The 121,896-nt window shown below is 48.2% G+C and overlaps 1 protein-coding gene and 1 long non-coding RNA gene across 4 annotated transcripts; one reads left to right on the plus strand and one right to left on the minus strand.

Annotated features, from left to right (window-relative positions):
* The first annotated feature begins 18,240 nt into the window (after positions 1 to 18,240).
* FIBCD1 (fibrinogen C domain containing 1) lies at positions 18,241 to 110,226 on the plus strand. 3 transcript variants are annotated; one of them, XM_073640710.1, is made up of 8 exons: positions 18,241 to 18,388; positions 22,692 to 22,769; positions 91,590 to 92,057; positions 92,858 to 93,002; positions 93,608 to 93,744; positions 97,360 to 97,456; positions 105,847 to 106,026; positions 106,104 to 110,226. In XM_073640710.1, exons 2-8 carry the CDS (start codon positions 22,698 to 22,700, stop codon positions 106,361 to 106,363), a joined length of 1,359 nt encoding a protein of 452 aa, XP_073496811.1. In that variant the 5' UTR covers positions 18,241 to 18,388; positions 22,692 to 22,697; the 3' UTR covers positions 106,364 to 110,226. The 3 variants fall into 3 exon arrangements, with proteins under 3 accessions (XP_073496811.1, XP_073496812.1, XP_073496810.1); XM_073640711.1 differs by lacking the exon at positions 18,241 to 18,388 and adding an exon at positions 21,350 to 21,927; XM_073640709.1 differs by lacking the exon at positions 18,241 to 18,388 and adding an exon at positions 22,348 to 22,606.
* LOC141153158 (uncharacterized) lies at positions 63,409 to 68,404 on the minus strand. The gene is made up of 2 exons (XR_012247247.1): positions 68,131 to 68,404; positions 63,409 to 66,719 (listed from the first exon to the last, which is right to left on the minus strand). It is a non-coding gene; the product is annotated as an uncharacterized lncRNA (long non-coding RNA).
* Positions 110,227 to 121,896: the final 11,670 nt, after the last annotated feature.

The following is a 121,896-nucleotide window of genomic DNA, read 5'->3' on the forward strand; positions in this document are numbered from 1 at the left end:
CACGATAGAGCCGGAGTGCCTTCATAACAGTGCCCAAGTATTTTGCTAACTTTAGTGCCCTCTAAACAACCCCAAAATGTCCACGATACCAGCTCGGGTCAGATGTTTGCCATGGTAACATGGCATCCTGAGGTAGCACCATCTCATACGGCATCGGTCAGCGATTGCCGGTACCGTGCATTGCTTGCAGATGGCAGATGTGGAGGCTACTGCCCGGAGCTGCATGAGGACATAGTCAGGATCCAGAGCGGGTCCTGTAGGCAGGGCACTGGAGTCGGTAAGCCAAACCTGCGACTCCGACTCCTCAATTTCCCTTACACCGACTCCGACTCCCACATATATTGCTTATATTTAAGTGAAAAATTTATTGTAGTACAATGTGAACATCAGACATTTAATCATTTTTATGATACAATAATCAAGATATTTAGATAGAATATAATGATGGATAGCTGGAGGGATAGATGAATGGATAGATAGATGGATAGATAGAGGGATAGATAGAGAGAGGGATGGATGGAGGGATAGATGGAGGGATAGAGTGTGATAGACAGATGACAGCTACAGACAGCAAATAGTACATTGCACATATCGCACATATAGTTCACACACATTGTACAGAGAGCACATAATAATCACCTACAATATTAGCATTAGTTACCTTCCTGTGACAGAGATGAGCAGTAGTACTTTCACTTTCTCCAGCTCGGGGCCCAGGAATCGGATCCTGTGCAGGGCAGGCACCTCTCCCCTTCCTCTCTCTGGTGAAGACGGCAGAAGACAGGACAGAGGAGGGGAGATTGCCCCCTGCAGTCTGGAGCCAGTGCAGGACGGGAGCACTGCAACATACAAGTGAGTTTTGATAGGTGCGTGCCTCTGCTTCTAGGGGGGAGGGGGGCAGCTGCCCCCCCCTGCCCCTCGCTGGCTACGGCCATGATTCACACACAGCTTTTTTGCAGATCCGTTTTTTGCAGTAAAATGCAGTGACTCTGGGCATCCCAGCAAAGTCCATGGCTTTCAAGATATGACATTCAGACACATCGTTTTGTGAGGATCCGTTTTTGGACTCAAAAACGGATCCTCACAAAGAATGAGCATGTCAGTTTGTTCGGCGTTTTTCTAATCTGCTTTTGCTATTGAAAACATTATCTATGAGCTCAAAAACCTTTCAGGTGATGCGGTTTTTTAAAAAGCTGATCTGCTTTTGCAGCTGAAAAAAAACGTATCCTCAAAAAACGCAGCAAAAACGCTGTGTGTGAATGTAGCCTTAGATCAGGAATAGAACAGCCACTTATAGGACATTTCATAACTTTCCCAAATTCTTATGAAAAAATATTCCCCACAAACTGCATTGATCTACTGCACCCAATTTATTATATATTTTAGGAGTCGGAGTCGGTCCATTTTGTACCGACTCCACCAAAATGAGCACTGACTCCGACTCCACAGCCCTGCCTGTAGGGCAGTTGTGTCCTGATCTGGGGTTTGCCACTGGCCACCATCTTGTGGTTTGGTCATTCTCCTCCCTACGTGGTGGTGTGATCTGGTGTAAGTAATGATTACAGCTCGGCAGCTTGTCGGACTGTCGGCGTCTGCTATTACACAACGCAGTTATTGCCGAGCACGTCCAGGACGGATTGCTCCCTTAGGTTATGTTCACACCTTCAGTATTCGGTCAGTATTTTACCTCAGTATATGTAAGCCAAAACCAGGAGTGGAACAATCATTAGAAACACCTCACCGCTTCTGTATTTATCACCCACTCCTGGTTTTGGCTTACAAATACTGAGGTAAAATCCTGACCAAATATTGAAAGTGTGAACATGGTCTAAGGCGTATGTCCGCACCCGGCCACTGATGGACACATCACCATATTCTCGCTGCGTTCTCTCTCATCACCAAATCGCTACTTGGAACAGCGCCACGATTATGTGTACGGTCGGCCATATCTTCCAGTAATTATCAGACAGCTCTACTTACAACAAGCATAAACCTCCCAGCACAAACAGTCAGATGAACGGCGGCGCTCACACCGACGTATGGATTAATCCATAATTGTAATCCCCAGACCGATAATTCATGACTTATTCAGCACAGCCGCGTTACTGTAACTCATCTTTCTGATCAAACTGCTGACTATAAAGTTTTACTGCAACCAGGGTCAAGATGGAGGGAGGAAGATGGGTGGATGTATATCATTAATAGAGGTGCCTGTAGCAACCAATCTGATTGCAGCTAACATTTCTATCCTGTGCTTTGGAAAATGAAAGCTGAAATCTGATTGGTTGCCATTGGCACTCTCCATGACTGCGAGCCTACGGTGTGGAGACACTCATAGCAACCAATCACATCTCTGCTAACATATTTAACATGCTCTAGTAGAAAATGAAAACTGGAATCCAATTGGATGCCATGGTTAATGGTTAGAACCAATGGATAGCAGGAGGGGTAGACTCCATTAGCAACCAATCAGATCACTGCTAATACTCTGGAAAAAAATGAGACCTACACTAATTGGTTGGAGAATGTGCTCAAATTAACCAATTAAATTGTGTCTAGCATTTCTATACTGCTATGGAGAAAATAAGAGCAGGAATGTGATTGCCTGATTTTCATTCATGAAATGACAACAAAAGGAGCAGAGAAGATGCCCCGCCCCCTCTGCAATAACAACCAATCAGATAATTTCTATTATTTGCATTCTGTTGAACATAAAATATGAGATGGACTCTGATTGGATGATATGAGCAGCCTTCATCAGTGTGAATACCATAAGAGGAGGAGATGCCCATAGCAACTGTCAGGGATCACCACACAGGGACAACACCAGGGAGAGCACGCGATATCTCACCGTGCCGTCATGCTGTCAGTATTTTGTCCGGAATCACGAGCATGCGATCCAGACTACTAGCTACATGACAATCGGCAAGCGACCAGTGAGAGTATGGCGTCACACCTCTGGGTTCCAAAGCCTGGAATCCATGTTTACGCCCCCATACTGTCACTGTCAGCTTCACGATAGCCCGATTATTAATATCATTCTCTGCCACCACCGTCCAGCTTTGAAATATAATACAGGCCTGGCCGGACGCCTGCGTTTTGGTAGCGTATATGGCTTCGGGGAAGGGAACGATTACAGGACAAAAGATACAGAACTATTACATTTTATATTTAATCCAAAAGGGAGGCAGTGTTTAGGAAAAATATATACAAGGATGTTACGAAGGAGACATTAAAACACATAAGCAGTTACATAAAATAAACAGGATAAAAGAAGAAAAACGTACACTATACGATCGCGGAGACGATTCAATATAGGTGGAGGGGCTCTCCAGTTTGATTATGCAGTTATCAAACAGGACCCGTTGCTTATAATTCTTATTCCCCCCTGGCAATGAGTGCTCCCCTAATGTCCATGGGTTCTCTTATACCCAAGGGAAGATCTGTCCACACGCCCGGCACATTTTTATCAATAAACACCAACTTCTGTGACAACTCATCGCTCGTTGATCGCAGAAGCCCGCAAACGACGCCACCCTTTACCTTACGATCCCATCTTCATCTAGAGACCACACATCACATAGCCGCAGTCTGCCATTCTGGTGTTTTTGCGCTACAGCTCTAGGTAGCGTTTTTTAGTGCCAGAAAAATATCCCTATCATTCCCTAGTTGATTCTATCTCTAAAGATATAGGTCTCGTTATTGTCGGACGCATGGACCTTACAATATTTCATATTTCGTTTCAGAGTCAGCGTGTCTGCAAATTTTCCTTTGAGGCTCGGGAAGCAGCCTCACGGTTACACGCAAATTAGTGCAAGCCTGTGTTTTAATTACCTCCTGCATCTTTCAGGGACAAGATGCTTGCATCCTAGCGAAGTTATAACACTCCTTGGCTGGCATTTGTTTGTGTAAGCTTTTTCTCAGGCGTGTGTTAATTGGGGCTTTTGAGCTGAGCAGAAGGGGAAGAATGGTCAATATCTGGGTCAGGGAAATATGGAAGAACATTTTCAATATTCCTCAATACTTCCCTGACAGCAACCAATTGGATCACTGCTATTACGTTTAACCTGCTCTGGATTAAAGAGCTGGAATCAGATTGGCTGCTAAAATGAAAAAAAGAAAGCAGAGGGGATGCCCCTAGCAACCAATCAATCTGGTAAACAATTTTTAATCTGTTTGGGTGCTAGGGGCAACAGCTCCATTTTGTTCTTGCTTATGAATGAGGCCTTTTTTTTCGGTGCCTCCATTACTTTCAGCAATAAATGAGATTTCTAGATCGTAGCAGCGCCCCTTTAGCACCACGTCCCTCCGTGCCCATTCCCTGCGCCTCAACTTGATTACTGCCTCCTGAGAATCATTAGATTCTGGGAGGTTTCAGGTGTTTTTGCCGGACTCAGGATTTTGGCAACTTTTCCTGGTTTTCTAGGTGAAGCGATCTTGCGTCGCTGAGTCACTGGCAGATTCGCTCATCTCTTCTGGGCGGACATTCTCTTATCTCGTGAGTCATTACGATTTCAGCTGAAAATTAAAAAAAAAGGAAAAAAAAAACAAGAAAAACAAATTTCCTGCAGCCAAATCCATTCTGAAGAAATGATTCTGGGACATGGTGGCGTCAGGAAGAAAATGCAATCCTTTAGGATAAAGGAGCCAGCGTGCGGCCTCCGCACAGGGGGATTGTGGAGGTCGTCTGATGAGACGCTGAACGCAGACACCCCCCGCCGTTACGTCCATGTCTGTAATCATGGGAAGTAAACACGGGGGACGCAAACACCTGGTACGGCGTGCGGAAGAAATAAATGATTGGTATGGAAGTAATGTAACGGCAAAGGGGCAATAACGTCATTTCGTTACCGCGTGCCAGTCTTAAAGGGGAAGAATTTTTCTCCGTTTTTCATTCGCAGAGTCATCTCGGTGCTTTGTATCAGATCTGTGGCGGCGCTGGGGGGTGGAAAGGCTGCGGGCATGTTCCTCACGTCGCTGGTACATTAATTTTGCCGTTAAATACCTAAATCAGTCCGGCGGCCATGTGTCGGCCTGAAAAGCGAGACGAGTTTCCATAGCGACGCAATGCTGTGATAGATAGCGAGCGGCAGGTATTAAGTGTGAACAGCCGCTCTGGAGGCTGAATGGCGCCGTTTATTATTCTATAATAACTTATTAAACTTCACATCTTGGTTCCATATGTCACACTGGGCCCCGGGGGGGAAAGTCATGGCAGATAACACTGGCTTAAAGGGGCACTCCAATTAAAAGTATAGTTGTTTCTAGGTGGTGGCGCAGCTCTGGGCGTTCACTGATTTCTGTCCATGATATACGGATATTACCAACCAATCACCGATGCCTGTGACACGTGCGTGCGGCTGCACACAGCACAGGCGCTGCATCTCCTGGGCCTCAGTAATATAATAATTTTTATTTTTATAGCGCCAACATATTCCGCAGCACTTTACAATTTTAGGGGGGACTTATACAGACAATATAGAATAAGCATTGTAATGCAGCGGCTTGCTGCATTGCCAAAATGTCAGAGGGGGTGTGTTATAGCTGACCACGTACCTCCCCTTCAGGTGACTGGTCACATGACTGTGACATCATCCTGTGCGCACAGAAGGATATATAAATCCTGGTGGTTTTTGAAACGGTGGAGAAGCCTGGTCCCTGTATCTGGGACACCATTAGCCTTGAAAGGCAAGAGGCCTGGTCCCTGTGTCTGGGACACCATTAGCCTGGAGAGGCAAGAGGCCTGGTCCCTGTGTCTGGGACACCATTAGTCTGGAGAGGCAATAGGCCTGGTCCCGGTGTCTGGGACACCATTAGCCTGGAGAGGCAAGAGGCCTGATCCCTGTGTCTGGGACACCATTGGCCCTGGAAGGCACGTGGCCTGGAGACGACGTCTGGTGAGGCTTAAACCACAGCTGTGGCAGAACAGAGCTGATAGAAGCAGCTAAGACCCGGCAAAGGTAAAAACGGTGCTTTATATGGACATTGATGTTGTTACCTTGCTGAAGTCTGTATCTGAAGCCAAGCAGGCATAGCTGCCACTGAAAAGGCTCTAGGATATTATATGTGTAACATTCCTGCTAGCCACTGAGATGGACTATGTTATAAGCAGTTTATGATGTGTAATAAACTGCTGGACTTCATATTACCGGAAAACGTTGCATGTGTGCCTTAATTGACCCGGTGAAGTGAGTGCCCCTCAACATGATCATTAGCGCTACCTTACACAGATCTCACATCGAAAGGATAAATAATACATGAACTGGTCGCCAGCCAGTATGTGTACAGTCCAGACCGAGGCTATTAAGTGCATGGATGGTAGATCCACTACAACCACTACTGCCAGGACTCCTCACCCAGCATCCACACCCGACACCCACAAATATCTCACTAAATGTACAACTTGTTTAATCCATGAAGGTTATCAGGAGAAGCGGTAAAATCCCCAACTAGTAGGGAGACCATAAACAGTGCGGAAAATAAGTATTTGATACACTGCTGATTTTGCAAGTTTTCCCACCTACAAAGAATGGAGAGGTCTGTAATTTTTATCGTAGGTACACTTCACCTGTGAGAGACAGAATCTAAAAATAACCAGGAAATCACATTGTATGATTCTTACATAATTAATTTGCATTTTATTGCATAAAATAAGTATTTGATACAATAGAAACACAGAACTTAATATTTGGTCCAGAAACCTTTGTTTGCAGTTACAGAGGTCAGACGTTTCCTGTAGTTCTTCACCAGGTTTGCACACACTGCAGCAGGGATTTTGACTCCTCCATACAGATCTTCTCCCGATCTTTCAGGTTACGGGTCTGTCGCTGGGCAGCATTGAGTTTCAGCTCCCTCCAAAGATTTTCTATTGGGTTCAGGTGTGGAGACTGGCTAGGCCACTCCAGGACCTTGAAATACTTCTTACGGAGCCACTCTTTAGTTGCCCTGGCTGTGGGTTTCGGGTCATTGTCATGCTGGAAGACCAAGCCATGACCCATCTTCAATGCTCTTGCTAAGGGAAGGAGGTTGTTGGCCATCTCGCAATACATGACCCCATCCATCCTCCCTTCAATACTGTGCAGTTGTCCTGTTCCCTTTGCAGAAAAGCACCTCCAAAGTATGTTTCCCCCACTATGCTTCACGGTTGGGATGGTGTTCTTGGGGTTGTACTCATCCTTCTTCTTCCTCCAAACACGATGAGTGGAGTTGATACCAAAAAGTTCTATTTTGGTCCCATCTGACCACATGACCTTCTCCCATGCCTCCTCTGGACCATCCAGATGGTTATTGGCGAACTACAAACGGGCCTGGACATGTGCTAGCGTGAGCAGGGGGACCTTGCGTGCCCTGCAGGATTTTAATCCATGATGGCTTAGTGTGTTACTAAAGGTAATGTTTGAGACTTTCGTCCCAGCTCTCTTCAGGTCATTGACCAGGTCCTCCTGTGTAGTTCTGGGCTGATTCCTGACCTTTCCTAGAATCATCCTTACCCCACGAAGTGAGATCTTGCATGGAGCCCCAGACCGAGGAAGATTGACAGTCATCTTGTGTTTCTTCCCTTTTCTAATAATTGAGCCAACGGTTTTGTCCCTGGTGTCCTTAGATAGCTCTTTGGTCTTGGCCATGGTGGAGAGGTTGGAGTGTGATTGAGTGTGTGGACAGGTGTCTTTTATACGGGTAACGAGTTCAAACAGGTGCAATTAATACAGGTAACGAGTGCAGAGTAGGAGGGCTTCTTAAAGAAAAACTAACAGGTCTGTGCCCATGTAGAACACAGAATGAGATAAGATACAGGGGCTCAGCAGACAGTATCACACAGTATAGATTAGATACAGCTCTGCAGACATTATCACACAGGATAGATTAGATACAGCTCAGCAGACAGCATCACACAGGATTAGATGTATGGCTCAGTAATAGGGTTAGATACAGTGGCCTGTGTAGGGCAGGATTAGATACAGCAAGCAATATCGCACAGGATTAGGTACAGAGGCAGACAGAGTGGCGCACGGTTGCAGTCTAGGCCTCATCTCTGCTACATCTGGTCGTTGTACTTGGTTTCTCTGTGGTTTCCTCTCTGGTCCGCTCCTCTGGCGGTGCGATGCTCTGCAGCAGATTACAAATGATGATGCTGGAGCTCAACGTTCCCGGGGGTCTTCCATAGACCTTTTCACTCGTCTACAACGATGTGCCCCCTCCCCGGTCTGACGCCCTCTCTCCACGATCCCACCGTCAGCAGCTGTCCACATGGCAGAACAGAAGGCGATGAGCTGTGCGCCCGCGTCCTGTGCCAACCGCTGCCCCGGAGCCCTGTGCCCCCCCCTCTGCCCTGTGTCCCCCCCAGTGCCCCGGCATCCTGTACCCCCCCCCCGCACTCTGTGCCCCTGCTGCCCTGTGTCCCCCCCCACTGCCCCGGCATCCTGTACCCCCCTCCCGCATTCTGTGCCCCCACTTCCTGTGTCACCCCCCCCCCCGGCATCCTGTACCACCCCCCCGCTGCCCAGGCTTCCTGTACCCCCCCCGGCGTTGTGTACCCCCACCCCCTGTGTTCCCCTGCTGCCCCGGCTTCCTGTGCCCCCCCCCCCATCCTGTAACCACGCGTTCTGTGCCCCCCTGGCATCCTGTACCCACGCGTTCTGTGCCCCCGCTTCCCCGGCATCCTGTACCCACGCGTCCTGTGCCCCCCCCCCCCATCCTGTGTTCCCCCGCTGCCCTGGCGTCCTGTACCCCCACGCCCTGTGTCCCCCCCCCTGTACCCCCGCGTCCTGTGTCGTCCCCCCCCCCCCTGTACCCTGTACCCCCGCGTCCTGTGTCGTCCCCCCCGGCGTCCTGTACCCTGTACCCCCGCGTCCTGTGTCCCCCCCCCCGGCGTCCTGTACCCTGTACCCCCGCGTCCTGTGTCCCCCCCCCCGCGTCCTGTACCCTGTACCCCCGCGTCCTGTGTCCCCCCCCCGGCGTCCTGTACCCTGTACCCCCGCGTCCTGTGTCCCCCCCCCCCCCGGCGTCCTGTACCCTGTACCCCCGCGTCCTGTGTCCCCCCCCCGCGTCCTGTACCCTGTACCCCCGCGTCCTGTGTCCCCCCCCCGGCGTCCTGTACCCTGTACCCCCGCGTCCTGTGTCCTCCCCCCCCCGGCGTCCTGTACCCTGTACCCCCGCATCCTGTGTCCCCCCCCCCCGCGTCCTGTACCCTGTACCCCCGCGTCCTGTGTCCCCCCCCCGGCGTCCTGTACCCTGTACCCCCGCGTCCTGTACCCTGTACCCCCGCGTCCTGTGTCCCCCCCGGCGTCCTGTACCCTGTACCCCCGCGTCCTGTGTCCCCCCCGGCGTCCTGTACCCTGTACCCCGCGTCCTGTGTCCCCCTCCCCCCCGCGTCCTGTACCCTCTACCCCCGCGTCCTGTGTCCCCCCCCCCCCGGCGTCCTGTACCCTGTACCCCCGCGTCCTGTGTCCCCCCCCCCCCGGCGTCCTGTACCCTGTACCCCCGCGTCCTGTGTCCCCCCCCCCGGCGTCCTGTACCCTGTACCCCCGCGTCCTGTGTCCCCCCCCCCCTGTACCCTGTACCCCCGCGTCCTGTGTCGTCCCCCCCGGCGTCCTGTACCCTGTACCCCCGCGTCCTGTGTCATCCCCCCCCCCCGGCGTCCTGTACCCCCGCGTCCTGTGTCCCCCCCCCCGGCGTCCTGTACCCTGTACCCCCGCGTCCTGTGTCCCCCCCCCTGTACCCCTGCGTCCTGTGTCCCCCCCCCGGCGTCCTGTACCCTGTACCCCCGCGTCCTGTGTCCCCCCCCCCCCTGTACCCCCGCGTCCTGTGTCGTCCCCCCCCGGCGTCCTGTACCCTGTACCCCCGCGTCCCCCCCCCCCTGTGTCCCCCCCCCGGCGTCCTGTACCCTGTACCCCCGCGTCCTGTGTCGTCCCCCCCCCCCGGCGTCCTGTACCCTGTACCCCCGCGTCCTGTGTCCCCTCCCCCGGCGTCCTGTACCCTGTACCCCCGCGTCCTGTGCCCCCCCCGGCGTCCTGTACCCTGTACCCCCGCGTCCTGTGTCCCCCCCCCCCCGGCGTCCTGTACCCTGTACCCCCGCGTCCTGTGTCCCCCCCCCCCGGCGTCCTGTACCCTGTACCCCCGCGTCCTGTGTCCCCCCCCCCCCGGCGTCCTGTACCCTGTACCCCCGCGTCCTGTGTCCCCCCCCCCCCCCGGCGTCCTGTACCCTGTACCCCCGCGTCCTGTGTTCCCCCCCCCCCCCTGTACCCCCGCGTCCTGTGTCCCCCCCCCCCCCCGGCGTCCTGTACCCTGTACCCCCGCGTCCTGTACCCTGTACCCCCGCGTCCTGTGTCCCCCCCCCCGGCGTCCTGTACCCTGTACCCCCGCGTTCTGTGCCCCCCGCTGCCCCGACGTCCTGTGCTCCGTCCCTCCTCCGCTCGCCAGGCTCAGTGGCCTCCATTAGCGCGGCGGTGTACGAGCACATGACGGGCTGCGCTGCCTCTTAGTCGCACATCAGCCGCGGCTCTCGGCGATGGACGGGATCCAGCTGTTCCGTCTGCGTTTAACCCTGACGCCGGTGACTGCGCGGAGATAAGCAGAGCGCTGAGATTAAAGACGTGTCGGTGCCGGCGCACAGCGGTGATAATACACCGGCGCTGATACCGCAGATGGGGGCGGGAATTGTCGGGGGTGGAGACTTCTGAAAAGACGATCGGAGCATCAGTGAATTCTCTTCATCCGCCGCCAGTCACCAGTCACCGTGCAGTGAGGCGGCTGGAGCCAAGATCCCTCCGGGATGAGGGGAGCAGGATGATCGGGGGCGGCGGTGCTGTCTCCCCAGCGGGATGATGGGGGGGGTGGCAGGAGGATGGTTTCCTGATGAGTAGGGACAGGGCGGAGGTGAGATGATGGGGATTCTACTCCTATCTATTGCTCCTACGCTCCTACATGAGGTGGCATCATCTTAGCGCCTCTCTTTCTAGGCCGACCTGTTCATCCCAAGCTTCCTGGTTCAGGAACAGAGTGTCAGAACGTCAGTAAAGGCTGACGGGGACTAAGATAAAACAATAGGAGCAAACCTTGTCATCTGCTATGAAAACGTAAACGCCATTCAGTGTGATAAATAATGAGTAACGGCAGACAAAGAAAATTCACGTTTGCACACACCGCTCCTTAAGGAGTCACCGAGGAAAAGATAAAAACTACAGACAGCCAGAGGCTGCAGGAGTGAGTGCGCCGTCACATCGGGGGCGAGCCGTCACATCGAGGATAGCCGTCACATCGAGGATAGCCGTCACATCAGTAGCGCGCCGTCACATCGAGGATAGCCGTCAGATCAGGAGAGCGCCGTCACACCAGGGGTAGCCGTCACATCGGGGGCGCGCCGTCACATCGGGGGCGAGCCATCACATCGAGGATAGCCGTCACATCGAGGATAGCCGTCACATCAGTAGCGCGCCGTCACATCGAGGATAGCCGTCACATCGGGAGCGCGCCGTCACATCAAGGATAGCCATCACATCAGGAGCGCGCCGTCACATCAGGGACAGCCGTCACATCGGGGGCGCACCGTCACATCGAGGATAGCCGTCACATCGGGGGCGCGCCATCACATTGGGGGCGTGCCATCACATCGGGAGCGCACCGTCACATCGAGGATAGCCGTCACATCGGGAGCGCACCGTCACATCGAGGATAGCCGTCACATCGGGAGCGCACCGTCACATCGAGGATAGCCGTCACATCGGGAGCGCACCGTCACATCGAGGATAGCCGTCACATCGGGAGCGCACCGTCACATCGAGGATAGCCGTCACATCGGGAGCGCGCCATCACATCAGGGGTAGCCGTCACATCGGGGGCGCGCCGTCACATCGGGGGTAGCCATCACATCAGGGGTGTCCGTCACATCGGGGGCAGCCATCACATCGGCAGCGCGCTGTCACATAGGGGGCAGCCGTCACATCGGGGGCAGTCGTCAACGGTCACTGCCCTCCTGTAAAACCTGGCGGAAACAACGAGAACCTGGAAAGGTGGCGCAATGGCGGGAGCAGTGTCAGGCTGGCAGCCAAGGGCCCATCAGTGACATCAGCCCGGCCCACTGCTCAGCTACATGTAATTGTGACATTATCCTCAGTCACAGCTTTCTATAGCAATAACCTGGGCAGATTGTTGAATAAACGAGATGTCGCCATTTTACATAGTGAATCAGGTGTACAGTGCTAAGTACTGCTCATATAAGATGTGGCGGCCACTCCTGCACAGGGGCCCACCGGGGGATTCTCCTGCTCTCCTGTGGGCCAGTCCGAGCCTGAGCAGGGTGTTATAGTATCATGAACGCACATTAAAAAATGTAACTGGTACAATACTTTAAAAAATAAGTAGTGCCACCATATTAAGAACCAGACCCCTGAATGGCATGTTAGTCCAGTTATCCCTACTCATCCTGAGCCTTCTGGTTCATGAACGAGTAAGACAGACACCCTGAGGGGATCAGTAGTAGGGATGAGGTGGGATGGCTGTAGATATGGTGGGCACATTTTAACGCTGCGTTCACACGAGTTTTTGGAGCGGATTTTTGCTGTGTCATAAACAGCAAAGTGGATGGGATTTCTATAGCTCTCCTGCCCACTGGGCTTCTTTTTAACTCGGCATAAACTGACCTGCGGTGCGGGTATCAAATCCACAGCATGGCAGTTTCTCTTGCGGGTCGCTGAGTTTTCTGTGTGGATTTCCCATAGACTTACATTAGGGGCGGTAATTCCACAGGTAAAGGATGCACATGAGTTTAGTGCGGTTCTGTGGCAGAAACTCATCAAAAACACATGTAATCTGCACCTAAGTATGTCAATAAAGTTTTGTCAAAGCCAAATACCAGGAAGTGTCAAAAACAAAGCAGCTTTATGTAAAGCATGACAAGCTAACAAGACCAAAAATGCAGCTATCAAAAATGCAATAAAAACGCACCAAAAGCTAATTGTGTGAACACAGCCTAATGGAGGACATTTTTATTAGTCATCTGTTTTTCTTCCACGCACCTGGAGTGCATGGATGCCGCGTCATCTGATGATAGCGCCTGGATGCTGCGCCATGGTGAGCACCACATAGGAAGCGGTGAAGACAACTAAACCTGGGGGAAAAAATCTCAAAACACACCAGATATTTTTTTCATCTCTGCCATCTTGAAATGTCAGCTCAGCGCGGCGTGGCATCAGCAGCTATTTACTGGCGGGGGCGCCATTCTTGATGTGATTGCAGCACAGTGCGAGCGGATTCTCCAGATGAAGATTGCAGCCGCCGGATGTCTCATGAGTCAGCTTTTTTTTCTGCTCAGTAATTTACATGGAGTTGCAGTATGGCGCAGTGAGGGGCAGCGAGGGTCGCACGGCCGTCGCTCAGTTAACTCACTTATCTTTTCATCTGATCAGCGGGAGCTTTGTGCGTTATCTAGATAATGCGGCCTGACCTCTAACTGTCGCAGCACCACTGCCTGCCCCGGTTGTCCTCATGCTGCACGTCACCCCAGAGAGTGGCTGTTAGCGGTTTCGTAGGGATGATCTCCAGGGATTAGCGGGTGGCCTTTACCGAAAATATTCATTGTCTGCGCACTGGACAGTATTAGGTACAGGCCCGGGGCAGTTACCGAGGAGTTCCTCTGATGGCAGGTCACAGACACATCACTGAGACTTGTAGCGGTTGCGTTTCGTCGCAACTTCGAGGACAGTGATTAGATGTAATGCATTGCCTGTGTGCGATGACGAATGGTGGGAAAAACAACTCATTGCACATTTTAGTTGCAGGTCTCGCATGGCTTTGCAAACACAGACGTCAATGGCAGTCGCAGGTGACAAGTCTGTGCCACCTCGTAACTGAAGCATTCAATATCCTGAAGGATCTGTCAACAGCAGCGTAACCAGGGAAAATGGAGAAGCAACGGCAAGAAACGTGCGCAGAAGTGATTTATCGCTGAATATTCCTGCTCTTCCCCAGGTCATTTTAGTGATTCCGCCTCCCTTATCAAATTAACAGAAAAAAAAGTGGGAAACCCACTGGAGGCGAATAACAGCTACAGCACAATGTGACGTTAGATAATGAGCCCCCTGTGTGAGGACAGAGCTGCCACGCTCTAAGTGCTTTATTTCCTCATATCGGAGCTCTGCTTGCTGACAGTGAATGGAACATACCTATCTACATCCTAATACTGAATACTTCTCCCAGCAGTGGATGGTGTAGACTGGAACAAACACTCAGCTGTGAGAAGTATGAGGTCCGGCAGGGGAGGATATGGACAGAAGAGACCCCTCAGCAAGATCAGTCTGATAGCTCATGCACAATTCCACTGGTTGTGGAGGTGGTAGTGGCCCCTCACCTCTTGGGCCCCAGTGCGGCTGTGCCAATAGTATGTCCGTGCCTGAGGTCTGACATCAACACTGGACACAGAATGGCGATGACCATCACCCCAAAGGTATAATGGGAGTCATACATTGTGTGACAGGGAGATTCGGCTACACACAATATATCACTCCCATCATCTCTGACCCCAGGAGCTCACAATCTAATCTATCACACAATGTATCACTACTTCCATCATCTCTGACCCCAGGAGCTCACAATCTAATCTATCACACAATGTAACACTACTCCCATCATCTCTGACCCCAGGAGCTCACAATCTAATCTATCACACAATGTATCACTACTTCCATCATCTCTGACCCCAGGAGCTCACAATCTAATCTATCACACAATGTATCACTACTCCCATCATCCCTGACTCCAGGAGCTCACAATCTAATCTATCACACAATGTATCACTACTCCCATCATCTCTGACCCCAGGAGCAACCAATCAGCGCTCAGCTATCATTTCACAAGAGCAGTTTATGAAATGAAAGCTGAGCTCTGATTGGTTGCTACAGGTAACCAACACATAGACGTGAGGCGGATAGTGTGTGAGACAAGCCTGTGATCTCCTGGGTCAGGACACGTCCGGCCGTCATGGCGGCACCAGGGGCGGATACAGACAGGAGAGGGCCCCTCTGCAATATATGGGCCCTGTGCAGTCTGATAGCTCATGGTAATGTCCAGTTCCACCAGCTCTGGAGGTGGTAGTAGCCCCCTTCTCTCTTGGGACTCTGTGCGGCTGCCCATGGCGGCACCTCCTCAGCCAGGTGCAGCTCCTTAGCTGGGTGTACCTCCTCAGCCGGGTGCAGCTCCTCAGCCGGGTGCACCTCCTCAGCCGAGTGCACCTCCTCAGCCGGGTGCACCTCCTCAGCGGGGTGCAGATCCTCAGCCGGGTGCACCTCCTCAGCCAGGTGCAGCTCACACTTCAAGAAACTGCAGCTTCTCCTCACAACTGATTACACAAATATTTGCCTGGTTTACACCGGAGAGCTCTGCGCCCTCTCCACTACACAGCGCGGGCATCTGTCTAATCCAGTCCCACGGGCACAACATGGCGTACCTGGGGCACTGCGGCCTAATGGGGGTGCCACGAGCAAGACATGAGAGGAGCAGAATGTACAGATCAATGCAACAAAGCCAAACCGCTACATGGGACTGCAGGAGAGCCCCGCTACATGATCTGTACACGTGTGTTACACAGGACTGCCGGTGACATAAACTACTTTATCTATACTCAGAGTTATCAGTGTGTTATCTGTGGTGTTACATAGGACTGCAGGTGACATTTACTACACTATCTGTACTCAAAGAGGAATCACTGTGTTATCTGTTGTGTTACATAGGACTGCACAAGACAACTACTATATTATCTGTACTCACATAGTTATCACTGTTATCTGTGGTGTTACATGGGACTGCAGGTGACATCTACCTCATTATCTGTACTCAGAGAGTTATCACTGCGTTATCTGTAGTTTTACTTAGGACTGCAGGTAACATCTACATTATCTGTACTGCGATATACAGTGGGTACGGAAAGTATTCAGACCCCTTTAAATGTTTCACTCTTTGTTTCATTGCAGCCATTTGGTAAATTCTAAAAAGTTCATTTTTTTCTCATTAAAGTACACTCTGCACCCCATCTTGACTGAAAAAAACAGAAATGTTGAAATTTTTGCAAATTTCTTAAAAAAGAAAAACTAAAATATCACATGGTCATAAGTATTCAGACCCTTTGCTCAGACACTCATTTTAAGTCACATGCTGTCCATTTCCTTGTGATCCTCATTGAGATGGTTCTACTCCTTCATTGGAGACCGGCTGTGTTTAATTAAACTGATAGGACTTGATTTGGAAAGGCACACACCTGTCTATATAAGACCTCACAGCTCACAGTGCATGTCAGACCTAATGAGAATCATGAGCTCAAAGGAACTGACCAAGGAGCTCAGAGACAGAACTGTGGCAAGGCACAGATCTGGCCAAGGTTCCAAAGGAATTTCTGCATTACTCAAGGTTCCTAAGAGCACAGTGGCCTCCATAATCCTTAAATGGAAGAAGTTTGGGACCACCAGAAGTCTTCCTAGACCTAGCCATCTAGTCAAACTGAGCAATTGTGGGAGAAGAGCCTTGGTGAGAGAGGTAAAGAAGAACCCAAAGATCACTGTGGCTCAACTCCAGAGATGCAGTAGGGAGATGGGAGAAAGTTCCACAAAGTCAACTATCACTGCAGCCCTCCACCAGTCGGGCTTTTATGGCAGAGTGGCCCGACGGAAGCCTCTCCTCAGTGCAAGATATATGAAAGCCCGCTTAGAGTTTGCTCAAAAACACATGAAGGACTCCCAGACTATGAGAAATAAGATTCTCTGGTCTGATGAGACGAAGATAGAACTTTTTGGTGATAATTCTAAGCGGTATGTGTGGAGAAAACCAGGCACTGCTCATCACCTGCCCAATACAATCTCAACAGTGAAACATGGTGGTTGCAGCATCATGCTGTGGGGGTGTTTCTCAGCTGCAGGGACAGGACGACTGGTTGCAATTGAAGGAAACATGAATGCGGTCAATTACAGAGATATCCTGGATGAAAACCTCTTCCAGAGTGCTCTGGACCTCAGACTTGGCCGAAGGTTCACCTTCCAACAAGACAATGACCCTAAGCCCACAGCTAAAATAACAAAGGAGTGGCTTCAGAACAACTCTGTGACCATTCTTGACTGGCCCAGCCAGAGACCTGACCTAAACCCAATTGAGCATCTCTGGAGAGACCTGAAAATGGCTGTCCACCAACGTTCACCATCCAACCTGATGGAACTGGAGAGGATCTACAAGGAAGAATGGCCGAGGATCCCCAAATCCAGGTGTGAAAAACTTGTTACATCATTCCCAAGAAGACTCATGGCTGTACTAGCGCAAAAGGGGCTTCTACTCAATACTGAGCAAAGGGTCTGAATACTTATGACCATGGGATATTTCAAGTTTTCTTTTTTAATAAATTTGCAGAAGTGTCTACATTTCTGTTTTTTTTCAGTCAAGATGTGATGCAGAGTGTACATTAATGAGAAAAAAAATGAACTTTTTAGAATTTACCAAATGGCTGCAATGAAACAAGGAGTGAAAAATTTAAAGGGGTCTGAATACTTTCCGTACCCACTATATGTGGTGTTACATAGCACTGCGAGTGACAGCTGCTACATTAACTATTCTCAGTTATCACTGTGTTTTCTGTGGTGTTACATAGGACTGCAGATGACAGCTACATTATCTGTACTCAGAGTTATCACTGGGTTATCTGTGGTGTTACATAGGACTGCTTGTAACATCTACTACTACATTACTTCAATTCTGAGAGTTATCAGTTTGTTATCTGTGGTGTTACATAGGACTGCAGATGACAGCTACTACATTATCTGTACATTATCAGACTTAGCACTGTGTTATGTGTATTGTACATTACAGTGCATTGCTTACACAGGACTGCAGCTAGCAGATCTTACATTACTTACATAGGACTATTTACATGGGCCTGTGCGTACCATACATTACTCTGCATTACTCGCATAGGACTGCTGATAACATATTCCATTATACTATATTGCTTGTAAAGGACTGCTGGTGGCATATATTACACTACTTACATAGGACTGAAGGTTCAACAAAATGACATTACCCGACATTGCTTGCATGGGCCTGCTGGTAACATTTACGACATTACTTACATAGGACTGAGAGTAATATAATATATGGTACCCAATGTTACTGACATAGGACTGCTGCTACCCTATAGCTCATTCCTTACATGGGACTGCACATTGTGCAGTCAGCGCTCAGCTGGTGAGGAGTTAATGGCACAGCCGGCTCTGCTGCCTCTGGTGTCGCTGTCATTGGCAGAGTGCTCGGTACTGCCCCCAGCCGGTGTGAGCCGCACGCACTGTGAGCGGAGCCGGGGCTGGGACAGAGGAGGCTGCGCTGATGGAGGACGCATCTCCCGTGTGCTGGACGCGCTGAGGTGAGTCCTGCGCCCGCTGCTCCCGCATTGTGCCCGCACCGGCCGGGACCGGGCTCCTTGCAGCCGCAGACTGGGGGTCGTGCCAGCTGCTTCCTTCGGGAACAGGATCAGCGGGGGCTGCGGAGCCGGCGGGAGCCCCCGCTCTGTGTATCCCCGGGATCCCCCCGGTGCCCTCCTGCACTTCCAGCTCCCCTGAACGCCGGTCTCTCTGGATTTCTCCTGTTCTTGTTCCTGCTCATAAAATTCCTCAGAGAAGCAGAGATTGCAGAATAAAGAGCTGAGGCTGCAGGGATTACTGTAAAGTTCAGCCATACAGGAGCGGGGACAGGGGATCAGGAGAGGGGTGAGGGGGGACCGAGAGAGGGGTGACAGGGGGACCAAGAGAAGGGTGACATTGGGACCGAGAGAGGGATGACAGGGGATCATGAGAGGGATGACAGGGGATCATGAGAGGGGTGACGGGGCCATGAGAGGGGTGACGGGATCAGGAGAGGGATGACAGGGGACCATGAGAGGGGTGACAGGGGATCAGGAGAGGGGTGACAGGGGACCATGAGAATGGTGACTGTGGGATCAGGAGAGGGGTGAGGGGAGACCGAGAGAAGGGTGACAGGGGGACCAAGAGAAGGGTGACAGTGGGACCGAGAGAGGGATGACAGGGGATCATGAGAGGGGTGACAGGGGGCCATGAGAGGGGTGACGGGATCAGAAGAGGGATGACAGGGGACCATGAGAGGGGTGACAGGGGATCAGGAGAGGGGTGACAGGGGATCAGGAGAGGGGTGACAGGGGACCATGAGAAGGGTGACAGTGGGATCAGGAGAGGGGTAACAGGGGGGCCAAGAGAAGGGTGACAGGGGACCATGAGAGGGGTGACAGGGGGACCATGAGAGGGTTGACAGGGGTTCAGGAGAGGGTTGACAGGGGACCATGAGAGGGTTGACAGGGGATCAGGAGAGGGGTGACGGGATCACGAGAGGGGTGACAGGGGATCAGGAGAGGGGTGACAGGGGGGGCCAAGAGAAGGGTGACAGGGGATCAGGAGAGGGGTGACAGCGGGGCCAAGAGAGGGGTGACAGGGGATCAGGAGAGGGGTGACAGGGGGACCATGAGAGGGGTGACAGGGGATCATGAGAGGGGTGACAGGGGGACCGAGAGAGGGGTGACAGGGTATCAGGAGAGGGGTGACAGGGGAACTGAGAGAGGGGTGACAGGGGATCGGGTGACGGGGGGCCAAGAGAGGGGTGACAGGGGATCAGGAGAGGGGTGACAGGGGGACCGAGAGAGGGGTGACAGGGGGACTGAGAGAGGTGTGACAGGGGATCAGGAGAGGGGTGACAGGTGACCATGAGAGGGGGACCGAGAGTGGGGTGACAGGGGGACCGAGAGAGTGGTGACAGGGGGACCATGAGAGGTGACGGGATCAGGAGAGGGGTGACAGGGGGACCGAGAGAGTGGTGACAGGGGGACCATGAGAGGGGTGACAGGGGATCAGGAGTGGGGTGACGGGGACAATGAGAGGGGTGGCAGGGGGACCAAGAGAGGGGTGACAGAGGGACTGAGAGAAGGGTGACAGGGGATCAGCAGAAGGGTGACCGGGAGACCAAGAGAGGATTTGAAGGGGGACCAAGAAAGGAGAGTGGCAGGGGGACCAAGAGAGGGGACAGAGGGACCAAGAGAAGGATTGCTAGGGGATCAAGAGAGGGGACAGGGGGACAAAGAGAAGGATGGCAGGGAGACCAAGAGAAGGGTGACGGGGACCTAGAGAGGGAACAAGGGAACCAAGAGAGAGGAGACAGGGGAACCAAGAGAGGGGTGACATGGGGATCAGGAGAGAGGGGTGACGGGGACCAAGAGATGGGTGACAGAGGGATCAGGAGAGGGGTGACAAAGAGTCCAAGAAAGGGGTGACAGGGAGACCAGCAAAGGGTTGGCAGGGGGACCAAGCGTGGGGTGGTAGGGAGATGAAGAGAAGGGATCAGGAGAGAAGGATGACAGGGGAACCACAGAGGGGACACGGGAATCAGGATAGAGGGGTAACGGGGACCAAGAGTCAGGTGGCAAGGGGATCAGGAGAGGGTTAATAGGATGAGGAGAGTGGTGACAGAGGGATCAGGAGAGGGGTGACAGGAGATCAGGAGGGAGGAGTGACAGAGACCAAGAGAGGGGTGACGAGGGGACCAACAGAGGGGCAGGGTGATCAGGTGAGAGGGGTAACGGGGACCAAGAGATGGGTGACAGGAGGATCAGGAGAGGGGTGACAAAGGGATAAAGAAAGGGGTGACAGGGAGACCAACAGAGGGGTGAGTGGGGAAACAGGAGAGAAGGCGACAAGGGGACCAAAATAGGGGTAATAGGAGACCAAGACAGGCAGGGGGATCAGGAAAAAGGGTTGACAGATGAACCAAGAGAGAGGTGACAAGTGAACCAAGAGTGAGATGACTAGAGGATCTGGAAAGGTGATGAGGAGAGGGGTGACTGGGGGACCAAGAGAGGGATGAGAAGGGGATTAGAAGAGGATGACGGGGAACAGGAGAGGGGTGACAGGGGGAAAATGGAAGAGGCAATTGGGTGATTAATAGAGGATTGTCAGGGGGATTAATAGAATGGTGATCAGGGGATCAAGAAAAGGGTGACAGGGGGATCAACATAAGAGTGACAGGAGGACCAGGACAGTGCACAGGGGATGAGGAGAAGGGTGATGGTGACCAAGTGAGGGATGAGGTGGACCAAAAGAGGGGTGACGGGGAACAGGAGAGGAATCAAAGGGTGAACAGGAGAGGAATGACAGGGCGATCAGGGGATTGGTGGCAAAAGGATTAATTGAGGGTTGAAAGGGGGATCAATAAATAGTAGACTGGTGTTCCACAAGAGTAGTGACAGGGAGCTCTAAAGAGGGATCAATAGAAGGGTGACATGTAGATTGGGAGGAGGGGTGACGGATAGAGGGGTGATGGGGGGATCAGGAAGGTGGGGACGGGATCAGAAGAAGGGTGACAGGTGAATCAATTAAGGATTCTCAGGATTAATAGAGGGGTGACAGGGAGATCAAAGGATGGTTTACGGAGATCAAGAAAGGGGTGACGGGGGGATTTTAGAGATTGGTGACAGGGCGATCAGGCAGAGGGAAGATTGAGATTAAGAGAGGGATGACGGAGATCAGGGAGAGTTGTGATGGGGATTGGGAGAAGGTTGACGGTCATGGGGGAGAGGGGTAATGGTGTTTAAGAGCGGGATGACAGGATCAGGGAAAGGGATGACAAGGGAATCGAGAGGAGAAACAGGGTTTAGTGAGAGGTATAACAGAGGGATCAGGGAAAAGGTGTCGAGGGATCATTAAGAGGGTTGACCAAAACAATGATGACAGGGGGATCAATGAGAGGGACACTGACAGAAGAATCATCTCAGGGAAGAAATCAGCGGTCTTACACCGCTTCCTCTCAGCTGAAGGCTCCCAGCAGCTGCAGGACCTGATCCAGCCCTAACAAGGGGCACAACAGGGTTATAGAGGCTTGTACGGAGGAACGTGAGAAATCCGGGTGAAATTATCTACGTCTAAATCTAATCTAACATATATGTATCCATCTCATATCTATCTATCTATCTATCTATCTATCTATCTATCTATCTATCTATCTATCTATCTATCTATCTATCTATCTCATGTGTCTCCTTCATTCTTTCCGTGTCTTGTCATTCTGTATTTTTCATGCTATCCTCATTCTTACACTCCATCACTGGCTGTGTATATCCGGCGCATTATTATATATCATGTACCACCAGAGAATATACATATATAACAGGTTGGATATCTACATGTAGAGATGGGGTGATACACACCGTATATACGTGTAGTCAGTGGGTGCGGGCGCAGTGTGTGATCACTGGTGGTGCCCGCTGTCTGGTGACGCTTCACTCATTTCTATTGATTGCGAGATGTCAAGTGCCAGAGAAGTGATAGCGTGCTACCCAGAGACTGAAGTGCGGGGAAGACCTGGCTGCAGATGTAGCAGAGCTGACGCTTTTTCCTCTCATGCGTGCAACAACCTCAGCTCCACTGTGCCTGCGGTGCCTGCTCTGTGAGATGAGGCTTCTAGGCTATATGAATTACGGGGCATCTGACATACAGAGCTCTACTACATCTGTGGGACTGTCACTCATTGATCTGTATGTAGCAGAGCTGTGGCTCTGCCGCTGTCCCAGGTTCTGAATCTTATGGTATTGTCTGTAATGCTTTGGTTTTAAGAGCAGATGATGGGTGTAGTTGTGCAATCGTTAACGCCAGCTATTTACATTCTAACAGCCGACCATGGGAAGTGACCGGTGGAAAAATATCGGGGGAACCTCGCAAATGGAGGACACGGTTCAGGAGAAGTCCCAGGTAAGAGCATTCTAATGTGCGTCCTCTGACTACAAGCTTAATGTCACTATTTACAGATGTAGCAAAGCTGAAGTTAATGCAGCGATTACTCATGATATGTTATCTTTGGCGTTACATAGGACTGCAGGTAACATCTATTACATTATCTGTACTCGAGAATTATCAGTGTGTTATCTGTGGTGTTACATAGGACTGCAGGTGACATCTACTACATTATCTGTACTCGAGAATTATCAGTGTGTTATCTGTGGTGTTACATAGGACTGCAGGTGACATCTACTATATTATCTGTACTCAGAGAGTCATCAGTGTGTTATCTGTGGTGTTACATAGGACTTCAGGTAACATCTACTACATTATCTGTACTCGAGAGTTATCAGTGTGTTATCTGTGGTGTTACATAGGACTTCAGGTAACATCTACTACATTATCTGTACTCAGAGAGTCATCAGTGTGTTATCTGTGGTGTTACATAGGACTGCGGGTAACATATACTATATTATCTGTACTCAGAGAGTTATCACTGTGTCATTTGTGTTATTACGTAAGACTGCACGTACCATGTACTACATTATTACACTACATCTATAACATTATCTGTATTCAGAGAATTATCACTGTTATCTGTGGTGTTACATAGGACTGCAGGTGACATCTACTACATTATCTGTACTCAGAGCGTTATCACTGTGTTATCTGTGGTGTTACACAGGACTGCTGGGTACATATACTACATTATCTGTACTCCAAGTTATCACTGTGTTATCTGTGGTGTTACATAGAACTGCAGGTAACGTCCACTACATTATCTGCACTCAGAGTTATCACTGTGTTATTTGTGGTGTTACATAGGACTGCCGGTGACAACTACTACATTATCTGTACTCAGAGATTTATCACTGTGTTATCTGTGGTGTTACATAGGACTGCAGGTGACATGTACTATATCATCTGAACTTAGAGCGTTATCACTGTTGTTATTGGTGGTGTTACATAGGACTGCAGGTGACATCTGCCATACTACCTTCTCTCAGAAATGACAGCGCCAGCTCTGCTCCATCAGTATATGACATGCTGAGGTGCAGATCAGTGCTGTGGTAAGTGAAGGGTTAACCGCGGTCTCGCTGGATGACTGACAGACGACGTGTTTGTACAGACCTGTTAATACTCAGAAAGTAAAGGACAGGGAGAATATAGGGCCATTTCCTCAGAGATCTCATTACTTGGCTTCTTTACTTCAAGGTATTTGAACCCCATTTTTTACGTCTGTCTCTTAAAGGGGACAAGACCTTCTGAGTGTTTCCGCTGTTACGTTTCTTCTTGTTTTCTACCATATGTAAATGTCTTGAGGCCACACCCCCTCTAGTGATGTCACCGAACACAAAATTTCACCATCTAGATCAAAGTCATACAAAGTTCAATAAGACCCCCACCGTCTGTGCCCCTGATTACAGCCGGAGCCAGACCGTAATTAAATCTGATAATGTTATTTCATTAAGATAGAAAACCACATAGAGCTCGGTGCGCAGCCACTGATATCCGACCTTAGGGTGATCTAGAAATATCCGCCACTTCCTCGTGATATAGTATTCATAAACTTCAATAATACAATGAATTCTTGGAAAAAACGTGAGCAGCGCCTGCAATCAAAGGACATGGCAGAAGCTCTATGTAAGGAGTCTAGGTACTAAGACCAGGGATCTCTGTGCAAGGAGTCCAAGTACTAAGACCAGGGACTCCAGGTACTAAGACCAGGGAGATCTGTGCAGGGATTCCGAGTACTAAGATCAGGGAGTCCAGGTACTAAGACCAGGGAGATCTGTGCAGAGAGTCCAGGTACTAAGACCAGGGAGATCTGTGCAGAGAGTCCAGGTACTAAGACCAGGGAGATCTGTGCAGGGACTCCAGGTACTAAGATCAGGGAGTCCATGTACTAAGACCAGAGAGATCTGTGCAGGGAGTTCAAGTACTAAGACCAGGGAGTCCAGGTACTAAGACCAGGGAGATCTGTGCAGAGAGTCCAGGTACTAAGACCAGGGAGATCTGTGCAGAGAGTCCAGGTACTAAGACCAGGGAGATCTGTGCAGAGAGTCCAGGTACTAAGACCAGGGAGATCTGTGCAGGGACTCCAGGTACTAAGATCAGGGAGTCCATGTACTAAGACCAGAGAGATCTGTGCAGGGAGTTCAAGTACTAAGACCAGGGAGTCCAGGTACCAAGACCAGGGAGATCTGTGCAGGGAGTCCAGGTACTAAGACCAGGGAGATCTGTGCAGGGATTCAAAGTACTAAGACCAGAGAGATCTGTGCAGGAAGTTCAAGTACTAAGACCAGGGAGTCCAGGTACTAAGACCAGGGAGCTCTGTGCAGGGAGTGTGGGTACTAGGACCAGGGAGATCTGTGCATGGAGTGCAGGTACTAGGACCACAGAGATCTTTGCAGGTAGTGCAGGTACTAGAACCAGGAAGCTCTGTGCAGGGAGTGAGGGTACTTGGACCAGGGAGGTCTGTACATGGAGTGCAGGTATTAGAACCACAGAGATCTTTGCAGGGAGTGCAGATACTAGAACTGGGGAACTCTGTGCAGGGAGTGAGGGTACTTGGACCAGGGAGGTCTGTACATGGAGTGCAGGTATTAGAACCACAGAGATCTTTGCAGGGAGTGCAGATACTAGAACTGGGGAACTCTGTGCAGGGAGTGAGGGTACTTGGACCAGGGAGGTCTGTGCATGGAGTGCAGGTATTAGAACCACAGAGATCTTTGCAGGGAGTGCAGATACTAGAACTGGGGAACTCTGTGCAGGGAGTGAGGGTACTTGGACCAGGGAGATTTGCGCAGGGAGTGCAGGTACTAGGATCAAGGAGCTCTGTGCAGATAGTCCGGGTAGTAGGATCAGGGGGCTCTGAGCATTTTTGTAATCACTTCTTTATGGCTTCGCTGTATAGGAGTTTTCCTTTTGAAGCATAATATGCAGAGGATTTTCGCAGTTTGAGCGGTGGGGATGAGCCGAGCATTGATCTACTGCTGAGGTCAATCCTTTTTCCGATAGCAGGTTGTGTGGACAAGTCAGAGGAGTGATGTGGACTGTCTGGGCCTCATGACTGATCATCGGCTGTTGGGATCTGCAGTGTAGGCGATTGCTGCAGGTACCATTGGAGGGTGCTGTATTATATGGGGCAGATTCTACAGGTAACATCTGCGGGCACAGTAGTATTGCAGATGCGCAAGTAACATCAGGGGGCGCTGTATTAAATGGGGCGGATGCTGCAGGTAACATTGGGGGCACAGTATTATATGGAGCAGATGCTGCAGGTAACATCGGGGGCACAGTATTATATGGAGCGGATGCTGCAGGTAACATCGGGGGCACAGTATTATATGGAGCGGATGCTGCAGGTAAAATCGGGGGCACTATTTTAAATAGACTGGATGCTGCAAATAACATAAGGAGGCACTCTATTATATATGGTGAATGCTGCAGGTAACATGGGGGGGCACTGTATTATATGGGGCGGATGCTGCAGGTAACATCGGGGGCACAGTATTATATGGAGCGGATGCTGCAGGTAACATTAGGGGCACTATATTACATAGGCCGGATGCTGCAAATAACATCAGGGAACACTCTACTATATATGATGGATGCTGCAGGTAACATCGGGGGGCACTGTATTATTGCAGATGCTGCAAGTAACATCAGTGGGCACTGTATTATTTGGGGTGGATGCTGCAAATAACATCAGGGGACACTATTATATGGGGTGGATGCTGCAGGTAACATTGGGGGCACAGTATTATGTGGGGCGGATGCTGCAGGTAACATCAGAGGGGCACTGTATTATTGCAGATGCTGCAGGTAACATTGGGGTGGGGCGTTGTATTATATGGGGTGGATGCTGGAGGTAACATTAACATTGTTATTCACTGTATTATGTTTGGCGGATGCTGCAAATAACATCGGGGGGGAGGGGGTCGCTGTATTATACGGGGCGGATGCTGCATTTAACATTAACATTGGGTACGCTGTCTTATATGAAGCGGAAGCTGCAGGTATCATCGGGGGCGTGGTATTACATGAGCCGGATGCTACAAGTAACATCGGGTGATGGTGTATTATATGGGGCAGATGGTGCAAGTAACATCGAGGGATGCTGTATTATATGAGGTAGATGCTGCAGGTAACATTGGGGGCGCTATATTATATGGGGCAGATGGTGCAAGTATCATTGGGGGACACTATTATGTGGGGTGGATGCTGCAGGTAACATCGGGGGGGCATTGTATTCTGTGGGGCGGATGCTGCACATAACATCAGGGGGCACTATTATACGGAGCGGATGCTGAAAATAACATTGAGGGACTCTACTATATGGGGCAGATGCTGCAGGTAACATCGGGAGCACTGTATTATGTGGGGTGGATGCTGCAAGTAACATCGGGTAGCTCTATATTATGCGGGGCGGATGCTGCAAATAGTATCAGGGGGCACTATTATATGGAGCGGATGCTGAAAATAACATTGGGGGACGCTCTACTATATGGGGCAAATGCTGCAGGTAACATCGGGCGGCACTGTATTATGTGGGGTCGATGCTGCAAGTAACATCAGGGGCACTGTATTCCATGGGGCAGATGCTGCAAATAACATTGGGGGTGCTGTATTATATAAGGCAGATTTTGCAGGTAATATCGGGGGCACTGTATTATATGGAGTGGATGCTGGAAGTAACATCGGGGGCACAGTATTATGTGGGACGGATGCTGCAAATAACATCAGGGACGCTGTATTATATGGGGTGGATGTTGCGGGTATAACATTGGGGGCGCTGTATTACATGGGCTGGATGCTGCAGGTAACATTGAGGGCGCTGTATTACATGGGCTGGATGCTGCAGGTAACATCGGGGGACTCTGCAGAAACATGTCCCCCGGCAGCCATGTTTGGGGCGTCACCTGGTGTCATCACTGCTCCATACCTTGGTTCCGGCAGTGTCATTGACTTATGTTACTGAGAACAGAACATGGGAGTGATAACGACGCCGCAACCTTAATCATGTTCAAATCTTCTTCTGCCATCTTCACTTGAATCCTCTCCTGAAATTAGGGACTGACAGTCATGGGCAGAAATTTATAGGGTTAGTTACTGTCAGTGGGTGTCATAACATGGGGGCAGTCATGAAAATTAATGCTTTCTCCTCCCAAGGTGCTCACACCCTTATTTTTTACTTATCAGAACCTCTGTCTTCTAAAGTCCGGTGACTGCGTCGTCTCCCCCTCCCCCGCCGCCGTCCCGTGTTCCTCCTATGGGAATAACTTTCTGAGGGGATTTGCTCTGGCTTATATTGCTGTATTCTGCGGCAACAAACGCGTCTCTGGGTCCGGGGATAAGAAAGGAAAATCCACAAGTTTGTATGTAAGTGTAAATGTTTCTGTGCTGATCCCTCATGCCCCCATAAAGAAGATTGTAGGGGGATTTACACGGGATGTTTCTTGACAGGTTATAGGAATCTGCAACAATGAGGAAGGAAACAAATGATGTCAGGATCTGGGGGAGACGGGGAAAGCATGAAAAGAGGAGAGACGTGGCAAATCCAAACCTGAGAGTAACATAAGTCACAAAAGAAGGGGGAAGCGGGGTAGGGCATAACGGTGCCGATATTTGAGGTGCGGGACAACAACGCCGACACTCAGGGTAAAAGATAATGACCCTGACACTCGGGGTAAGGTATAATGAACCTGACACTCGGGGTAAGGTATAATGACCCTGACACTCGGGGTACGGGATAATAACCCTGACAGCCAGGGTGGGGGATAATGACCCTGTGACACTCGGGGTGCGGGATAATGACCCTGTGACACTCGGGGTGCGGGATAATGACCCTGTGACACTCGGGGTGTGGGATAATGACCCTGACACTCGGGGTGCGGGATAATGACCCTGACACTCGGGGTACGGGATAATGACCCTGACAGTCGGGGTGCGGGATAATGACCCTGTGACACTCGGGGTGCGGGATAATGACCCTGTGACACTCGGGGTGCGGGATAATGACCCCGACACTCGGGGTACGGGATAATGACCCTGTGACACTCGGGGAACGGGATAATGACCCTGTGACACTCGGGGTGCGGGATAATGACCCTGTGACACTCGGGGTGCGGGATAATGACCCTGACACTCGGGGTACGGGATAATGACCCTGACACTCGGGGTACGGGATAATGACCCTGACACTCGGGGTGCGGGATAATGGCTCTGACACTCGGGGTGCGGGATAATGACCCTGACACTCGGGGTGCGGGATAATGACCCTGACACTCGGGGTGCGGGATAATGACCCTGTGACACTCGGGGTACTTGATAATCACCCTGACACTCGGGGTAAGGTATAATGACCCTGACACTCGGGGTACGGGATAATAACCCTGACAGCCGGGGTGGGGGATAATGACCCTGTGACACTCGGGGTGCGGGATAATGACCCTGTGACACTCGGGGTGCGGCATAATGACCCTGTGACACTCGGGGTGCGGGATAATGACCCTGACACTCGGGGTACGGGATAATGACCCTGACAGTCGGGTTGCGAGATAATGACCCTGACACTCGGGGTGCGGGATAATGACCCTGACACTCGGGGTACGGGATAATGACCCTGTGACACTCGGAGTACGGGATAATGACCCTGTGACACTCGGGGTGCTGGATAATGACCCTGTGACACTCGGGGTGAGGGATAATGACCCTGTGACACTCGGGGTGCGGGATAATGACCCTGACACTCGGGGTACGGGATAATGACCCTGACACTCGGGGTATGGGATAATGACCCTGACACTCGGGGTGCGGGATAATGACCCTGACACTTGGGGTGCGGGATAATGACCCTGACACTCGGGGTGCGGGATAATGACCCTGACACTCGGGGTGCGGGATAATGACCCAAACACTCGGGGTGCGGGATAATAACCCTGACACTCGGGGTACGGGATAATGACCCTGTGACACTCGAGGTGCGGGATAATGACCCTGTGACACTCGGAGTGCTTGATAATGACCCTGTGACACTCGGGGTACGGGATAATGACCTTGACACTCGGGGTGCGGGATAATGACCCTGACACTCGGGGTGCGGGATAATGACCCTGACACTAGGGGTGCGGGATAATGACCCTGACACTCGGGGTACGGGATAATGACCCTGACACTCGGGATGCGGGATAATGACCCTGACACTCGGGGTACGGGATAATGACCCTGTGACACTCGGGGTGCGGAATAATGACCCTGTGACACTCAAGGTGCGGGATAATGACCCTGTGACACTCGGGGTGCTTGATAATGACCCTGTGACACTCGGGGTACGGGATAATGACCCTGACACTCGGGGTGCGGGATAATGACTCTGACATTCGGGGTGCGGGATAATGACCCTGACACTCGGGGTGCGGGATAATGACCCTGACACTCGGGGTACGGGATAATGACCCTGTGACACTCGGGGTGCGGAATAATGACCCTGTGACACTCGGGGTGCGGGATAATGACCCTGTGACACTCGGGGTGCTTGATAATGACCCTGACACTCGGGGTACAGGATAATGACCTTGACACTCGGGGTGCGGAATAATGACCCTGTGACACTCGGGGTGCGGGATAATGACCCTGACACTCGGGGTGCTTGATAATGACCCTGACACTCGGGGTACGGGATAATGACCCTGACACTCGGGGTGCGGGATAATGACCCTGACACTCGGGGTACAGGATAATGACCTTGACACTCGGGGTGCGGAATAATGACCCTGTGACACTCGAGGTGCGGGATAATGACCCTGTGACACTCGAGGTGCTTGATAATGACCCTGACACTCGGGGTGCAGAATAATGACCCTGATACTCGGGGTGCGGTTTAGTGACACCAATACTCGGGGGTATGGGATAATGACGCTGACACTCGGGGTACGGGATAAATCCCACTCTCAGTGTACGGGATAATGACACTTACACTCTGGGTACAGGATAATGACACCGATACTCGGGGGTACGGGATAATGATGCCGACTCTCAGGTGTACGGAATAATGACACCGACACTCGGGGTGCGGGATAGTGACACCGACACTCGGGGTACGGGATAATGACACCGACACTAGGGGTGCGGGATAATGACACCGATACTCGGGGGTACGGGATAATGATGCTGACTCTCGGGTGTACGGGATAAATCCCACTCTCGGCGTACAGGATAATGACACTTACACTCGGGGTACAGGATAATGACATCGATACTCGGGGGTACGGGATAATGATGCCGACTCTCAGGTGTACGGGATAATGACACCGACACTCGGGGTACGGGATAATGACCCTGTGACACTCGGGGTGCGGAATAATGACCCTGTGACACTCGGGGTGCGGGATAATGACCCTGTGACACTCGGGGTGCTTGATAATGACGCTGACACTCGGGGTAAGGTATAATGATCCTGACACTCGGGGTACGGGATAATAACCCTGACAGCCGGGGTGGGGGATAATGACCCTGTGACACTCAAGGTGCGGGATAATGACCCTGTGACACTCGGGGTGCGGGATAATGAGCCTGTGACACTCGGGGTGCGGGATAATGACCCTGACACTCGGGGTACGGGATAATGACCCTGACAGTCGGGGTGCGAGATAATGACCCTGACACTCGGGGTGCGGGATAATGACCCTGTGACACTCGGGGTGCGGGATAATGACCCTGACAGTCGGGGTGCGGGATAATGACCCTGTGACACTCGGGGTGCGGGATAATGACCCTGTGACACTCGGGGTGCGGGATAATGACCCTGTGACACTCGGGGTATGGGATAATGACCCTGTGACACTCGGGGTACGGGATAATGACCCTGTGACACTCGGGGTGCGGGATAATGACCCTGACAGTCGGGGTGCGAGATAATGACCCTGACACTCGGGGTGCGGGATAATGACCCTGTGACACTCGGGGTGCGGGATAATGACCCTGTGACACTCGGGGTGCGGGATAATGACCCTGTGACACTCGGGGTACGGGATAATGACCCTGACAGTCGGGGTGCGAGATAATGACCCTGACACTCGGGGTGCGGGATAATGACCCTGTGACACTCGGGGTGCGGGATAATGACCCTGAAAGTCGGGGTGCGAGATAATGACCCTGACACTCGGGGTGCGGGATAATGACCCTCTGACACTCGGGGTGCGGGATAATGACCCTGTGACACTCGGGGTGCGGGATAATGACCCTGTGACACTCGGGGTACGGGATAATGACCCTGTGACACTCGGGGTGCTGGATAATGACCCTGTGACACTCGGGGTGCGGGATAATGACCCTGTGACACTCGGGGTGCGGGATAATGACCCTGACACTAGGGGTACGGGATAATGACCCTGACACTCGGGGTACGGGATAATGACCCTGACACTCGGGGTGCGGGATAATGACTCTGTCATTCGGGGTGCGGGATAATGACCCTGACACTCGGGGTGCGGGATAATGACCCTGACACTCGGGGTACGGGATAATGACCCTGACACACGGGGTACAGGATAACGACCCTGATACTCGGGGTGCGGGATAATGACCCTGACACTTGGGGTGCGGGATAATGACCCTGTGATACTCGGGGTGCGGGATAATGACCTTGACACTCCGGGTGCGGGATAATGACCCTGACACTTAGGGTACAGGATAATGACCCTGACCCTTGGGGTGCAGGATAATGACACTGACACTCGGGGTACAGGATAATGACACCCACTCTTGGTGTACGGGATAATGACACAGACAGTCGGGGTGCGGGATAATGACACCGACATTAGGGGTGCGGGATAATGACACTGATTCTCGGGGTGCGGTTTAGTGACACCGATACTCGGGGGTATGGGATAATGACGCTGACACTCGGGGTACGGGATAAATCCCACTCTCGGTGTACGGGATAATGACACTTACACTCGGGGTACAGGATAATGACACCGATACTCGGGGGTACGGGATAATGATGCCGACTCTCAGGTGTACGGAATAATGACACCGACACTCGGGGTGCGGGATAGTGACACCGACACTCGGGGTACGGGATAATGACACAGACAGTCGGGTTGCGGGATAATGACACCGACACTAGGGGTGCGGGATAATGACACCGATACTCGGGGGTACGGGATAATGATGCTGACTCTCGGGTGTACAGGATAAGGACACTGATACTCGGGGTGCGGTTTAGTGACACCGATACTCGGGGGTATGGGATAATGACGCTGACACTCGTGGTACGGGATAAATCCCACTCTCGGTGTACAGGATAATGACACTTACACTCGGGGTACAGGATAATGACATCGATACTCGGGGGTACGGGATAATGATGCCGACTCTCAGGTGTACGGGATAATGACACCGACACTCGGGGTGCGGGATAGTGACACCGATACTTGGGGTATGGGATAATGATGCTGACTCTCGGGGTGCGGGATAATGACACCGACACTAGGGGTGCGGGATAATGACACCGATACTCGGGGGTACGGGACAATGATGCTGACTCTCGGGTGTACAGGATAAGGACACTGATACTCGGGGTGCGGTTTAGTGACACCGATACTCGGGGGTATGGGATAATGACGCTGACACTCGTGGTACGGGATAAATCCCACTCTCGGTGTACAGGATAATGACACTTACACTCGGGGTACAGGATAATGACATCGATACTCGGGGGTACGGGATAATGATGCCGACTCTCAGGTGTACGGGATAATGACACCGACACTCGGGGTGCGGGATAGTGACACCGATACTTGGGGGTATGGGATAATGATGCTGACTCTCGGGGTACGGGATAATGACACTGATACTCTGGGTATGGGATAATGACATTCAAGGTATGGGATAATGACACTGACAGTAAAGGGTACGGGATAATGACGCTGACACCAGGGGTACAGTTGATTACACTGACACTCGGGGTATAGGATGGATGATGATGCTGACACTTTTTCGCCCCCTCGTGCCTCATTTATACTCAGAACGTGATTTGGGAGATATTTCCTCGGATTTTCTAAATCGGTTTTGCAGTTTTGTTTCTGATCTGATAAAACTAACATGGATTTATCTCCATGAATCTCATTATCTGAGATGTTTCCGGAATATTCCGTCTTCCTCTCTGTCTCCAGTGCTCTGAAGTGCTCCCCCTATTTAGATTGTTAGCCTTTTGCCCATTATTACTAGCCATTACCCAGAACCCTTTCCTTGGTGTTTGGTGATAATTGGCGCCTTGCATATTAAATCGCGTTTTCTTCTTTTTTCTGGAGCTTTTCCGAACAATCAAGTCTGGATTTGAGGTCTTCACTATTAATAAAAGTTGGATTTATAGAGATTCCGGGGAATGGGAGTCTTCCCGGAGATATCCAGTTAATACCACGGAGAAATCTATCCACACAGCAAGCAATCTGCTCAAACCTGAGAGATGTGTATGGCGTCTAAACCCGGCAGATAGATAGAGAGAGAGAGAATAGATAGATGGATAATAGATAGATATAATAGATAGATTATAGATAGATAGGAGACTGATCACTATTTCGGTTGTGTTGTGTATACCTGTACCTTTAGTGGTTTGTTCCTTCCTGTAGAGGTAAATGTGGGGTGCACTGAGCCCCGTCAACATCGCTCTTGTCTTCTCTCTTTGTCTACTTGTCGCAGGATAATTTGCTGTCTCTACATGCGCCCTCTGCGGCTTATTGTCTCCCGTTTTCCTATTTTCGGGGTCAGGTGCAGCCGCCGTCCCTCACTACAGGTAGACCGCCTATTCAGGTGTGAGTGATGTGCCTGGGTCTCGCTGGCTGCCACCTGGCAGTGACCTGTGCCATCTTTCCATCACTGCGCTCTGATTTCCACCATTTACATTGGCACATACTCATTATATCTATTGTGTTGGAACATTCTGGTGTCAGGGTCGTCCGCTGGTGTCTACATGGAGCATTTTAAAGGGAATGCCACCTCCTCTTGATGACAAAGGCGCTATATGCTGCCCATGCAGGAGTCGTGCAAGGAGAGAGCAGAGTAACACCCAATATAGGAGTTATCGCCCTGCCCACCATAGAGCGCAGATCACAGACTGGGCACATTTTCCCTTCAGGACTCTTGGAAAGCTGAGTGACGTATGTGCTGAGGGTCCGTTATTTTTTCATAGTTTATAATGCCTGAGACTTACCAGTGTAATGAGGGGGAAAGGCGACTGTAGGACAGCAGAATAGCCGATAACAGGGAGTAATAGATTGTAGGTCTTTTTTATTTATAGAAGAAAACATTACAGGACACAAAACATAAGAACAAAACTGCAGAACAAGACGACAAAAACCCGACACAAATCACAGAAAATAGAAGATCCGACCTACAGAGAAAGAGCAAAATCACCATCACCCCTGGAATATATACATAGAGAAGAAATAACTATTATACAACCTATAAAACCCCCGGCCCAGCTTCATTCATCCTACTATATACAATCCCACACAACGCTCACACCGTCCTATATACACATAAAACACCGTCCTATATACAAGATTATATACAATAAAACACTAAACCTAATATAACTTATATACAACCGGGAACTAACACTAACCTACTGGTCCCACTGCCTGACCTTAGTCACCCCCTTACCGCACCTCATTCACACCACAGAAAACCAAAAATAACAATATATACAATAGTGACATGAACAATTTTAAACCTTTTTTTTTTTTATATATATACATAAAACACAGACCTACACTAACTATCCCGCCACATCTGATCCAGCTCTGGCCACAAAGTTCAGGATTACTCCTAGCTAGGATCAGGCCCCAAAGTTTTTCCCCAGGCGGGGCCTGGACCAGGCCAGATCAGTCCTCTTATCGCCGCTGATTAAGAACTCCCCCAAATCCCCCACCCAACCTAACTAAAACCCCCTATTATACATTATATACAATATATACAGAACACAACCTACACACTCACCATCCAAGGCTCAAGTTCGATGCCAGCAAACCTTCTATTCAGGAGACAGAAATACAAAACAAAAATCTAGGGTGGAAAGACATCAGCCCACCACCAGGATATAGGAGTACTACCGGACTAAGGCACCCTGAAGGAAAAGCCCCTCCAGAGACGGGCCGCCCTCCGGGCACCCAGTCTTTCATACTCCAGAGAACGTACCTTCACCAGGTCACCTAGGATGTTCCTACAGACTTCATCTACATGGAGGATTTTACTCTGCGTCGAAACTAAAACTCGTGCATTCCACGTAAAATACCTGACCACTGCGCTTACTATGAATAAAGTGTCTCGGTCCCTTCTCCCAAGGTCTCCGAACGCTCCATAGGCCCACCCGGCGTAGGACAGAGTAGCCAGCCGCGGCCAACCAATGGAAGCCCCCACCCTGTTGTACACCTCTGTATTAAAGGGACAATGAAGCAGGAAGTGCTCCATGCTTTCCAGCACGTTAGCACAAGCCTCACTGGGGCAATTCCTGTCCTCGGAGCTCCTGTACTTCAAATTGTTCCTCACATACAGCTTACCATGGAAGCAGCGCCAAGTCAAGTCCCAGTACTTCTTGGGAATCCTGCTAGAATTTAACAAACTCAACCCAACCTCCAGATCCCGACTTGGGCAGTCTTTGAGGACCAATGGACTCTGAAAATGAGAAAGCAAGACCCTCATATCGAGGAGTTTTCTCGGGAGGGACCTCACCTCCCACATTCCCAGACCCCACCGGCGGATCATTTTCAGAACCGGGGTAACGTAAGCCGAGAGATGCCCGTGTGGTGTGCGGAGATCCTTCACTCTTCCCCCTGTCTCCCATTCCTGGAAGAAAGGCTGAAACCATCCCTTGCAGGAGAATACCCACGGAGGAGCCCTCTCTTTCCAGAGGTTTGCCACGTTCACTTTCAAGAAGGTGTTCACTAGGAACACCACGGGGTTCACCATATTCAAACCCCCTAGTCTCCTCGTGCGGTAAGTGACCTCCCGCTTGACTAGGTTCAGTCTGTTCCCCCATAACATCTGGAAGAACAGACTGTAGACCCGTGTCCAGAGAGGCTCTGGCAAGACACAGACGCTGCCCAGGTAGATTAGCAAGGGGAGCAGGAAAGCTTTGCACAGGCCAACCCTTTTCCTCAGGGTCAAAGACCAAACCCTCCATTGGTCCACTCTTTGGGCGACACCTTTGATTCTGCCTTCCCAGTTTTTCGTGGGGTAATCACCCTGGCCGAATTCGATGCCCAGGACTTTGGCATGTTCTTGGGGTTCGGGGAGGGTGTCCGGAAGATCAAAATCGGGATCTCCGCCTCCCAGCCAGAGACTCTCACACTTATCCTGGTTGACCTTGGACCCGGATACCTCCGAGTAGCGCTCCACTTCTGACATCACCGCCGCTGCCTCCTCTTGCGAAGAAACAAAGACGGTGACATCATCCGCGTAGGCCACCACCCTCAGGATAGCCTCCCGCGCCGCCCCGCCCATCCGCACCCCCGCCAACGGTCCACAATCGATCCTTCTGAGGAAGGGATCGATCGCAAACGCGTAAAGCAAAGGGCTAAGAGGACAGCCCTGACGGACACCGGACCCTACCCCGAAAGGTCGTCCAATCCACCCATTCACCAGAGGGAAAGTCTCAGCCCCTGCATACAAGGTCTTAAGCCAGTCCACAAACCCTCCAGGCAGACCATACCTCAAAAGAGTGGACCAGAGGTACTCGTGGTTACTCCGATCAAAGGCTTTTGCCTGATCCAGGGTCAGCAAGAACCCCTTCCAAAGGCCCGCCCTGCCTTGCTCCACGGCCTCTCGGACACCTAGAACAGCACTAAAAGTGCTACGGCCAGGAACGCAACAGTGCTGAACCTCCGAAAGGAGCCGGGGTGCAAACTTCACCAGCCTGTTGAAAAGTATCTTAGCCAAAATCTTCCTGTCCACATTGAGAAGTGCTATGGGACGCCAGTTCTCAATGCGTGACGGATCCTTACCCTTTGACAAAATGATCAAAGCTGACCTCCTTAATGATCTCGGCAGAGTGCCCGAGGAGAGACACTCGTTAAACACCTGAGTCAAGAGGGGGACCAGAGAGTCCCTAAAGGTCCTAAAGAACTCGGATGTTAAGCCATCCGGACCTGGCGACTTTTTGGGCCTAAGCCCATCGATCGCCAGTCTCACTTCCTCTTCTTTGATCGCTTCTGCCAAACCGCCCAGCGAGAGGTCAGCCCCTGGCTCAGGAACAGATTCAGCCAGGAAAACCGACATCCCGTCACGATCCAGCTCCCTCCTTCCCAAGAGGTGCGAGTAGTAGGAACTGACGACCTCCAAGATCCCCGATCTGGACCTTCTCCTCAGGGACCCCGTACTGCCCACCAGCCCCGTCACTATCTTACTATTCACTGACATCTTACAGTTTCTGTAAGGGTCGGGCGAGCAGTACTTCCCGTAGTCCCTCTCGAAAACCAAAGATGCGTGCCTATCGTACTCACACCTCTTCAGCAAGGACTTCACTCTGGAGATCTCCTCATGGCTACCTCCAGTCGAGACAAGATGCTCGAGTTTCCTCCTCAGGCTCTGATACAGGCGATCCCTGTTCAGGCTTCTGAGGTTCGAGAGCTGCCGGAAGAATCTCGCCACCCGATGTTTGAACATCTCCCACCGCTCCGACTTAGTGTTACTTAGGCCCAGCAATGGTACCTGGCTCTGAAGGAATTCCTCAAAAGACCGTCTTACAGCTTCTTCTTCAAGGAGTGACGAATTCAGCTTCCAATAACCTCTTCCCATCCGAGGAGTCTCTGTAACTTTCAGAGAAAACATAATTAAACAGTGATCGGAGAACTCCACCTCCACAACCGACAACGGTGAAGAGACGGCCTCCTTCTTCAAATAAAACCTGTCTAGCCTAGACTTGCACTGACTACCTCTAAAAAAGGTGAATCCCGTGTCGCCCGGGTTGTGCCGTATGTGGACATCCACCAGGCGAGCCTCATTCACTATCCTGTTTAACGCGACGCAGTCATAAGCCAGCTGGTCTCCGGAACCTCCTCTATCACAGGATCTCGTGATGTTGTTGAAATCCCCTCTGAAGACCACCTGCCGACTCGAAAGTAAAAAAGGTTTGATCTTCAGGAAGAGACATTTGCGGTCCCACTTGGACTGGGGACCGTAGATGTTAATGAGCCGGAGCTCTTGTCCCCCCATGGAGACATCTAGGATCAAGCATCTCCCCATTTCTAATTCGATCACTCGTCTCCATTCAACCGCTGCGGTCTTAAAAAGGACCGCCACCCCGCTATACGGCTCGGCCGCAAGAGACCAGTAGGAGGGTCCATGCCTCCACTCCCGCCTTGCTTTATGCAAGGTTGATATATCGGTCAGCCTGGTCTCCTGCAAAAACAAAATGTCGGCGTCAAGTTGGCCGAGAAAATGAAAGGCCGTGTACCTTGCCGCATCTGACTTTATGCTGCAAACGTTAATAGTTGCCAGCGTCAACGGGGTGGGTGCCGCCATCATGATTGATTGAATTAAATAGCCTTTTTCTTCCCACCACTGACAGTCCCAACCTCTTCCTCCGATAACGACGGGTTTTTAGTGCGCTTAAGACAAACAGACTCGTCCATTCTCTCCTTACATACATTCTTGCCCATGTCTGGTGGTCCTGGGTTAGTCCCCCCCCCAGAGGGCTTTGTATTTGCCCCCCCGAGAGGAAGACCCAGCCATCTCCTGAGCCCCAACCACCTTGTCCGCAACCTCCGGCCCCGGGTCCCCACTTCCCCCCTCCAGAGGGAGGTCCTGGAGAGCCCCGAACCGGTTGGAGAGATCCACCAGGGGGGGGGGCGGCTGAACCCTCCAATGGCGCCTGGATCACGGCCAGAGAGTCAGAGGGGTCGCACTCCAAAGAGGCAGCTCGAGACCTGGTCCCCCTCCTACCTCTGGCCGTTTTCCTGTTACCCTTTTTCTTTTTCTGTGACCACTCCCCCTCTCCCTCATCTAGACTGTCACCAGAAGAGGGTTCCTGGGAAGACGTGGCGTCCTCTCGCTCTTCCCTTTCAAGTCTCTTGACCTCCTCGCTCAATTCGCTGTCTTTAGGATCCTCAGCTGCAAGTGAAGTACCTGGGTCAGAGTTTAGGGACATTACTCCCTGCCCCCTGTCCCCACGGCGCTGCTCCTGCCGCCTGATGTTGGATGGCGGCAACTTGCTCCTCACCGGATCCCTGCCTCCCCCGCCTTTGCTGGTCCCTTCACCGGCAAGATTAGTCCCGGCTTTCGCCTGTCCCGCACTCGCCGCTTTCAGGACCGCATTGACGAAGGAACGCGGACAGCGACTGAACGGGTGACCGAGGTCACCACACAAGTTACACCTAATCCTGCGACAGGCAGCAGCAAGATGACTGAGGTCCCCACACAGTGCACATTTCTGGGTGGTACACTGCGCACTGAAGTGTGTGGGGCTACCGCACCTGTGACAGACCTTAGGTTCCCCCGGTAGAAAATCAAGATCCTATCCCTCCCCAAAAAGGTTGAGGAGGGGATATGGGTAACAGTGTTTCCCGAAACCTTCAATTTCACCATGAAGGTCCAGGCCCCTGACCAGATACCATGGTCATCCAGATTCTTTTCGGGAATATTGGTGACCTCTCCGTATCGACTCACCCAGGTGGTAATGTCCATACAGGAAAGTGACTCGTTACTAGTCAAAACGGTCACTTTCCTGACTGAATCTTGGCGGGTTATTGCCAGGGGAAAGAGACCATGCCATTCGGGGCGACTCCGAGCCAGCTCATGGCGAGACCAGAAAAGCTCAAGGCCCTCCGGTCTCACGAAGCTTACATCGAAGTAGGAGGTCCCGTAGGGATGGATCAAGGCAAAGATGTCATATGCCGCAAAGCCCATCCCCAGCAGGAGCTCAACCACCTTCGACCTATCAGGACAGGCATCCTTGCTTACCCACTGGAGACGGACCACGTTCCTACGGTTACTCCTCTGCCCCGTTGTCGGCAGAGACCAGACAGTCTCTGCCCCTCTATCTCGGAAGGCTGAAAGACCATGTCTCTCTATCCAGAAAGACAGATCAACCTCCCTCCCCTCTACAGTGATGGAGCTCTCCCCTCTCCTCAGGGCGTCCAGGAGCTGCTGTTGCAAGTCACCATCCCCAGGGCCACCAGACGAGGGCGCACTACTATCCCCAGCACTGACAGCTCCTGAATAGCTTTGAGCTGAAGCCCCAGCCAATGCTGGGGGGGCAGCGGGACCATCGCCTACTTCCCCCCCACCAACACCAATGCTGCTTCCACCATTCACTCCACTACTACTGCCACCATTCGCAGGACCACCACTCCCATCATTCACTCCACTACTTCTCCCACCATTTGCTACACCATTACTCCCACCATTCATTCCACCACTACCCCCACCATTTGCTACACCACTACTCCCACCATTCATTCCACCACTACCCCCACCATTTGCTGCTTCATCATTCACTGCACCACTACCCCCACAATTTGCTGCATCATCATTCACTGCACCACTACTTCCACCATTCCTACTACTCTCACCATCTGCTCCACCATTACTCCCACCATCTGCTCCACCATTACTCCCATCATTCACTGCACCACTACTTCCATTCCCTTTACTTGTCACCCCATTACCTCTGTTGTTCTCTGCACCTTCCACAGTCACCTCCATTCCTTCCTCCCTTGTGTCTGGTGTCTCTGCACTCACACCTGCTGGGCCGGGGGAGGGGAGCACTCCCAGAGACTCCTTTCCCTGCAGCACCACACCCGTTTTCTTTTGGTTGCTGCTGGCTTTCTGCAGGTCGTCTCCTGGAGCGCCCCGCCCCCCTACTGCAGCATTTTGTTCCTTGTGCTGGGCAGACTGTTTGTTGGGCACCGCTGCCCGCCCTGCACCCACAGATTTTGGGGCCTTACTGTCCTTTTTGGGCGCTGGGGCACACTGCCCCCCTGTCGCAGCAGTGCGCCCTGTATTCTTGGCGGATGTTTTTTTCACATCCCTCCCGGCCTCCCCGGCCCCGGTGATAACCGGCTTAGCCGCAGAGGGCAGGGAGGGAAACTCCACAGAACTTCCTATGTCCGGCGCTGTGAGTAACTCCACAGCCTCGCCCCCTGCACTGTTCCCCGCACAGATGGCAGCATCGCCGGACGTCCTTCTCCTCTCCCCACCTTGCCTCTGGCTCGAGCCCACTGCAGAGCCCGTGCCTTTAGGTTTGGTGGGGTTTACACAGAAGGTGGCAGGCGCAAAATCAGACATTGGTACATACTTGTAACTCACCACCTCCTGTGCGGCTCCTCCGGTCTTCTTCCTCCTCTTTTTTTTCTCCACTGGATCGTCCTCCCCGAAGGAAAACCGTGTCAGGTCCACTGGAGACTCCAGCAGTCATTTTCCCTCAGCAGTCCTCCTTCCTCTTCCTCCCCCGACACTCCAGCCTCTGCTCTGGGAGTCCTCTGCCCTGCAGGGAGACCACTGGAACTCCGGCTCTGCCCCTCACTGGCTCCAGCACCTGGAACTCCAGTCACCTCTTCATCCTCCTCCTCTTCACTAAGGACGCCGGCTGGCGGTTCTCCTGAGGTGTTTAACCCCTTCATTTCGGAGAACCGCCGCTGGTTCTTAAACCTCTCCAGGAAGGGACCTGCGCTTTTCTCAATCCCCTCCCGGAGGAGCACTAACCTGACCACCTCGTCTCTGAGGGCTTTAAACCTCTGGGAGGTCGCGGGTCTCTCCTTGTTGGACGCCCGGGTGTTCAGGATCCGGGCCTCCCGCAGCTCCTCTTTCAGCTGGCTTAGTGCTTTGCCGGCGTCCTCGTATTCTCGTAGGATGGCGACCACTCGGGAGGAGAAGGAACTTGGGGACTCACTGGAGCTCATCTCCCCCCAGGATCTTGCTGGGCTCTTGTTTCTGGAGCCTGGGGTGCCCCGGTCTCCCTCTCTGGGCGGGCGATGAACCGTCTCGGGGTTGGAGTAGGTGGGTATGTTTTTCTTCACCCTACCGGATCTCCTCACTCCCTCCTGGGCCGGTTGTTGTGGCTCCTTGTCCCCCGCCAGCATAGACCGGGGGATAGGAGGCTGGGAAGCCATGCCGGCCTCCCAGTAAGCCTGCCTCTCCCTGGGGAGAAGAGAGGCAGACTACGACCCTCCTCCTGGAAGTCCTGGAGCTCCACAGACAGCTGCCACTCTCAGCAGGGAGAAACTGATTGTAGTCACCTGTCCTACAGTCGCCTCCCCCAGTAATGGCTGATACCAGGGAGTAATAGATTGTACTCACCTGTCCTACAGTCACCTCTCCCCAGTAATGGCTGATAACAGGGAGTAATAGATTGTACTCACCTGTCCTACAGTCTCCTCTCCCCAGTAATGGCTGATAACAGGGAGTAATAGATTGTAGGTCTTTTTTATTTATAGAAGAATACACTACAGGACACAAAACAGAAGAACAAAACAAGACGACAAAAACCGACACAAATCACAGAAAATAGAAGCAAAATAAATCAAACAGAAATAGAAGATTCGACCTACAGAGACAGAACAAAATCACCACAGGAATATATACATAGAGAAGAAATAACTATTATAAAACCTATAAAACCACTGGCCCAGCTTCATTCATACTGCTATATACAATCCCACACAACGCTCACACCGTCCTATATACACATAAAACACCGTCCTATATACAAGATTATATACAATAAAACACTAAACCTAATATAACGTATATACAACCGGGAACTAACACTAACCTACCGGTCCCACGGCCTGACCTTACAGTCACACCCTTACCGCACCTCATTCACACCACAGCAAACCAAAAATAACAATATATACAATAGTGACATGAACAAAAACTTTTTTTTTTTAATATACATACATATATATATATAATATATATATATATATATATATATATATATATATATATATATATACATACTGTAATGCTGCGGCTTGCTTGGCATTACTGTAATGGTCCAGGATGTGTTTTGGGCTGACCATGTACCTCCCCCTCAGGTGGCTGGTCACATGACTGTGACATAGTGCAGGTCCTGAGCACACAGAATGTCTTATCACATGACTGTGACATCAGCACAGGTCCTGTGGGTGTGTACTACAGGATATATAAACCCTGGTAGTCTTGACACAGGGGATGTGTGTAAGGCGGGAAGCCTGTTCCTGTGTGGGACACCACTAGAGTGTGAGGCCCAGTGACGCCTATTACAGCCTGGTGAAGCCTGAAAGGCGGAGGCTGGATCCTTAGCGGTGTAAGCGATCCCAGTAGCCTTTGCGGACCAGAGACTTGGAAGGCAAGAGCCTGAAAGGCAGAGGCTGGATGTTGGCTGTGTAAGCATACCAGTAGCCTTGGAAGGTACGAGGGCTGGAGACCCCCATCTGGAAAGCCATAAAGCCACAGTAGTGGCAGAATAAACCTGAAGCAGCTAAAAACTGGCCAGAGGTAAAAACACTGCGTTATATGGACATTTATGTTGTTGCCTAGCTGAGGGCTGTAACTGGAGCCAAGTGGACGTGTCTGTCGCTGGAAAGGCTCCCGAATGTTATGTGTGTAATATGCTGGTGAGTGACTAAGATGGACTGTGTGATAAGCAGTTATGAAGTGCAATAAACTGCTGAAGTGTGAAAACTGGAAAACGTGGCTGGTGTGCTTTAATTGATCCGGTGCAGCGAGTATCCCCCAGTATGATGACTAGCGCTGCCTTACAATACATATACATACATACATACAGTACATAATTTTTTTTTTTTTTACATATTTTTTTGTATTTTTTCCTATATATAAAACACAGACCTACACTAACTATCCCGTCACCCCTGATCCAGCTCTGGCCACAAAGTTCAGGATTACTCTGAGCTAGGATCAGGCCCCAAAGTTTTTCCCCAGGCGGGGCCTGGACCAGGCCAGATCAGTCCTCTTATCACCGCTGATGAAAACCCCCCCAAATCCCCCACCCAACCTAACTAAAACCCCCTTTTATACATTATATACAATATATACAGAACACAACCTACACACTCACCATCCAAGGCTCAAGTTCGATGCCTGCAAACCTTCTATTCAGGAGACAGAAATACAAAACAAAAATCTAGGGTGGAAAGACATCAGCCCACCACCAGGATATAGGAGTACTACCGGACTAAGGCACCCTGAAGGAAAGCCCCTCCAGAGACGGGCCGCCCTCCGGGCACCCACTCTTTCATACTCCAGAGAACGTACCTTCACCAGGTCACCTAGGATGTTCCTACAGACTTCATCTACATGGAGGATTTTACTCTGCGTCGAGACTAAAACTTGTGCATTCCACGTACAATACCTGACCACTGCGCTTACTATGAATAAAGTGTCTCGGTCCCTTCTCCCAAGGTCTCCGAACGCTCCATAGGCCCACCCGGCATAGGACAGAGTAGCCAGCCGCGACCAACCAATGGAAGCCCCCACCCTGTTGTACACCTCTGTATTAAAGGGACAATGAAGCAGGAAGTGCTCCATGCTTTTCAGCATGTTAGCACAAGCCTCACGGGGGCGATTCCTGTCCTCGGAGCTCCTGTACTTCAAATTGTCCCTCACATACAGCTTACCATGGAAGCAGCGCCAAGTCAAGTCCCAGTACTTCTTGGGGATCCTGCTAGAATTTAACAAACTCAACCCAACCTCCAGATCCCGACTTGGGCAGTCTTTGAGGACCAATGGACTCTGAAAATGAGAAAGCAAGACCCTCATATCGAGGAGCTTCCTCGGGAGGGACCTCACCTCCCACATTCCCAGACCCCACCGGCGGATCATTTTCAGAACCGGGGTAACGTAAGCCGGGAGATGCCGAGATGCCCGTGTGGTGTGCGGAGATCCTTCAATCTTCCCCCTGTCTCCCATTCCTGGAAGAAAGGCTGAAACCATCCCTTGCAGGACAATACCCACGGAGGAGCCCTCTCTTTCCAGATGTTTGCCACGTTCACTTTCAAGAAGGTGTTCACTAGGAACACCACAGGGTTCACCATATTCAAACCCCCTAGTCTCCTCGTGCGGTAAGTGATCTCCCGCTTGACTAGGTTCAGTCTGTTCCCCCATAACATCTGGAAGAACAGACTGTAGACCCGTGTCCAGAGAGGCTCTGGCAAGACACAGACGCTGCCCAGGTAGATTAGCAAGGGGAGCAGGAAAGCTTTGCACAGGCCAACCCTTTCCCTCAGGGTCAAAGACCAACCCCTCCATTGGTCCACTCTTTGGGCGACACCTTTGATTACACCTTTGATTCTGCCTTCCCAGTTTTTCGTGGGGTAATCACCCTGGCCGAATTCGATGCCCAGGACTTTGGCATGTTCTTGGGGTTCGGGGAGGGTGTCCGGAAGATCAAACCCGGGATCTCCGCCTCCCAGCCAGAGACTCTCACACTTATCCTGGTTGATCTTGGACCCGGATGCCTCCGAGTAGCGCTCCACTTCTGACATCACCACTACTGCCTCCTCTTGCGAAGAAACAAAGATGGTGACATCGTCCGCGTAGGCCACCACCCTCAGGATAGCCTCCGGCGCCGCCCTGCCCATTCGCATCCCCGCCAACGGTCCACAATCGATCCTTCTGAGGAAGGGATCGATTGCAAACGCGTAAAGCAAAGGGCTAAGAGGACAGCCCTGATGGACACCGGATCCTACCCCGAAAGGTCGTCCGATCCACCCATTTACAAGGTCTTAAGCCAGTCCACAAACCCTCCAGGCAGACCATACCTCAAAAGAGTGGACCAGTGGTACTCGTTGTTAACCCGATCAAAGGCTTTTGCCTGATCCAGGGTCAGCAAGAACCCCTTCCAAAGGCCCGCCCTGCCTTGCTCAACGGCCTCTCGGACACCTAGAACAGCACTAAAAGTGCTACGGCCAGGAACGCAGCAGTGCTGAACCTCCGAAAGGTGCCGGGGTGCAAACTTCACCAGCCTGTTGAAAAGCATCTTAGCCAAAATCTTCCTGTCCACATTGAGAAGTGCTATGGGACGCCAATTCTCAATGCGTGACGGATCCTTACCCTTTGACAAAATAATCAAAGTTGACCTCCTTAATGATCTCGGCAGAGTGCCCGAGGAGAGACACTCATTAAACACCTGAGTCAAGAGGGGGGCCAAAGAGTCCCTAAAGGTCCTAAAGAACTCAGATGTTAAGCCATCCAGACCTGGCGACTTTTTTGGGCCTAAACCCATCAATCGCCAGTCTCACTTCCTCTTCTTTGATCGCTTCTGCCAAACCGCCCAGGGAGACGTCAGCTCCTGGCTCAGGAACAGATTCAGCCAGGAAAGCCGACATCCTGTCACGATCCAGCTCCCTCCATCCCAAGAGGTGCGAGTAGTAGGAACTGACGACCTCCAAGATCCCTGGTCTGGACCTTCTCAGGGCCCGCTTACTGTCCCCCAGCCCCGTCACTATCTTACTATTCACTGACATCTTACAGTTTCTGTAAGGGTCGGGCGAGCAGTACTTCCCGTAGTCCCTCTCGAAAACCAAAGATGCGTGCCTATCCTACTGACACCTCTTCAGCAAGGACTTCACATTGGAGATCTCCTCACGGCTACCTCCAGTCAAGACAAGATGCTCAAGTTTCCTCCTCAGGCTCTGGTACAGGTGATCCCTGTTCAGGTTTCTGAGGTTCGAGAGCTGCCAGAAGAATCTCGCCACCCGATGTTTGAACATCTCCCACCACTCCGACTTAGTGTTACTTAGGCCCAGCAATGGTACCTGGCTCTGAAGGAATTCCTCAAAAGACCGTCTTACAGCTTCGTCCTCAAGGAGTGATGAATTCAGTTTCCAATAACCTCTTTCCATCTGAGGAGTCTCTGTAACATTCAGAGAAAACATAATCAAACAGTGATCTGAGAACTCCACCTCAACAACCGACAACGGTGAGGAGACGGCCTCCTCCTTCAAATAAAACCTGTCTAGCCTAGACCTGCACTGACTACCTCTAAAAAAGGTGAATCCCGTGCCGCCTGGGTTGTGCCGGATGTGGGCATCCACCAGGCGAGCCTCACTTACTATCCTGTTTAACGTGACGCAGTCATAAGCCAGCTGGTCTCTGGAACCTCCTCTATCACAGGATCTCGTGACATTGTTGAAATCCCCTCTAAAAACCACCTGCCGACTCGAAAATAAAAAAGGTTTGATCTTCAGGAAGAGACATTTGTGGTCCCACGTGGACTGGGGACCATAGATGTTAATGAGCCAAAGCTCCTGTCCCCCCATGTAGACATCTAGGATCAAGCATCTCCTCATTTCTAATTCGATCACTCGTCTGCATTCAACCGCTGCGGTCTTAAAAATGACCGCTACCCCGCTATACGGCTCGACCGCAAGAGTCCAGTAGGAGGGCCCATGCCTCCACTCCCGCCTTGCTTTATGCAAGGTTGATATATCGGTCAACCTGGTCTCCTGCAAAAATAAAATGTCGGCGTCAAAGTTGATCGAGAAAATGAAAGGCCGTGTACCTTGCCTCATCTGACTTTATGCTGCAAACATTAATAGTTGCCAGCGTCAACGGGGTGGGTGCCGCCATCATGATTGATTGAATTAGATAGCCTTTTTGTTCACACCACTGACAGTCCCAACCTCTTCCTCCGATAATGACGGGTTTTTAGTGCGCTTAAGACAAACAGACTCATCCATTCTCTCCTTACATACATTCTTGCCCTTGTCTGGCAGTCCTGGTTTAGTCCCCCCCTCAGAGGGCTTTTTATTTGCCCGAGAGGAAAACCCAGCCACCCCCTGAGCCCCAATCACCTTGTCCGCAACCTCCGGCCCCAGGTCCCCGTCGCCCCCCTCAGGAGGGAGGTCCTGGAGGGCCCGGAACCGGTTGGAGAGATCCACCAGAGGGGGGGCGGCTGAACCCTCCAATGGCACCCGGATCAGGGCCAGAGACTCAGAGGGGTCGCACTCCAAAGAGGCAGCTCGAGACCCGGTCCCCCTCCTACCTCTGGTTGTTTTCCTCTTACCCTTTTTCTGTGACCACTCCCCCTCTCCCTCATCAAGACTGTCACCAGATGAGGTTCCTAGGAAGACGTGGCGTCCTCTAGCTCTTCCCTTTCAAGTCTCTCTTGACTTCCTCGTTCATTTCGCTGTCTTTAGGATCCTTAGCTGCAAGTGAAGAACCTGCGTCAGAGTTCAGGGACATTACTCCCTGCCCCCTGTCCCCTCGGCGGCGCTGCTCCTGCCGCCTGATAATGGATAGCGACAGCTTGCTCCTCATCGATTCCCTGCCTCCCCCACCCCTACTGGTCCCTTCACCGGCAAGATTGTCCCGCACTCGCCGCTTTCAGGACCGCACTGGCGAAGGAACGCGGACAGCGACTGAACTGGTGACCGATGTCACCACACAAGTTACACCTAATCCTGCCACAGGCAGCAGCAAGATGACCAAGGTCCCCACACAGTGCGCATTTCTGGGTGGTACACTTCGCACTGAAGTGTGTGGGGCTACCGCACCTGTGACAGACCTTAGGCTGCCCTCAGTAGAAAATCAAGATCTTATCCCTCCCCAAATAGGTTGAGGAGGGATTATGGGTAACTGTGTTTCCTGAAACATTCAATTTCACCATGAAGGTACAGGCCCCTGACCAGATACCATGGTCATCGAGATTCTTTTGAGGAATATTGGTGACCTCTCCGTATTGACCCACCCAGGTCCATACAGGAAAGCGACTCGTTACTAGTCAAAACCGTCACATTCCTGACTGAATTTTGGCGAGTTATTGCCAGGGGAAAGAAACTCTGCCATTCGGGGCGACTCCGAGCCGGCTCATGGCGAGACCAGAAAAGCTCAAGGCCCTCCAGTCTCACGAAGCTGATATCGAAGTACGAGGTCTCATAGGGATGGATCAAGGCAAAGATGTCATATGCCGCAAAGCCCATCCCCAGCAGGAGCTCAACCACCTTCGACCTATCAGGACAGGCATCCTTGCTTACCCACTGGAGACGGGCCACGTTCCTACGGTTACTCCTCTGCCCTGTTGTCGGCAGAGACCAGACAGTCTCTGCCCCTCTATCTCGGAAGGCTGAAAGACAATGTCTCTCTATCCAGAAAGACAGATCAACCTCCCTCCCCTCTACAGTGATGGAGCTCTCCCCTCTCCTCAGGGTGTCTAGGAGTTGCTGTTGCAAGTCACCATCCCCAGGGCCACCAGACAAGGGCGCACTACTACCCCCAGCATTGACAGCTCCTGAATAGCTTTGGGCTGAAGCCCCCGCCAACGCTCGGGGGGGCAGCGGGACCAGCGCCTACTTCCTCCCCACCAACACCAGTGCTGCTCCCATCATTCACTCCACTACTACTCCCATCATTCACTCCACTACTACTCCCATCATTCACTCCACTACTACTCCCACCATTTGCTGCACCACTACTCCCACCATTCACTCCACTATTACTCCCATCATTTGCTGCACTACTAATCCCATCATTCACTCCCCTATTACTCCCATCATTCGCTGCACCACTACTTTCATTCCCTTTAATTGTCACCCCATTAACACTCATACCACCACCTCCCGTCACCCCATTACCACCATTTATTCCGCTGTTCACTGCACCTTCCACAGTCACATCCATTCCTTCTTCCCTTGTATCTGGTGTCTCTGCACTCACACCTGCTGGGCCGGGGAAGGGGAAACACCACACCCATTTTCCCTTGGTTGGTGCTGGCTTTCTGCTGGTGTTCTCCTGGAGCACCCTGCCCTCCTACTGCAGCATTTTGTTCCTTGTTCTGGGCAGACTGTTTGTCAGGCACCGCTGCCCGCCCTGTACCCACAGACTTTGGGGCCTTAGTGTCCTTTTTGGGTGCAGCAGTGTGCCCAGTGTTCCTCGCAGATGTTTTTTTTACATTCCTCTCGGCCTCCCCGGCCCTGGTAATAACCGGCTTAGAGCAGGGAGGGAAACTCCACAGGATTTCCTATGTCCGGTGCCGTGAGTACCTCCACAGCCTCGCCCCCTGCACTGTTCCCCGCACGGATAGCAGCATCGCCAGATGTCCTCCTCTCCCCACCTTGCCTCTGCCTCGGATCCACTGCAGAGCCAGTGCCTTTAGGTTTGGTGGGGTTTACACAGGAGGTGGCAGGCGCAACATCAGACATTGGTACATACTTTTAACTCACCACCTCCTGTGCTGCTTCTCCGGTCTTCTTCTTTGTCTCCTCCACTGGTTCGTCCTCACCAAAAGAAAACTTAGTCAGGTCTACAGGAAACTCCAGCAGTCAGATCTCCCTCAGTAATCCACCTTCTTCCTCCTTTTCCTCCCCCGACACTCCAGCCTCTGCTGTCGGAGTCCTCTGCCCTGCAGGGAGGCCACTTGGTCTCTGGCTCTGCCCCTCACTCTCCTGGTTTCCTCCAGCATCTGAGACTCCAGTCACCTCTTCATCCTCCTCCTCCTTTTCACTAAGGACGCCAGCTGGCGGTTCTCCTGAGGTCTTTAACCCCTTCATTTCCGAGAACCGCCGTTGGTTCTTAGACCTCTCCAGGAAGGGACCTGCGCTCTTCTCAATCCCCTCCCGGAGGAGCACTAACCTGACCACCTTGTCTCTGAGGGCTTTAAACCTCTGGGAGGTCATGGGTCTTTCCTTGTTGGACGCCCGGGTGTTCAGGATCCGGGCCTCCCACAGCTCCTCTTTCAGCTGGGTTAGTGCTTTGCCGGAGTCCTCGTATTCTCGCAACATGGCGACCACTCGGGAGAAGGAACTTGGGGACTCACTGGAGCTCATCTTCCCCCCAGGATCTTGCTGGGCTCTTGTTCCTGGAGCCTGGGGTGCCCCGGTCTCCCTCTCTGGGCGGGCGATGAACCGTCTCGGGGTTGGAGTAGGTGGGTACGTTCTTCCTCACCGTTCCTGATCTCACTCCCTCCTGGGCCGTTTGTTGTAGCCCCTTGTCCCTCGCCGGCATAGACCGGGGAACAGAAGGCTGGGAAGCCATGTTGGCCTCCCAGTAAGCCTGCCTCTCCCTGGGGAGAAGAGAGGCAGACTACGGGCCTCCTCCTGGACGTCCTGGAGCTCACGAGGCAGGTGCTACTCTCAGCAGGGAGTAACTGATTGCAGGCACCTGTCCTACAGTCACCTCTCCCCAGTAATGGTTGATAACAGGGAGTAATAGATTGTACTCACCTGTCCTACAGTCGCCTCTTCCGGTAATGGTTGATAACAGGGAGTAATAGATTGTACTCACCTGTCCTACAGTCGCCTCCCCCAGTAATGGCTGATAACAGGGAGTAATACATTGTAGTCACCTGTCCTACCGTCGCCTCTCCCCAGTAATGGCTGATAACAGGGAGCAATAGATTGTAATCACCTGTCTTACAGTCACCTCTCCCAGTAATGGCTGATAACAATGAGTAATAGCTTGCAGTCACCTGTCCTTCAGTCGCCTCTCCCCAATAATGGCCAATAACAGGGAGTAATAGGCAGCGCAGACTATAGGCGTACTACCTCTTTAAATGACAGTTTAGATTTTATCCATATATTTCCCAGGATACGTGTGGTCCATGTTTGATCACTGCTGGCGCTGTGGGACGATTGTTTTTGATGATTTTGTGTTCCTGAATCCTTTGATCGGTGATAATCTGTGTAAACATTAATATTCTTCCAGAATCGTGCACAGTGATGTCAGAATGCCGACGGTGGTATTATTCGAAAGTATTATTTGGCCATTGTATGTTCCTTTTATGTGGAAACTGAATGGCATTATCATGTAGGCACTGCTCAGCGGTATTATGTAGTATGACACTATTATATGTTTATTGTATGACAGCATTATCTGGAGAATTATCCTAATATGATATCACTCTGAATCGCACCACTATACAGAATGTGTAGCAGTATTATGTGATAATATAGCAGCATTATTTTGAGAAGGTGCAGCAATGCTATATGACACCTAATTGCAGCATTCTGTAGCTAAAGTATAGCAGCATTATATGAGCACTGTCTGTGTTATAATACAGCCATACAGAGTTCACATGAATAATGCATCCTTTCTGATTTCTTATTCTTTTGTATGTTTGTCACACTTAAATGTTTCAGATCACAAAACTAATGTAAATATTAGACAACGATAACACAAGAAAGCACAAAATGCAGTTTTTAAATGAAAGTCTTTATTATTAAGGGAAAAAAAATCCAAACCTACAGGGCCCTGTGTGAAAAAGTGATTGCCCCTAAACCTAATAACTAGTTGTCCCACCCTTAGCAGCAACAACTGCAATCAAGTGTTTGCGATAACTGGCAATGAGTATTTTACAACGCTCTGGAGGAATATTTTACTGTTAGTATGATATTCCTTTTCTGAAGTGCTGTGTTACTTCTACGCCAGATGTAATGGGACATACACCTTCCAAAAAGTTCAACTTTTGTCTCATCAGTCCACAGAGTATACTCTCAAAAGTCGTGACGATCGTCAAGATGTGTTCTGGCAAAACTGAGACGAGCCTTTATGTTCTTTTTGCTCAGCAGTGGTTTTCGTCTTGGAATTCATGCCATGTTTGCCCAGTCTATTTCTTATGGAGGAGTCATGACCACTGACCTTAACTGAGACAAGTGAGGCCTACAGTTGTTTGGATGTTGTTGTGTGGTCTTTTGAGACCTTTTGGCTGAGTCGTCGCTGCGCTGTTGGGGTAATTTTGGTCGGCCGGCCACTCCTGGGAAGGTTCACCACTGTTCTATGTTTTCCTCATTTGTGAACAATGTCTCTCACTGTGGTTCGCTGGAGTCCCAAAGCTTTAGAAATTGCTTTATAACATTTTCCAGACTGAAAGATCTCAATTTCTTTGTTTCTCATTTGTTCCTGAATTTCTTTGGATCACAGCATGATGTCTAGCATTTGAGGATCTTTTGGTCTACTTCACTTTGTCAGGCAGGTCCTATATAAGTGATTTGTTGATTGAAAACAGGTGTGACAGTAATGAGGCCTGTGTGTTGCTAGAGAAATTGAACTAAGCTTCCCAAAGATGTGATAAACCACAGTTAAGTTATGTTTTTAGGGAGGGATCACTTTCTCACACAGGACCCTGTAGGTTTGGATTTCTTTTTCCCTCAATAATAAAGACCTTCATTTAAAAACTGCATTATGTGTTTACTTGTGTTATCTTTGTCTAATATTTAAATTTGTTTAAGTGTGACAAACATACAAAAGAATAAGAAATCAGAAAGGATGCACTGTTCATGTGAACTCTGTATGGCTGTATTATAACACAGACAGTGCTTTTCGGATGGAAAAATAAACATAAAGAAGTAAAATAATGTGGTTGCATAAATCTGCAGACCCTTACACTAAGGTATATGCACACGATCCAGACAAGCAGCGCTTTGGACGCAGTATACTTTATGCTTCGTCCAAAGCGCTGCGTTTATTGAACACAGATGAATCCGCATGTGTTCATTGAATCATGCGGATTCACCACATTCAATACTTTTTATTGATCTAATTTCTCTTGCGGAGACTAGCGACTCCACAAGAGAAATTGACATGCTGCGGTCTGGAAAGATGCCCCCCGTGTCCGTGTCCACGGATCCGCAGGTGCACGGAGACGCATAGTGGACATGGGCTTTTTATAAATCCCGTCCACTATGCTGTAACATTGTGCGCTGCGAGTTTGACGCTGCATAAACAGCGTCAAACCCTCAGTGGCTCCTGATCGTGTGCACATACCCTAATACTTTGTTACAGTCACCTGTAAATTTCTGACAGCATTCCGTCTTTTTGGGTCAGAGTCTATCAGCGTGGCACATCTAGAATTGGTGATCTTTGCCTGCTCTTTTTTGCAGTAACTCCACATCTGTCAGATTGCGGGGGAATCTCCTGTGTACAGCGCTCTCTTCAAGTCACCATAGATTGTCATTTGGGTTCAGGTCTGGGCTCATACTAGGCCATTCCAGAACTTCCATCTTATTCTGGTTAAGCCATACTTCTGGTCATTTGGAGGTCACTTAGGGCCATTATTGTACTGAAAGGTGAAATTTCTCTACAGGTTTTGTTACAAAATCGCCTGATATTTGGATCTGTTCATAATTATCTCCCCATTAACTAAAGCCCTAGTTACAGCTGCCGAAAACAGCCGAAAAGCACAATGCCGCCCCCACCATGCCTCACTGTGGGGATGGTGACCTTCTTGTGATGTGCAGTGATCGGCTTTGCACCTTTTGGAATTATGGTCAAATAACTCTACCCTGGTTCCATCAGACATAACACGTTTCCTGCTGGATGTTTCTCTTTGAAAGATAAGGCTTTCATCTTTCCCCCAACCACACTGGCTGGTCATGTGAAGACCACAAGAGATTGTTGTCACATACAGGACACAAGCAGTATCTGCCAGTAATTCCTGCAGCTCCTTTAATGTTGCTGTTGACGTCTTGGCAGCCTCCCGGACCAATTTCCTTCTTGCTTTTCATCCGTTTTTGAGGGACATCCTGTTCTAGGTAATGTCACTGTGGTACCAAATTTCAGCCACTTTTTAACGATGTTTTCACATTATTCACAGTAAATCTAATGCATTTGAAATTTTATTGTACCCTTCTGACTGATAACTTTGCACAGTCAGATCCTTTGCTGTGTTGTCAGCTCTTTACGGACCAGAAAATGTCAGGAAAATCCTCCTTGAACTGTAACACTTTCTATGGGGTTAATCAGATTCGCTGTAAATGACTACTGTATTTCATGAGGGTAAATGTGATTGGCTGATTCTGAAAACAATCACATCCCCAATTATAAAAGGGTGTTCGCATTTATGCAACCACATTTCCCCCCTCAAAATGATTTAAGTTTGTTTCTCAATGTATTTGAACAGTTTATGAGTGACATTAAAGGTGGAAAAAAACCATGACAGAAACCTGGTATTGTAACAGGTGTATAGCCTTTTTATATCCAATGTAGATGTATTATATGAATAATCTATGACTGTATTATATAGGTAGTGTATCGCTATATTATATGAGTAGTGTATGACTTTATTATATTGGTAGTATATGGCTGTATTATTTGAGTAGTATATCGCTGTAATATATGGGTAAAGTATGACTGTATTATATGAGTAGTATATGGCTCTATTATAGGAGTAGAGTATGGCTGTCTTATATGAGTAGTATATGGCTATATTATGTTTAATGTATGGCTGTGTTATATGGGTAGTGTATGGCTGTATTATGTGAGTAGTGTATGGTTGGCAACATTATATGAGTAGTGTATGGCTGTATTATATGGGTAGTATGTGGCGGTATTATATGATTAATGTATGGCTGTATTATAGGAGTAGAGTATAGCTGTATTATATGTATAGCGTATGTGTGTATTATATGAGTAGTGTATGGCTGTATTATATTGGTACTGTATGGCTGTAATATATGTTTAGTGTATGGCTGTATTATATGGATATTGTATGGCTATATTATAAAAGTAGTGTATGACTCATCAAGAGAATGCCAAGAGTGTGCAAAGCAGTCATCAAAGCTAAAGGTGGCTACTTTGAAGAACCTAGAATATAAGACATATTTTCAGTTCTTTCACACTTTTTTGTTAAGTATATAATTCCACATGTGTTAATTCATAGTTTTGATGCCTTCAGTGTGAATGTACAATTTTCATAGTCAAGAAAATACAGAAATTTCTTTAAATGAGAAGGTGTGTCCAAACTTTTGGTCTATACTGTATGTTTAGTATATGGCTGTATTATATGAGTAGTGTATGACTGTATTATACGGATAGCGTATGGCTGTATTATATAGTTAGTTTATGGCTATATTATATGGATAGTGTATGGCTGTATTATATAGTTAGTGTATGGCTGTATTATAAGGATAGTGTATGGCTGTATTATATAGTTAGTGTATGGCTGTATTATACAGATAGTGTATGGCTGTATCTTGGGAGACTGTAAGAGAAGGACACTCACACCCTACTATGGACAGAGTTATCTAGCTTTGGTTCTGAAAACACTCTGGAGAATCAGGTGAACAGTCCTTTCTACTATAGTTTGGATAGTCATACATGTGTGCTTTCAGTGACATCCAGACTGTGTCAGGTCTAATACTACAACCCCTGGCAAAAATTATGGAATCACCGGGCTCGGAGGATGTTCATTCAGTTGTGTAATGTTGTTGAAAAAAAGCAGATCACAGACATGGCACAAAACTAAAGTCATTTCAAATGGCAACTTTATGGCTTTAAGAAACACTAAAAGAAATCAAGATAAAAAAATGTGGTACACAGTAAGGGTAATTTTTTTCAGACCGCGCAGAGGGAAAAAATTATGGAATCATTCAATTCTGAGGAAAAAAATATGGAATCATGAAAAACAAACACACAAAAGAACACTCCAATACATCACTAGTATTTTGTTGCACCACCTCTGGCTTTAATAACAGCTTGCAGTCTCTGAGGCATGGACTTAATGAGTGACAAACAGTACTCTTCATCAATCTGGCTCCAACTTTCTCTGATTGCTGTTGCCAGATCAGCTTTGCAGGTTGGAGCCTTGTCATGGACCATTTTCTTCAACTTCCACCAAAGATTTTCAATTGGATTGAGATCCGGACTTTTTGCAGGCCATGACATTGACCTTATGTGTCTTCTTTCAAGGAATGTTTTCACAGTTTTTGCCCTACGGCAGGATGCATTATCATCTTGAAAAATGATGTCATCATCCCCAAACATCCTTTCAATTGATGGGATAAGAAAACTGTCCAAAATATCAATGTAAACTCGGGCATTTATTGAAGATGTAATGACAGCCATCTCCCCAGTGCCTTTACCTGACATGCAGCCCCATATCATCAATGACTGTGGAAATTTGCATGTTCTCTTCATGCAGTCATCTTTATAAATCTCATTAGAACGGCACCAAACAAAAGTTCCGGCATCATCACCTTGCCCAATGCAGATTCACGATTCATCACTAAATATGACTTTCATCCAGTCATCCACAGTCCACGATTGCTTTTCCTTAGCCCCCATTGTAACCTGTTTTTTTTCTGTTTAGGTGTTAATGATGCCTTATGTTTAGCTTTTCTGTATGTAAATCCCATTTCCTTTAGGCGGTTTCTTACAGTTCGGTCACAGACATTGACTCCAGTTTCCTCCCATCCGTTCCTCATTTGTTTTGTTGTGCATTTCCTGTTTCGGAGACATATTGCTTTAAGTTTCCGGTCTTGACGCTTTGATGTCTTCCTTGGTCTACCAGTATGTTTGCCTTTAACAACCTTCCCATGTTGTTTGTATTTGGTCCAGATTTTAGACACAGCTGACTGTGAACAACCAACATCTTTTGCAACATTGGGTGATGATTTACCTTCTTTTAAGAGTTTGATAATCCTCTCCTTTGTTTCAATTGACATCTCTCGTGTTGGAGCCATGATTCATGTCAGTCCACTTGGTGCAACAGCTCTCCAAGGTGTGATCACTCCTTTTTACATGCAGACTAACGAGCAGATCTAATTTGATGCAGGTGTTAGTTTTGGAAATGAAAATTTACAGGGTGATTCCATAATTTTTTCCTCAGAATTGAGTGATTCCATAATTTTTTCCCTCTGCTTGGTCTGAAAAAAATGACCCTTACTGAGTACCGCTTTTTTTATCTTGATTTCTTTTAGTGTTTCTTAAAGCCCTATAGTTGCCATTTGAAATGACTTTAGTTTTGTGCCATGTCTGTGATCTGCTTTTTTTCAACAACATTAAACAACTGAATGAACATCCTCCGAGCCCGGTGATTCCATAATTTTTGCCAGGGGTTGTATGTGACAGATATTAGTTTTATTTTGTGTATACACCAATGTCATAGCCATAGTATATTTTGCAGCAATATGAAGGGTGATACAGCCCCCTTTATGAGAACATTTTGCTGATGTCTTGCTGTTTTTTACACATCAGTGCCAATTCTATAAGTGGCCCCAGATAGAGCACATGGTGTTAGAAGGACCAAGCTTAGGGTTGTATTCTGCCAGTAATCGTTAAGTATTTACTATGAATTGTGAATGAGGATTACTGTAAAAATCCAAAGTGTATACAGTTATTATGTCTACTCATGTGCAGATATGATATCTATTTCTAGGCAGTCATAGTCACACACAGACAATATGAATGGTGTTTGGAAGTGATTCCTCTGTGACTTGGCGGTCTTAACTAGCTTTTGACATACAGTGCCTACAAGTAGTATTCAACCCCCTGCAGATTTAGCTGGTTGACACATGCGGAATTAACTTGGCATTGTGACATTTGTACTGTAGATCAGCCTGGAAGTGGGAAATGCACTGCAGCAAATTTTTTTTTTTTTTAAACGTTAAAAGTTAATTCAGAGTGTCATTTATTATTCAACCCCTCAAACCACAAGAATTCTGTTTGGTCCCCCAAAAGTATTAAGAAGTAGTTCAGGCACCAAGAATAATGAGCTTCACATGTGTGGATTAAAGATCTCTTTTGCCAGCCTTTTCTGACTATTTAAGACCCTCCCCAAACTTGTGAACAGCACTCAGACATGGTCAACATGGGAAAGACAAAGGAGCATTCCAAGGCCATCAGAGACAAGATCGTGGAGGGTCACAAGGCTGGCAAGGGGTACAAAACCCTTTCCAAGGAGTTGGGCCTACCTGTCTCCACTGTTGGGAGCATCATCCGTAAGTGGAAGGCTTATGGAACTACTGTTAGCCTTCCACTGCCAGAACAGCCTTTGAAAGTGTCCTCCCGTGCCGAGGCCAGGCTTGTCCGAAGAGTCAAGGCTAACCCAAGGACAACAAGGAAGGAGCTCCGGGAAGATCTCATGGCAGTGGGGACATTGGTTTCTGTCAATACCATAAGTAACGTACTCCACCGCAATGGTCTCCGTTCCAGACGAGCCCGTAAGGTACCTTTACTTTCAAAGCGTCATGTCAAGGCTCGTCTACAGTTTGCTCATGATCACTTGGAGGACTCTGAGACAGACTGGTTCAAGGTTCTATGGTCTGATGAGACCAAGATCGAGATCTTTGGTGCCAACCACACACGTGACGTTTGGAGACTGGATGGCACTGCATACGACCCCAAGAATACCATCCCTACAGTCAAGCATGGTGGTGGCAGCATCATGCTGTGGGGCTGTTTCTCTGCCAAGGGGCCTGGCCATCTGGTCCGTATCCATGGGAAGATGGATAGCACGGCCTACCTGGAGATTTTGGCCAAGAACCTCCGCTCCTCCATCAAGGATCTTAAGATGGGTCGTAATTTCATCTTCCAACAAGACAACGACCCAAAGCACACAGCCAAGAAAACCAAGGCCTGGTTCAAGAGGGAAAAAGTCAAGGTGTTGGAGTGGCCTAGTCAGTCTCCTGACCTTAACCCAATTGAAAACTTGTGGAAGGAGCTCAAGAATAAAGTCCACATGAGACACCCAAAGAACCTAGATAACTTAGAGAAGATCTGCATGGAGGAGTGGGCCAAGATAACTCCACAGACCTGTGCCGGCCTGATCAGGTCTTATAAAAGACGATTATTAGCTGTAATTGCAAACAAGGGTTATTCCACAAAATATTAAACATAGGGGTTGTATAATAATTGACCCACACTTTTATGTTTAAAATTTAATAAAATTCAACTGAGCAACATAACTTTTTGGTTTGTAAGATTTATGCTTCTGTTCATAAAACCTACTCTCGTTTGCAGTTTGAAGGCTCTAACTTATTTGCATCTTATCAAACCAGCTAAATCTGCAGGGGGTTGAATACTACTTGTAGGCACTGTATGTACTGTGTGGATTTTAGGATTACTGTGCACTTTGGGTACATCCATAGCACCCGAATCATAAAGGGGGTGAGACGATCTGACTCGGGTGTCGGTGAGATATTTGTACCTGTGCATAAAGGTCATTGAAACTTCACTTCTTCACATGTTTTTGTTTTCTTTGGTGCATTATTCTTTGGTATACTATTAAGGCATTTTAAGATATATAATTTTAGAGAACTCTAATAAAAGGTATTTTTTAATAGTCCAATTACCGCGGTACCTATTTGACTTAGTTATATTGGGCGATTCATTATTCCCTAGCTCACCCAATCAGAGGCCAGTAGCTGACGTGCATATGACCGGGGGCGCATGACAGTGACATCACGCGCTGCCGGCTTCAGGAGAGGATGCCGTGTGGTAGGGGAGCGGAGGGAAGATGAGTATAATCATTTATTTTTGCTTCTATACATTAAAGAACAGCGGAATTGGGGGATGGGCTCAGTATGGGGAATATATATACCAGGATGGGGCCCAAGATAAGAGACATATATACCAGGATGGGGGATATACAGTGCATTGTGAAAGTATTTGTCCCCCTTGAACTTGTAAAACACCAAAAAAAATGGGAATTGTGGAACAACAGTTTTCCATAATGTGTAGTGGTTAAAAAAAAGTACTTTATTTGATTTTGGGATACCATTATCTATTTTAAGAATGTTATTGTGTTTCTTGTTATTTCTGTTTATTCAATGTAATTTTCCAGTTTAATTGATTTTTGACCAATGTGATCTATGCATTTTCTCATGGTACCAATGTAAGAGCTACATTTGTAAGTTCAACCCTTTCCTCTCCTTCCCCTCCTCTCATTCTTTATCCCTCATTCTCTTCATTAAAGAACAACTTCCCCATTTCCCTTTCCTTTCTCCCTTTTCTGTATTTACTTGTAAATTTAATAAAATTATTGAAACACAAATACTTATGTAAAATACTGAACATGTGCACGTGGCCTTAGGTTGGAAAAAAATAAATCCACCGGAGAGTGTACAATGGTTTGGTCCATTCTGCAAAAAAAAGAGCGCACTGGTGAGTTTGGGAACTCAAAAAGGCCTGAACAATCACCGAAGACAACAGTGGTGAATGATCGCAGATTCCTTTCCTTGGTGAAGAAAAACCCTTCACAACATCCACCCAAGTGAAGAACACTCTCCAGGAAGTAGGTGTTTCAGGATCTAAGGCTGTATGCCCATGGTGCGTTTTTGCAGCGGAATTTCCGCAGCGAAAGCACTTAAAAAAAGACTTGGTAATACATCTCCCATTACCCCCAATGATAATCCGCTGTGCACATGCTGCGGAAACCACCGCTGCGGATTATGATTGTGGAAAAATCCGCAGCCCGTCCATTAATTTTGCGGAAACGCAGCATAATTGCCAGCATTGACTTGCATTGAATCGCATAATATCCGCATGAGTACATGTACACATGCGGATATTAAGCGATTCAATGCACGGATGGTACCCGGGTCTGGAGAATAGGTGAGTTTCCTCCAGACCCAGGTACCATAGTACCTGTAGTTAAAAAATAATTAAAATAAAAAAAAACATTATACTCACCTTCTGATGGCCCCCTGTCTCCTGTATGGTGCGTCCGGTGTCTTCGGCGGCTCGCGGTGGTGTAAAAGGACCTTCCATGACCTCATTTAGTCATGTGACAGGTCACGCGACCACTGACGTCGGCGGGCGTGTGACCTTTCACATGACTAAATTACGTAATGGAAGGTCCTTTTACACCACCCTGAGCCGTCGAAGACACTGGAGAAGGAGACCAGGGGCCATCGGAAGGTGAGTATAATGTTTTTTTATTTTTATTTTTCATCATTTTATTCTTTTTTTTACTATTGATGCTGCATTTGCAGCATCAATACTTGGTCACACTATATAAATCCATGCCGGTTGCATGGATTTATATAATGTGACCAAGTTGTCAAGCACTTTTCCAAGTGATTCTAAAATTGCTTGGAAAATCGCTTTACAACCCGCATGCGGAAATGCATGTGAAGAACGCTTCACAAATGCTTCTACCTGGCAGGAAAAATGCATGTAAAATCCGCATGCGTTTTTCCTGCCAGGGAGATGCAGAAAAAATCCGGAGCATTTCTGCATCGTGGGCACTTAGCCTAAGTCTACCATAAAGAGAAGACTTTGTAAGAGCAAATACAGAGGGTTCACCACAAGGTGCAAACCATTAATCAGCCTTAAAAATAGAAAGGCCAGATTAGACTTTACCAAAAAACATCTAAAGAAGCCATCCAGTTCTGGAAGAACATTCTTTGGACAGATGAAATTAAGATCAACCTGTACCAGAATGATGGGAAGAAGAAAGTATGGAGAAGGCTTGGAACGGCTCATGATCCAAAGCACAGCACATCCTGTGTAACATATGGTGGAGGCAGTGTGATGGCGCGGGCACGCATGGCTTTCAATGGGGTCACTAGTGTTATTGATGATGTGACTGAACAGGGCGATTCTTTCTCCGATTCAACCAAATGCGGCAAGGTTGATTGGACGCCGCTTCACAGGACAGATGGATAATGACCCAAAACATCCTGTGAAAGTAACCCAAGAGTTTAAGGCAAAGAAGTGGAATATTCTGCAATGGCCGAGTCATCACCAGATCTCACCCCCATCGAGCAGCATTACACAAGCTTAAGATAAAACTTAAGGCAGAAAGACCCCAAACAAGCAACAACTGTAGTCAGCTGCAGTAAAGGCGGCAAAGCATTACAGAGGAGGAAACCCAGCGTTTGGTGACGTCCATGGATCCCAGACTTCAGGCAGTCATTACCAGCAAAAGGATTCTCTACAAAGTATTAAAAATGAACATTTTATTTATGGTGAAGTTAATTTGTCAAATTATTTTTGAGCCCCTGAAATGAGGAGGTTTTGTAGAAAATGGTTGCAATTCCTAAACGTTTCACAGGATATTTTTGTTCATCCCCTTTAACCTGAAAGTCTCCACTTCAATTTCATCTCAGTTTTAAATTCAAAATAGTGGCCTGCAGAGCTGAAATCACGGAGATTCAGTCACTGTCCAAATATTTGTGGACCTAACTTTGTATGAGTAAGTGTATGACTGTATTATATAGGTAGTATATGGCTGTATTATATGAGTAGTGTTCAGCTGTATTATATAGATAGTGTATGGCTGTATTATATGAGTAGTGTTCAGCGGTATTATATAGGTAGTGTATGGCTGTATTATATAGGTAACGTATGGCTGTATTATATAGGTAATGTATGGCTGTATTATATGAGTAGTGCATGGCTGTATTATATAGGTAATGTATGGCTGTATTATATGAGTAGTGTATGGCTGTATTATATAGGTAATGTACAGCTGTATTATATAGGTAATGTATGGCTGTATTATATGAGTAGTGTATGGCTGTATTATATAGGTAATGTATGGCTGTATTATAAAAGTAGTGTATGGCTGTATTATATAGGTAATGCTCGGCTGTATTATATAGATAATGAACAGCTGTATTATATGAGTAGTGTATGGCTATATTATATAGGTAATGTACAGCTGTATTATATGAGTAGTGTATGGCTGTATTATTTGAGTAGTGTACAGCTGTATTATATGAGTAGTGTACAGTGTATAGGTAATGCTCGGCTGTATTATATAGGTAATGAACAGCTGTATTATATGAGTAGTGTATGGCTGTATTATATAGGTAATGTATAGCTGTATTATATGAGTAGTGTATGGCTGTATTATATGAGTAGTATATTGCTGTATTATATAGGTAATGTATGGCTGTATTATATGAGTAGTGCATGGCTGTATTATATAGGTAATGTACAGCTGTATTATATAGGTAATGTATGGCTGTATTATATGAGTAGTGCATGGCTGTATTATATAGGTAATGTATGGCTGTATTATATGAGTAGTGTATGGCTGTATTATATAGGTATTGTACAGCTGTATTATAAGAGTAGTGTACAGCTGTATTATATAGGTAATGCTCGGCTGTATTATATAGGTAATGAACAGCTGCATTATATGAGTAGTGTATGGCTATATTATATAGGTAATGTACGGCTGTATTATATGAGTAGTGTATGGCTGTATTATGAGTAGTGTATGGCTGTATTATATGAGTAGTGCATGGCTGTATTATATAGGTAATGTACAGCTGTATTATATAGGTAATGTATGGCTGTATTATATGAGTAGTGTATGGCTGTATTATATAGGTAATGTATGGCTGTATTATATAAGTAGTGTATGGCTGTATTATATAGGTAATGCTCGGCTGTATTATATAGATAATGAACAGCTGTATTATATGAGTAGTGTATGGCTATATTATATAGGTAATGTACAGCTGTATTATATGAGTAGTGTATGGCTGTATTATGTGAGTAGTGTACAGCTGTATTATATGAGTAGTGTACAGGTGTATTATATGAGTAGTGTACAGCTGTATTATATAGGTAATGCTCGGCTGTATTATATAGGTAATGAACAGCTGTATTATATGAGTAGTGTATGGCTGTATTATATAGGTAATGTATAGCTGTATTATATGAGTAGTGTATGGCTGTATTATATAGGTAATGTATAGCTGTATTATATGAGTAATGTACAGCTATATTATATAGGTAATGTACGGCAGTATTATATGAGTAGTGTATGGCTGTATTATTTGAGTAGTGTACAGCTGTATTATATGAGTAGTGTACAGTGTATAGGTAATGCTCGGCTGTATTATATAGGTAATGAACAGCTGTATTATATGAGTAGTGTATGGCTGTATTATATAGGTAATGTATAGCTGTATTTTATGAGTAGTGTATGGCTATATTATATAGGTACTGTACGGCTGTATTATTTGAGTAGTGTATGGCTGTATTATTTGAGTAGTGTATGGTTGTATTATATGAGTAATGTATGGCTGTATTATATGAGTAGTGTACGACGGTATTATATGAGTAGTGTATGGCTGTATTATATAGGTAATGTACAGCTGTATTATATGAGTACTGTACAGCTGTATTATATAGGTAACGTATGGCTGTATTATATGAGTAGTGTACAGCTGTATTATATAGGTAATGTATGGCTGTATTATATGAGTAGTGTACAACAGTATTATATGAGTAGTGTATGGCTTTATTATATAGGTAATGTATGACTGTATTATATGAGTAGTGTACGGCTGTATTATATGAGTAGTGTTCAGCTGTATTATATAGATAGTGTATGGCTGTATTATATAGGTAATGTACAGCTGTATTATATGAGTACTGTACAGCTGTATTATATAGGTAATGTATGGCTGTATTATATGAGTAGTGTACAGCTGTATTATATAGGTAATGTATGGCTGTATTATATGAGTAGTGTACAACGGTATTATATGAGTAGTGTATGGCTTTATTATATAGGTAATGTATGATTGTATTATATGAGTAGTGTATGGCTGTATTATATAGGTAATGTACAGCTGTATTATATAGGTAATGTATGGCTGTATTATATGAGTAGTGTACAACAGTATTATATGAGTAGTGTATGGCTTTATTATATAGGTAATGTATGACTGTATTATATGAGTAGTGTACGGCTGTATTATATAGGTAGTGTACGGCTGTATTATATAGGTAGTGTATGGTTTTGTTAGTTTAGCACCACATGGCACTATTATTTGGCAAGATGGATGTACATTTCTTAGATTCTTATTTCAGAAGGCTCCAAATCCTTGATGCGACATATGAGAATCTGCCATAGAAACAGGAGGTGCCAATGCGGCGGCCCGAAAGAAAAAACATCCTCCGTGCATATAATTATACTCTTCTATCTTTTCCCATCTATTTGATGTCAAGGGTAGGAACAAAGATGTCCTCTCATCTCCCAGATCTGCTCCGTCCTCGCTGCCACGTCCATATTTCTCCCCTTCATCATTTGATGACGCCATTCGCCTTTTATACTGAGACGAGATACCAGGAAAATGTAAAGACATGACCCAAAGTGCTGGGGCGACTGCTGAAGAGGCGTTACGGGGCGTGTTGTGACCCGAGACCTGGTCATTACTGATAATCCCGGTGATGGCAGTGCCGCTTATCCACGTTCATCCACACAAGTAGTGCACAATATTGCTACCGAGCCACCTGACAAAAGAGAGAAGACTGTATGTATATGTATATATATATATATATATATATATATATACACACACACACACACACACACACACAGTGAGTGTGTGTGTGTGTGTATATATATGTATATATATATATATATACACTGTATATAACAACCTGGAAGACTTTTCACTCTCTGCTTTGCATTACTGAGGTGTGCGGTACACGGTGCCTCTCTGTATTGGGGCGACATTGACTCATGGAGGACACTGTGGAGTCCAGTCCAGCTGCCGATTTCATACTTGGATAGAATCATCCAAGAAGCAATCTGCTACTGAGGCGCGAGGTACAAGGTGACTCAGAGCAGGAGCTGAAGTGTCATGGTGAGAATACACTAATCCCAACCAGACCATTAGAAATTGGCTTTCTGCTTCCTGAGATCTCTCTAGCGAGGCACAAGGTGTCTCTACCTCATGAAATGAAGTCAAAGGGCCAAATAGGGAAAATATATGTTCTCCAGTCTAAGAAAATTATTACAATTGCCTGAAGACACACAAGACGACATTGAGGCGCGAGGCACAAGGTGTCTCTTTTCAATAATCTGGAGACACACAGGGAGAATACTGTACGCTTCACCTGGGCAGGAATCTTCACATTTGGCTGAAAGTTTCCCTGAAAACACTACATTATTGAGGCGCGAGGCCCCAGGTGTCTCTTCGACATGATATGGGCCACACGTACGCATTAGCCCTGACAGGTGGAATTTTTTTTAGACTGTTGAAATAGTTCTTTAAATCTCAATCCAACCTATCCAGAATATTTACTACTGGATGGACCCATGTATGTGAGGTATCAAGGACCTCTGGGCAGCTCCACACGTTCTCCATCACTTCTCAGCCAACACTACACCGACCACTGAGTTGTAGTCTTGGATGGAGCCATCTATGTGAGGTACGAAGGACCTCTGGGCAGCTCCACACATTCTCCACCACTTCTCAGCCAACACTACACCGACCACTGAGTTGTAGTCTTGGATGGAGCCATGTATGAGGTATGAAGGACCTCTGGGCAGCCCCACACGTACTCCACCACTTCTCAGCCAACACTACACCGACCACAGAGTTGTAGTCTTGGATGGAGCCATGTATGAGGTATGAAGGACCTCTGGGCGGCCCCACATGTACTCCACCACTTCTCAGCCAACACTACACCGACCACAGAGTTGTAGTCTTGGATGGACCCATCTATGTGAGGTATCAAGGACCTCTGGGAAGCTCCACACGTTCTCCACCACTTCTCAGCCAACACTACACCGACCACAGAGTTGTAGTCTTGGATGGAGACATCTTTGTCAGGAGCGAGCTACTGGCTGTTGAATGGAGTAACCAGGCCATGAAGGGAGCATGCTAGATAGGCAATATACTCTGTATACTCTGACCTTACAGATTTTTGAGGTGTGAAGCATGTAGCGCCTCATTGTGATTTTGGAGGATTGCAATGTCATGAAGTTCGTTGTCACTGTGGAGATGAAGGTGAGTGTCTTCTTAACGGTGCAGCGCACACCGCCGCTGTCTGGCGTCCTCCTCCCAGCCCGGGCACTGACAGCCTCCTTGACGAGCTCCGCCGTGTATTCCTCCTTCACTTGGGCGCTTGATGCCTTTCCTGTTGCTTGGCTGATCGTCTGGCTCCTGTAATAACAGCTTTGCCCAGCATGTTCCGCCTAATAGTCTCGGGGAGTGGCGTGACGGCGGTGTCAGGGAGCAGCGGGGGTCCGCCTTAACCCCTCACAGCCTGCCCGCTCCTGCAGCGCTAAAAGCTTCTAACATTTATTGACGCCAACGATCGTGTCCAGCTGCACCCAGTATGACCACCGGGGGCAGAGCTAATGACAGGCGCATGGAGTGACCGATATATATATATATATACTGTAGTGTACAAAGCAAAATCACAACCAGCTGATGCACCCCGACCATGAGCTGTCAGCTAAAAGTGGTGCCAGTACATTATGTGTTCACCGTATGATACAATTATGGGCTCTCTGTGGCACTATTATGTGTGTAGTGTACGGTCTTCTATAGCAATTGTGAAGCTTAAGCACAGAGGCACTGTAGTGTGGTAATATGTATAGACCGTATGGCAGTGCTATATATAAATCAAATGGCAGTGTTACACGTGCACAATATGGCAGTATTATGTATGCATTGTTTAGTTGTGTTATGCAGGTATTATAAGTCTGGATTATTTACTGCTTATATGGCAGTATTATATGTGCATCATATGCCAGTATTATACAGAAACGTTATAGCAGCGTTACACAGTGATTGCATGGCAAAGATGTTTGCAGCGTTACAGGCTCAATGTAAGAGAATTATGTGTCAGTATGGCAGTATTATGTGGACAATGTATGATATTATTATACTGTACTGTACTGTGTCAGCACAGTATAGCATTAATATGTAATTAGTATATGGCAGTACTAGGTCAGCACAGTATGGCATTATTATGTATTTAGTAGTATTACCGTATGTATTTAGTATATGGCATTATTATGTAGGCATAGTATGGTATTATTATGTAATTAGTATATGGCAACATTATGTATTTATGTTACTTATATAGCGCCATTAATTCTGCAGCGCTTTACAGACATTATCATCGCTGTCCCCATCGGGGCTCACAATCTAGATTCCCTATCAGTCTGTCATTGGAGTGTGGGAGGAAACCGGAGAACCCGGAAAAAACCCACACAAACACGGGGAGAACATACAAACTCCTTGCAGATGTTGTCCTTGGTGAGATTTGAACCCAGGACCCCAGCGCTGCAAGGCTGCAGTGCTAACCACCGAGCCACTGTGCTGCTTGTATGGCATTATTATGTATTTAGTATATGGCAGTATTATGTGGGCACAGGTTGGCTTTATGTACAGTATTTAGTATATGGCAGTATTATGTGGGCACAGTTTGGCATTATATAATTAGAATATGGCAGAATTATGTGGGCAAAATTTGGCATTATTATGTAATTAGTATATGGCTGTATTGTGTGGGCACAGTTTGGCATTATTATGTAATTAGTATATGGCAGTATTGTGTGGGCACAGTTTAGCATTATTATGTAATTAGTATATGGCAGTATTGTGTGGGCACAGTTTGGCATTATTATGTATATAGTATATGGCAGTATTATGTGGGCACAGTTTGGCATTATTATGTATATAGTATATGGCAGTATTATGTGGGCACAATTTGGTATTATTATGTATATAGTATATGGCAGTATTATGTGGGCACAGTTTGGCATTATTATGTACAATATTTAGTATATTGCAGTATTATGTGGGCACAGTTTGGCATTATTATGTACAATATTTAGTATATGGCAGTATTATGTGGGCACAGTTTGGCATTATTATGTACAATATTTAGTATATGGCAGTATTATGTGGGCATAGTTTGGAATTATTATGTATATAGTATATGGCTGTATTATGTAGGCACAGTTTAGCATTATTATGTACAGTATTTAGTATATGGCAGTATTATGTAGGCACAGTATGGCATTATTATGTATTTAGTATATGGCATTGATACATATTGTGAAACTGTTCTGTGTGGATATTTTATGGCTGCTGTATAGCAGCATTATACATGTGAACACTATGACACTATTATTGGCACAGAGTACTTATTATGTGCCATTTCACATCTTCTCTGAATTAGCCCTTACTCTCGGTCACTCACCTTTTGCCCGGTTCCTCAGGGTCCGCATATTAGGGTGGTGGGTGCAGGTACAGAAGAACATGAGCAGGAGATGGCACACCCAGCATTACAGCATCCAGGGCCATATGGGCCAATATGGAGGCCCTGGCAGCAACACGCCTCAAGCTGGCAGGATGCATCACAGGGAGCTCAGTGCCACCAACAAAGAAGGTTTAACTCTTGGTGTCCTGTTTGAGCTTTCTATTCATTTACTAGGTTAACACTTGTGCCAGGTTATATACATACATAACGAATGACACTGGGGATGGGTCGCACACAGAGCGATCATGGATCCTTCCAGCAGACAGATGGATCGTACTCACTGACAATGCGCCACGCTCCATCATCTCCTCTCCCTGCTCCGCTGCGCCACATATCACCCGCACCACTCTCCATATGGTGCCAACTGCAGAACTATTAAGGAGTCAGGGTGTGAGATACAATGTAACCATATAAGAGGACGCAGGGATGTTAGGAAGCGCATTACACCTGCCTTACTGTACATACTGTCTTACATGGGACTGCGCTAAAACACCTTCACGTATTCTTCACTGTGTTATATATGGGGTTACACAGGACTGCAGCCTGCAGGTTACATCTACTGCATTATCTGTATATAGAGAGTTATCACTGTTATCTGTGGTGTTACATGGGACTGCAGGTGCCCTCTGTACTCTGGATACCGTGTGTCTGGGGTCTCCTTTAAGTCCTCAGGCCGGTGTTACTCCTGTGAAGTCCTTTCTCCTGTTTCTGTGCAGTTAAGTAGAAAATCGTCTCATCTTCCCCTCGGAGTCGGTGACCAGTCAGGCAAGTTCCCACACAACAAACACTTGACTGACTCTCACCTGATCGGTGTCTCAGGGGTGAAGAGCCGGAGTGCACACAGCGACCATCAGCCCTCCACATAGAGTAATAGTGACATAGCGTACACCGTGTGTGGGCGATGGTTACTGCAAAGGTAATAATACTACTGCACAGACCGTGGTTCTATACAGTGCGCACATAAGAACACCCACCATACAGTCCACACATAAGAGCACCCGCATAATACCACCATACAGTGCGCACATAAGAGCACCCGCATAATACCCCCATACAGTCCACACATAAGAGCACCCGCATAATACCACCATACAGTCCACACATAAGAGCACCCGCATAATACCACCATACAGTGCGCACATAAGAACACCCACCATACAGTCCACACATAAGAGCATCCGCATAATACCACCATACAGTGCGCACATAAGAGCACCCGCATAATACCCCCATACAGTCCACACATAAGAGCACCCGCATAATACCACCATACAGTGTGCACATAAGAGCACCCGCATAATACCACCATACAGTCCACACATAAGAGCACCCTCATAATACCACCATACAGTCCACACATAAGAGCACCCGCATAATACCACCATACAGTGCGCACATAAGAGCACCCGCATAATACCACCATACAGTGCTCACATAAGAGCACCCGCATAATACCACCATACAGTGCGCACATAAGAGCACCCGCATAATACCACCATACAGTCCACACATAAGAGCACCCGCATAATACCACCATACAGTGCGCACATAAGAGCACCCGCATAATACCACCATACACTGCGCACATAAGAGCATCGGCATAATACCACCATACAGTAATACCACCATACAGTGCGCACATAAGAGCACCCGCATAATACCACCATACAGTGCTCACATAAGAGCACCCGCATAATACCACCATACAGTGCTCACATAAGAGCACCCGCATAATACCACCATACAGTGCGCACATAAGAGCACCGGCATAATACCACCATACAGTGCGCACATAAGAGCACCCGCATAATACCCCCATACAGTGCGCACATAAGAGCACCCGCATAATACCCCCATACAGTGCGCACATAAGAGCACCCGCATAATACCACCATACAGTGCGCACATAAGAGCACCCGCATAATACCACCATACAGTGCACACATAAGAGCACCCGCATAATACCACCATACAGTGCGCACATAAGAGCACCGGCATAATACCACCATACAGTGCGCACATAAGAGCACCCGCATAATACCCCCATACAGTGCGCACATAAGAGCACCCGCATAATACCCCCATACAGTGCGCACATAAGAGCACCCGCATAATACCACCATACAGTGCGCACATAAGAGCACCCGCATAATACCACCATACAGTGCACACATAAGAGCACCCGCATAATACCACCATACACTGCGCACATAAGAGCATCGGCATAATACCACCATACAGTGCGCACATAAGAGCACCCGCATAATACCACCATACAGTGCTCACATAAGAGCACCCGCATAATACCACCATACAGTGCTCACATAAGAGCACCCGCATAATACCACCATACAGTGCGCACATAAGAGCACCGGCATAATACCACCATACAGTGCGCACATAAGAGCACCCGCATAATACCCCCATACAGTGCGCACATAAGAGCACCCGCATAATACCCCCATACAGTGCGCACATAAGAGCACCCGCATAATACCACCATACAGTGCGCACATAAGAGCACCCGCATAATACCACCATACAGTGCACACATAAGAGCACCCGCATAATACCACCATACACTGCGCACATAAGAGCATCGGCATAATACCACCATACAGTGCGCACATAAGAGCACCCGCATAATACCACCATACAGTGCTCACATAAGAGCACCCGCATAATACCACCATACAGTGCTCACATAAGAGCACCCGCATAATACCACCATACAGTGCGCACATAAGAGCACCGGCATAATACCACCATACAGTGCGCACATAAGAGCACCCGCATAATACCCCCATACAGTGCGCACATAAGAGCACCCGCATAATACCCCCATACAGTGCGCACATAAGAGCACCCGCATAATACCACCATACAGTGCGCACATAAGAGCACCCGCATAATACCACCATACAGTGCACACATAAGAGCACCCGCATAATACCACCATACAGTGCGCACATAAGAGCACCGGCATAATACCACCATACAGTGCGCACATAAGAGCACCCGCATAATACCCCCATACAGTGCGCACATAAGAGCACCCGCATAATACCCCCATACAGTGCGCACATAAGAGCACCCGCATAATACCACCATACAGTGCGCACATAAGAGCACCCGCATAATACCACCATACAGTGCACACATAAGAGCACCCGCATAATACCACCATACACTGCGCACATAAGAGCATCGGCATAATACCACCATACAGTGCGCACATAAGAGCACCCGCATAATACCACCATACAGTGCTCACATAAGAGCACCCGCATAATACCACCATACAGTGCTCACATAAGAGCACCCGCATAATACCACCATACAGTGCGCACATAAGAGCACCCGCATAATACCCCCATACAGTGCGCACATAAGAGCACCCGCATAATACCCCCATACAGTGCGCACATAAGAGCACCCGCATAATACCACCATACAGTGCGCACATAAGAGCACCCGCATAATACCACCATACAGTGTGCACATAAGAACACCCGCATAATGCCACCATACAGTGCACACATAAGAGCACCCGCATAATATCACCATACAGTGCACACATAAGAGCACCCGCATAATACCACCATACAGTGCGCACATAAGAGCACCCGCATACTACCACCATACAGTGCGCACATAAGAGCACCCACATAATACCACCATACAGTGTGCACATCAGAGCACCCGCATACTACCCCCATACAGTGCACACATAAGAGCACCCTCATAATACCACCATACAGTGCGCACATAAGAGCACCCACATAATACCACCATACAGTGCGCACATCAGAGCACCCGCATAATACCCCCATACAGTGCACACATAAGAGCACCCTCATAATACCACCATACAGTGCACACATAAGAGCACCCTCATAATACCACCATACAGTGCACACATAAGAGCACCCGCATAATGCCACCATATTTATTATGCATTGCTTATATAGCGCCACCATATTCCACAGCACTTTACATACCTCATAATCATGGTCCCCATTGGGGCTCATAATCTAGATTCCCTATAACACCTTGCACCCATATTAGCAGCATAATTTTATTGATAGCACACGGTTCAAACATATACCATTGTACAGCTCCTACATAATACTGCCATGCAGTGCACATATAGTATTTATAATGCTGAATACATGAAATATGATAAACTTCCTTCAATCTGCACCTAATAAACTAAGGTGGAGGACAGTCTCCTGGATGGTGGAGTGACCCCTTTGCTCTGATAATGAGGCGGGAAGCAGAGCAGACGGTCGCAGCGCTCACACGTCACTGATATTTTGCACTTTGATTAATACTTATCCACTCAAGTGATTAGAAACTTGCTGATGGCGGGCAGATAACGTGGATCTGATGGCCGTTCTGTATTCTCAGTCCCTAATTGCCTCCGTTGCTCAGGCCCCTCACATCATGGTAGGCTGGCACTGGTCTATAATGCCTGGATGTTACAGCCTTGTCTGAACCCTTTCCTACAACTTCTACCACTTGGCAAAAACATACTTGCACGGCTAAGGGGATTGGGAGATACAGGCGCAGTACTGTTACTTTGGTTTGGCTGGGACCTGTGGTTCACCCAAACAGGGTGTCTATATCTTACTGCATGGTGCTAGTTATCTGTTGTAACCAGCTTCCTGTACGAGGCGGTATCACTCTCTATAACTTATAACTGGCTGCTACAACCCCTGGCAAAAATTATGGAATCACCGGGCTCGGAGGATGTTCATTCAGTTGTGTAATGTTGTTGAAAAAAAGTAGATCACAGACATGGCACAAAACTAAAGTCATTTCAAATGGCAACTTTAGGGCTTTAAGAAACACTAAAAGAAATCAAGATAAAAAATGCGGTACTCAGTAAGGGTGATTTTTTTCAGACCGCGCAGAGGGAAAAAATTATGGAATCACTCAATTCTGAGGAAAAAATTATGGAATCATGAAAAACAAACACACAAAAGAACACTCCAATACATCACTAGTATTTTGTTGCACCACCTCTGGCTTTAATAACAGCTTGCAGTCTCTGAGGCATGGACTTAATGAGTGACAAACAGCCCTTAAAGCCCTAAAGTTGCCATTTGAAATTACTTTAGTTTTGTGCCATGTCTGTGATCTGCTTTTTTTCAACAACATTAAACAACTGAATGAACATCCTCCAAGCCCGGTGATTCCATAATTTTTGCAAGGGGTTGTACTTCTCGCTGCCAGTTATAAGTTTACTTCCCCGGGTTCACACTCCTGTTACTCTGCTCCTGCTCAGCCAGTTTCATTCCTGTTCTTGACCTCGGCTTGTGCTTTGACCATATTACTGCCTGTTGTTTTTGTTCCTGATGTTCACCTCCTGGTTCTGACCTTGAAATCTGACTAATCACTGCCAGCCCACTCCAGCAGCCACCCCATGGACTCAACCTTGTCCAGATTCTTGTAAAGGGAAGAAAGGCAGGATCCTTTTGGGACGTGCTAGACAAAGTCCATGGAAGCCCATTTAGGAGCTGCTGACACTGGGCAGATTATGTGGAGACAGTGGGTGGTTCTGTAAGCAGGTCTGTGGAGTCGGAGCCCATTTTGGTGGAGTCGGTATAAAATGGACCAACTCCAACTCCTAAAATATATAATAAATTGGGTACAGTAGTTCAGTGCAGTTTATGGGGAATATTTTTTCATAAGAATTTGGGAAAGTTATGAAATGTCCTATAAATGTCTGTACTATTCCTGATCTAAGGGTCTAGACTTTTAGCTGAGATGAATCTGTGCTACAGTAAATGTATCACTTAAACATGAGCCGTGTATGAGGGAGTCGGAGTCGGTGTCATGGAAATTGAGGAGTCGGAGGTTTGGCTTACCAACCCCACAGCCCTGGTCTGTATGTTACCAGTCCCTGATTGCCTCCACTTAACACCATGACAGGTTGGCACTGCCATGCAATGCTCTGTTACACCGGACTGCTGCTTACAAACTATCACTCCCAACATCCACTAATCAAGTCGTCCTTTTCTGCCAGTCATCTGATTTTGGGGAAGCTGGATGACCACCCATATGGGCATTGTTAGAGGGTCATAGGAGTCAGTGGATCACGCTGATTTTGTCGTCTGCCTCCCTTACTGGAAGCCTCAGTTTCCATTGGGATAAGCGGTACTAGATACGTCTGACAGCCACTTATCTGCTGCCCTAGAAGCAGCGCTCGGTGGAGCAGAACAGACGCGATAATATGGAGTTGGCGAAGATGGTTGTCACCCAGATGATGACTATATTATGTCTACCGGCAGCGTAACCATACATCGGACATATTAATCGCGCCCATGTATATGTATGAGTGCAGAGTGCTGCCTCAGCAGGAGACAGCAGGGCTGCCATAAGGCAATATGCTGTAAAACCCTCACTGCATGGAGAGTTGTATCTTTCCCAAAGCAATAAATAGGCGCCTGTTCCTTTAAGCATAATATAAGTAAATCTGTGAGTCAGCCGGGAGCGTGCTCTGTATAGATGGAGGTTGTCAGGACGCAGTGATTTGCACAAGGTCACTTATCCCCCGGTAGGTGTTCTCCTCTCCCCCGTGCAGCGCGGTCATTTCCGTGTGTATCCGTCCATAATAATTTCCTATATTATACCACTCGCTGTCAGTCACCGACACGACATCAGCACTTCTACCGGCGACATTGTTATTCCTGCCGGGCCATTATAACCTCACACTGCAGGCTGTGTCCCTTTAAAGGGTTGGATGTCATATACAGTGGGGAAAATAAGTATTTGATACACTGCTTATTTTGCTAGTTTTCCCATCTACAAAGAATGGAGAGGTCTGTAATATTTATCGTAGGAACATTTCACCTGTGAGAGACAGAATCTAAAAAAAATCCAAAAAATCACATTGTATTATTTTTACATAATTAAATTGCATTTTATTGCATGAATAAGTATTTGATCACATACTCTGCACTCGTTACCTGTATTAATTGCACCTGTTTGAACTCGTTACCTGTATAAAAGACACCTGTCCACACACTCAATCAATCACACTCCAACCTCTCCACCATGGCCAAGACCAAAGAGCTGTCTAAGGACACAAGGGACAAAACTGTAGACCTGCACAAGGCTAGGATGAGCTACAGGACAATAGGCAAGCAGCTTGGTGAGAAGGCAACAACTGTTAGCACAATTATTAGAAAAGGGAATAAACACAAGATAGTCATCGGTCTGGGGCTCCATGCAAGTTCTCACCTCGTGGGGTAAGGATGATTCTGAGAAAGGTCAGGAATCAGCCAAGAACTACACGAGACGACCTGGTCAATGACCTGAAGAGAGCTGGGACTACAGTCTCAAACATTACCGTTAGTTACACACTACGCCATCATGGATTAATATCCTGCAGGGCACGCAAGGTCCCCCTGCTCACGCCAGCACATGTCCAGGCTCATTTGAAATTCGCCACTGACCATCTGGATGATCCAGAGGAGGCATGGGAGAAGGTCCTGTGGTCAGATGAGACCAAAATAGAACTTTTTGATATCAATTCCACACGCCGCGTTTGGAGGAAGAAGAAGGATGAGTACAACCCCAAGAACACCATCCCAACCGTGAAGCATGGTGGGGGAAACCTCATACTTTGGAGGTGCTTTTCTGCAAAGGGGACAGGACAACTGCACAGTATTGAAGGGAGGATGGATGGCGTCATGTATCGCAATATTTTGGCCAACTACTTCCTTCCCTCAGTAAGAGTATTGAAGATGGGTTGTTGCTCGCTCTTCCAGCATGACAATGACCTGAAACACACAGCCAGGGCAACTACTAAGGAGTGGCTCAATAAGAAGCATTTCAAGGTCCTGGAGTGACCTAGCCAGTCTCCACACCTGAACCCAATAGAAAATCTTTGGAGGGATCTGAAACTCAATGTTGCCCAGAGACAGCCCCAAAACCTGAAAGATCGGGAGAAGATCTGTATGGAGGAGTCAAAATCCCTGCTGCAGTGTGTGCAAACCTGGTGAAGAACTACAGGAAACATCTGACCTCTGTAACTGCAAACAAAGGTTTCTGTACTAAATATTAAGGTCTGTCTTTCTATTGTATCAAATACTTACTTCTTGCAATAAAATGCAAATTAATTATTTAAACATCATACAATGTGATTTTTCTGGATTTTTCTTTTACATTCTGTCTCACAGTTGAAGTGTACCTACAATAAAAATCGCAGACCTCTCCATTCTTTGTAGGTGGGAAAACTTGCAAAATCGGCAGTGTATCAGATACTTATTTTCCACACTGTATCAGTACTGGAGCATTATAAGAGGGGCTGATATCAGTCACATATGGTGTAATGTCTGGAGGATATATCAGTATTGGAGCGTTATAAGAGGGGCTGATATCAGTCACATATGGTGTAATGTCTGGAGGATATATCAGTATTGGAGCGTTATAAGAGGGGCTGATATCAGTCACATATGGTGTAATGTCTGGAGGATATATCAGTACTGGAGCATTATAAGAGGGGCTGATATCAGTCACATATGGTGTAATGTCTGGAGATTCAGTCAGTCTCTTGCCATACTGAAATGGCGGATAACAGGGAGTAATAGATTGTACTCGCCTGTCCTACAGTCACCTCTCCCCAGTAATGGCTGATAACAGGGAGTAATAGATTGTACTCACCTGTCCTACAGTCCCCTCTCCCCAGTAATGGCTGATAACAGGGAGTAATAGATTGTAGGTCTTTTTTATTGATAGAAGAATACATTACAGGACACAAAACATAAGAACAAAACAAGACGACAAAAACCCGACACAAATCACAGAAAATAGAAGCAAAATAAATCTAAACAGAAATAGTAGATTCGACCTACAGAGAAAGAACAAAATCCCCCCAGGAATATATACATAGAGAAGAAATAAATATTATAAAACCTATAAAACCCCCGGCCCAGCTTCATTCATACTACTATATACAATCCCACACAACGCTCACACCGTCCTATATACACATAAAACACCGTCCAATATACAAGATTATATACAATAAAACACTAAACCTAATATACCGTATATACAACCGGGAACTAACACTAACTTACTGGTCCCACTGCCTGACCTTAGTCACCCCCTTACCGCACCTCATTCACACCACAGCAAACCAAAAATAACAATATATACAATAGTGACATGAACAAAATCTTTTTTTTTTTTAAATATATATATATATTTTTTTTTTATATATATTTTTTTATATTATTTTTTTATTTTTATTTTTTTTTACATTTTTTTTTTATTTTTCCTATATATAAAACACACACCTGCACTAACTATCCCATCACCCCTGATCCAGCTCTGGCCACAAAGTTCAGGATTACTCCGAGCTAGGATCAGGCCCCAAAGATTTTCCCCGGGCGGGACCTGGACCAGGCCAGATCAGTCCTCTTATCACCGCTGATGAAAACACCCCCCCAAATCCCCCACCCAACCTAACTAAAACCCCCTATTATACATTATATACAATATATACAGAACACAACCTACATACTCACCATCCAAGGCTCAAGTTCGATGCCTGCAAACCTTCTATTCAGGAGACAGAAATACAAAACAAAAATCTAGGGTGGAAAGACATCAGCCCACCACCAGGATATAGGAGCACTACCGGACTAAGGCACCCAGAAGGAAAAGCCCCTCCAGAGATGGGCCGCCCTCCGGGCACCCAGTCCTTCATACTCCAGAGAACGTACCTTCACCAGGTCACCTAGGATGTTCCTACAGACTTCATCTACATGGAGGATTTTACTCTGCGTCGAGACTAAAACTCGTGCGTTCCACGTGAAATACCTGACCACTGCGCTTACTATGAATAAAGTGTCTCAGTCCCTTCTTCCAAGGTCTCCGAACGCTCCATAGGCCCACCTGGCATAGGACAGAGTAGCCAGCCGCGGCCAACCAATGGAAGCCCCCACCCTGTTGTACACCTCTGTATTAAAGGGGCAGTGAAGCAGGAAATGCTCCTTGCTTTCCAGCACGTTAGCGCAAGCCTCACGGGGGCAATTCCTGTCCTCGGAGCTCCTGTACTTCAAATTGTCCCTCACATACAGCTTACCATGGAAGCAGCGCCAAGTCAAGTCCCAGTACTTCTTGGGGATCCTGCTAGAATTTAACAAACTCAACCCAACCTCCAGATCCCGACTTGCGCAGTCTTAGAGGACCAATGGACTCTGAAAATGAGAAAGCAAGACCCTCATATCGAGGAGTTTCCTCGGGAGGGACCTCACCTCCCACATTCCCAGACCCCACCGGCGGATCATTTTCAGAACCGGGCTAACGTAAGCCGGGAGATGCCCGTGTGGTGTGCGAAGATCCTTCAATCTTCCCCTTGTCTCCCATTCTTGGAAGAAAGGCTGAAACCATCCCTTGCAGGAGAATACCCACGGAGGAGCCCTCTCTTTCCAGAGGTTTGCCACGTTCACTTTCAAGAAGGTGTTCACTAGGAACACCACTGGGTTCACCATATTCAAACCCCCTGGTCTCCCCGTGCGGTAAGTGACCTCCTGCTTGACTAGGTTCAGTCTGTTCCCCCATAGCATCTGGAAGAACAGACTGTAGACCTGTGTCCAGAGAGGCTCTGGCAAGACACAGACGCTGCCCAGGTAGATTAGCAAGGTGAGCAGTAAAGCTTTGGACAGGCCAACCCTTTCCCTCAGGGTCAAAGACCAACCCCTCCATTGGTCCACTCTTTGGGCCACACCTTTGATTCTGCCTTCCCAGTTTTTCGTGGGGTAATCACCCTAATTCGATGCCCAGGAATTTGGCATGTTCTTGGGGTTCGGGGAGGGCGTCCGGAAGATCAAACCCGGAATCTCCGCCTCCCAGCCAGAGACTCTCACACTTATCCTGGTTGACCTTGGACTTGGATGCCTCCGAGTAGCACTCCACTTCTGACATCACCACCACTGCCTCCTCTTGCGAAGAAACAAAGACGGTGACATCGTCCGCGTAGGCCACCACCCTCAGGATAGCCTCCGGCGCCGCCCCGCCCATCCGCACTCCCGCCAACGGTCCACAATCGATCCTTCTGAGGAAGGGATCGATTGCAAACGCGTAAAGCAAAGGGCTAAGAGGACAGCTCTGACGGACACCGGATCCTACCCCGAAAGGGTAACGTAAGCCGGGAGATGCCCGTGTGGTGTGCGAAGATCCTTCAATCTTCCCCTTGTCTCCCATTCTTGGAAGAAAGGCTGAAACCATCCCTTGCAGGAGAATACCCACGGAGGAGCCCTCTCTTTCCAGAGGTTTGCCACGTTCACTTTCAAGAAGGTGTTCACTAGGAACACCACTGGGTTCACCATATTCAAACCCCCTGGTCTCCCCGTGCGGTAAGTGACCTCCTGCTTGACTAGGTTCAGTCTGTTCCCCCATAGCATCTGGAAGAACAGACTGTAGACCTGTGTCCAGAGAGGCTCTGGCAAGACACAGACGCTGCCCAGGTAGATTAGCAAGGTGAGCAGGAAAGCTTTGGACAGGCCAACCCTTTCCCTCAGGGTCAAAGACCAACCCCTCCATTGGTCCACTCTTTGGGCCACACCTTTGATTCTGCCTTCCCAGTTTTTCGTGGGGTAATCACCCTAATTCGATGCCCAGGAATTTGGCATGTTCTTGGGGTTCGGGGAGGGTGTCCGGAAGATCAAACCCGGAATCTCCGCCTCCCAGCCAGAGACTCTCACACTTATCCTGGTTGACCTTGGACCTGGATGCCTCCGAGTAGCGCTCCACTTCTGACATCACCACCACTGCCTCCTCTTGCGAAGAAACAAAGACGGTGACATCGTCCGCGTAGGCCACCACCCTCAGGATAGCCTCCGGCGCCACCCCGCCCATCCGCACCCCCGCCAACGGTCCACAATCGATCCTTCTGAGGAAGGGATCGATTGCAAACGCGTAAAGCAAAGGGCTAAGAGGACAGCTCTGACGGACACCGGATCCTACCCCGAAAGGTTGTCCGATCCACCCATTTACCAGAGGGAAAGTCTCAGCCCCTGCATACCAGGTCTTAAGCCAGTCCACAAACCCTCCAGGCAGACCATACCTCAAAAGAGTGGACCAGAGGTACTCGTGGTTAACCCGCTCAAAGGCTTTTGCCTGATCCAGGGTCAGCAAGAACCCCTTCCAAAGGCCCGCCCTGCCTTGCTCCACGGCTTCTCGGACACCTAGAACAGCACTAAAAGTGCTACGGCCAGGAACGCAACAGTGCTGAACCTCCGAAAGGAGCTTGGGTGCAAACTTCACCAGCCTGTTGAAAAGTATCTTAGCCAAAATCTTCCTGTCCACATTGAGAAGTGCTATGGGACGCCAGTTCTCAATGCGTGACGGATCCTTACCCTTTGACAAAATGATCAAAGCTGACCTCCTTAATGATCTCGGCAGAGTGCCCGAGGAGAGACACTCGTTAAACACCTGAGTCAAAAGGGGGACCAAAGAGTCCATAAAGGTCCTAAAGAACTCGGATGTTAAGCCATCCGGACCTGGCGACTTTTTGGGCCTAAGCCCATCGATCGCCAGTCTCACTTCCTCTTCTTTGATCGCTTCTGCCAAACCGCCCAGCGAGAGGTCAGCCTCTGGCTCAGGAACAGATTCAGCCCGGAAAGCCGACATCCCGTCACGATCCAGCTCCCTCCTTCCCAAGAGGTGCGAGTAGTAGGAAATGACGACCTCCAAGATCCCTGATCTGGACCTTCTCAGGGACCCCGTACTGTCCACCAGCCCCGTCACTATCTTACTATTCACTGACATCTTACAGTTTCTGTAAGGGTCGGGCGAGCAGTACTTCCCTTAGTCCCTCTCGAAAACCAAAGATGCGTGCCTATCGTACTGTCACCTCTTCAGCAAGGACTTCACTCTGGAGATCTCCTCGCGGCTACCTCCAGTCGAGACAAGATGCTCGAGTTTCCTCCTCAGGCTCTGATACAGGCGATCCCTGTTCAGGCTTCTGAGGTTCGAGAGCTGCCGGAAGAATCTCGCCACCCGATGTTTGAACATCTCCCACCACTCCGACTTAGTGTTACTTAGGCCCAGCAATGGTACCTGGCTCTGAAGGAATTCCTCAAAAGACCATCTTACAGCTTCTTCCTCAAGGAGTGACGAATTCAGCTTCCAATAACCTCTTCCCATCCGAGGAGTCTCTGTAACATTCAGAGAAAACATAATCAAACAGTGATCGGAGAACTACACCTCCACAACCGACAACGGTGAAGAGACGGCCTCCTACTTCAAATAAAACCTGTCTAGCCTAGACCTGCACTGACTACCTCTAAAAAAGGTGAATCCTGTGTCGCCCGGGTTGTGCCGGATGTGGACATCCACCAGGCGAGCCTCACTTACTATCCTGTTTAACGCGACGCAGTCATAAGTCAGCTGGTCTCCGGAACCTCCTCTATCACAGGATCTCGTGACATTGTTGAAATCCCCTCCGAAGACCACCTGCCGACTCAAAAATAAAAAAGATTTGATCTTCAGGAAGAGACATTTGCGGTCCCACTTGGACTGGGGACCATAGATGTTAATGAGCCGAAGCTCTTGTCCCCCCATGGAGACATCTAGGATCAAGCATCTCCCCATTTCTAATTCGATCACTCGTCTGCATTCAACCGCTGCGGTCTTAAAAAGGACCGCAACCCTGCTATACGGCTCGGCCGCAAGAGACTAGTAGGGGGGTCCATGCCTCCACTCCCGCCTTGCTTTATGCAAGGTTGATATATCGGTCAACCTGGTCTGCAAAAACAAAATGTCGGCGTCAAGTTGGCTGAGAAAATGAAAGGCCGTGTACCTTGCCGCATCTGACTTTATGCTGCAAACGTTAATAGTTGCCAGCGTCAATGGGGTGGGTGCCGCCATCATGATTGATTGAATTAGCCTTTTTCTTCCCACCACTGACAGTCCCAACCTCTTCCTCCGATAATGACGGGTTTTTAGTGCGCTTAAGACAAACAGACTCGTCCATTCTCTCCTTACATACATTCTTGCCCTTGTCTGGTGGTCCTGGGTTAGTCGTCCCCCCAGAGGGCTTTGTATTTGCCCCCCGAGAGGAAGACCCAGCCATCTCCTGAGCCCCAACCACCTTGTCCACAACCTCCGGCCCCGGGTCCCCACTTCCCCCTCCAGAGTTAGGTCCTGGAGAGCCCCGAACCGGTTGGAGAGATCCACCAGAGGGGGGGCGGCTGAAGCCTCCAATGGAACCTGGATCACGGCCAGAGAGTCAGAGGGGTCGCACTCCAAAGAAGCAGCTCAAGACCTGGTCCCCCTCCTACCTCTGGCCGTTTTCCTGTTACCCTTTTTCTTTTTCTGTGACCACTCCCCCTCTCCCTCATCAAGACTGTCACCAGAAGAGGGTTCCTGGGAAGACGTGGCGTCCTCTCACTCTTCCCTTTCAAGTCTCTTGACTTCCTCGCTCAATTCGCTGTATTTAGGATCCTCAGCTGCAAGTGAAGTACCTGGGTCAGAGTTAAGGGACATTAGTCCCTGCCCCCTGTCCCCACGGCGCTGCTCCTGCCGCCTGATGTTGGATGGCGGCAGCTTGCTCCTCACCGGATCCCTGCTTCCCCCGCCTCTGCTCGTCCTTTCACCGGCAAGATAAGTCCCGGCTTTCTCCTGTCCCGCACTCGCCGCTTTCAGGACCGCATTGGCGAAGGAACGCGGACAGTGACTGGGTTACACCTAATCCTGACACAGGCAGCAGTACACTGCGCACTGAAGTGTGTGGGGCTACCGCTCCTGTGACAGACCTTAGGCTGCCCCCGGTAGAAAATCAAGATCCTATCCCTCCCCAAAAAGGTTGAGGAGGGGATATGGGTAACAGTGTTTCCCGAAACCTTCAATTTCACCATGAAGGTCCAGGCCCCTGACCAGATACCATGGTCATCCAGATTATTTTCGGGAATATTGGTGACCTCTCCGTATCGACTCACCCAGGTCGTAATGTCCATACTGGAAAGCGACTCGTTACTAGTCAAAACGGTCACTTTCCTGACTGAATCTTGGCGGGTTATTGCCAGGGGAAAGAGACCATGCCATTCGGGGCGACTCCGAGCCAGCTCATGGTGAGACCAGAAAAGCTCAAGGCCCTCCGGTCTCACAAAGCTGACATCGAAGTAGGAGGTCCCGTAGGGATGGATCAAGGCAAAGATGTCATATGCCGCAAAGCCCATCCCCAGCAGGAGCTCAACCACCTTTGACCTATCAGGACAGGCATCCTTGCTTACCCACTGGAGACGGACCACGTTCCTACGGTTACTCCTCCGCCCCGTTGTCGGCAGAGACCAGACAGTCTCTGCCCCTCTATCTCGGAAGGCTGAAAGACCATGTCTCTCTATCCAGAAAGACAGATCAACCTCCCTCCCCTCTACAGTGATGGAGCTCTCCCCTCTCCTCAGGGCGTCCAGGAGCTGCTGTTGCAAGTCACCATCCCCAGGGCCACCAGACGAGGGCGCACTACTACCCCCAGCACTGACAGCTCCTGAATAGCTTTGGGTTGAAGCCCCCGCCAATGCTGGGGGGGCAGCGGGACCGGCGCCTACTCCCCCCCCCCACCAACACCAGTGCTGCTCCCATCATTCACTCCACTACTCCTCCCACCATTCTCTGCACTACTACTCCTCCCACCATTCTCTGCACCACTACTCCCATCATTCAATCCACCACTACTCCCACCATTTGCTGCACCACTACTCCCACCATTCGCTCCACCACTACTCCCATCATTCACTGTACTACTACTTCCATTCCCTTTACTCTTCACCCCATTACCACCATTTTCTCCGCTGCTCTCTGCACCTTGCACAGTCACATCCATTCCTACTTCCCTTGTGTCTGGTGTCTCTGCACTCACACCTGCTGGGCCGGGGGAGGGGAGCACTCCCAGAGACTCCTTTCCCTGCAGCACCACACCCGTTTTCTTTTGGTTGCTGCTGGCTTTCTGCAGGTCGTCTCCTGGAGTGCCCCGCCCCCCTACTGCAGCATTTTGGTCCTTGTTCTGTGCAGACTGTTTCCTGGGCACCGCTGCCCGCCCTGCACCCACAGATTTTGGGGCCTTGGTGTCCTTTTTGGGCGCTGGGGCACACTGCCCCCCTGTCGCAGCAGTGTGCCCAGTGTTCCTCACAGGTGTTTTTTTCACATCCCTCCTGGCCTCCCCGGCCCCGGTGATAACCGGCTTAGCCGCAGAGGGCAGGGAGGGAAACTCCACAGAACTTCCTATGTCCGGCGCCGTGAGTACCTCCACAGCCTCCCCCCCTGCACTGTTCCCCACACAGATGGCAGCATCGCCGGACGTCCTTCTCCTCTCCCCACCTTGCCTCTGCCTCGAGCCCACTGCAGAGCTCGTGTCTTTAGGTTTGGTGGGGTTTACACAGGAGGTGGCAGGCACAACATCAGGCATTGGTACATACTTGTAACTCACCACCTCCTGTGCAGCTCCTCCGGTCTTCTTTTTCTTCTTCTTGGTCTCCTCCACTGGTTCGTCCTCACGAAAAGAAAATTTAGTCAAGTCCACTGGAGACTCCAGCAGTCTGATCTCCCTTAGCAATCCTCCTTCCTCTTCCTCTTCCTCCCCCGACACTCCAGCCTCTGCTGTGGGAGTCCTCTGCCCTGCAGGGAGACCACTTGAGCTCCTGCTCTGCCCCTCACTGGCTCCAGCACCTGGGACTCCAGTCACATCTTCATCCTCCCCCTCCTCTTCACTAAGGATGCCGGCTGGCGGTTCTCCTGAGGTGTTTAACCCCTTCATTTCTGAGAACCGCCGCTGGTTCTTAAACTTCTCCAGGAAGGGACCTGCGCTTTTCTCAATCCCCTCCCGGAGGAGCACTGACCTGACCACCTCGTCTCTGAGGGCTTTAAACCTCTGGGAGGTCACGGGTCTCTCCTTGTTGGACACCCGGGTGTTCAGGACGCGGGCCTCCCGCAGCTCCTCTTTCAGCTGGGTTAGTGCTTTGCCAGCGTCCTCGTATTCTCGCAGCATGGCGACCACTCGGGAGGAGAAGGAACTTGTGGACTCACTGGAGCTCATCTCCCCCCAGGATCTTGCTGGACTCTTGTTCCTGGGGCCTGGGGCGCCTTGGTCTCCCTCTCTGGGCGGGCGATGAACCATCTCGGGGTTGGGGTAGGTGGGTATGTTCTTCTTCACCCTTCCCGATCTCCTCACTCCCTCCTGGGCCGGTTTTTGTGGCTCCTTGTCCCCTGCCGGCATAGACCGGGGGATAGGAGGCTGGGAAGCCATGCCGGCCTCCCAGTAAGCCTGCCTCTCCCTGGGGAGAAGAGAGGCAGACTACGACCCTCCTCCTGGAAGTCCTGGAGCTCACGAGGCAGGTGCTACTCTCAGCAGGGAGAAACTGATTGTGGGCACCTGTCCTACAGTCACCTCTCCCCAGTAATGGCTGATAACAGGGAGTAATAGATTGTACTCACCTGTCTTACAGTCACCTCCCCCAGTGATGGCTGATAACAGGGAGTAATAGATTGTACTCACTTGCCCATCACATGTATGCCCAGAATAGATCACACTCTCTTGTCATGAACCAGTAACTATTGGGCCTTTATTTGGATTTTGTCCTGGAGCCCTTGAGGACTAGAATGATTCTTGCCAAAATGATACATTCCCACATATGCTCATCACAGGGAAGCGCTGGTTCTGCAGGTGTCGGTGGCTTACTGGGCAGCGGAGAAAAAACAACCATTCCGGTACAATAAATTCCATCTCATCATTATAGTAATTATGTCCCTGCCACTAAGAGAGAAAGCATGAACACTGCCAGAAAGGAGGTGGCGGACAGAGCCATCACCGCACCCTAAAATAGAGGTCTGTGACTGATCTGTCACCTCCAGACCCCGCTGTAGTCCAGAATTTCTCTGTCCTTCTTCAGACCCCTCTGTCCTCTGACCTCCTTTTCCTCCTAACTCCTCTCTCCCCCAACTACTCTGTCCTCCTCCAGACCCTTCTGTCTTCCTCCATCTCCAGACCCTTCTGTCCTCCCCCACCTCCAGACCCTCCTTCTCCATTAGACCCCTTTGTCCTCCTCCTCCATACTCCTCTGTCCTCTTTGTCTTGCTGCAGACCCCTCTGTTCTTTTTCTCCAGACTCCTATGTCCTCTTTCTCCAGACTCCTCTCTCCTCCTCCCCCGTACCCCTCTGTCCTCCGCCTCCAGACGCCTCTGTCCTCCTCTCCCAGACCCCTCTGTCCTCCACCTCCAGGCCCCTTTGTCCTCCTCCCCCAGACCCTTCTGTCCTTCTCCCCCAGGCCCCTCTATCCTCCTCCCCCAGGCCCCTCTGTCCTCCTCCTCCCCCAGACCCCTCTGTCCTCCTCCTCCCCCAGACCCCTCTGTCCTCCTCCTCCCCCAGACCCCTCTGTCCTCCTCCTCCCCCAGACCCCTCTGTCCTCCTCCATACCCCAGACACCTCTGTCCTCCTCCATACCCCAGACCCCTCTGTCCTCCTCCTCCCCCAGACGCCTCTGTCCTCCCCCAGACCCCTCTGTCCTCCTCCTGCCCCAGACCCCTCAGTAATCCTCCTCCTCCAGACCTCTCTGTCCTCCTCCTCCTCCAGACCACTCTGTCCTCCTCCTCCTCCAGACCCCTCTGTCCTCCTTCTCCTCCAGACCCCTCTGTCCTCCTCCCCCAGGCCCCTCTGTCCTCCTCCAGACCCCTCTGTCCTCCTCCTCCAGACCTCTCTGTCCTCCTCCTGCAGACTCCTCTGCCTCCTCCCCCAGACCCCTCTGTCCTCCTCCCCCAGGCCCCTCTGTCCTCCTCCCCCAGGCCCCTCTGTCCTCCAGACCCCTCTGTCCTCCTCCTCCTCCAGACCTCTATGTCTTCCTCCTTCTGGCCCTTTCTCATTGGCTTTTCTGCAGCGAGACCATAGTATTGTATCCCAATCCCCATTTCCCCAAACTTCTGCCATAAGCAGAGAGTCAGGAGATCCCCAAACACATTAGATGGTTGTGCGCTGCCCCGCTTTCTTCCAATGTGTTTGGTTGTCCCTGGAGCCGTTCATTAATAAGTATTGTTGTAGATTTTGCTCAAAGACCAATTATTGTGATTGACAACTTTCCATAATTTGTGGGTGGTTCTGTGACTACGGAGCGGCTGTCATGGCTCCGCACTGACTTCTATATCACATTCTGCTGATCCTTTGTTTGAAGTTAACAAAGAAATCTGCACCATGTAAAGGTCAGAGAAGAATCCCTGCCAGTCACATGACCCATTCCCCTCCTCCAAAACGGCACCCGCTAAATGTATATGTCCCAAAATTAGTTTGGGAGACTCAGAAAAGTGCAGGGCCAGTTTCCCCCCAAGAAAATAAGAGGCAAATTCCAATAGTCCAGAACCTCAGCCTATAAATCCATCTGTTCTTTGCTAGATAATCTGATAGTGCAGACACGTCCTGGGTGGACAACCAAAGAAACCGTCGCCTTTAAACGTTTCCAACCTTCTCGGAAAAGCTGCCATCATGTTACCGTGGTATGAAAATACGTAGAAATATGGAATACATTGCATGTTACCAGGGGGATGTAAGGCCTGGGGGGATCAGGACAAGGGATGAACCAGCAGACAAGCTCCATCCTGTTGGTTGCAGACGTCTGCAAGGATGGATAGGGGAGGGGATTTGCGCAGAGACATCAGCGGCCGCATGTAGATTTGTTGATGTGGAGGAAAGGTAACGATATCGATGAAGAGACAGCGGACGTGACAGCTCAGCAGCAGGCGGTGACAACTCCCTGACTAATGAAACATGTCACATGGAGACATATGGCGGCCACCGCCTGAGTCACATGCGCCGTACGCCATGCTTTTAGGAAAATAGCCCCCCACTCTCCCGTCTGACAGCTCCAACGTCTCCGCCAGAGCCCTGTAGGGACAGCTCCTCCAAAACATGAAGGCTCCCGCCGAGTCTCCGCGATTCTTGCTTTTTGCTTGGAAAAATTAGCAATCGGTTACCGTGTAGCAGAGCCCAGCGGTGTCAGATGGTTTGGCTGCTACGACCTGGTATTTTACATAGTTGTCAGATAGCACATTGGATGATAGAGCAGAAGAATGCAAGTTACGAGGGACAGGCAACATAAAAATTGTGCCATCTTTATCAACGCTAATTATCCCGTCATCGGATTGGTGCTGCGCTAAGAGAAGAGATAAAGAGAGTCCTGACTGCTCAGAATATAACGTGGTAATGACTAGCAATACGGTCCATGATTTCGTCAGACGCGTCCTCCCCGGGGGGCACATACTTAATGGTTGTGACTTCACCGCAGATTGTTCTGAGGAGGCACGTCCCCGCAGATTGCTTTCTTCTGCCGCTCAGCAGAATCTGCTTAATTTTGGCACAGAGAAAAACTCATAAAAATGAGAGCAGAATTCTGCGCCAGCGGTCGTATCATACACATATGTAATATTACATCGGGGAGAGTGCCCCCTAATGATCAATAGGTAACCCCTAACAGCTACATCAGTGCCACGGCCTTGTCCAGCATTGGGGGTCCCATGACTGCGTGTGGGATAATGTGATGATATTGTCCGCCATATTGTCTGGGAGAGCAGCCTACAAAGTTGCCAGGATTACCCCCGGGGGCTTCAGTAATATATTGTACACAGGTTGTCTTGTGACAACTCTGAGCCAGTCACAGTCTCCTCCTCCCACTCCTCGGCTAAGCGGGGGCGGACATCAAACAGAGACGGCCCCATAGGATCACAGTGTCGTCATTCAGCCATTACGATAAACATCACCTAACCCCTAATTGCAATCTTCTAGTGCTGGTTTTGCCAATTCAGTAGAAGGGGCAGTTTTGGCCCATGGCCCATTCAATACAAGCTTCTAGATCAGACGATGGGTACATCTTCTTGTGGTCCAGTCCTACAGGTCCTGCATCCTCCTGTATCATGTCACCATTGCACATGACTTTACACCCCCTACTGGTTCAGTGTCTGCCATGATGCATTATGGGAGTTTAGCAATGCTTTGTAACAATCAGCAGAATTGTGAATGCAGCTCTGGATGGGACTAGAGCATGACGGGCAGCTCGTAGCAGAGTACTTGACTAAGACACTATTCCCTTTCTCTTGCAGAGGACCAGCTGTGGCTACATCCTGTGCACGGTGCTGCTGTCCGTGGCTGTCCTGCTGGCTGTCACCGTCACTGGAGCCGTCCTGTTCATGAATCATTACCACGCCCCATCCACAGAACCCCCACCAGTCATCACCACCAACATGGAGGACCCCAATGCACTGGTCACCATTGAGAGGGCGGATAGCTCACACATCAATATATTCATCGACCCCAATTGCCCCGACCCGCTGCCGCGCCTGGATGGATTTCAGTCCTCCCTGATGTCCGCACTGGCCGACCATGACTCAGAGATGAAAGCGGCAGTGGGCAAGGAGAGGGCACTACTGGCTGGACTGGCTGATCAAGTGTCACAGATGGTATCGCAAGTTTCTCGACAGCGAGCGGACTGGGAGAGCCTGCGGAAAGGGCAGAGCGGACTGGTGTCTGAGCTTGGGGCGCTGCAGAGTGAGCAGGGGAGACTCATACAGGTAACACCCCACTATGCCCCCCAAAATCATAAAGTCATACCAGCCAATATGGCAGCCCACATCAAATTATATACTTTTAAGTGACTATGGTGTCTCAATTCCGCAGGGATGGGAAGCAGCAGCATACAGGCAGAGATGCTTGGCTCCGCTTGCTGCATAACACATGGCAATGCTGGTTCTCTGCACACACATGCAGACCTGTGCCAACCAGAACCTGGCAAGAGCACATGGTACAATCTTCAGTACAAATGCCAAGTGATTGTGAGGGGCAGGATCTGCAGAAGACCAGAAAGCTTTAATTACACCTCTAGTGACAGCAAGAACAGCACCAAGAGGTTTATACAGTCTTTAAGGGGGAAAGAGGCTGCTGTCACCCTGCCCGGGAGAAAGAGGTCACTAATCATAAGGGCGGAGCATGGGATGTGTGGGAGGAGCCTCACTGTGACACTAGTTATTAGGGTGGAGTATGATTAATGCGTGGAGGTGGAGTTTTAAGCTAGTCATGGGGGTGGAGCTTTTCAATTACGCTAGTCACAAGGGTGGAGCATGACAGTGTTTGGCGGTAGAGCTTTTTACTGACAGGTCAAGAGGGTGGAGCACGTGTGTGTAGGCGGAGCTTTACATTGGGTGGAGCTTAGCACAAGACGAGGATATTTTATGGATTATATCTAGGAGTCCTGAATGGAATACCAGAAGGACAGTGAGGACTGGCACATGCCGGGCAGTAGAAGATCAGATTATTATGGAAACTATTAAATATTCCTTATACCCTCTTCTTTCTCCACTGTTCCCTCCTCTAGCTTCTGTCTGAGGGTCACAGTCACGTGGCGCAGCTCGTCAGTTCCGTTAGTGAAGTCCTGGATTCAGTCCATGGAAGATCCCGCGGGAAAGGGGATCTCGTACGGTCACCAGCGAAGAGTTCCAGACCCCGTGGCTGCACCAATGGTGAGACCTGCATCATTGCTTCCTGTGCTCGGGGCGGAGCGGGGGGTGTATACAGACTCCATAACCCTGGCAATGAATTTCTGCAGTGTTCATTCTGATCCTTCTGGTGCATGAACAGAACTGTAAAACTGCAAAAAGATTGGCACAGTGCAGAAATAGGGAGAAAGATGGGGGACACACAGCTACATATGGCGTGTGTCTTTTCACGGTTTGTATGGGGTCTTTTTGTGTCTGACACCAGTGGCGATTCCAGTAACACAAGGTTTATGCAGCGGACCATCCGGCGTCTGTCCACTGCTCTGCCCTGTACATACGGACGGATCCTCCCAGGCCTGCGTTTTGGATGAGAGCGCAGCTCCCCTTCCCCCAATCTTGATTTTTGTATTGTAAAGCCAGAAAACTGCGACTCCTGGTAGTTCTGCCATCTTGACAGCATCATAAATCTTGGCGGCGGAGTCTTCCGCAGCGCTGTAACAATTTCAAGGGAATTTTTTTATGAGTTAATCTGCGCATTTGACCAGGAATGGAATTATCCGGCACCGTAGCTCCAAGATGATGAAAACACTTTCTGCCTGGCACTGTATAACGCCGCCACTTATCCACAGGTTCCAAGCCGCGCGACTGCTATGACATCTTTATGAGCGGGCAGCAGGAAGATGGCGTCTACTCCGTATTCCCCATTCACTATCCCAACGGATTCCAGGTCTACTGTGACATGACCACGGATGGAGGCGGGTGGACGGTGAGTGGCCAGCCGTTATATGGTGAAGAAGGGAGTTACATAACTTCTACTCCAGTCACATCCAAAGCTGCAGTTACAATTCTGCTGCATGATCACAACTTATACTCCTCTCACATCCAAAGCTACAGTTACAATTCTGCTGCATGATCACATCTTATACTCCACTCACATCCAAAGCTACAGTTACAATTCTGCTGCATGATCACATCTTATACTCCACTCACATCCAAAGCTGCAGTTACAGTTCTGCTGCATGATTACATCTTATACTCCTCTCACATCCAAAGCTACAGTTACAATTCTGCTGCATGATCACATCTTATACTCCACTCACATCCAAAGCTGCAGTTACAGTTCTGCTGCATGATTACATCTTATACTCCTCTCACTTCCAAAGCTACAGTTACAATTCTGCTGCATGATCACATCGTATACTCCACTCACATCCAAAGCTGTGGTTACAATTGCTCTGTATGATCGCATCTTTTATGCCATTCATTCACATTCAGAGTTTCTGCGGTCACATCTAAACTTCTAGAATAAATGACAGCCTGCAGAGATTGATAATGATGAACAGCAGAAATTAATAGGCAGCTCTGGATGTGACTGGAGTAGAAGACGTACTGTGGGATGTTGCTTGAGATCTGTGCAAATGTAAACAATCCACAAAAATTAACAATGCTATATATTTACTCAGATTATGATATTCTTGGACCATCCATGATATGGGTCACTTCCTAAAACCAGAACTAGGGGGCGCACTTACACTGATAAATTGCCTATTGGGAGATAAGGAGGCTCAGTCTTCTCCTCTTCAAATCCTAAGACTCATTCTTCCCATTTCTAACCCACAATAGCTGCAATAAGCATCACCTGACCTCTTTCAGCTCCATCAATTGGTCAAATGGATCCTCATGGAAAGAACAAATGTGGAAGCTATTCTCCAGACTCTTAATTGTCTGAAAGGTTTCCTACAGACACCCGAATGTACAGCGACCAGCATTGCTGCCATGTTCCTGGACCATGTAATACTATGATTATGATGGATTAGAACGAGCAGTCATTGATTATAAGGACTCTGGAGGCTCCGCCCCAGAGCAGATCTGCCCCACCCCTGCGCAGATCTGCCCCACCCCTGAGCAGATCTGCCCCACCCCTGAGCAGATCTGCCCCACCCCTGAGCAGATCTGCCCCACCCCTGCGCAGATCTGCCCCACCCCTGAGCAGATCTGCCCCACCCCTGCGCAGATCTGCCCCACCCCTGAGCAGATCTTCCCCACCCCTGCACAGATCTGCCCCACCCCTGAGCAGATCTGCCCCACCCCTGCCTTTCCTGCTGGCGATAATGAGGTTAATAGCACACAAGTATCCAGTTTCTCTTCCTGTGATACACAAGACACAGAGTCTGATCGTTCACAATGATATAATTTAGAAGATTACAGTTCTCACCACTTCCTGTATCGTGACTGCCCCCGCTGAGCGTCACCGGTCCCAGACATGCTGTATCCCACCATATGATTGACATTTATTCTTCTGGCGACAAAGATTAAATATTAGGTAGTAAAATGTCACCTCGCTCGATGTCAGTGATTTCATCAGCAGAATGTGCACAGCAGCTGCGCTAAATAAATAGCACTGAAACACGTGGAGCATCCCGAGAGCAGCGTGGCCCCCGAGAGCGGCACGGTCCCAGAGAGCGGCACAGCCCCAGAGAGCGGCGTGGCCCCAGAGAGCAGCACGGCCCCAGAGAGCGGCACTGCCCCAGAGAGCGGCACGGCCCCCGAGAGCAGCACGGCCCCAGAGAGCTGCACGGTCCCAGAGAGCAGCGTGGCCCCCGAGAGCGGCACGGTCCCAGAGAGCGGCACAGCCCCAGAGAGCAGCGTGGCCCCCGAGAGCAGCGTGGCCCCCGAGAGCGGCACAGCCCCAGAGAGCGGCACAGCCCCAGAGAGCGGCGTGGCCCCAGAGAGCGGCACGGCCCCAGAGAGCGGCACGGCCCCAGAGAGCGGCACGGCCCCAGAGAGCAGCGTGGCCCCAGAGAGCGGCGTGGCCCCAGAGAGCAGTACGGCCCCCGAGAGCAGCACAGCCCCAGAGAGCGGCACGGCCCCAGAGAGCGGCACGGCCCAAGAGAGCGGCACGGCCCCAGAGAGCAGCACGGCCACAGAGAGCAGCAGGGCCCCCGAGAGCAGCATGGCCCCCGAGAGCAGCGTGGCCCTAGAGAGCAGCGTGGCCCCAGAGAGCAGCGTGTCACAGAGACTTATAGTGTAGTGGGTGTTGTTACTGCATGTCGGGCTTGGGGAGCTCATATATGGGTGGCCGGACCACTTACCACTCAGGTGTGAGGGGTCAGGGTCAGGGTTATGGGGTAGAATATGGGAGTCTGGCCTTTATTGCACAGAAGGGGTTAACATCACTGTAATATCGGAGCCGGGTCCGTGGCCGCTGCTGGCTCAGGAGCGTATTAATATTTCAGCGCCTCGGCCCGTGGACCAGCTTATTTTTCTTTAGGGGAGGATTCATATTTAATGATGAGCAAACAAACAAGAATGACCCCGCGCCGCACCCCGTGGCCCACCGCGGCTGATCACATCAAAGCGTCACATCCCCATTGGCGGTCACTTCTGGCATCAGAGCGCTTGGCAGTCTCTCATCTCACCCTCCTCATCTCCACTCTGCAGCAGAGGTTGCAGTTGTTCCTGCTGGGGCTCCTATAATGGGGGGGGGCACATTGAGTGCGAGAGGGTATAACATTTTGTGACTCTAAAATCTCTTTAATCAGGCATAAATTATTCCAACAGGACATTACTGGACAGTCCGGCGCAGATGGTGCGACGGTGCGACTAGGATGAGATGATGGAGGTGCCCTTTAAATGTCACTCTCGCCCCTCCCCTGCCCATCTTCTTCGGCGCCACCTTTGTCTTAGCACGTCCTACTTCAGCCGCACAAGGTCGGATCGGATTAAGTCGGGCTTTCCTTTCGCCGCTGACACCTGTATGATGGAATCAGCCCCCCAATCCCCGGCTGCGGCAATCTGCGGGTGCCCATGTCAGACTCGTTAAAGCTCCATAAAGCGTTAACCCTTTTTCCCCCACCCCCGAGATGTAATCTCCACTGTCCCCGAGCATGAAGCAACTTTCGATAAATCACAAGAACTACTGTGTCCGCCATCGCCAGATTACTTTTTCTGATAGATGAAGCATCTCTTCGCTTCGGGAAATCTCCGATCTGTAATTCCCCGCGCAGCCATGCGGAGATGGATCAGGCAGAGCGCGGAGACAGTGCATGACAAATACAGACCGCTGGTAATGGGCCTCCACGAGGAGCCGCGCGACGCTTATCCTGTCATGTGATCTGTCATTCACTTCCCCGGCGATCCGTCATATTAGATGATCCACATGTATCGCACAAAGATACCAAGTGGCAGCTATTTTCTGTGTTATCAGCCACTCTCCAGCACACCGGGAAGGACAACTCCCCCCATCTTCCATGTGATGTCTTCATCTGGAAATTTTTAATAAACTAATGGATAATCAATTCAGAAGGGTTAATGATTGCAGGGCGGAGCGAGGCGGCACGTGCCTCAGCCTCATTATCAGTGACTGTCGCTCTCATTCCAGGTGTTCCAGAGACGAGAGGACGGATCTGTGAACTTCTTCCGGGGGTGGGAGCAGTACAGGGACGGATTTGGCAAACTGACAGGAGAACATTGGCTGGGTAAGAAACTACAAATTCATGGTCACATCCAGTGCGACCCATCATCATCATCATCAGTACTTAAACGGCCAGCACAAATATTATAACAGTGCTAGGGCACTATAAGAGGAGTGACTGATAACAGGGAGTAAGACTGTACTCACCTGTCCTACAGTCACCTCTCCCCAGTAATGGCTGATAACAGGGAGTAATAGATTGTACTCACCTGTCCTACAGTCACCTCCCCCAGTAATGGTTGATAACAGGGAGTAATAGATTGTAGGTCTTTTTTTTATTTATAGAAGAAAACATTACAGGACACAAAACATAAGAACAAAACTGCAGAACAAGACGACAAAAACCCGACACAAATCACAGAAAATAGAAGCGAAATAAATCAAAACAGAAATATAAGATCCGACCTACAGAGAAAGAACAAAATCACCATCACCCCAGGAATATATACATATACAAGAAATAACTATTATACAACCTATAAAACCTCCGGCCCAGCTTCATTCATACTACTATATACAATCCCACACAACGCTCACACCGTCCTATATACACATAAAACACCGTCCTATATACAAGATTATATACAATAAAACACTAAACCTAATAGAACGTATATACAACCGGGAACTAACACTAACCTACTGGTCCCACTGCCTGACCTTACAGTCACCCCCTTACCGCACCTCATTCACACCACAGAAAACCAAAAATAACAATATATACAATAGTGACATGAACAATTTTAAACCTTTTTTTTTTTTTTTTTCTTTTATATATATATATATATATATATATATATATATATATATATATATATTTATATTTTATATTTTTTTTTGTAATTTTTTAATATATATACATAAAACACAGACCTACACTAACTATCCCGCCACCCCTGATCCAGCTCTGGCCACAAAGTTCAGGATTACTCTGAGCTAGGATCAGGCCCCAAAGTTTTTCCCCAGGCGGGGCCTGGACCAGGCCAGATCAGTCCTCTTATCACCGCTGATGAAGAACTCCCCCAAATCCCCCACCCAACCTAACTAAAACCCCCTATTATACATTATATACAATATATACAGAACACAACCTACACACTCACCATCCAAGGCTCAAGTTCGATGCCGGCAAACCTTCTATTCAGGAGACAGAAATACAAAACAAAAATCTAGGGTGGAAAGACATCAGCCCACCACCAGGATATAGGAGTACTACCGGACTAAGGCACCCTGAAGGAAAAGCCCCTCCAGAGACGGGCCGCCCTCCGGGCACCCAGTCCTTCATACTCCAGAGAACGTACCTTCACCAGGTCACCTAGGATGTTTCTACAGACTTTATCTACATGGAGGATTTTACTCTGCGTCGAAACTAAAACTCGTGCGTTCCACGTGAAATACCTGACCACTGCGCTGACTATGAATAGTGTCTCGGTCCCTTCTCCCAAGGTCTCCGAACGCTCCATAGGCCCACCCGGCGTAGGACAGAGTAGCCAGCCGCGGCCAACCAATGGAAGCCCCCACCCTGTTGTACACCTCTGTATTAAAGGGACAATGAAGCAGGAAGTGCTCCATGCTTTCCAGCACTTTAGCACAAGCCTCACGGGGGCAATTCCTGTCCTCGGAGCTCCTGTACTTCAAATTGTTCCTCACATACTGCTTACCATGGAAGCAGCGCCAAGTCAAGTCCCAGTACTTCTTGGGGATCCTGCTAGAATTTAACAAACTCAACCCAACCTCCAGATCCCGACTTGGGCAGTCTTTGAGGACCAATGGACTCTGAAAATGAGAAAGCAAGACCCTCATATTGAGGAGTTTCCTCGGGAGGGACCTCACCTCCCACATTCCCAGACCCCACCGGCGGATCATTTTCAGAACCGGTGTAACGTAAGCCGGGAGATGCCCATGTGGTGTGCGGAGATCCTTCACTCTTCCCCCTGTCTCCCATTCCTGGAAGAAAGGCTGAAACCATCCCTTGCAGGAGAATACCCACGGAGGAGCCCTCTCTTTCCAGAGGTTTGCCACGTTCACTTTCAAGAAGGTGTTCACTAGGAACACCACAGGGTTCACCATATTCAAACCCCCTAGTCTCCTCGTGCGGTAAGTGACCTCCCGCTTGACTAGGTTCAGTCTGTTCCCCCATAACATCTGGAAGAACAGACTGTAGACCCGTGTCCAGAGAGGCTCTGGCAAGACACAGACGCTGCCCAGGTAGATTAGCAAGGGGAGCAGGAAAGCCTTGTACAGCCAGTCCACAAACCCTCCAGGCAGACCATACCTCAAAAGAGTGGACCAGAGGTACTCGTGGTTAACCCGATCAAAGGCTTTTGCCTGATCCAGGGTCAGCAAGAACCCCTTCCAAAGGCCCGCCCTGCCTTGCTCCACGGCCTCTCGGACACCTAGAACAGCACTAAAAGTGCTACGGCCAGGAACGCAACAGTGCTGAACCTCCGAAAGGAGTCGGGGTGCAAACTTCACCAGCCTGTTGAAAAGTATCTTAGCCAAAATCTTCCTGTCCACATTGAGAAGTGCTATGGGACGCCAGTTCTCAATGCGTGACGGATCCTTACCCTTTGACAAAATGATCAAAGCTGACCTCCTTAATGATCTCGGCAGAGTGCCCGAGGAGAGACACTCGTTAAACACCTGAGTCAAGATGGGGACCAAAGAGTCCCTAAAGGTCCTAAAGAATTCGGATGTTAAGCCATCCGGACCTGGCGACTTTTTGGGCCTAAGCCCATCGATCGCCAGTCTCACTTCCTCTTCTTTGATCGCTTCTGCCAAACCGCCCAGCGAGAGGTCAGCCCCTGGCTCAGAAACAGATTCAGCCAGGAAAACCAACATCCCGTCACGATCCAGCTCCCTCCTTCCCAAGAGGTGCGAGTAGTAGGAACTGACGACCTCCAAGATCCCTGATCTGGACCTTCTCAGGGACCCCGTACTGTCCACCAGCCCCGTCACTATCTTACTATTCACTGACATCTTACAGTTTCTGTAAGGGTCGGGCGAGCAGTACTTCCCGTAGTCCCTCTCGAAAACCAAAGATGCGTGCCTATCGTACTGACACCTCTTCAGCAAGGACTTCACTCTGGAGATCGTCTCACGGCTACCTCCAGTCGAGACAAGATGCTCGAGTTTCCTCCTCAGGCTCTGATACAGGCGATCCCTGTTCAGGCTTCTGAGGTTCGAGAGCTGCCGGAAGAATCTCGCCACCCGATGTTTGAACATCTCCCACCACTCCGACTTAGTGTTACTTAGGCCCAGCAATGGTACCTGGCTCTGAAGGAATTCCTCAAAAGACCGTCTTACAGCTTCTTCCTCAAGGAGTGACGAATTCAGCTGCCAATAATGTCTTCCCATCCGAGGAGTCTCTATAACGTTCAGAGAAAACGTAATCAAACAGTGATCGGAGAACTCCACCTCCACAACCGACAACGGTGAAGAGACGGCCTCCTCCTTCAAATAAAACCTGTCTAGCTTAGACCTGCACTGACTACCTCTAAAAAAGGTGAATCCCGTGTCGCCCGGGTTGTGCCGGATGTGGACATCCACCAGGCGAGCCTCACTCACTATCCTGTTTAACGCGACGCAGTCATAAGCCAGCTGGTCTCCGGAACCTCCTCTATCACAGGATCTCGTGACGTTGTTGAAATCCCCTCCGAAGACCACCTGCCGACTCGAAAATAAAAAAGGTTTGATCTTCAGGAAGAGACATATGCGGTCCCACTTGGACTGGGGACCGTAGATGTTAATGAGCCGAAGCTCTTGTCCCCCCATGGAGACATCTAGGATCAAGCATCTCCCCAATTCTAATTCGATCACTCGTCTGCATTCAACCGCTGCGGTCTTAAAAAGGACCGCCATCCCGCTATACGGCTCGGCCGCAAGAGACCAGTAGGAGGGTCCATGCCTCCACTCCCGCCTTGCTTTATGCAAGGTTGATATATCGGTCAACCTGGTCTCCTGCAAAAACAAAATGTCGGCGTCAAGTTGGCCGAGAAATTGAAAGGCCGTGTACCTTGCCGCATCTGACTTTATGCTGCAAACATTAATAGTAGCCAGCGTCAACGGGGTGGGTGCCGCCATCATGATTGATTGAATTAGATAGCCTTTTTCTTCCCACCACTGACAGTCCCAACCTCTTCCTTCGATAACGACGGGTTTTTAGTGCGTTTAAGACAAACAGACTCGTCCATTCTCTCCTTACATACATTCTTGCCCTTGTCTGGTGGTCCTGGGTTAGTCGTCCCCCCCAGAGGGCTTTATATTTTCCCCCCGAGAGGAAGACCCAGCCATCTCCTGAGCCCCAACCACCTTGTCCGCAACCTCCGGCCCCGGGTCCCCACTTCCCCCCTCCAGAGGGAGGTCCTGGAGAGCCCCGAACCGGTTGGAGAGATCCACCAGAGGGGGGGCGGCTGAACCCTCCAATGGCGCCTGGATCACGGTCAGAGAGTCAGAGGGGTCGCACTCCAAAGAGGCAGCTCGAGACCTGGTCCCCCTCCTACCTCTGGCCGTTTTCCTGTTACCCTTTTTCTTTTTCTGTGACCACTCCCCCTTTCCCTCATCTAGACTGTCACCAGAAGAGGGTTCCTGGGAAGACGTGGCGTCCTCTCGCTCTTACCTTTCAAGTCTCTTGACCTCCTGGCTCAATTCACTGTCTTTAGGATCCTCAGCTGCAAGTGAAGTACCTAGGTCACAGTTTAGGGACATTACTCCCTGCCCCCTGTCCCCACGGCGCTGCTCCTGCCGCCTGATGTTGGATGGCGGCAACTTGCTCCTCACCGGATCCCTGCCTCCCCCGCCTCTGCTGGTCCCTTCACCGGCAAGATTAGTCCCGGCTTTCGCCTGTCCCGCACTCGCCGCTTTCAGGACTGCATTGGCGAAGGAACGCGGACAGCGACTGAACGGGTGACCGAGGTCACCACACAAGTTACACCTAATCCTGCAACAGGCAGCAGCAAGATGACCGAGGTCCCCACACAGTGCGCATTTCTGGGTGGTACACTGCGCACTGAAGTATGTGGGGCTACCGCACCTGTGAGAGACCTTAGGCTGCCCCTGGTAGAAAATCAAGATCCTATCCCTCCCCAAAAAGGTTGAGGAGGGGATATCGGTAACAGTGTTTCCCGAAACCTTCAATTTCACCATGAAGGTCCAGGCCCCTGACCAGATACCATGGTCATCCAGATTCTTTTCGGGAATATTGGTGACCTCTCCGTATCGACTCACCCAGGTGGTAATGTCCATACAGGAAAGCGACTCGTTACTAGTCAAAACGGTCACTTTCCTGACTGAATCTTGGCGGGTTATTGCCAGGGGAAAGAGACCATGCCATTCGGGGCAACTCCGAGCCAGCTCATGGCGAGACCAGAAAAGCTCAAGGCCCTCCGGTCTCACGAAGCTGACATCGAAGTAGGAGGTCCCGTAGGGATGGATCAAGGCAAAGATGTCATATGCCGCAAAGCCCATCCCCAGCAGGAGCTCAACCACCTTCGACCTATCAGGACAGGCATCCTTGCTTAACCACTGGAGACGGACCACGTTCCTACGGTTACTCCTCTGCCCAGTTGTCGGCAGAGACCAGACAGTCTCTACCCCTCTATCTCGGAAGGCTGAAAAACCATGTCTCTCTATCCAGAAAGACAGATCAACCTCCCTCCCCTCTACAGTGATGGAGCTCTCCCCTCTCCTCAGGGCGTCCAGGAGCTGCTGTTGCAAGTCACCATCCCCAGGGCCACCAGACGAGGGCGCACTATTACCCCCAGCACTGACAGCTCCTGAATAGCTTTGGGCTGAAGCCCCAGCCAATGCTGGGGGTGCAGCGGGACCATCGCCTACTTCCCCCCCACCAACACCAATGCTGCTCCCACCATTCACTCCACTCCTACTGCCATCATTCGCAGGACCACCACTCCCATCATTCACTCCACTACTTCTCCCACCATTTGCTACACCACTACTCCCACCATTCATTCCACCACTACCCCCACCCTTTGCTACACCACTACTCCCACCATTCATTCCACCACTACCCCCACCATTTGCTACACCACTACTCCGACCATTCATTCCACCACTACCCCCACCATTTGCTACACCACTACTTCCACCATTCATTCCACCACTACCCCCACCATTTGCTGCATCACTACTCTCACCATTCCCACTACTCCCACCATTCATTGCACTACTACTCCCATCATTCACTGCACCACTACTTCCATTCCCTTTACTTGTCACCCCATTACCTCTGCTGTTCTCTGCACCTTCCACAGTCACCTCCATTCCTTCCTCCCTTGTGTCTGGTGTCTCTGCACTCACACCTGCTGGGCCGGGGGAGGGGAGCACTTCCAGAGACTCCTTTCCCTGCAGCACCACACCCGTTTTCTTTTGGTTGCTGCTGGCTTTCTGCAGGTCGTCTCCTGGAGCGCCCCGCCCCCCTACTGCAGCATTTTGTTCCTTGTGCTGGGCACTGCTGCCCGCCCTGCACCCAAAGATTTTGGGGCCTTACTGTCCTTTTTGGGCGCTGGGGCACACTGCCCCCCTGTCGCAGCAGTGCGCCCAGTATTCTTGGCAGATGTTTTTTTCACATCCCTCCCGGCCTCCCCGGCCTCGGTGATAACCGGCTTAGCCACAGAGGGCAGGGAGGGAAACTCCACAGAACTCCCTATGTCCGGCGCTGTGAGTACCTCCACAGCCTCGCCCCCTGCACTGTTCCCCGCACAGATGGCAGCATCGCCGGACGTCCTTCTCCTCTCCCCACCTTGCCTCTGGCTCGAGCCCACTGCAGAGCCCGTGCCTTTAGGTTTGGTGGGGTTTACACAGAAGGTGGCAGGCGCAACATCAGACATTGGTACATACTTGTAACTCACCACCTCCTGTGCAGCTCCTCCGGTCTTCTTCCTCCTCTTTTTTTTCTCCTCCACTGGATCGTCCTCCCCGAAGGAAAACCGTGTCAGGTCCACTGGAGACTCCAGCAGTCGGATTTCCCTCAGCAATCCACCATCCTCTTCCCCCGACACTCCAGCCTCTGCTGTGGGAGTCCTCTGCCCTGCAGGGAGACCACTGGAACTCCGGCTCTGCCCCTCACTGGCTCCAGCACCTGGGACTCCAGTCACCTCTTCATCCTCCTCCTCCTCTTCATTAAGGACGCCGGCTGGCGGTTCTCCTGAGGTGTTTAACCCCTTCATTTCTGAGAACCGCCGCTGGTTCTTAAACCTCTCCAGGAAGGGACCTGCGCTTTTCTCAATCCCCACCCGGAGGAGCACTAACCTGACCACCTCGTCTCTGAGGGCTTTAAACCTCTGGAAGGTCGCGGGTCTCTCCTTGTTGGACGCCCGGGTGTTCAGGATCCGGGCCTCCCGCAGCTCCTCTTTCAGCTGGGTTAGTGCTTTGCCGGCGTCCTCGTATTCTCGTAGCATGGCGACCACTCGGGAGGAGAAGGAACTTGTGGACTCACTGGAGCTCATCTCTCCCCAGGATCTTGCTGGACTCTTGTTCCTGGGGCCTGGGGTGCCCCGGTCTCCCTCTCTGGGCGGGCGATGAACCGTCTCGGGGTTGGAGTAGGTGGGTATGTTTTTCTTCACCCTACCGGATCTCCTCACTCCCTCTTGGGCCGGTTGTTGTGGCTCCTTGTCCCCCGCCGGCATAGACCGGGGGATAGGAGGCTGGGAAGCCATGCCGGCCTCCCAGTAAGCCTGCCTCTCCCTGGGGAGAAGAGAGGCAGACAACGACTCTCCTCCTGGAAGTCCTGGAGCTCATGAGGCAGGTGCTACTCTCAGCAGGGAGAAACTGATTGTGGGCACCTGTCCTACAGTCTCCTCTCCCCAGTAATGGTTGATAACAGGGAGTAATAGATTGTACTCACCTGTCCTACAGTCTCCTCTCCCCACTAATGGCTGATAACAGGGAGTAATAGATTGCACTCACATTGTCCTACAGTTGTAATGGCTCATAACAGGGAGTAATAGCGGTTCCCCACACATCACCTCCTCCATCAATAGTGACAGGAGACATGAGCTGTGGTCCGGGGCTCGCTGGCCACGCAGGGATTTGCAAGTCTCCTTGTCGGACGCTGCACAGGAATCTTAATCATAGTCAGTGACTGGAGGATGGAGCCGCGGCTGCCGGGAGACACAGAGATTTGCATTCAGCCCTTATCTTATGTCCTCATTGAGATGGTGACTATGGAGCTGGACCCCTGCTTGGGCACCTCCATGCAGACAGCATCGGCTGTAGAATGAGAAAGTCTCCCGGACTCTGCAGAACGTCTCACAGGAGTGGAGCAGACGGTTCCAAACTATGCCAGATAGCTGGGTGTAGCCTGCAGTGCATGCATGGGAGCAGAAGGGGTGGTACAGTGTCGATGGGTATGTGACCTTTGCCCTTCTATCCTAGGCCTCCAGCGACTCCACCTACTGACCATGCAGACACATTACCAGCTCCGCATCGACCTGGCCGACTTCGAGAACTCCACGGCTTACGCTCAGTACAACACGTTTGGTGTGGGTCTGTACTCCGTGAACCCAGAGGATGATGGCTACCCGCTCACGGTGTCTGACTACTCCGGAACGGCAGGTAAACCCCTCATCAATAGTCTAAGACCCTGGGACATTCTCGCTCCTCTGTTGACGCCCTGCGCCTTGTCTCCTCAGGCGATTCCTTGGGTAAGCACACGGGAATGAAGTTCACCACCAAAGACCTGGACAACGACCACTCGGAGAACAACTGTGCCAGCTTTTACCATGGGGCCTGGTGGTACCGCAACTGCCATACCTCCAACCTGAACGGGCAGTACCTCCGCGGGCACCATGCCTCCTATGCCGACGGCATCGAGTGGTCTTCATGGACTGGCTGGCAGTATTCCCTCAAGTTTACAGAGATGAAGATCCGGCCTCACAGGGAGGACAAGTGATCGTCTCTCCTTTCTTGAACTTTTTGTTCCATTTTTTACAGGTGGGGGAGGAGGGGGATTAAGGACTTTTGAGGGGGGGGGATTTCCTTAACTTTCCAATATTGGTTGGAGCCAATGCATATGACATCCAGAGAGTATCCACTTGGCCAACAACGTCCGATGAGCCAAATTCTCCAGGATGGACCTTTCTCCATGTTGCCCCTTGAGCAACCATCTATCTACCATCCAGTGATTGACTATGGTTGCTCCAGTCTGAATTCTACATGCACACTACTCCCTCCAACGTCCTAGGTGCAATGTTTTTTAATATTGTTAGTGGTCCAGATGACTCCTTGTGTGTGGCTGGCAATTCCTTCCATAGAAGAGTCGTCCATCTTGTGGATCCTCAAGTGGACGTCTCCTGACCCTGTTGATTGCTCCTGATATGTCACAATATGAATATTCCCTTACATTGTCGTCTTCACCTCAGACACTAGCACAAGATACATTTTTCAACCCAACATTGAGATATCAGAACCAGGTCCAACAATGACTCCGAGGAGCTGAGACAAGGACGACACAGCGGCCCAGAAGTCAGACAAAAACGCTTAGTTCTGAAGTTTACAAAGTTAGAACTTTTCAAAAAGTTCCTCACTGTGGAGCAACGGGTAACATGAAGTGGTGCCCGCTGATAAGCTGATAAAGGATGTGTATGGGTAGCCAGACCACTGGGAAATTTGAAGGAGGTTCTTTGGGTCGAGTTTTCATCAGGTCTCCCAGACGAGCCTTTAATTGGTACAGACGGTAGGATTTTGAAATCCGGAGAGCAGCGCTAATCCTCGTCCCCCTGGCTACGGATTATCATCCACTCTGACAGATCTCAGTCATCTCTCATATCATCACCATAAAGTTTCTAGATATTTTTCTTGTCTCAACGGATGACATTGTGAAGTCGTGGTGGACAGTTGCTCAATGCAGCATTTACGATCAGCTCAGGCTCCATTACCAAAGACGAGTGGGAATTTACCTTGCAGCTTGCTAAACCTTCTCCGCACTCCTCACTGATGTATCGCTCGCTGGATAATTAGAGACAAAATACTAAAAAAAAGCTTCTCAGTGTCAGGTAGCTGCTCCTTTGGGAGAAAGACGTCATATTTTTTGGGGATATCAACAAATCCACCTCACGACCGCGCAGCCAGAATCTCGGTAATGAATCGCATTCTTGCGGATGTCATTAGCGTCTTCCGGCCGTCAGTCTTCACTTTCTCTGCTCCGTGGCAGCTGATATTGTAAACAAGTGTTTAGTAAATTAGAGGAACCGAGGCAGATATAACCTGGGACTTAATGGAGCATAGCCTCGTTTGGTTGGTTACATCCAACGAGCTGGATTAACAGGCATCTCATTAAGACCCCATCCTGGCATTGACGAACGTCCCCCCTCCCTCCATCTTGACAAGTAAAATAATTTGCTTTTAATGTCTTGGTTAAACGAGCATGAAGATGTGCGAGGAGCCATAACGCAGCATGAGCACCCGAGACGGCGGTAACTGCTGTCCCCAGCAACGAGGGACTGGGGGGGCTTCATATAAAGAGGTCAAGGTGGGGGGTGTACATATATAAATATGGGAGTGGGGGGGGATCTTTACAGTACAGGGGTTGAGGAAAAATCAAGACGCAGATGGAGCAGAATCGCGGAAGACATGGGCGGAGGATGAGAGTAGTGAACGAAGAAGAGATGGAGGAGCAATCACCACTACCATCTTCACTACACTGGAGGTCCCGGGGGCCGAGGTGCAGCTGGAGTAGGATGTTTTGCAAACAGAGTTTCTGTAGGGGTCTACAAAGGTGCAACTACAGTTGAAACCAGAGGTTTCCATGCACTATATAAAAAGACACATCTGCATGTTTTTCTCAATATCGGATATGAAATCAGAATTATCCTTTCCCGTTTTAGGTCAGTTAGGATTATTAGAATTTTTAATATTTGTTTAATATTTGCCAAATGACAGAATAATGAGAGAGAGAGAATGTTTTAAGGCATTTTTGTTACTTACTGCAAAGTCAAAAGTTTACATACAGTGAGATTACTATGCCTTTAAACAATTCTGGACTGCCCATATGATGATGTCATGTGTTTGGAATCTTTGTTAGGTTTTTTGGCAACATCTGAATTAATTAGAGACACACCTGTGGATGTATTTTATTGCACACCTGAAACACTGCTTCCTTGTGTAGCATCCTGGGACAGTCTAAAGAAATCATCCAAGATATCAGGAAGAGAATTGTGGACTTGCACAAGTCTGGCTCATCCTTGGGTACAATATCAAGATACCTGAAGTTATTTATCTGTACAAACAATTATACACAAGCACAAACAAGATGGGAATGTCCAGCCATCATACTGGCCAGGAAGGAGACAGGTTCTGTGTCCCAGAGATGAATGTGCTTTGGCCCGACATGTGCATATCAACCAAAGGACAAAAGAAAAAGACCTTGTGAAGATGATGGAGGAAGCTGGTGAGATTGTGTCAATATCCACAGTGAAAGGAGTACTGTATCAACATGGGCTGAAAGGCCACTCTGCCAGGAAGAAGCCATTACTCCAAAAGAAACATAAAAAAGCCAGATTAATGTTTCCAAATGCACACAAGAACAAAGACCTTAATTTTTGGAGACATGTCCTGTGGTCTGATCTGATGAAACTAAAATTGAACTTTTTGGATATAATGACCATTGTTACGTTTGAAGGAAAGAGGGAGAAGCTTGGAAGCCCAAGAACACCATCTTGACTGTGAAACACGGGGGTGTCCGCATCATGTTGTGGGATTGTTTTGCTGCAGGAGGGACTGGTGCACAAAATAGATGGCATCATGAGAAAAGAAGATTATGTGGCAATACTGAAGCAACATCTCAAGACATCAGCCAGGAAGTTAAAGCTTGGGCGGAAATGTGTCTTCCAAATGGATAATGACCTAAAGCATACTGCCAAAATGGTAACAAAGTGGCTTAAGGATAAAGTCAATATTTTTGGAGAGGCCATCACAAAGCCCTGATCTCAATCCTATTGAAAATTTATGGGCAAAGCTGAAAAGGCAGGTCCGAGCAAGGCGACCTACAAACCTGGAGCAGTTACACCAGTTTTGTCAGGAGGAGTGGGCCCAAATTCCGACCAACTATTGACCCAAGTAATTCAGTTTAAGAGCAATTGTACCAAATACTAATGAAATGTATGTAAACTGTTGACTTTGCAGTAAGTAATAAAAATGCCTTAAAACATTCTCTCTCTCTCTCATTATTCTGGCATTTGGCAAATATTAAAAACGATGGTAATCCTAAGTAACCTAAAACGGGAAAGGTTTATTCTGATTTCATGTCAGATATTGAGAAAAACATGCAGATGTGTCTTTTTATATAGTGTATGTAGGGGAGAAGGAGGCAAGGTCCAGGGATGGAGGTGCAGGTGGAGCAGAATTGTCTTTGTTTATAATGGAATGCTAGAAATGACAATGGGGCGCAGGGAGGTGCAGTGTCGCCTCCAAAACCAATGATCAGATGGAGGAGGATTTAGTTTCTACAATCGGAAGGGTTTGTGTTCACGGTGCAGCACTCCAGTGGGAATTGGGTGGACTTCGGTGCTCCAAGAGGCACAGAGAGGTAGGCCTAGGGTTGGCGTGCAGTTGGAGTAGAATTTTGTGCCCCCCTTAAAACTGACCACTTCCTGTTTACATGACCGTCGTGGCTCAGGCAGGTGCAATGATTTGTGGGAAATGAGATGTTTGAGTTTCTTACATTTTTTTATCGATAGTTTCAATGTTTGAGAATTTCCAAAATGAGATGAAAAAAATTAATGATTTTGTGTTAATTAAAGGTTCGGTGACAGAAAACTGGGTTTTGGGATCTTTTGTTCAGTGAGATGAAGATCCAATCGTCCCCAGTGTGTACAGTGCTGCAGCTCCGCGTGGACCAGAGTGATTGACAGCTCAGCTGCGATGCCACAGTCGAGGAGACCTCTGTACATGACCCCATATTCCCTGATAGATGGAGGATAGAAAGATCAGAGCATGCTGGCTGCAGTGCATTGTGGGACTTGTAGTGTATAGTGGTCTGTACACTTCTGGTGAAAAAAACATGACACATAGCAATGCATTCAACAGACTGCACTACGAGCCATAAGTATTCACAACAGCCAGCAGAATAATGAATACAGCTCTGAAGTGTAGGACATAATGAAAGTGTATGTGCTGAAGTCACCGTGTGCCGGGGAGGCAGGTGAATGAGCAAAGCCGAGACTCACAATTTACAGTAACACAATCTCTCCCACCAGCTAATGAGGGCGTCTGCCGGCGTGGGTGAAGCACCAAGTGAAAGCCGTGGGACATCACCCAGCTCCCATCTGGAGTGGATTAAGCTGCCAACTTGAAGAATCCTCTTCAGAAAAACTTACGAGGCAAAGAATGAGCTGTGAGAGTCTTAATGCGGAAGAGAAATGTTCAAGAAGCCACTTATACAAGTCCACCGACTCCACGACAAGAAGGAACGCTGAGAAATATTGACGGAACTGTGAAAAGAACCAAGATAATGGGGCTGAAACAGCACGAACGACGTGATAGCTCCACAGCATCTAAAGTCAAATGCTGAATTATCGGAAGAAGATCAACCACCCACCCTGAGAGAATGACAACACAACGATGTAATGAAGACAGAAATTCAGAAATAGAAGAGCTGACGTATACAAAATGCAAAGTAAATGAAGGAAAGGGAAAAGTAAATCCAATCAGTATATGGTGACCGCCCTTCGCCTCCATAATCAGTATCTGGTGATTGCCTGTCGCCTCCATAATCAGTATCTGGTGATTGCCTGTCGCCTCCATAATCAGTATCTGGTGACTGCCCGTCACCTCCACAATCAGTATCTGGTGACCGCCCGTCCCCTCCATAATCAGTATCTCCATCCATCCGCCCGTCATCTCCATCCATTTTCTTCTCATCACTTGTGCACATGTTGTGAAGGAACTCGGTAGTTGGTTGTTCCAAATATCTTGGAGAAGTGACCCCAGATCTGCCTCTATGTACAAGAATATAACTGTTATAATACTGCCCCTTATGTACAAGAATATAGCTATAATACCGCCCCCTATGTACAAGAATATAACTATAATACTGCCCCCTATGTACAAGAATATAACTACTATAATACTGCTCCCTATGTACAAGAATATAACTACTATAATACTACTCCCTATGTACAATAATATAACTTATATAATACTGCCCCCTATGTACAAGAATATAACTTATATAATACTGCCCCCTATGTACAAGAATATAACTACTATAATACTGCTCATATGTACAAGAATATAACTACTATAATACTGCTCCCTATGTACAAGAATATAACTACTATAATACTGCCCCATGTACAAGAATTTAACTACTATAATACTGCTCCCTATGTACAAGAATATAACTAATATAATACTGCTCATATGTACAAGAATATAACTACTATAATACTGCTCCCTATGTACAAGAATATAACTACTATAATACTGCCCCATGTACAAGAATATAACTACTATAATACTGCTCCCTATGTACAAGAATATAACTAATATAATACTGCTCATATGTACAAGAATATAACTACTATAATACTGCTCCCTATGTACAAGAATATAACTACTATAATACTGCTCCCTATGTACAAGAATATAACTACTATAATACTGCCCCTATGTACAAGAATATAACTACTATAATACTGCCCCATATGTACAAGAATATAACTACTATAATACTGCCCCTATGTACAAGAACATAACTACTATAATACTGCCCCTATGTACAAGAATATAACTACTATAATACTGCCCCTATGTACAAGAACATAACTACTATAATACTGCCCCTATGTACAAGAATATAACTAATATAATACTGCCCCTATGTACAAGAATATAACTACTATAATACTGCTCCCTATGTACAAGAATATAACTACTATAATACTGCCCCTATGTACAAGAATATAACTACTATAATACTGCCCCATATGTACAAGAATATAACTACTATAATACTGCCCCTATGTACAAGAATATAACTACTATAATACTGCCCCTATGTGCAAGAATATAACTACACTGCTCAAATAACACATCCTAGATCGGAATGAATGGAATATTCTCATTGAATACTTTGTTCTGTACAAAGTTGAATGTGCTGACAACAAAATCACACAAAAATCATCAATGGAAATCAAATTTATTAACCAATGGAGGCCTGGATTTGGAGTCACCCCCAAAATTAAAGTGGAAAAACACACTACAGGCTGATCCAACTTTGATATAATGTCCTTAAAACAAGTCAGGATGAGGCTCAGTATTGTGTGTGGCCTCCACGTGCCTGTATGACCTCCCTACAACGCCTGGGCATGCTCCTGATGAGGGTGCGGATGATCTCCTGTGGGATCTCCTCCCAGATCTGGACTAAAGCATCTGCCAACTCCTGGGCAGTCTGTGGTGCAACGTGACGTTGGAGCGAGACATGATGTCCCAGATGTGCTCAATCGGATTCAGATCTGGGGAACGGGCGGGCCAGTCCATAGCTTCAATGCCTTCATCTTTCAGGAACTGCTGACACACTCCAGCCACATGAGTTCTGGCATTGTCCTGCATTAGGGGGAACCCAGGACCAACCGCACCAGCATATGGTCTCACAAGGGGTCTGAGGATCTCATCTCGGTACCTAATGGCAGTCAGGCTACCTCTGGCGAGCACATGGAAAGCTGTGCGGCCCTCCAAAGAAATGCCACCCCACACCATTACTGACCCACTGCCAAACCGGTCATGCTGAAGTATGTTGCAGGCAGCAGATCGCTCTCCATGGCTTCTCCAGACTCTGTCACGTCTGTCACATGTGCTCAGTGTGAACCTGCTTTCATCTGTGAAGGGCACAGGGCGCCAGAGACGACTTTGCCAATCCTGGTGTTCTGTGGCAAATGCCAAGCGTCCTGCACGGTGTTGGGCTGTGAGCACAACCCCCATCTGTGGACGTCGGGCCCTCATACCACCCTCATGGAGTCGGTTTCTAACCGTTTGTGCAGACACATGCACATTTGTGGCCTGCTGGAGGTAATTTTGCAGGGCTCTGGCAGTGCTCCTCCTGTTCCTCCTTGCACAAAGGCAGAGGTAGCAGTCCTGCTGCTGGGTTGTTGCCCTCCTATGGCCCCCTCAACGTCTCCTGGTGTACTGGCCTGTCTCCTGGTAGCGCCTCCAGCCTCTGGACACTACGCTGACAGACACAGCAAACCTTCTTGCCACAGCTCGCATTGATGTGCCATCCTGGATGAGCTGCACTACCTGAGCAACTTCTGTGGGTTGTAGAGTCTGTCTCATGCTACCACGAGTGTGAAAGCAAAACCAACATTCAAAAGTGACCAAAACATCAGACAGAAAGCATTGGTACTTAGATGTGATCTGTGGTCCCCACCTGCAGAACCACTCCTTTATTGAGGGTGTCTTGACAATTGCCAATAATTTCCATCTATTGTCTATTCCATTTGCACAACAGCATGTGAAATTGATTGTCAATCAGTGTTGCTTCCTAAGTGGACAGTTTGATTTCACAGAGGTTTGATTTACTTGAAGTTATATTCTGTTGTTTAACTGTTCCCTTTATTTTTTTGAGCAGTGTACTATCATATTGCCCCCTATGTACAAGAATATAGTATAATACTGCTCCTATGTACAAGAATATAACTACTATAATACTGCTTTCTATGTACAAGAATATAACTTCTATAATACTGCCCATATGTACAAGAATATAACTACTATAATACTGCCCCTATGTACAAGAATATAACTACTATAATACTGCTCATATGTACAAGAATATAACTACTATAATACTGCCCCTATGTAAAAGAATATAACTACTATAATACTGCCCCCTATGTACAAGAATATAACTACAATAATACTGCCCCCTATGTACAAGAATATAACTACTATAATACTGCACCCTATGTACAAGAATATAACTACTATAATACGGCTCCCTATGTACAAGAATATAACTACTATAATACTGCCACCTATGTACAAGAATATAACTAATCTAATACTGCCCCCTATGTACAAGAATATAACTACTATAATACTGCCCCTATGAACAAGAATATAACTACTATAATACTGCCCCATGTGTACAAGAATATAACTAATATAATACTGCTCATATGTACAAGCAAATAACTACTATAATACTGCCCCCTATGTACAGGAATATAACTACTATAATACTGCTCCCTATGTACAAGAATATAACTACTATAATACGGCTCCCTATGTACAAGAATATAACTACTATAATACGGCTCCCTATGTACAAGAATATAACTACTATAATACTGCCACCTATGTACAAGAATATAACCAATATAATACTGCCCCCTATGTACAAGAATATAACTACTATAATACTGCCCCATATGTACAAGAATATAACTAATATAATACTGCTCATATGTACAAGCAAATAACTACTATAATACTGCCCCCTATGTACAAGAATACAACTACGATAATACTGCCACCTATGCACAAGAATATAACTAGTATAATACTGCCCCTATGTACAAGAATATAACTAATATAATACTGCCCTCTATGTACAAGAATATAACTACTATAATACTGCCCCCTATGTACAAGAATAATACTAATATAATACTGCCCCCTATGTACAAGAATATAACTACTATAATACTGCTCATATGTACAAGCAAATAACTACTATAATACTGCCCCCTATGTACAAGAATATAGTATAATACTGCCCCTATGTTCAAGAATATAACTACTATAATACTGCTCATATGTACAAGAATATAACTACTATAATACTGCCCCTATGTAAAAGAATATAACTACTATAATACTGCCCCCTATGTACAAGAATATAACTACAATAATACTGCCCCCTATGTACAAGAATATAACTACTATAATACTGCCCCCTATGTACAAGAATATAACTACTATAATACGGCTCCCTATGTACAAGAATATAACTACTATAATACTGCCACCTATGTACAAGAATATAACTAATCTAATACTGCCCCCTATGTACAAGAATATAACTACTATAATACTGCCCCTATGAACAAGAATATAACTACTATAATACTGCCCCATGTGTACAAGAATATAACTAATATAATACTGCCCCCTATGTACAAGAATATAACTACTATAATACTGCCCCCTATGTACAAGAATAATACTAATATAATACTGCCCCCTATGTACAAGAATATAACTACTATAATACTGCTCATATGTACAAGCAAATAACTACTATAATACTGCCCCCTATGTACAAGAATATAGTATAATACTGCCCCTATGTTCAAGAATATAACTACTATAATACTGCTCATATGTACAAGAATATAACTACTATAATACTGCCCCTATGTACAAGAATATAACTACTATAATACTGCTCCTATGTACAAGAATATAACTACTATAATACTGCCCCCTATGTACAAGAATATGACTACTATCATACTGCTCCTATATACAAGAATATAACTACTATAATACTGCCTCCTATGTACAAGAATATACTATAATACTGCTCCTATGTACAACAATATAAATACTATAATACTGCTCCTATTTACAAGAATATAACTACTATAATACTGCCTCCTATGTACAAGAATATAACTACTATAATACTGCTCCCTATGTATAAGAATATAACTACTATAATACTGCCCCCTATGTACAAGAATATGACTACTATAATACTGCTCCTATGTACAAGAATATAACTACTATAATACTGCCCCCTATGTACAAGAATACAACTGCTATAATACTGCCTCCTATGTACAAGAATATGCTATAATACTGCTCCTATGTACAAGAATATAACTACTATAATACTGTTCATATGTACAAGAATATAACTACTATAATACTGCTCCCTATGTACAAGAATATAACTACTATAATATTGCCCCTATGTACAAGAATATAGTATAATACTGCCCCTATGTACAAGAATAAAACTACTATAATGCTGCCCCCTATGTACAAGAATATCACTACTATAATACTGCTCCTATGTAGAAGAATATAACTACTATAATACTGCCCCCTATGTACAAGAATATGACTACTATAATACTGCTACTATGTACAAGAATATAACTACTATAATACTACCCCCTATGTACAAGGATATAACTACTATAATACTGTTCCTATGTTCAAGAATATAACTACTATAATACTGCTCCTATGTACAAGAATATAACTACTATAATACTGCCTCCTATGTACAAGAATATAACTACAATAATACTGCCCCTACGTACAAGAATATAACTACAATAATACTGCCCCTACGTACAAGAATATAACAACTATAATACTGCCTGCTATGTACAAGAATATAACTACTATAATACTGCTCCCTATGTACAAGAATATAACTACAATAATACTGCTCCTATGTGCGAGAATATAACTGCTATAATACTATTCTTATGTACAAGAATATGACTACTATAATACTGCTCCTATGTACAAGAATATAACTACTATAATACTGCCCACTATGTACAAGAATATAACTACAATAATACTGCCCCGACGTACAAAAATATAACTACAATAATACTGCCCCTACGTACAAGAATATAACTACTATAATACTGCCCCTATGTACAAGAATATAACTACTATAATACTGCCCCCTATGTACAAGAATATAACTAATATAATACTGCTCATATGTACAAGCAAATAACTATTATAATACTGCCCCCTATGTACAAGAATATAATTACTATAATACTGCTCATATGTACAAGAATATAACTACTATAATATTGCCCCTATGTACAAGAATATAGTATAATACTGCGCCTATGTACAAGAATATAACTACTATAATGCTGCCCCCTATGTACAAGAATATGACTACTATTATACTGCTCCTATGTACAAGAATATAACTACTATAATACTGCCCCCTATGTACAAGAATATGACTACTATAATGTTGCTCCTATGTACAAGAATATAACTACTATAATACTGCCTCCTATGTACAAGAATATAACTACAATAATACTGCCCCTACGTACAAGAATATAACTACAATAATACTGCCCCTACGTACAAGAATATAACTACTATAATTCTGCCCCCTATGTACAAGAATATAACTACTATAATACTGCCCCTATGTACAAGAATATAACTAATATATTACTGCTCATATGTACAAGCAAATAACTACTATAATACTGCCCCCTATGTACAAGAATATAATTACTATAATACTGCTCATATGTACAAGAATATAACTACTATAATATTGCCCCTATGTACAAGAATATAGTATAATACTGCCCCTATGTACAAGAATATAACTACTATAATACTGCTCATATGTACAAGAATATAACTACTATAATGCTGCCCCTATGTACAAGAATATGACTACTTTAATACTGCTCCTATGTGCAAGAATATAACTACTATAATACTGCCCCCTATGTACAAGAATATGACTACTATAATACTGCTCCTATGTACAAGAATATAACTACTATAATACTGCCCCCTATGTACAAGAATATAACTACTATAATACTGCTCCTATGTACATGAATATAATATAATACTGCTCCTATATACAAGAATATTACTACTATAATACTGCTCCTATTTACAAGAGTATATCTACTATAATACTGCCTCCTATGTACAAGAATATAACTACTATAATACTGCCCCCTATGAACAAGAATATAACTACTATAATACTGCCCCTATGTACAAGAATATAACTAATATAATACTGCCCCCTATGTACAAGAATATATCTACTATAGTACTGCTCCCTATGTATAAGAATATATCTACTATAATACAGCCTCCTATGTACAAGAATATACTATAATACTGCTCCTATGTACAAGAATATAACTACTATAATACTGCTCCTATGTACAAGAATATAACTACTATAATATTGCCACCTATGTACAAGAATATAGTATAATACTGCCCCTATGTACAAGAATATAACTACTATAATACTGCCCCCTATGTGCAGGAATATAACTACTATAATACTGCCCCCTATGTACAAGAATATAACTAATATAATACTGCTCATATGTACAAGCAAATAACTACTATAATACTGCCCCCTATGTACAAGAATATAACTGCTATAATACTGCCTCCTATGTACAATAATATACTATAATACTGCTCCTATGTACAAGAATATACTATAATACTGCTCCTATGTAGAAGAATATATCTACTATAATACTGCTCCTATGTACAAGGATATAACTACTATAATACTGCTCCTATGTACAAGAATATAACTACTATAATACTGCTCATATGTACAAGAATATAACTACTATAATACTGCTCCCTATGTACAAGAATATAACTACTATAATACTGCTCCTATGTACAAGAATTGAACTACAATAATACTGCCTCCTATGTACAAGAATATAACTACAATAATACTGCCCCTACGTACAAGAATATAACTACTATAATACTGCCTGCTATGTACAAGAATATAACTACTATAATACTGCTCCCTATTTACAAGAATATAATTACAATAATACTGCTCCTATGTGCGAAAATATAACTACTGTAATACTGCTCATATGTACAAGAATATAACTACTATAATACTGCTCCTATGTACAAGAATTGAACTACAATAATACTGCCTCCTATGTACAAGAATATAACTACAATAATACTGCCCCTACGTACAAGAATATAACTACTATAATACTGCCTGCTATGTACAAGAATATAACTACTATAATACTGCTCCCTATTTACAAGAATATAACTACAATAATACTGCCTCTACGTACAAGAATATAACTACTATAATACTGCTCATATGTACAAGAATATTACTACTATAATGCTGCCCCCTATGTACAAGAATATAACTACTATAATACTGCCCCTATGTACAAGAATATAACTGCTATAATACTGCCCCCTATGTACAAGAATATAACTAATATAATACTGCTCATATGTACAAGCAAATAGCTACTATAATACTGCCCCTATGTACAAGAATATAACTACTATAATACTGCTCTTATGTGCAAGAATATAACTACTATAATATTGCCCCCTATGTACAAGAATATAGTATAATACTGCCCCTCTGTACAAGAAAATAACTACTATAATACTGCTCATATGTACAAGAATATAACTACTATAATGCTGCCCCTATGTACAAGAATATAACTACTATAATACTGCTCCTATGTACAAGAATATAACTACTATAATACTGCTCATATGTACAAGAATATAACTACTATAATGCTGCCCCTATGTACAAGAATATAACTACTATAATACTGCTCCTATGTACAAGAATATAACTACTATAATACTGCTCATATGTACAAGAATATAACTACTATAATACTGCTCCTATGTACAAGAATATAACTACTATAATACTGCTCATATGTACAAGAATATAACTACTATAATACTGCTCCCTATGTACAAGAATATAACTACTATAATATTGCCATCTATGTACAAGAATATAGTATAATACTGCCCCTATGTACAAGAATATAACTACTATAATGCTGCCCCTATGTACAAGAATATAACTAATATAATACTGCCCATATGTACAAGAATATAACTACTATAATACCTCTCCCTATGTACAAGAATATAACTACTATAATACTGCCCCCTATGTACAAGAATATGACTACTATAATACTGCTTCAAAGCAAGGCAGAGCAGGCAGAAACCGCCGGAGCAGTGAGCAAGGCAGAGCAGGCAGGAACCGCCGGAGCGGTGAGCAAGTTAGAGCAGGCAGGAACAGCCGGAGCGGTGAACAAGGCAGAGCAGGCAGGAACCGCCGGAGCGGTGAGCAAGGCAGAGCAGGCAGGAACCGCCGGAGCGGTGAGCAAGGCAGAGCAGGCAGGAACCGCTGGAGCGGTGAGCAAGGCAGAGCAGGGAGGAACCGCCGGAGCGGTAAGCAAGGCAGAGCAGGGAGGAACCGCCGGAGCGGTGAGCAAGGAAGAGCAGAGAGGACAGGGCTCTGTTCACACTGAACAGACAGGAAGGGAAAAACAGAACCAGATACACACAAGGTACTTGCAATGAAGTAGCGAGTGGACTCTAAACTCACAACAGAAGTACAGAGACAACGAGTAGGAGTTAGGTACAGGTTCAGAGACTGCAGGAAAAGGGAAGGTACGGACACAGAGACAAACAGGCTAGGAGAGTGTTCAGACAGGAACTGACACTGCAACAAGATACAGGAGCGAGTCTGGGTATACGGCCCCCAAAGAGGCGGACAAACAGGCTAGGAGACTGTTCAGACAGGAACTGACACTGCAACAAGATACAGGAGTGAGTCTGGGTATACGGCCCCCAGAGAGGCGGACAAACAGGCTAGGAGATAATGCAGACAGGCCTGGGAATGCAGCCCCCAGGTTGGCAGACAGTCAAGAAACAGAACGGGACGGGACGGGATCTGGCACATCAGAGGCAAGGAGCCCTCTGAAGGAAAGAGTTGCTCAGGCACCTCCTACTGGGTGGACGGGGTTTAAATATCCAGTGACAGACAGCAATAGGCTGGAGACGTATTAGGGGTGCGCCCACAGCAGCTATAAGAATCAGGAAGTAACCGGGCCACCGCCCTAAGCAGACAGTCAAGGGACATGCACACAGCATGCACTGGAGCAGAAATAGCAGACTGAACAGACAGGTAAGATTGCGGTCTTGCATAGTGGGAGGTGGTGCACTATGCAAGTACGCCGCCAGGGATGTTACAGTACCCCCCCCTTACGCCCCCTCTTCTTCAAGCCTGCAAGAGTCATCTGTAGATAATTTGGAGGCCAATCCTTCTCTTCAAGAGGATTACCTCTTCTGTCCATTAGAGGAAACGAAACTGGTCTCATCATCTTGGTAACTAGGATGCTTCCTCCCATCGAGCCATCCTCAGCAACAGATGAAGTGGGTGAAGTACCGGGAACAGCACACAGAAAAGTCTCTCTCCATTTGTTAACAGGTAGCACCCTGGTGGATTCAGGAGACAACTGGAGGTCCTCCGCCTGGTTGGAGGGGTACAGAGATTCAGGGGTAACCACCGCCTTGACGTTCACTTTGCCAAGCTTACTGGATGCAGTGGGCGGCGTACCGGGTGTAGGAAAGTCTCTCCCCGTTTATCAGGTAGCACCGTGGGAAATTCAGGAGACAACTGGAGGTCCTCCGCCTGGTTGGAGGAATGCAGAGACTCAGGGGTAATCACTGCTTCGGAGTCCACTTTGTCAAGCTCACTGGATGAAGTGGGCGAGGTATCAGGTACAGGGTGTAGGGAAGTCTCTCTCCATTTGTTATCAGGTAGCACCCCGGAGGATTCAGGAGGCAACTGGAGGTCCTCCGCCTGGTTGGAGGGGTGCAGAGACTTGG

This window comes from Phyllobates terribilis, unplaced genomic scaffold, assembly GCF_046119375.1.
Source record: "Phyllobates terribilis strain yellow unplaced genomic scaffold, ASM4611937v1 Scaffold_7__3_contigs__length_470593459, whole genome shotgun sequence".
In the NCBI taxonomy this organism is placed as follows: Eukaryota; Metazoa; Chordata; class Amphibia; order Anura; family Dendrobatidae; genus Phyllobates; species Phyllobates terribilis.

What these genes read in the sequence shown, in the direction of transcription:
- FIBCD1 (XM_073640709.1), top strand. An exon ending in CGGTTCAGGAGAAGTCCCAG is followed by an intron (nt 22,770 to 91,589) that starts GTAAGAGCATTC and finishes TTTCTCTTGCAG; the next exon opens with AGGACCAGCTGTGGCTACAT. An exon ending in ACCCCGTGGCTGCACCAATG is followed by an intron (nt 93,003 to 93,607) that starts GTGAGACCTGCA and finishes ACTTATCCACAG; the next exon opens with GTTCCAAGCCGCGCGACTGC.